The sequence below is a fragment of the Anguilla rostrata genome, chromosome 18 (genome assembly GCF_018555375.3).
Source record: "Anguilla rostrata isolate EN2019 chromosome 18, ASM1855537v3, whole genome shotgun sequence".
Lineage (NCBI taxonomy): Eukaryota > Metazoa > Chordata > Actinopteri > Anguilliformes > Anguillidae > Anguilla > Anguilla rostrata.
The window spans coordinates 19819553-19946971 of NC_057950.1; the positions used below are offsets into that span (position 1 = coordinate 19819553).

At 43.3% G+C, this 127419-nt stretch overlaps 5 protein-coding genes and 1 long non-coding RNA gene across 9 annotated transcripts; 3 read left to right on the forward strand and 3 right to left on the reverse strand.

The window, feature by feature from the left end:
- Positions 1-1511: 1511 nt before the first annotated feature.
- Positions 1512-52446, reverse strand: LOC135244433 (probable JmjC domain-containing histone demethylation protein 2C). The gene is made up of 26 exons (XM_064316692.1): positions 52076-52446; positions 37674-37838; positions 24631-24744; positions 22248-22353; positions 21193-21317; positions 20842-20985; positions 20000-20198; positions 17408-18744; positions 16486-16625; positions 13693-15959; positions 12464-12665; positions 11915-12129; positions 11121-11273; positions 10877-10966; positions 10236-10351; positions 9502-9679; positions 8945-9159; positions 8336-8593; positions 7375-7543; positions 7177-7264; positions 6947-7077; positions 4953-5075; positions 4573-4712; positions 4006-4182; positions 3106-3237; positions 1512-2281 (listed from the first exon to the last, which is right to left on the reverse strand). The coding sequence occupies exons 1-26, from the start codon at positions 52229-52231 to the stop codon at positions 2186-2188; spliced, it is 7236 nt and encodes a 2411-aa protein (XP_064172762.1). The 5' UTR covers positions 52232-52446; the 3' UTR covers positions 1512-2185.
- An 880-nt stretch (positions 52447-53326) lies between these two features.
- On the forward strand, positions 53327-62635 carry LOC135244398 (receptor expression-enhancing protein 3-like). Of its 3 annotated transcripts, none has more exons than XM_064316635.1 (8): positions 53327-53411; positions 54918-54990; positions 57022-57098; positions 57339-57459; positions 58225-58338; positions 59625-59769; positions 60435-60577; positions 61867-62635. In XM_064316635.1, the coding sequence occupies exons 3-8, from the start codon at positions 57031-57033 to the stop codon at positions 61936-61938; spliced, it is 663 nt and encodes a 220-aa protein (XP_064172705.1). In that variant the 5' UTR covers positions 53327-53411; positions 54918-54990; positions 57022-57030; the 3' UTR covers positions 61939-62635. The 3 variants fall into 3 exon arrangements, with proteins under 3 accessions (XP_064172705.1, XP_064172704.1, XP_064172703.1); XM_064316634.1 differs by lacking the exon at positions 61867-62635 and adding an exon at positions 61342-61821 and having other exon boundaries at positions 53333-53623; XM_064316633.1 differs by having other exon boundaries at positions 53335-53623.
- A 747-nt stretch (positions 62636-63382) lies between these two features.
- slc22a15 (solute carrier family 22 member 15) lies at positions 63383-71023 on the forward strand. Its single transcript, XM_064316632.1, has 12 exons — positions 63383-63620; positions 64226-64375; positions 64602-64734; positions 65503-65667; positions 66195-66324; positions 66591-66812; positions 68161-68301; positions 68840-68925; positions 69030-69138; positions 69298-69370; positions 69580-69738; positions 69877-71023. Exons 1-12 carry the CDS (start codon positions 63537-63539, stop codon positions 69922-69924), a joined length of 1500 nt encoding a protein of 499 aa, XP_064172702.1. The 5' UTR covers positions 63383-63536; the 3' UTR covers positions 69925-71023.
- Positions 71024-85329: 14306 nt separating this feature from the next.
- On the reverse strand, positions 85330-88644 carry LOC135244923 (cytochrome P450 26A1-like). The gene is made up of 7 exons (XM_064317611.1): positions 88456-88644; positions 88037-88261; positions 87598-87879; positions 87305-87454; positions 87066-87200; positions 86818-86970; positions 85330-86324 (listed from the first exon to the last, which is right to left on the reverse strand). The coding sequence occupies exons 1-7, from the start codon at positions 88642-88644 to the stop codon at positions 85986-85988; spliced, it is 1473 nt and encodes a 490-aa protein (XP_064173681.1). The 3' UTR covers positions 85330-85985.
- On the forward strand, positions 88600-96676 carry LOC135244924 (uncharacterized). The gene is made up of 3 exons (XR_010327095.1): positions 88600-88732; positions 96216-96362; positions 96503-96676. It is a non-coding gene; the product is annotated as an uncharacterized LOC135244924 (long non-coding RNA).
- On the reverse strand, positions 90776-98009 carry LOC135244922 (cytochrome P450 26B1). Of its 2 annotated transcripts, XM_064317608.1 has the most exons (7): positions 97752-98009; positions 96908-97231; positions 96195-96419; positions 95512-95787; positions 94529-94684; positions 93809-94282; positions 90776-92694 (listed from the first exon to the last, which is right to left on the reverse strand). In XM_064317608.1, exons 2-7 carry the CDS (start codon positions 97109-97111, stop codon positions 92338-92340), a joined length of 1692 nt encoding a protein of 563 aa, XP_064173678.1. In that variant the 5' UTR covers positions 97112-97231; positions 97752-98009; the 3' UTR covers positions 90776-92337. The 2 variants fall into 2 exon arrangements, with proteins under 2 accessions (XP_064173678.1, XP_064173679.1); XM_064317609.1 differs by having other exon boundaries at positions 96908-98009.
- Between the last annotated feature and the right edge of the window lie 29410 nt (positions 98010-127419).

Consider the following 127419-nt stretch of genomic DNA (forward strand, 5'->3'; position numbering starts at 1 on the left):
CACTACCATTATCTCACACATTATTCTCCTTTATTCCACCAATGTTTTTGGACCGCTACTCCACCCAGAGTTTTTGCACCACATACACGTGCAATATGTCATATGCATGTGTTCTCCTCCAAAGCATGCTATAATTAGCGCTTCAAAAATAGGTTTTTATCTAAAATGTCATTTTTACAGAGTAAAATAAGTACAAGTTATTGCTGCTGAATTATCTTTGACCTTTTTTAAAATTATAATTGAGCAAGAACATAAATTGGACATTCCAAATTGGAAGAATATGGGTAAAATCAATAAATAAGGAAATTGTGTTAAAATAAATATATAAATATTTTTTTAATTTTAATATTAGGAAAACACCAAGATAATATAAAAAATTGTCTATGATTTCAACTGGAAGGAGAAATTCTTTATAAGGGTTCATCTCAACAGCACAGCCTAAATGTTAAACTACTTAAGTGCTCCCCCTTGTGGCAAAATAGCAGAATTTTTTGGTGAGAATTCTGTGGATCTCTAGTGTAGGAATGGTTACCTGGGTTCACATGAGGTAGGATTGAGCGCGCAGTCTCGTCTCTGCAGGGTCTGCTACATGCACTGAATATTAATGAGGTGCGGGGGCATTCAGGCTTATTCTACACACGCTCAGAGGCTGTGCTAATGCTACCACATCCACTGAGTGCTGAATTTCATTCCTCTTTCCCCCCCCCCCCCCACTGCAATCACAGAATGGATCAAGAGGGTGCCTTAAAAAGGCAGCACCCCTGTGACTTTGGATGAAGCTAAAGTAGAACTCAAAAGCAGAGGTGGAAAGTCCAGGGGTCCGAAAGTAAAAGTCCTGCCATGTGATTCTTCAACCCATGAACTCAGCTGATTTCACTAAATACTTCCACCTCTCGACTGAAGAATTGTGCCATTCGATTGAAACAAAATACTGTGGAGAACTTTTAATTTCTGAGCAAAAAAGATCTCAGGAAGCCAGACTGGAGCATTAATACAAAAAATGAGGAATAACAACAAAGTTGTTTGTTCCAGCTGATAACAGCATACATTAAATGTGCAACACACATTAAATGTGCACATTATAGCTGATATGGTAATGCAGAATATATACATGCACCAGAGCACCGACAAATTTAATGCACCACTGATTCTGCAAATTAAAAGTCATGAAAATCCTCACACCATGCTTATATTGACCTGAAACTCTTATCTTCAATTAATAATTTTTCCCAGAAAAACAAGCAAAACAATACAGAGGCTAACTCTTACACTCTTCTCTGCTTGGTGTGTGTCATTTTACATGCACATATATTAGTATTTCTAATGGAATCTTTTCCATATTTGCCTTGTGAAATCCTACCCAAATCCTACCCAAAATACAAAGGTTTGTCTGGGATAAGCGTCCATGTTTAATTAGATTAATGTAATGCAATCAGACGGAATAGCCAAGCAAATACCTGCATTCCAAACACCATCCCGACATCTGTATCCTGAATAATGCACAAAACTGATTCAAACTGATAAATATATTTTAATGGAAAATGCAAAGCCCATTTTAACATCAGCGTATGAAGCTTTAACACTTACAAATTCAAACAAGCCATGTTTTTTAAAAAATACATTATTGAATGTATACATGTATTTACATATAATATCATTCAACTTCAAAATTTCACAATAAATGCCTAATAAAATGAGATTTTCTTGAATAAATAACATTTTAAATGTCTCCCAGTACAATTCTCTATTACTCATTTAGTTAATTTGTTTTTCTGTACTTAATACAATCTTATAATATTTTCAGCAGTTTGGCATTTCATCTTAATACACATGGTCGGTCTGAAGGCAGAGATACAGGAAGGACTTCCCAGGTACAGGCACTGCAGTACCTGCAGTACAGGAGTCTGCAAACAGAATCCATTTAGTAAAATGTACAGGCCTGTACAAGCCACATTTACATTTATCACATGACAAATACGCCTTTGATAATAAATATAATTTACTTGTGTCCTAGTAGCATTTACAGTGTACGGTATGAAAGCAGGAAAAGGCTGAAGGGAGGAGCTGTGCTGTTGCTGGCAGACTGTCCTCAGGTGCCCTGAGCTCCAGGCCGCCTGAGGCTGCCGTTAGTGAGCGTGCTTTACTGCACACGCTCAGTAGACGAGAGGGGGCGGGCTTCACAGCATCACAAGCTGTCCTCAGCTTCACCCGGCTCCTCCGTCCAGCTCCTCTTTAAGGTCCCGACCGCGTCTTTCACAGAGTGGTAAAAGATGCTCTTGATCTGTAACAGGAGAAAGCAGGCTTTTCATGTGATGATAAAAACCCGGTGAAAAAGAAGAGGGGAGTGTGATGGGGGGGGGCTCTGAACAGCAACACCACATAGCAACACCACACAGCAGAGCAAACCCCCAACCCTGTGACTAAGTTTGATTACACTGCTATGTGATTTGAGAGGGTAGAGGGGGACGTGTTTCAATTCTCAAAGCAACATTTTCAACTGCAAATAAAAAAATAAATGAATAACCTGAGAGTGAACCTGAGACAGAATCAGGCCCTGGCTGCTTTGGGACTACACTGAACTACAGTGCTCTGCATGTGATGAGATGCACTAAAGCAGGAGCGTGTGAAGCAGGAAACCCAGCCACGCATTCCGGAGAGTTCTTTTCTGACTGCGACTGGGGTTTTTAAAAGGGGCCTGTCACGCCAACGCCTGGCACTTCTCTCGCTGCATTAATTATTCAGCGGCTGCTGCTGGCAGCCCATCTCCTCTTTACGGCATTCAACTGGCACGAAGAAAAAGATATTCCTGCATTTCATCCATGTACGGGGAGGCAAAGAACACACAGTGGAATCAGCAGGTGGGGCTGGGAATATCTGAATTCAGTCAATTCAGGGACAGGACTGAAAAATTTAATTGATTGAAAAATAATCATGTAAAATTGTGGGGATTTTAAAATTTGTGCACTGCGCTTCAGATGATAAACTGAAACGACTCAGTGGTTTTGATGGTTCATTTCCCATTTTCTGATGAGATAGCAAGAAATCTTCATGCTCAGACGGGACTGGCTTTCGGATTCAGAGATGCACTTCCCTCCGCGCTCTTACCTGCAGTTTATCTTCATAGTTGACTTCCTGGCAGGAGGATCGGAGTTCCTGTGTTAAATGAAAGGCGTGCACCACGTGCTCGGGAGACACAAAATCATTTATCACCTGCACACAACTGTGGAGGTTTTGCACCTGTGGGAGAGAGACATCTGTTACCCCTAACATCGAGTGGATTCCCAACCTTTATACCACATATCTGTACATAATACCAAAATACCAGAGAGAGTCGAGAGACACCCTAATTAATCAACATTTACACCAAAAGTGTAAAAGTTTTTGCATGCTTTATCAAATTAAAAAAGGCTTTTGATTCTATTTGGCAAGAGGGATTATATTATAAAATGGGGGGAGGGTTAATTGTAATATATTGTAAGGTTTATGACACAATCAAATCAATGTATGTCAATAATAATTGTGGAGTAAAAACAGGAGATAAGACATATTTCTTTGCAGTGTTTTCTAGGGATGCAGCTTGTCGCCAGCTTGCTTTTAATGAGATATTAATGAGTTAGTGATGCAGCTCGAACAATCTGCAATCCATGGCCTAGCCCTAAACAACAAGGAAGTTAAATTTTTGCTTTGTGCAGAGGAGCTGGTGCTGCTGTAGCCCACATAACAAGGGCTACAGCAACATCGGGATCTTTTAGAGCAATACTGTCAGAACTGGGCCCTGACAGTAATCTTAAAAAAATCTAAAATAATGATATTCCAAAAGAAACCCAAATTTCAGGAAACCAGGCCTGTGTTCACTCTGGGAAAGACCACACTAGAGCACACCCTGTTCTATGATTACCTGGGGCGCAAAATAACTGCCTCAGGGAACTCCGGTCTGATAGTGAATACACTAAAAGAAAAGGCAGGTAGAGCCTTTTATGCAGTCAGAGAGACATATAGACAGACCTGGTGCAGCGCCCCAGCAGGAATCAGGACTGCGTCTCCCTGGAACTGCAGCACAGTCCAGCCCTGGACGCCCTGCTCCTCCAGCAGCCGGTCCCTCAGCCTCCTGCTCAGGTACCAGCCTGGCTCTCTGATTGGATCCTGCTCCACCAGCGCCTCGTCACCCTGCTCCCTGGCAACCTGGACAAACACCACGCAGCACTGACCACACGGCACTGACAGGCAGGAGCAGACACTGCTGTAAGAAGCCTAGAGGTTAAAACCAGCCAATTCCCCCTAGATTTTATACCAGACCGTGGGGTATATCCATGCCCTAGAACACTGCCTCACGCAACAACCCTCTACATTTTATTATTCCATATCGCACTTACATGAAAATGCATTCTTTCTGCACAGAACGTTTTGCTAATGAACCCAACATGTTCTGACATGTTATTTTTTTGTTATTTTTAAAATATAAAATATAAAACCTATTTTATTATCTTTTTTTACAGACCTGACACATTCCCTAATTTACAACAACTGAGACGTCAGTTCTGAAAATACAGCAAGCAGAAGTGGAAGAGCAACCTTGCTGAGGAATTCTTTAATCTTGTCTGTGTCTCTGCTGGCGTAGATGTGCCAAAGAGCTCCAGGCGTTTCACTGGAGTCCTTCAGTCTCCTCTTCATTCCATCATCCAGATCCTCCTCTTCCAGCCTCTTCAGTAGACCTGTGGTCATAGAGGAACACAACTATAAACACGTCTGGTTTCCTGAGATCTGGGTTTCTTTGGGAATACACAGACACAGTCATACAGACACACATCTGCAGTCATTCAGACTTAATTTATTTGACCTTTATTTAATCCAGTAACCTTCTGAGATAAAAAAATCTCTTATCACAGCAGTTCTGACTATGGCAGCAGCAGTAATAAACAGTAAACACATAGCAGTGCAGTAACATGTCCTACTGGTTTTGGACAGGGCTCCATTTCCTTTGGCCACGCCCACATAAATGAGGATGCTGACGGTGTCGGACACTTCCAGGTGGAGGCTGGCCGTTCCAAAGTCCTGCTCCTGGGATGCAACAACACCTGGGAGGGAGGGAACAGAGAGGAACTGTGTGATCCTGTCAACAGTGTCCTGGAATCAATAAATAACCCACACATGCATACACACTAGGGATGTATCTCAATCCGAATACTGTATTTGGGAAAGCACGAATAATGCGATGGAAACAGATATTTCTTCTACCCGGAGTTGCTCGTTATTATTCAAATTCGGGGGGAAAAAAAGTCAGCTCCATGTAGAGTTCTCATAGCCTCTATCTAACGTTACACGGGCAGAGAGAGAGAGTATCTGGAACTCCGGCACATAGCAGCTGCCTCGTGAAGGCGAACCTATCATAAAGCGAGCTGGCATTCAAAACCTGCTTCAGAGGGTCTTAGAAAGACGTTATGTCTACACTGCGCAACCACACCATTTAAAAAGTCAGTGCTAGGGAGATTAATTTGATTGACTTATGGTTTCATGCAGTTTTATTAAATAATGTAATGACAAAAAATGTATGGTACACATGGTATAAACTAATTGTACGGTATAAAACGAAAAGGAACTATTTTTTTCTTAAGAGAATCATTGTTTTCACAGAATTAACGATCAGGTGCAAATAGAACTACCAACCAGAATTTTTGCATAATGAGGGTCCAGAGTTTTGCTTGACAACGGTAAAATAATAATAAAAAGAATATTCACTTTCAGCTGATTAAATCTATAAAAATCAATATAAAAGTAACCATATAGTAACTGTTGGTAACCCGTTGTATAAGTGGAATAAACCTCTCCGGGCTGTCCCGTTATTGGAAAACCCTCTGAAACGGGTTTTGAATGCCAGCTAGCTTTACGACAGTGTGACGGCTGGGGGCTGTTCCAGCAGGCTGCGGCGGCAGCTCCCAGAATGCACGATGCGCGGACTTTTGTAAACAGTTGGTGTGGGTCTGTAAATTGTAAATACGTGTAAAAAGAGAATTTATCGTGTGTAAATATGTGTTCTTGTGCTAGCTAAATTGTGTTTGTTGCTTTTAGTTTAGTTTTAAAAAACTAGGCGTTGGAATAAATATATACATAGCTATGTGTTACCCTGAGCGAACCAGTAGATTGGTTCACCGAATTAGTGGTGTCACTATGGTTGGGGTGGGGGGGGGGGATTTGTTTACAGTTTAAGGGGAGACAACACCATCAAAAATGATGATTTTGGTTCCATATGCCAATTTTGATATTTTTTTATATTTTGCTTCTATAACTTCTATAGCTTCATAAAATGAACAAACTAAAGGTAAATAATTGTTATAAATAGTTAATTTAGATGATAATACAACACCCTGTCAAGTACACAAAGCATAAAATGAGCTTATGATAGCATCTTTTATGATTAAATGCCTCTGCGGTTTTAAAAATGACCTGGTTGACCATATATCGTTAAAAAGCTTGTTTCCTGGAGTGTACTGCTAGAATGACCACAGGTTCAGACAGTTCATAAAACTTAGTTTAGTTACAAATAAAAGAGAGCGAGAGAGAGAGAGAGAGATGAAAAGTACAGTATGAGGATGTGGAAATATATTTCATAATTATTTATATGCCAATATTAAATCAATTTAATGCTTTGAAGGCACAGCAATTAGAAATACAACGTTTGCCCGATTTAACGTGACTTTCGTATAAACCACGCCCACTTCCAGTCTTCTATCCGAATACAGACACACAGACAGATAATTTTGTCGGTTGAACAGATACAGATACAGATACAGATAATGACATCTCTGCACACCCCTAATACACACAGGCTCAAACAGAAACCCACACATGCATACACAGGCTCAACACACACACACCCACACATGCATACACAGGCTCAACACACACACACCCACACATACACACACACACACTCCCCTGACTCTCGTACCGTAGGCACAGCACAGCCGCGGCCCCAGGTCTGGTTGCACAAAGAAGGGGGGCAGCCGGGATGCCAGGTTGAGACTCCCCTCTGGGGCGGAGTACTCCGGCAGGGGGAGATTAGCCATGAGGTCATCGTACCTGCAGTGGGCGGAGTCACAGCAAGGTGCATTACAGCACAACGCCGCTGTAACCACTGAACCACAAGCTCAACAACATTAAACGCCTGCGGCGAATTACCGGGAAGGCATGAGGGCCAGGAACTCCTCCCCTGAAGGCCAGTCCTTTAGCCGGGACACCGCCGCCTCGCTGCCCCTACTGCGCCGCTCTGCCGGGGAAACAGCAGGGGTGAGCTGAGCAGTCTCTGCCATACTGAGGGCGGGTTCTGCGCTAGAACCCTTTAGAACCCGCGGGACCGAACGCACTCAGGCGACTTACTCGTCAAGTCCTCGAAGCCATCCCAGAACCCCTTAACGGCAGACACGGACACGGCCGCGTCCTTGCAGTTTACGAGCTCTCCCTGGGGGTCGGCAAACTCCTGGCTGAGAGACTCAGCCGTCCACAGCCTGGCCTTCAGCTTCCTGTGGATGCCAGACACCACCACCGGCTGAGAGAGAGGAAGAGGAGGAACAGAAGCTCGACTTTAACTATGATTCAACTATGATTACAATTCCACCCCATCTCCCAATCTCAAACATGATTAAATACAGGCAAGATTCAGATGCACTTAGCTCACCATATTTTTACCATGAAATATTGCTAAACATAACTTTGATAAGAAAATCTGACATTTCTCTTGTCAAAGCGGTGAAAAAATATACAGAGAGAAAACAGAAATGCGATGGACAATATAGCCTTCATAAGAAGACGGGGGCAAAGTCAAGAATGTCCATAAATAATCAATGTCTCTTACAACGTAAGATCACAGTCTACTTCCAACAAATACCAAATCTCTAGATGCTTTGACTGCATCTGGAGCATTAGTACGCACTACAAAGGGTTTGGATGAAAAGGGTTTGGGCGTGTGCGCAGGAATTTCAAACGTGTCCCTCAAAGGGAAAGATTTCAGGGCAGTTAGGATCTCACTGCATAATTTAGATCAAAATGATGATGTCATATTAGCAGGACATCACATGCAGGCCTGCCACACTGATAGACACAATCTGCCAGCTCACGCTCTGCCAGTCACATGACTCCACCTCCTGTTTCACAACTTTAAATGAACAAAATAAGACAGAGAGAAAGAGCGCAAACCGGGCACTGGGTGTGTGTGTGTCTCTCAGAGTGGGCGTGTCTCTCAGAGTGGGCGTGTCACTCAGAGTGGGTGTGTCTCTCAAAGTGGGTGTGTCACTCAGAGTGGGTGTTTGTTTCTCAGAGTGGGTGTTCTTGCCGCTCTGACCTGGCCCTGCTCCCAGCTCTCCCGGAAGAGCCTGCGGTTGCCGGGGTGACGGGGGTCTCTCAGCCACAGCAGGCGTTTGTGGTAGAGCCAGGCGTGCGGGGCGTCTGTAGGGGGCGCAGTCGCGGTCTCCGCCCCGGCCTCCTCGCCCGCCTCCTGCTTGGGCCTGAGCCTGGGCTTGCCTGCCGGGATCTTGTTCTCCACCACTGAGGCGATGATGTCATGCAGGATGTTGGGCATGCTCCTGCTGCTTTTACTGGTCTGAGCGGCAAAACAGTTCAGACACACGCAGGTATGAACAGCATAGCAGCTCCACCATCACTTCCAGATTTTACCTGAACTTAACCAGCTAGGCTAATGGAGAATTCAGTTATCTTTTGTGGTACTGATCTGGGGAATCAAGGTGGGTAGAGAATGCAACAGACAGCGGAGCAGACCAGGAGTAAAGGGGGTAATTAGGAGGAGAGGTACTGAGCCAGTTCAGTGGGAATCACAGCACTGGCGCCTGTGGGATAATTTGGTCCACAGTGAAGACTGCCCCCTACTGGCTGAACAACATCTGCAGCACTAGCGCTGCAGCAGGCAGGGGTGGAGAAGGGGGAGGGCTCTGACCTGGGTGGGGCTGCAGTACACCGGGGCGAAGGCCATGCTGGCGTCGGTGGAGCCCAGACGGAGCTTCCCGGCCGTGGTGGTGAGCAGGTCCCTGAGGGTGGAGCCCTGCTCCGTGCCGCTGGCCCCCAGGACGGAGGGCTTAGTGCTCAGAGCCTCCACCCCCTCACCCTGCTCCACCTCTTTCACCACCACCCCCACTGGCGACTCCTTATTTTCTGCAGAAATAAGAACAATGCAGCCGGAGTCAAACAAACTTCAGCGCTGAAAGGCCAAACGGCTGCACTCTAAACTCCAGCAACCACTGTAGGCGCTAGTCAACGGTGTCCACAAACCTGGAGATCACAGCCATCCATCAAACCTGACAATCAACCCCCGTCCATCAATCACGCGCATCAATCATGTGCATCAACCCAGTCCATCAGTTAATTTTCCTCAAATCAATCTATAAACCTGATCATCAATTCTTTTTTTATAAACCTGTCCATCAAACATATCCATCAACCCTTTCCATCAAAGCTGTCCTGCCACTGTTCTCCAAGCCCCGCCCCCTGCCCCACCTTTCTTCTCCTCGCGGGACTTCTGCTCAGCGAGATCGGCCAGGAAGTGCAGGGGGGACTGGGGCTCAGGCAGGACGGGCCTGCAGTCTGACTCCGCCTTCAGGGAGGGGTCCTCCTGGCCACCGTGGGGCTTGCACAGGGACATCTTATTGCTGTGGTTCAGCACATTCTGCAGCACCTGTAACAATCAATCAATCAATCATTTCTGTATAGTGCTATTTACCAACAGTCTGTCACACAGCACTTCACAATAGACAAATAATACATGATAATAATATCCTAAAAATACACAACTGAGATTTTTGGAAATCTGGAACATACAAAATTTGGGAAGGACTGGAGAATTATTCCCAAACTCAATCAAGCTCAACGCCATCCTCATCAGCACCACAAGACTTCAAAATCAACACAACAGACTCTTCAGCTTTGCACAGATGTGGAACTGAGGAGTCACGCACTGTACTAACAATCTAAGCCAGTGGGGCCCAATCATGTGACATGGAGGGCTGAGTGTGTGCAGGGTTTCATTCCAACTAATCACTACACCTGCTGATCTCACCGACACACGTTCAACCAGAGAGGAGGGAGGTACTTAGTGAAATCAGCCTCCATGGCCCATGATTGGGCACCACCGATCTAAGCTTATTGTAAGGTTTTGTCTAAGTGGCGAGTCTGCCCCCTGTAACAGTGCCTCATCTGAGACAGGGACCCGAATGCTGACCCTCTGAAGGTACCTGGGACACCCCGTTGGTGGACGGGATCTTGTTGGGTTTCCCAGAACAAGCACAGTGGGACCTAATGCCAAACTTCTCCCTGAGAGTGTGCATGGTGTTCAGCAGGTCAGCTAACACTGTGGGGGGAAAAGTGCATGTAGCACATGAGCAAGTCCTCACAAGTCACTCACACAGACTCCCTGTGAGAAACATTTAATATGACAAAATGTAATTTTAACACAGAAAAGTAAATAAAGTAAATGTACTTTACAGGTACTGTGGATCAATCCAATCAAGCGCATAAGACAGGCACACTATACATCAGTCAAAGCTGGAGTCCCCTGAAAGAATCGCTCACTCGCATATCAAACAGAGTCAGTTTTGCCTTATTCCAGTGGTCATGTTTCCGTAAGATCATAATGTGAAGTTGTTTATATAAAAAGTTACTATTTTTTAACCTTGGTCGTATAATTATTTGACATGCTTGAACTGGCAAAAAGCACACAATCAACAGAAAGAGGGAAATTTCTCTAGAATAAATGTGAAAACTGATTATTACAGGTGAAGTTTTTTGTCCCAGGTCTCTGAGATGTAGTAAAAGCATGTGGAGGCCAGTGAGGAGGACTCTGCAGGCAGTGCAGGGAGAGAGCGCACATCTCTACCTGTTCCAGGAATGATCTGAGTGGGCATCAGATGTTTGGGATCATGAGGCTGTCCTTTGACACACTTTAGCCAGGGGTACAGGTCTTTGTCTGAGAAACACAACAGCCACATTACACACAGACAAAAAAGAAAAATTTCTTGGACTCGCATTCAAAAACAAATATCAATAGTCCAAGTTGACCAGTTTCTACATCGATTTATTCCTTGATAGCATTCATGCTGTTCTCAGTGACACTGGCTTACCTTTAGCGCCCTTGTGCTCCTTTGCCCTGTAGCAGTCCACACACACCACAAAGCCACACTTCTGGCAGACCCAGTGGAGGTTGAAAAGTGTGGCTTCACAGTCGTCACACATCTCCCTGACTCCTCGCACTGCCCTCTTCCAGGCCAGGCATGCTGTGAAGGACAGGGCATAGAGAGCGAAAACTGTGAGCATTGTGAAGGACAGAGCAGAGAGAGCGAAAACTGTGAGCACTGCAAAGGACAAAACAGAGAGAGCGGAACACTGAGCACTGTGAAGGACAGGGCAGAGAGAGCGGAACACTGAGCACTGTGAAGGACAGGGCAGAGAGTGGAACACTGTGAGCACTGCAAAGGACAGAACAGAGAGAGCGGAACACTAAGCACTGTAGGACAGGCAGAGGCAGAACTGGCACGTGAAGGACGAGGGAACACACACTGTGAGGAAGAACAGAGAGGCGGAACCTGTGCCTGTGAAGGACAGGGCAGAGAGCGGAACACTGAACACTGTGAAGGACAGAACAGAGAGAGCGGAACACTGTGAGCACTGTGAAGGACAGGACAGAGAGCGGAACACTGAGCACTGTGAAGGACAGAAACAGAGAGAGTGGAACACTGTGAGCACTGTGAAGGACAGGGCAGAGAGCGGAATACTGAGCACTGTGAAGGACAGAGCAGAGAGAGTGGGAACTGTGAGCACTGTGAAGGACAATGCAGAGAAAGTGGATTTTGTGTAACACATATATCAGCAGTATGTAGTTAATAATGTCATATCATTCAGATTAGATATCCATTACCATTTTTCTTGATGCATGTTGCAGCTGCGATTTCAGCCATGCCTAGCTGGCAGAATTTGTCCCCGATGCAGCTGAGGATGTATTTGGAAGTTTCCAGATCCAGCTGGTTTTGCTCACAGACGCTGGGAGTCCACATACTGAGGGCCTCGTCATCATACTGGTCTGGGAAGGAGAAGCCATCTATTCTCACCACTCCATTCTTGCTGTAGGAAAGCCTTCAGCAGAAATAGATACCACAGTCAGAGAGCCAGATGACCACCAAAATTTTGGAGGGAAAGTAAAAAAAAAAAAGTTTTCTAGTTTTCTACAGTATAGCGTGCAATTCTTGATTTAAAAAGTGCTTGTCATCTTAGGATATTTAAAAGTGTTATCTTGCCAGAAGTATACTAGGAACAGAATTGTGTATGCACACATGCAACATTACAGCTTCAGCTGCATTTCACCAGTTATGCTCAAACCATTCTGCCAGGTAGCACTCAACACGCCCCTCGCCGCTAACTCCTCAACAGACTCCGGAAATTTAGCAGTATATTACGGGCGCTAACTCACCGCCGGAAGTAGTAGAACCTGCAGAAGACGGGTGAGTGGCCAGGCTCCTCCCCTTTCCTGCTGCGGGCCAATCGGCACTCGCGGCACTTCTGCAGGTTGGGCCCGACCTGGGAGCAGGAGTCGTCCTGCAGGAAGGCCTCCCCCGTCTGCTTCAGCTTCCGAACCTTGCGCCAGTCCTTCAGCACGGAGCGAGGGGTCCCGTCTGGGAACGAGGCACAGTCCCGTCAGGATGATAACGCTAAGCGCTAACCATCCACATTTAAAACAGCTTCATTAACTCAAACTCAGCGGTGTGCAGGCCAGACACATGGTCACTACTACCAGGAGAAACATCAGAATCTCAGACAGCAAGGTATGCAGAATATTAGTACGGTAATGAGAGCTAACCGCGATTTACAGACACGGGGAAGAAACATGAGCCACATTTAGCTCGTTTAGGCATTTAGCAGCACGCTCTGATCCACAAAGACTTACAGCTGTGCTTGACACAGGACACCTGCAATACCACACTTTCCATTTATAACCAGAACCAAAACATCATAAATATGCTGCTTCATAAATATTTATTTAGAAAAATAATAATTACCGAGCAAACGTAGTAAACTTTCTTACATTGTGGGGCAATCTGCAATTGATTAGGACATTCCTAAAAATGAAACTGGGGAAAGCCCTGCAGAATAATTATTAAATAATACCGGGCAGAATAATTAATCACCAAAACCCTGCAGAATAATTGGTAAACAAAACACTGCAGACTAGTTATTAAATAAAATTCTGCAAAATAATTATTAAATAAAAGACTGAAGTTGCAGAATAGTTATTAAATAAAAGGCTGAAGTTGCAGTATAGTTATTAATTAAGAGGCTGAAGTTGCAGAATAGTTATTAAATAAGAGAATAGTTATTAAATAAGAGGCTGAAGTTGCAGAATAGTTATTAAATAAGAGAATAGTTATTAAATAAGAGGCTGAAGTTGCAGAATAGTTATTAAATAAGAGAATAGTTATTAAATAAGAGGCTGAAGTTGCAGAATAGTTATTAAATAAGAGAATAGTTATAATAAGAGGCTGAAGTTGCAGAATATTTATTAATAGAGATATTATTAAAAGAGGCTGAAGTTGCAGAATAGTTATTAAATAAGAGAATAGTTATTAAATAAGAGGCTGAAGTTGCAGAATAGTTATTAAATAAGAGAATAGTTAGTAAATAAGAGGCTGAAGTCGCCCTTACTGCTGCTGGCCAGCTTGAGCCTCGTCTTCTCCTTGGCGCTCCTGCCGTTAGCTCGGGGCTCCTCCTTCTCCTCCTCCTCCTTCCTGTTGCTGCTCCTCCTCTTCCGCAGTTCGTTCAGCTTCTTCTTGTAGGTGGGCTTGGCCTGCCGTTTGGCCCTGTGCTCTGATTGGCTGCCGTCCGAGTCCTCGGCACTCTCCGAGGCCGATTTGTAGCTCCTCTTAGCCGCTCTGTGGGATTTCCGCAGCCCCAGTTCCTCTCTGGCCTCCTGCTCCTCTCCACCCCCCTGAACCTCTTCAACCCCCAGCTCCTCTCCACCCCCCTGAATCTCTTCAACCCCCAGCTCCTCTCCACCCCCCTGAACCTCTTCAACCCCCAGCTCCTCTCTGGCCCCCTGGTCCTCCACGGCCTCCTGCTCCTCTCCAACCCCCAGCTTCTCTCCGGCCCCCTGGTCCTCCCCGGCCTCCTGCTCCTCTCCAACCCCCTGCTTCTCGCGGGTCTCCTGCTCCTCTCTGGCCTCCTGCTCTGTGGCATTCTCACTGGTGACACTGTTGTGGTCAGATGGGGACACCGTTAAGCTGATGGTGGCGGGCTTGATCTCGGGGTTCCTGGCTGCTTTGGTGTTTCTATCCTCCTCAGAGTGGCGGGTCAGCCAGGCCTTCTTCAGCTTGTGGTAGTTGGGCTGGCTGGGCGGGGCTGGCTGCCCATTGGTCAGGAAGCCGGGTGGGGCCAGATGCCCATTGGTCAGGGAGCTGGGTGGGGCCAGATGCCCATTGGTCAAGGAGCCGGGTGCGGGCGTATGCCCATTGGTCAGGGAGCCGAGTGGGGAAGGATGTCCATTGGTCAGGGAGCCGAGTGGTGAAGGATGTCCATTCGTCAGGGAGCCGGGTGGGGATGGATACCCATTGGTCGGGGAGCCGAGTGGAGGCGGATGGCCATTGGTCAGGGAGTTGGCTTTGTTTACATCATCAGCATGGGAAACGGGGGGTGGGAGAGGAAAGGCTTCTGCGTCACTCTGAGCAGGGCTGGCGATTTGAAACTGGGCGGCAGCCAGTACAGCCTTGTGCTTCTTCAGGTGGACAAAGTGGTTGGGGTACGGCAGACCCTGGGGGGCACGTATGCTGGGGGAGGGGGTCAGGGCCTCTCGGTCCAGCTGCACCCTCACTGAGTGTGTCCCAGCTGTGGGGGCGGAGCCTTCAGCCTTCTCCCTGGCTGATGTCTCACCTGATTGGCCTTGGCCAGGGGCACTGGGGGGTGAGCTGTTGGGAGGAGCTTTAGGAGGGCTAGCAGCCCCTCCCTGTGCATCTCTCACACAGTTCCTGAGGAGAGGGGAGGCGTGTTCTGAGCCTCCCCCAGGCAGAATCCCCCCCGCACTCATTGGGCCTGGCCTTGCGTCTGCGCGTGTGATCACAGAGGCCACCGCTGACTGGGGTTTAGCGCCGCCATTTGCCCTGGGTGGCCAGCCCTCAGGCAGGGAACCGCGAGTCCCGCCACAGCCCCCCTCCCCCCGCACTTCCGGGAGGAGCGTGGGGGGCCTCTGCTGCTCCGAACCCAGCCCTGTCACCAGCCCTGCCTCCGCCGAGCTCACTGATGGAACGGGGGTGAGAGTGGGCGGAGACAGCCTGGCTGTTCCTCCCTCCGGGCACCCCAGAGCATGCTGGGTAGGGGGGTGAAAGACAGGAGCCCTGTGCAGGGCGGGCATGCAACAGAGGGGGTCAGGCGCGGTCGGGGGCTGTGGTCGCTCTTTGGAGAGGCGCTCTGTAATCTTCCCCACCAGCCCCTCCTCTTCAGCCTGGTGCTTAATGAGGGGAGGGGGTCCGGAGTGGGACCTGCCGCAGAACAGGGGGTCGGGCAGGGGGGAGCTGGGATAAGGCTGGCGGGCCTCACCGCTGGACAGGCTGGGGAAGACCCTGCTCTTCAGCCCGTACATCTCGCTGGGGGAGGGGTCCAGGTCTCTGTAGAGGGCGTGGCTCTTGGCCAGGGGCGGGGCCAGGTACGGCTCTCTCTCCCCCTCGCTGGGCCGAATCTTAGCCGTGTAGGGGGCAACCTGAATGCTTTCCTGGAGAATACGCCGGCTCTCCTCCTTGTACCTGCTGGCCCTGTCACCAGCACCCAGCGGCGCCCTCTGCTGGCCTGGGAGGGCATCCAGGAAGTGACGCTGCAGCTGTCCCTCTCTGGCGCCCGGAAGCCTCATCCTGTCCAGGTCCGGTGTTGGGTACGTTGGGGTAAAGGCTCGCATTGGCTCCATGAAGCCCTGCTTCTCCTTCTCTCTGGAGCAGTACAAACACAGATACAGCAGCTGACTGGACGTCCTGTCACTGCTGTACAGCTACCATCACTCATAAAGGTGCAGAACCCCACTTCAGCTCAGTCAATTTTTCAGAAACAGAAGCCGATAATGCTCCACAACAATTTTTCAATGGATTCCATTTCCATCCATTTCCTGAACTGACTGTAAATGGAACCAACCTCTAATGTTCAGTTACCAACTGTTATCTATCTCTGACCATTATGTTCCCACTCCTATACTAACATATTGCTTTGTTCCTGGAGGGATTTAACATCTATAATTTTAACATTTAACACTGTGTAATCACAATTTATACAACAGCTTGGGAGTACATTGGACAGACCAAGACCCTTTTCACACCTTCACAGTCAAAACAGAGATTAAAACCAGATAAAAGTCAATGTGAATCTGCTGTGACTAGCTACCCTCCCTCGGAGTGCCAGTTATAAGTTTGTGAAGTGTTCTGAGTGAGAATGCGATGGACATATCACCATGGAGACACTCACGGTGTGCGGTTAGACACCGAGGGGTTGGAGCAGGGGTGGGGGTCAGCGCTGGCGGGTCTCGTGGGGGCGTGGCTCAGTAACCCCAGGCCCTCGGGGGAGGTCACAGGAGTGTGCTGGGGCAGCCAAGGGCTGGGCGTGTTCTGCACACAAACACACAGCGGTCACACAGTGCTTCCAGTGGGGAGGTGGGTACAATAATCTCTTCTCACATACGCACACTCAACCTGCGATCAGCCTCTCAACCTGCGATCAGTCACACAACTTGTGATCAGCCACTCAACCTGCGATCAGTCACTCAACCTGCGATCAGTCACTCAACCTGAGCTAAACCTGCAGCAGCAAAGGTACTGTACATGTGGTAGGCCTTCAGAGACACACACGCCAGATACATTGAGCTCATACTGAGAAACAACTCCAAATGCTATGCATTCACTTCACCACTGGGAGAAGCCACTGAGCCTGAGACAGGGTACATATAAGAGCAGATATGGAAGGCCGCGTGAAGTACATTTCCTGCTGTATGAAGTAGGCCTACATATACTATCTGTATGTATCAGTAATAAGCCTTCTGTTCCTCAAACATCTTACAAACCTGCTATTTACTCGTTAAACCAAACAAACAAGAAAAGCAATTCTGCACTGTATCGTCTTCATGCAGTGAATGAGTTACACAATTATATTATAATTATACCACTTCATTTCTTGCAATACAAGGACAAAGCACTACATTAATGTACTGTTATAACTTGCCCTTCTCTGGTGTATTTCAGTCTAAAGCTGAGCAGGGGAAGCTGAAATGATGCACTACTGTTATTCCAAATGCCAGAGCTCTCAAGTGATCAGAGAGTACAAATATAATAGTCTATATAGAAGAAATGTATTTGTTAATATTTGATAGATAACAGCAGCAAAACAGACATACCCTTCTCAGACAGGTCTCTGAGCTGACAGAACTCTCTGGAAGGCCCCACTTTGAGGACGGCGGTCCCAGGGTGGGGTACTGCCAGACGATGGGGTACAGGCCCAGGTGATTGTAGGAGGGGTCGGCGGGACTGGGGGGCTGCTGATGGTGGGGGTGATGAGCCAGACCCACGGCCCCTAGCGGGGGATGACCCCCCAGCAGGGAGGGTGGGGCCAGCCCGGGGAGCATGCCGGGAAGGAGGTGAGGGTGGTGGATGAGCCCGTGGGAGGGGTGGTGGTGGGGGCTGGGCGGGGCCAGGCAGGCGGAGCGTGGCGGTTGGTGGAGGGGGTGGAGGTGGGGGTGCAGGTAGGTGACGTGGCTGGTGTCTGCGTACGGCCGGACGAGCGGGAGGTCCCTGTACAAGCTGAAGGGCTGGTTCTTATCAATGAGCGCGCTCAGATGGTGCTCGGAGGCGGAGCCTCGCGTGGCCACGGGCTTAAAGACGCGCGGCTCGCCGGGCTCGGCCCCGCCCCCCTCCGCGGCTGCGCTCGCTCTGGAACCGCTGCCTCTGCGCTTCACGCCGGGGGACGCGTCCCGTGTGGACACACAGGGTCCCGGACTGGCTCTGGGCCTGGGGACGTCTGGAGACGCGCTCCGCAGGGACGTCCTGACCTCCTGGGGAAGGGCGGGGTTTCGGACGCAGGGCGTGGCGGCGGAACACTGCCGGGCGGAGCTCGGCGGGACCGCCTCCTCAGAGCAGGAGTCCTGCAGCTCAGGACGACGCTGCATGCTCCTGCATTCCGAGCCGGGCCTGGTCTCTGGGATATGCCGCTCGGCCTCCTGGGAAGGCTGCGGAGCAGAGGCGGCCCCCGAGCCCTGGCGAGGTCTGCCGCAGTCCTCCGTCGCGCCCGTCATGTCCGGCGGCGTCTGCGTTCTGGCCGCGATGATTCCGGACTCTTCCGCAGGTGATGGTTTCAAGGTGCCCTTCGTTCCTGAGCCACACCCCTCCGCTTCTGAGCTGCCGCCGCCTGGCTCGTGGGGAGCAGGCGGAGTCTTAGTCCGTCTCAGCGCACGGTCAACGGACCGGACCGTCACGATTTCCCCATCCTCCCCGGGGGCTGCCTCCACCCCCTCCGGCCCCTCGGCACTGTGGGATGGCTCCTCCTCCTGTGGGCGGGGCTGGGAAGCGCCCTTGCTTTTGGACTCTGCGGGGGGCTCAGCGGTTCTCCTGCTCCCCTGGTCGCTGCTCTCCGTCCCGCCACACCCACCTCCCGCTTTTCTCCGCTTCACCTCGCTCCTCTCCTCCTCCGCCTTCCTCCTCTTATTCGCCATGGCTTCGCTTTTAATCACTGAGGGATCTGTGAAATTAAAAATGTAGATAAGTATAAAATCAGCAAAGCTCTCCAGGACAGGAGCTCTAACCAACAAAATATCACATAAAAATAATAAAAAATAAAAGGAAGGACTTCTTTTAAAGACAACACTAATGTGAACGCTACGCAGCTCCTGCAGTCCTGACGATGGGTAAATGTGAGCTCTCAGGTTTTCAGTGAGCCACAGGAAGATGCTGAGTATGAGGCAACCATTACACCAGCCTCTCCCTGCATGAAGCTACAGAGGTGTTTTAAGCGATGCATTATGTGGGTGATAAATGATGATCGCTTAAAATGCCTGTTTGCTCTTCGATGATCGCTTAAACTGCCTGCTGATTCCCTACTTGTGCCTTCACTTTGGCAGTCAGAGAAGCCCCGCCACACACACACACACCACAGAATCCCGTTAAGATTCTCAGCTGCGCACAAATCAGCCAGTTGTTAGGCTGCCTCTGTCACCCCCTCGGCAACAGTATCCACAGCAGAGCTGAACTGGGGCAGCAGCCGGTACTTTCCAGCGTCTCCTCCGGGACGCAGAACAGAGAGCTTCACCTTAACGGCTCTCTCACACCACCTCACCACGTGACCCCATTTCACACCCCACACTAAAGCACACTAAATATTTAATGAGCACTTTTAAAAATACCGTACACGCACTAGATTTTATTTCATTTCGCCTTTGTTTCACCAGGAAGTCCCAGTCAGATAAGGAAGGCCTGAATACATGCACAAGTACATGTAGCTTTGTGAATGAGGCTATATTATGGACTGGATAATTAAGGAATGACATTAATGAGTACCAATAAACAGTGTGCTTAATTGTTGTTGAGTACTGATGTTGTTTCTGAACGTACAGAATGTGATTTGCCTTGCTGTTCAGGGGGAATTCATCCTCTTGTACTGCAGGTGAACTACAAACCCCTCCCCCCCCAGTCTCCCTGCACAGTGCAGAGGTTAAAGGTCACAAAGTACAGGCTGCTCTTGCCATCTGGGTACTCAAGTCAAGCCATAACTGTACTGACTGATCCTTCTAATGTTTGTGTGCTTGTGAGACTGATGAGTTGTGATGCTTCTCCAATAAGCCACACTTGCCTGTGCTGTGCTTATCAACTGCATAACAATGTGAGAGGATCTAGGGAACTGAAGAAAATGTGTGAATTTGGTTCTGAAATGAAAGTGATGGGGAGTTCAAGGCAGAGTTCAGGGGCACGTCAGGTCTCAGAACAGGGATCTCACCCACCTTTCCCTTCAGGGCTCGGCCCCTCGCTACCCATCTGCCCGTGCTCAGAGGGGACACTGTTGGGATGGGGGTCCCTGGTGCATACAGGTGAGGAGTTGCGCTGCTGCCCCGGGGAATTCTGGGAGGACTGGACCTGGCACGTGGAGCTAGAGCTGGCCAGGGACCTGGGGCTGCTGGCCTGCGTACGTGCGGAATGAGCCTGCAGCATCAGAGCAGAATCAGAGAGGAATCAGAGCACAGCCAGAGGAATCAGTGTGCAGCCAAAGAGGGAACAGAGCACAGCCAGAGCGGAATCAGAACACAGCTGTAAGTGAGGACTGGGGCATGGCTAGTGTGGCTGTGGCTCTGGTAGGCTGGGGCTCAGTGGGTGGTGGGCATTGGAGTCTGTGGCCAGTGTGGAGTGTTGTGCTCAGTGGTGGCTTGTGCCAGGGGTGCTGTGGCCAGTGTGGGATGGCTGTGTGCCAGTGGTGGTAGGCTAGTGTGGGTGTGGCTGTGTGGCTCAGTGTGGGAGTGTCTGTGTGGCTCAGTGTGGGAGTGTCTGTGTGGCTCAGTGTGGGTGTGGCTGTGTGGCTCAGTGTGGGTGTGGCTGTGTGGCTCAGTGTGGGTGTGGCTGTGTGGCTCAGTGTGGGTGTGGCTGTGTGGCTCAGTGTGGGTGTGGCTGTGTGGCTCAGTGTGGGTGTGGCATGTGGCTCAGGTGGTGGGCTGTGGGCTCAGTGTGGTGGCTGTGTCAGTGTGTGTGGCGAGGACTCAGTGTGGGGTGGGAGTGATCATGTGGGTTGGCGAGTGACCAGGTGGGTGGCGAGGACAGTGGGGGCTGTGGATAGCAGGGTTGGCATACTCACAGGAACAAAGCTGCCATTTTGGCTGGTGCGAGTCCTACGTCTGGACGTAATGCCGATGTTTTCACCTTTCAGCAAAGAATGCACAATATCATCTAAAAATGTCATCTGTACCGTAGAAGGGTCAACATTCTGAGGCTCTAGTACCTGCAGAAAAGGGGGAAAGGACAGAAATATAAGAGAGTACATAGAGAGAATTCAGTCAGGGCCTTGTGTGTAATAAATCCTAACAATCTGCTTCTTACTGACCACGGCCCCTTTCTGTGAATTGTGAAGACATATTTTTTCCAAGCCAAGGCAATGACTGTGCAGGAAGTGTAAGCCAGCGGAGAGGACTGGAGTGTAAGCCCGTACCTGGTCGTTCATCACAATCATCCCGCGGCTGCGCAGGTCGTGATGGGTGATGATGCCTGAGAACCACTGAGTGGCTGAGTCCTGGCGGTACACCCTCACCCTGTGGCCATTCAGCGAGTAGGGACCTGGGAGGAGGGACACACACACACACACACACGTTTCCAGAGTCACACACAGGATACCAGAGTCACACACAGTGTACCTGAGTCACACACAGGTTACCTGTCACACACAGTGTACCTGAGTTACACACAGGCTATCAGAGTCACACACACAGTGTACCTGAGTCACACACAGGTTACCAGAGTCACACACACAGGCTACCACAGTCAAACACAGGATACCAGAGTCACACACAGTGTATCATAGACTCACACAGTGTCTCAAAAAACGATACACAGTGCCAGCAACTGTAAGTGCCACTCAGGCGTCTGCTAGACGTGATGTTCAACAGAAACCGCCTACCTTAGTCATTTTTGGCGATTTTGTCTTTACAGGGCAACTGTGGGTTCATTGATGAGGGATCTGCCAACTTTTAACGTCTATTTATAGATCATTATTCAATGCAGCTGGACATAGGCTAATTCCAAAATATCGGAAATATGCAATAAAGGTTTATGCAAATATGCAATCTCTTTAAAATGGAATGAATGGGAAATGGTTCAGGATTTGGAAATTCGATGCAAAATTCGATGCTAAATTAGCCAATACTTTTCTGATATGTTCTGATTAGTGTTAGTCAAGAGAAAGCTGGTATATTTCAATTTACTGGTTGTAAAATGTGTTGATTTGGTAGTGGGTTTATGGTCCTTGCGAGGCTTGCTGCTAGGAATTTATCAGTGGAATTTATAAATAAGTCTCTTCTAAAACTGTGTCTTTGGTAACTGGGGAAAAAGTCACAGAAAGTTAGAGACTGCAGGGGCTGTATCAGTTCTGGTGAAGGTCACAGCCAGCATTTATTTGCTCAGCTGAACAGTTATCCAATAAACTGGCAACACATTATTCAACGAATCTAGGTGTTGTCCAGTGCCATGCAGGACACCATTTAGAAATACCTCTCATAAAAACGTGCTGGATTTTCTGTTCTTTGACCCAGGCACAGACCTCCTGGTGTAGCTGCAGATTGTCCCTGAGCACTGGATTCAAGCTGGCAACCTCCTCCTGCAGGAGAAGCAGGCCCAAGGACAGAAGAATTGAACACATTAACACCAGACCCAAAGGACAGATGAGCTGAACACAATAACACCAGACCCAAAGGACAGAAGAGCTGAACACATTAACACCAGACTCAAAGGACAGAAGAGCTGAACACATTAACACCAGACTCAAAGGACAGAAGAGATGAACACATTAACACCAGACCCAAAGGACAGAAGAGCTGAACACATTAACACCAGACCCAAAGGACAGAAGAGCTGAACACATTAACACCAGACTCAAAGGACAGAAGAGCTGAATCACATTAACACCAGACCCAAAGGACAGAAGAGCTGAACACATTAACACCAGACCCACAGGACAGAAGAGCTGAACACATTAACACCAGACCCAAAGGACAGAAGAGCTGAACACATTAACACCAGACCCAAAGGACAGAAGAGCTGAACACATTAACACCAGACTCAAAGGACAGAAGAGATGAACACATTAACACCAGACCCAAAGGACAGAAGAGCTGAACACATTAACACCAGACCCAAAGGACAGAAGAGCTGAACACATTAACACCAGACTCAAAGGACAGAAGAGATGAACACATTAACACCAGACCCAAAGGACAGAAGAGCTGAACACATTAACACCAGACCCAAAGGACAGAAGAGCTGAACACATTAACACCAGACCCAAAGGACAGAAGAGCTGAACACATTAACACCAGACTCAAAGGACAGAAGAGATGAACACATTACACCAGACCCAAAGGACAGAAGAGCTGAACACATTAACACCAGACCCAAAGGACAGAAGAGCTGAACACATTAACACCAGACCCAAAGGACAGAAGAGCTGAACACATTAACACCAGACCCAAAGGACAGAAGAGCTGAACACATTAACACCAGACTCGAGGATGGAGGATACCGTTACAGCGTGGTGAGAAAATAAAAATAAAGACTAAGGGCCTGAGCGCGTGTGATGCACATCGTGATCCGCACACATCGGGCTCTGGAGAACGCACCGGGGATGAAGATGAAGAAGAACAGGGAGCTGCTGAATGACCCCACGCAGTCTGTATGTGCAGCACGCAGATTTAAGCCGTCACAGAGACACTCAAATTGACCGATTGGCCCTTCTTAATAAGCCTTAGAATTTTTTTACACGCTTCATTACTTCATTGTAGTCGGCCATCTTTACATGCTAAATGATAATCATAACCGCGGATAAGCAGGCCATTTACATGCTTAGAGAAGACAAGGCGCGTGTGTGCTGTATGGCAGATGGTACACAATGAGATTGCCCTTGTCCTTTGTGTTAGAAACAGCACTCCGAACACAGCTTAGCTCAGAGTGGGAGGGACATGGTTTATTTATTGAGCCGAGGCTTAAATTTCTCTCAGCTGCGGTACACCACCTGCAGCTCAAACCCGCCTGCTGTCACTGTGGTGCAGTATCACGCACAGGGGCTATGCTTCCCACACACCACACACGGCATGCACACAACCCACACACACGACACACACACAACACGCCACACGCACGACACACACACAACCCACACACGACATGCACACGCCACGCACACGCCACACACACGACACACAAATACCACACACACAGCACACACGACACTCAAGGTCAGTGATATTAAGGGCTTCATTAGCTGTGAACAGGGTGAGACTGATCCATCTCCCATCTCTGCCTGATTAGTACTGCAGACTGGGGGAACAGACGGGGTGCAGGCTGTCTGCACTACAATACACAAACACGCACTCGCACTTGCACTTGCACTCACACTCTCACAAACACACACACACACATAAATCATACACGTGGTGTTGCAAAGGTCTCAACACCAACACAACTGTGCTCAGCTGAAATGCTGGCTAGGGTGTTTAATGTTGCAGAGCGAGATGAAAAAGTTAAACGGTCCATAAACTAACTTCACTGTGTGGCCCAGCCAGCACACAGCCCCAACTGCGTTACAGCAGCGCAGCACAGCACAGAGCACAGCAGCACAGCCACTACTTCTGAACATCACCACGGTGCCAGTTCTCACAGCTACAGCCGAGGAACAGAACCATGTCTATCACCACAAGGGGGTGTTTAGAGTTGCATTGCATTTCATTCATTAAGCAACCTGCAATGTAAAAGAACATGAGGGCATCCATTGCACTGTCTATGTCAGCAACAGCAGCAGGTCTGGCTAACAGCATGCCCAGACCAGCAGGTGGATATGCTAACAGAGCGTGTGTGTGCATAATGATGGACGTGCACCAACCTCATAAGGCCAGTATGCGCCATCTTCTGCGAGGAAATCCAGCCGTCTGTCACAGAGAAACTCCACCGCGGTGACCGGGCCCAAAACAGACTTCCCCACTAACGGCCTGAATGTCTGCAAATGAGAACACTTACATTAGAACTGCAAATGAGAACGCTTACATCAGAGCTACAGATGAGAATGCTCACATTAGAACTGCAAATGAGAACGCTTACATAAGAAATAGAAATGAGAATGCTTAAATTCAAACTGCAAATTAAAATGTTTAAATCAGAGCTACAAATAAGAATTCTCACATTAGAACTGTGAATGAGAATGATTACATATGAACTACAAATGGGAATGCTTATATTAGAACTGTGAATGAGAATGATTACATATGAACTACAAATGAGAATGCTTACAGTGGAACTACAAATGAGAACATGTACATTAGGAGTAATAAGTAAAAGCTGAAAGAGAAAATGTCAGACAGTTCAAAGCCATCCGCTTTGCCTTTGAAGTGCCTTCCGTCCTCTCTCCCAACAGATGTGAAGTCTCTGATGACACCATCTTTGAGTTTGTGTCACAGACGTGTGGCTGGAACTCCAGGGAGAGAGGGCCTGGGCCGGGGCCGGGGCCTGGGCCTGGGCTTCCTCTGAGCCTCCCCCCACCCCCCATTTCCCCTGTGGAACCTCAGCCCCTGCAGCCCAACTCAAACTGCCAGAAGAGCAGGCTACGTGAAAGAATGAGGCGAGTGCAAGCACTGAACTGCACCAATTAGTCTAACTGCATTACACTGGAAAACACAGAGCAGCTTTTATCTGTGTGGAAAAGTGGAGTTAGCATTGTGGCAGAACAGGCCCAGTCTGCTGAATGAGCTGGCTAATATGTTCAAATGCAGAGGGGGAGGGGGATGAATATGCAGGCCTAACGCAGAATACTCATTTCAAAACTGAACATCTGCTTTAACTGTCACACTAACACAAAACCCTGCTGCCAACGGAGAAAATGCATGACTCACATTTTCAAAAGATAAAACTGGGGCTCCCTTCAGTAGTAGCTATTATCTTATCTCCTTATTTATACAGACAATGTGTTCTATACTCATTCTTCGACGTATTCCTTATTAAAGGAATCTTCAGCTTTGCTAATTTAAAGGAAAACCATTTTGTCGCTCATCTTGATTGGTAGAGATTCATAGATAAGGGCTTCGAGGAGATGCCGACGGTTAAATAGGCATGCCTCAGGTGCGCACTCAAGAGCAAAAGAGGAGAAAAACACACCTATTTCTGACAGATCAAGAAATTCTGCTTAAGCAAACAAAGCTAGAAACATAGTCATTTAAGTTTCAAGTAAGCACGAACTTGCGAACCACTGACAATAACATCTGGCTTCTGAAATCGAGCCAGTAGATGTGATCTTACTATGACATGTGCAATTGTTTCCTTCATGTTCCACAGTTTAGCCAGGCAGTGCATGCCATTGAGAAAAAGACTCAAGAGCGTCTGCTAGGCAAACAAATCGGGCTCATTCAATGCACAGTTGGGCGCATAGTTTATGCATGGTTAATTGGTCTCTCCCTTCCGTGCACTGGTTTCCATCTGATATTTTCCACTGATGGGCACAAAATGTTTGGCCTGTTCAGAGAACTGTCTGGACTGTGTTCATTTTCACTTTCAACAGAACATCTGGGGTAGCTATAACCTGCACGGCACAGAATTTTAATTAATTAGTTAATTAATTAATTTGTTTATTTGCCTATTAATCATTGTGTGTGTTAAACACATCCACGGCGAGCAGGAGGAACAGAGCAGGATTACTGGTGTTGTAAACAGCTGCTCTGTACAGTAAATGATCAACCCGTGTGGCTTTTGTTCTGGCCTAAAAACAAAGTGAAAACCGCACTCACGTCCCCCAGGATAACACGCTGGAATCAGCTTGGGGTCGATGTGCTTCAGGTCTACTGACGCGACTACCAGGCCGGCCAGAATTTTCCACGACTGGCTGGCTTATGAGACGTTATGTAATACTTCAGTTAGATCAGAAAGGGGACGGGGATCTGACTGGCCAATCACAGAGGCTCGTGGAGTTAAAGTCTGCCAGCACTGTGAATGAATGCCTCTGTCGACACGCAAGAGTGAAGAGCACACATTACATTATTTACATATAATAGCACATCCAGCCGTACTATTGCAGGGCTGAGCTATTGCCAAGCAGTGGTTTAATAATCATACAGTACAATCTGTACATAACGTCTAGGTTACATGTCAGCACAGATTATGGAAGATAGTGAGACAATAAACTGAAAAACTGACACAACCAGTGATTCCCGAATTGAGGAGATCATTTCAGGGGCACAAGATCAGCTATTCCTGATTTACCAGAATCAGTTCTTACGGGGCCTAATTATTCACAGAAGGAAACAGAGTAAAGCACACCTGTTACTACTCTTCCATGGAAACTTTCTTTTCACCAGTTCAGCTTTAGTAATTTCTTCTGTATTCTTTCCCTCCTTTCTATCCCCAGATTGCAAGGACACTCATATTTCAGAGCTCACTGCTGCAACCTCTGCTCTGGATTTGGAAGAGCACAGATAGGAGCGTGAATTCCCTGCTGCTTCTTATCAAACGGCAGTTAGGAAGACTGAGCAGATTACAGTTCCTGCCACAGATAAGACGCATTGACGATCACCTGATTATCGTCACATAACAAGAAAGCCTATATTCTGTAGCCTATATTCTGGACACACAAAAATCTGACCTTCACCTTTTCTCCACAAGTGACAAGTGCAAAAAAACTCTCACAAACAGAGACAGACACAGACACACATGCACACAAGCATGTACACACGCGCCCGCACACACACAGATCAGTCTCCACAGTGACTAATGAATAATGGTTTCCACAGCACAGTGCTGGTGTAATTATGCCTCTGCTTGCATCACTACTCACTGATTCATATGCCCTCGAACTGCTGTACAATTGCCCTGCTTACATCACTGAAAACTGATTAATACGCACTCTGAAAGGTAATCCATCATCCATCCATTATCTATACCCGCTTACCCTGAGCAGGGTTGCAGGAGGTGCTGGAGCCTATCCTAGAGTGCATTGGGCGAGAGGCAGGAATACACCCTGGACAGGCTGCCAATCAATCGCAGGGCACACACACCATTCACTCACACACTCATACCTATGGGTAATTTAGAGTCTCCAATTAGCGTACCTGCATATGGGAGGAAACCGGAGTACCCGGTGGAAACCCACACGGACACGGGGAGAACATGCAAACTCCATACAGAAAGGCCCAAGCCGAGATTCAAACCTTCAACCTTCTTGATGTGAGGCGACATTGCTACCCACTGCACCACCCTGCCGCCCTCTGAAAGGTAATATACTACTGAAACTTATTTACAAGCAAGCAATGTTCAGAAAGTAATCAATGTCATTATGATCTACATTACTTTCCATACATAAGCTCACATACAGCTGTATAGCCACAGCTTCACATTGCAAGCTATATGGGAGTAATCTGCACCTGGACATGGGTGCTGAAACAGAGATGTACATGTCTCCAAAGACGCAGGGTTCCAGTATCTGCACAAACTCCACAGATGGGCTTTCACTTTCCTGCAAGCAGGAACATCCTCTGGAACACAGCTTGTGTATTTCTGAGAGACATTTCAGGCTGTTGTGATGACCTGCTAAAACATCTCAGCTCTTCAGGATGGATCTCCACTTAACTGCAAGGCGCCTTATCATTTCCTTATCATGGTTCCATGCCTTATCATAGGGCAATCTACACAGGCAAGATGCAGTGAGTTCAGACAGGCGACAGCCCGCTTGGCTGGTGGGAGGTGTATTTCGCATGGAAGCAGATACGCACGGCGGTTCCGTAATGGCTGTGGAACATGATGGAGACGCAGCGGCGGCTCGAGCCGCAGAGCCGGGCGAACGGCTCTCGCGGGACTCTGCTGTAAATATACGAGCGGCTCAGGAGCACGGTCGGTCCGTCTCTCTCGTGACTCCAGGCCAGAGCAAGCGAACTCGCACAGGGTTACGAGCCGGCTGAGCGGATCAGTCTCGTCTGACTCTCAAATCCTCCGGGGCCGTCAGCCGTCAGCAGACCATCAAGACTGCAGTTCACACTTGAGGAAAATTTCCTTATGAAAACTTTCTAAAACCATCCTGTCGCCAGATGACTTTCGGACCTGCATACACACACACACACACACACAGACACACACACACACACACACACACACACACATGCTAAAACCATATCTGTTCCTCAAAACTGAACGGGCCCATTCTGTAAAGCTGTGCAATTCTTAATAGGCTTATAAAAGAGAAACAAATCCGAATGCCTCTGACCTTTTTATTTTAGAGAAAACACAACAAAAGGCTGCATTCACATTTTACATTTAAAGGCATTTAGCAGACACTCTTATCCAGATCGAATTACAGACTACCTTTTTAACATTAAATCCATTTATATAGCTTGACATTTTACTTGAGTAGGCTAGTGCAGGTTAAGTACTGTGTGCAAGGGCACAATGGCAGTAACTCAACAGGGAATCAAACCTGCAACCTCAAAGTTACAAGCCCAGATTCCTAACCATTATGGAACTTCTGAAACTCTTCCGTTTTCAGTGTCAACTGTTGAACATTTTTTTTATCCTTGTCGCAAACACTCCTAGCTGGCTACTTTTCTCACCTAGCTACTCAAAAATTTAGGGTGTCTGAAGTCTCCTATGTTCAGCTGCCTTTCAAAATATGTAGACAGAGACCTGACCCCTCCCCCAACAAGCCAGACAGGACAGAATGAGAACATCTGATCTTTACTAAATATAACTGGCATTACTCTCCCTCTCCTTCCCCGACAGACTAGAGTCTAATGTCTTGGTTGAAACCAATGACGCATCCAAGGCCACGAACAAGTAAACACAGAATTCATGTGGTGTCTACAGTGACCATTTCACATCCAGAACAGGAACAGGAAACCAGCACTAGTACTCAGTACTTCAGACAGGAAATACAGTGCTGTATACATTAAACTTACAAGACAACCAATCAATGCACATCCTTTAAAAACAAAATCCACAAAACTTTACCATGTAAAGAGATTTGTCTGTTTATTTGATTGGTTGTCTCGTACTGTTTGCATCCAGCCCTTTGTTGCAATGGCCTCCACTTTTCTCCTACAACTGCTTTCATGTTTTCAATGTCTTCCTGCCCTCCTCATTTCCTGAGAAAGTAAACCACAAAGGCTGCGTTAACCCCTTGAATATGAAGCCTATTGACCTCTCCAAGGACACAGTGCAGGGAGGGAATGGCCCAAACAGAAGCCTGTTCTTAGGCCCCGTCGTGCCAGTCAGACACCAGCTATACAGCTCACAGCATCGGGTAAATGATCTTTTCCTACAGAACTCCACGCTGAGTTCCAGCCTCTTCCCTCACTGCAAGCTAAAGTGGGTGCTCCTCTATCCCGGCGTCCATCAAACTCCCTACTGACAGTAGCTAGGGACTGGGTGTGACAGAGCGCACATATGAAATGAACTATGAGGCCTCTGTACGACAGGGGTGCACGAAACATTTGTTTGTACATTTGTCACTGGTTATATGTTCTGCGTTTATGCAGTGCCATTGTGTCCAATACAAATTTCCCCCTGGGAAACATTAAGTGAACGTTGGCTCAGTGCTTTACCCAGCCTCCCCAATCTAATAAAGCAGGAGACTCAGCAGGACCTGCTGCTGTTCTCTGTTACTCAGCACTAAATAGATCAAATTAAAGCGACTGATTGCACAGCTACTGTACTGTAACTCCCCGTCCCTGGCTTCTCGGCTCTAAATTGGTTGGTAATTATAAGGTGACCCTGCAGCTCTCCCTGGGTGAGAGAGAACACCACTGCAGTACAGGATTTAATACCAGAGGGACGGATAATATTTCTCTAGTCTACGGTCTGGCCAGATTGAGAACCGAATCAGACCTGGGCCAAGTAACGTGTGGTTAATTAAATAACAAATAACGGAAGTATTTGAAATACTCAGCTGCATAGCCCTGTTTGACCTCCAATCAAACGTGCTACTAACCAAAATGTATAACCATACAAGACAAGAATGTTATTTAGATCACAGGTGGAATTAGATGGTATATTTTAAACTGTCTTTAATGGGCAGAATTTTACTGATGGCAAAGGGTGTAAAATATGCACATACTTAACCCTTGAGGTCTGGACTGAGGTGCCTGAGGTTTATACATCGGGCACAGTGAGTAGCCAATTAATAAAAGCAATGCACACACATTCAAAAAACTGCTTGAGCAGGAGAACTGCTTTTATTGCTCTGAGCAAAATCTAACCTTGAGTTCATGATTTTGAACAGATTAGCAGAACAATATCTGAGACAGAAAACCAAGTGCAGCATAACCTGCAGCTGCACGCTTCCACTGTTACTGATTCACAAATACTGTACCGCATCTGCAGTTTACCATTATATAGACCTAACTGCATAGTTATACAGATTCAAAACCTGCTTAGCTTTATATGGGCATAACAGTACTGTTACATGGATAACACACAGATTACACAGTCTGTTTACCTTTACTGTAGAGTTACACAGATCAAAGACCTATTTTGCTTAATATGGGCTTAACAGTACAGTTGTACAGACCTAAGGCTGTTTTTAGGGTCTTGTTACCTGGAGGAAGATGAGGTGCAAGCAGGCAGGACATGGATAGAAACACAGGTGAGACCCAGCTACAGGTGCCATCAGGATCACAGCAGAATAGAGCTGTATTTAAGCCAAATGACTTGAAGTAGAATCCTCATAGTATGCCAGGAAAACACCATTAGAAATGCACTAGAAATACAAACAATGGTAAACAGTCTGAACTGCACAGCTGGCAACAGGAGCTGGGTGCGTTTCTCCTGGCCCATCTGCGTGCAAATGTTCAAAAGGGAGTGAGAAACGCAGCCAAGACCCAGAGAGGACTGACTAGCAGGGAGACAACACAAACATGGCCTCTCAGTACAGCTACAGGGAGACAACACAAACATGGCATCTCAGCACAGCTACAGGGAGACAGCACAAACATGGCCTCTCAGCACAGCTACAGGGAGACAACACAAACATGGCCTCTCAGCACAGCTACAGGGAGACAACACAAACATGGCCTCTCAGCACAGCTACAGGGAGACAACACAAACATGGCATCTCAGCACAGCTACAGGGAGACAACACAAACATGGCCTCTCAGCACAGCTACAGGGAGACAACACAAACATGGCCTCTCAGACAGCCGGAGCTCACACAGCTAAGTAAGCTCACAGGGAGAAATAGAAACGAGTTCACACAGCTCAGAGAACACAAACAACTGCGCTTAGGAAAATAAGGGACATAAGGAGACAAGCTGCAACATGGCCCATGAGAAGCTGGCAGGGGATTACAAAGCATGGTTAGCAGTCAGCTACAGGGAGACAACACAAACATGGCATCTCAGCACAGCTACAGGGAGACAACACAAACATGGCCTCTCAGCACAGCTACAGGGAGACAACACAAACACGGCCTCTGCGGGAGAAAGCCGGCTTCTCAGCACAGCTAAGAAGGGGCTCAAGGGAAGAAAGTGAGAAACGAGTTCACACGGCCTGGAACAGAACATACTGCTGCTTGGAAAATAGAGGGAATAAAGAGAGATAATGCTGCAGTCTGCCCAATGAGAAGCTGGCAGGGGATTACGGAGCGGTTAGCAGTCAGGACTGAATGGCTCATATCTCCCTCCTCACAGCGGGGCCTGTCTCCTCTAATCCGTCTGGCAGCTGTTCGCTAGCCCAGAGAGCAAACCTGTCCTGGAACGACACTGAAAACCCCCCCTGCTTCCAGGCCAGGCCATATCCGTCCGACGCTCGCTGGTACATTCTGTACTCTGCAGCACTGCTGCTCCGGAGCTTTCTGCTGTGAAGGACAGAGCGCCATCCCCAGCCTGCAGGATCCCGCCGTAACCCCACTGTGAAGGACTTTTCACCGGCCGCCCCTTCTGCTGCTGCTGAGGTCAGAGGCACTGTGCAGCCCCTCATCTCTACTGATAACACAGCATACACAGACACCATACCTGCGCCCCGATGCACAGAGACTGTTGATAACACAGCATACACAGGTACCACACCTGCGCCCCTATGCACAGAGACTGCTGATAACACAGCATACACAGGTATCACACAGCACCCCTATGCACAGAGACTGCTGATAACACAGCATACACAGGTACCCCACCTGCGTCCCAATGCACAGACTGCTGATAACACAGCATACATAGGTACCACACCTGCACCCCAATGCACAGACTGCTGATAACACAGCATACACAGGTACCACACCTGCACCCCAATGCACAGAGACTGCTGATAACATAGCATACACAGGTACCACACTGCACCCAGCACAGAGACTCTGATAACATGATACAGTACACAGCACCCTATGCACAGGAGCATTCATCAGGAAACCACGCCCGATTTTTACCTGCACATCTGTCAATTCAGATGCCCCTCGGACAGGTGCTTTGTTCTTCTTTCCACCTCTTCTTTCTGCTTCTCCTTTCTTCTCTTCAGAATGATATTTTTTAGCATGACCGCATTCTGAATATTGCCCTTACGTCTCATAAGTCACACGTGACAGGTTTCAGTACGTCATTATATACATCATGTAGCCTACAGTGAGTGCTCCTCACTTGCTGCGGGGCAACGTGCTATATGCTGTGTTCTAGAGTGCATTGACAACACCACGTGCGCTTTTCACCCCTCAGGGCATTATTACAGCAGGGTATCATTACCTCAGACAGACAGTTCAGGGAATTCCTCTACCTCCCCTTAAACATGTCATAAATGTCATACCAACTGGGAAAGCACTGCACGTACACTTTCTAAATGGTTTGGTCGACTTTGGCCCCGTTTCAGTCTAAGGCTGATTCTACACAGTGGGAATGTCAGAACTGCTTAAGCCATGCTGCAGCACTGAGAATGAGCGCCCGCGTGGGGTACCAGCGAATAGAACAGCGTGTGAAAAGAGGAAAGACACAAGCTCTGATTTAAAGTGTAACTCTGTCACTGAGCCACTCCCCCACCGAGCCACTTCTCCCCCCTGAGCCACAGTACTATGAGCTGTAGTCAGGCATTGGATGGCTGACTACAGCTCATCATAGTACTCACATATTGCTCATGTTACTCATATATTCCTCATGGTACTCAGATATGGGTCATGGTACTCATATTCATTTCCATTTAATCTATAATCCATCATCAAAAAAAGCCAGCTCAGACCTGTCTGTGAATAATAAATAACAACAAAGACAGACGCTAGAGGGGGAAATCTCCATCGATCCATGTAGAGGATGGGAGAAAGAGTAACTAACAGCTATAGCTGCAGTAACACAGAGCTGCTGGATAAGGCAGGGAACAGGGTGTTCCGCGCAGTAAAAGCCACGGAGGCAGTGCGGAACAGCGAGAGGCTCTGGCACAAAAACATGCCTCCCCAGCAGCATGTGCGCCGCATGTGCGCCACTCAAAAGGACTGCGGGTTCCAATCCCCCAGGCAGGACACCGGAGAACTTCCCCCCTCCATCAAGGTCATTAATCACAAATGCTGGAAAGTCCAGCTGCAGAAATGGGTTGCCAGATGTGCACTGTAAAACTAAGTGTTCTACATGCTGTAAAATCCAGCTGCAGAAATGGGTTGCCAGATGTACAGTGTAAAACCGTACGTGTCCTACAGTACAGTGGTCAAGGAACAAAGGGGTCAGCTCAATAAATTACGTCAGCGACTTCACCCTCAGCTGAAATGGTGACAGGTAGGCTATTACTAATGTATTGATAATGCACACACATGCGCACCAGTGGTTGCACTAGCCCATGGAATGCTATGCCTTTGGTATATGGGACATTTCAAAATCAGCGTTTTGAAATCTTGTGTTCTGATAAAAATAACTATTTTTGCCATAATATGTAAAATCACAATTATAAAATAATAAATGAACATCATTCAGAATTTTATTATTACATTTGTAACAGAAGTGGCATAAAATAGCAGGATAAACTAAGCAAGAAATAATGTTCTGATCAAAACAAATTTTGCTGCACAGGCAAATAATATTAGAAAACCCTAGGAGCGATTTTTCTTTTCATTTACTCGTGTTTGGGCAACCTGGCTAGAGCAGTGGTAACCAGCTCTGTTCCTGGAGATCTCCCGCCCTGCAGGTTTTCATTCTAGCAGTAACAAAGCGTACCTCATTCAACACCCAGAGATCTTGCTGAGCTGCTAATTAGTGGAGTCAGGTGTGCCAGGGTTGAAATGAAAACCTACAGGATGGCAGATCTCCAGGAACAGAGTTGGTTACCACTGAACTAGAACGCGACATCTCGTTTTCATTACACATCACTGTGTAAATATTATGGTCAAAGAACAACACAAATGAACTTTGGAATAGCTGTATCTGCATTTATAGAACACAGTGTATTTATTTATTTATTTATTTATTTTTTATACCTAAGAGTAATTTCTGTTTTAACTTACTCATTTTGAGCAAGCTAGCTAGAGCGGGACATCTTGTTTCTACTCAAACGAAGCACTTTTTCTTTGAACGCGACCAACAGATATGTAAATATTTTTCGGTCAATTAACGTCAGACACCAAAGACGATTGGTTCAAAGACACATGAGTCATTATTTTGTTGTACCATCTCGCAATGGTACCAATGGCTGAGTACATATTATGGTCAATAAACTACACAAATGTCAGGCACTGAAAGACTGACTGACATAAGCGAGAGTAATTATTTAGGTCTGCGTCATACCCCACTGTAATCACAAAAAAGGGCCACAGAATATTCAAGTTCAAGTTCAAAGTTCAAAGTCTTTATTGCCATGTGTACAGCATGTCATCCTGGACAATGAAATGCTTTTGACTAGGCACATGTCACTTTGTAGGTACAAAACATAAACATATTTTAATAAATTCAAATAAAATTAAAATTAAATAAAATTAAAATAAATATCTGTGCTTATAGAAAGCAGTGTATTTTTTTTCTCCTGCATTTTTGCTCTTTTTTCTGCATAAACAACGCAGAATCCTCAAACGCTGTTTGTTTACACTTGGGAATTTGAAATCAAAGTCCAAAGCAAAGCAAATGCACAGTTCCACACAGAAACACAGGAACAAACACAGGGAGTGGTATGAATGAAGAGTTTCCTCAGCCCCCAGAACCCATCTTTCACATACAGGGAAACTAGCCTCTAAAACCGTTGGTGTTAAGAGGCAAAAATATGTCATGCTGAACTAAAAAGCACCAGCATGCTAAGTAGCGAGTGTTGGGTAATGGGGCAGGATAGGAACAGAGAGCTGGATTGTTGATGAATGTGCAGGGAGAGGTGCTCCTTATCACACACAGATTCCCTCAGCAGTGTCTGTCTGTCTGTCCCTCCCTCCCAGAGTAAACTCAGCACCAGGAGCACCATGCAACTATCCCCTGGGTGTCAAAGGTCAAAGGATCAGGGGGGACAGGAAACTGGACCAGGACACGGCAAAACAAATGCCTCACCAGACCAAAACACACAGAGCATAAGATGTTAAACCAGCACAGCTCTCGCAGGGGAAGAGCAGAAATGTGTTCTCAGAGAAGGGCCATTTTAAACCGAAAAACAGACACAGGAAAAGTACTGCGTGTGCTTTCTCTCGGCTTTCTGTCCTATTGGTACACTGAGCTCTTGATGGACTCAGGAAAAATGAGAGAATGCATTTCCTCTAGAACAGCCGGAGAGCTAGCGAAGGAACGATAATAAATTACACCCTACAACGCCTTGCAGATCTCCCTCTTTCCGCAGCAGCGCACTGTAAAGATTCACAGCCATATATCTATGGAAAATGGGAAAACGCCGCTTTTGTTTACAGTCATGTTAATACATAAATCCAAACCTAACAATATAAATGATAAAATTAAAGCATTGGGCTAAAGACTTGTGCAAAAAATGACAGATAAATCAGGGCAGAAATCAATGCAGGCAGTCTCTCCATAGAACCCTCTGTTAAGATGACCCCCCAACCTATGGATAGAGAAACCTGTCGAAGGTGCAGAAAACCATCCCACTGCATCCAGCTGCAAGGGCTCATCCAGTACTGCATTCACAGGGCCAGGGTCTGCACCAAGCCAACCCAACAGACCCGGGGCCACTGTCCAGAGCAAACCCTTAATCAGGACTTATTTATCCCTTTAAGGTCAAAGATCGCAAATACGTAATTACAATGTTCCTAACTGAACGTTCTAATGCTGATGTAACAATCACTACTGGTAACTGAGAGCAAGGGAGTTTTAGAACACCAATTTTGAATAAAAAAATTCCAAAAAAACTACTGTTCAAAGGGTTAATGAGAGAATGACAGGACAGTGACTGCTTTCAACTGCTAAAAGCCACCACTCTCTGCCAACAGACACAGCCATCGTCTCTCCAGGTGGGGGAAGGGGGGGGGTGCAGGCTGGCCCCGTACGCAGTCTGGAGACAGACGCACCTGAGTGCTTGGGACGAGAGCCAGCGTCCGACACAGCCCGGGCACAGGGCTGTACTGCTGATGGGAAGCCGCTTGGCAGCCGCCGCGCTGGGCGCATCTCCCCGCCACGGCGGTGTAAATAAGGCAGCAGCGCAGGAGGGTGTGCACGTGTAAAACACTCAGCCGCTCCCCCTGCATGGCTGTCTGCTGTCCTTACAGATAAGGACCCAATAGTTTAATGACATTTAAACTGAGATCAATCAGGACAGACAAGCAGCACTGAATTACAATAATCCCCCCCATAAATAAAACTGTGTGTAACTCCAGGAACACAAGCAGGCCATGTTCCACACAAGAAACAAAGCGCTGCAGCAAAGTCACCAGACTCTCTCCCCAATGGGACAGACACCAGCCCTGCAGTCAAACTAAGAGACTCTCTCCCCAATGGGACAGACACCAGCCCTGCAGTCAAACTAAGAGACTCTCTCCAGGCAGAAAGTGTTAGGAAGTATCATGTCACTCACCAGGGCAGGCCACTGAATCTGCTTCACCTTTGACCCCTGGAGCTGCGTGGTGTCCTTCCGCCAGGCCCAAACGAGGCAGTTCTCCAGCAGGAAGACCCGGTAGCCTTCATGCACCTTCACCCACTCTCTCTTCTCCCACTCCAAGCCATCAAACTCCACATACACCTGCACAGAGAAACAGATTCACCCATCAAACCCCACATACATCCGTACAGAGAAACATTATTCACTCATCAAACCCCACAAACACCTGCAGAGAAACATTATTTACTCATCAAACCCCACATACACCTGCATGGATAAACATTACTCACTCATCAAACCCCACACACACCTGCACAGAGAAACATTATTCACTCATCAAACCCACATACACCTGCACAGATAAACATTATTCACTCATCAAACCCCACATACACCTGCACAGAGAAACATTATTCACTCATCAAACCCCACATAGCCTACACCTGCACAGAGAAACAGATTCACCCATCAAACCCCACATACATCTGTACAGAGAAACATTATTCACTCATCAAACCCCACATACACCTGCACAGATAAACATTACTCACTCATCAAACCCCACACACACCTGCACAGAGAAACATTATTTACTCATCAAACCCCACAAACACCTGCACAGAGAAACATTATTCACTCATCAAACCCCACATACACCTGCACAGAGAAACATTATTTACTCATCAAACCCCACACACACCAGCACAGAGAAATGCAATAAAACACATTCACTCAGATTTACTGCAGCCTTGTTTTCACAGCAATCACCCACCCTGACCCCTGTAGCAACACAAAACAAACACCGACAGGTTTTTCCTTTTTTCTCTCTCTCTCTCACAGCTGGCGTTTCCTTCAGGATAAACAGCATTTGTTTTCCCTTCACAAAACTCCTTCTGAGATCAAACAGCATTCTGCAGTCAGCCTGCATCCAGCTACAAGACAGGCATGTATAACTATCTTACACTCTTTCATAGACTTTCATTGATTGTCCCGCTGACAGACTGGACCTGGAAGGGACCCTTTAGGCACTCCCAGTTTCCTATTGCTTAGAAACAGTGCAATTCCCACACCAGCCAGAGGAAAAGAGCAATGCCCCCTCCAGCCTGAGGGAAAGGCAGTGCCCCCTCCAGCCTGAGGGTAAGGCAGTGCTAATTCTATATTCTACACAGCTTAGGCGATAACAACGTCTTCCACTGCAGTATAGCATCAAGACCAAAAGCAGGAAAAGATGCTAATTTAATAGGTTGTGCAATTTTTAAGAATAGACTAAGCATTAAGAAATTAGCTATTGGTTTCACTATGAGCCTAACAAATACATACCCCCAAGCAGTAGCCCTTAATTAGCCTCAATTCACCATGCTAGTTTTATCAGCCAGTGTGACATTACAATGTAGGAAAATGATCAACTCTGGGAAGACCAGTGACTGACTACTAGGAGTAAATGTAAATGTAGTTTTGTAGTAAATTCAGAACATGAACCACATCCCGATAACATCATTGTTATAACCACTGTAGTACTGGGCAATATTACACTAACAAACCTGGTCGGAACATTTTAGCACTTCAACCACTGTGGGACTATGTCCTCAAAATACCAGCATGCAGCAAAAGGAGAAAAAAGGTAATATCAGATATACTACACAGTAAAAAGCAGGCACTATTTACAGACTTTTGGACAAACTATTACTGAATTATTGAGTCTTTATGCACAGAGTAACCCTGAGGTACACTACATGGCCAAAAGTAAGTGGACACCTGACATCCAACATCTCATCCAATTCATCTCAAAGGTGCAGGATGGGGTTGTGATCTCAAACTAAGGGGCCTAAACCAAACCACAAAAAACAGCCCCAAACCAAGGGGTGTCCATATACTTTTGATCATATAGTGTATTTAAGAACTTTCTGTGGTACTGTCCATTATCAGTAGAATGTTAAAGTTTCTCTTAAGTTGCATGACTATGAATAGGATGCAGACACACTTTGGCATGACAAGCTTTGAGAAAAATGCTTTGGAAGGCAAATCCAAACCCAAGGGCAATGATTAGACATTGGGCCCAAGTTTGTGATTAGATGGGGAAAAATCTCCTCAGTGCCATATTTTGTGCCAAAAGGGTGATGCTCATACAGGAAAGCACATTGTGTCCTTTGTGAAGTGAGGACAAGGATCTGTTTAGTTTGAGTTGATTTACCTCATCTGGTCCTGGTGCCCTTGGAACAATCAAGGGGAACACAGGACGAAACATCAGCCAGGAGATTTTTGGCTAAAACCCTGGTTTTCCCTGAGCTAAGATGCTCCAGCTTGGCTTTTTGTTGAGAATCACATGCTTTCCATTGCTCTCTCAGTTGTGTGAGTGTTCTGGTCCCGTGGTTGCCACGGCGAGGCGGCCCACGCTGCTGCCTCTGAGAGGCCCTGAGGGGCGGGGTGGGCCGGGACACCAGCCCTGTCCCAGTTTAAACCCCTGCACCTCCTCTTACCCCCGACCCTCAGCCCATCTGTCAGCATCTGACCTCAGCTTCACCCCCGCCTGCACGAGCAGCGCTCAGCACCGCACACTTTCTGCCCCCGGCCCCCACGGAGTCGGTGCACGGGCAGAGAGAGGGGGCGGGACCCGCGCAGTTCAGCGGGGCTACTGACCAATCGGGACGCCAGCGGCGTTGCAATCGGGGCGGCAGCTGGGGGGTCCCAGTGAGGCACCACTGCTGTTCACCTCAACAAAGTACTTTACCTGAACTGCCAGAGTAAATCAAATTAATCACATGACAGAAACGGACATAATGTACGGAAAAAGCAAAAGAAGGAAACAGGAGGAGAGTAAGAGTAAGAGGAGGAGGAGAGGGAAAAGGAAGAGGCAGAGGGGGGGATATTGAGTCCACACCACTGACACATTGTGCTGCTCTGTGGATTTCTCCAGTACACCATGAAATATGGACACACTACCAGCCACAAACCTCGCTGCTGCCTGCAACATTTTCCTTCATTTGCTGGAGTTTTTTCACTGAGAAAAAACCACATGCAGCCCACTATATACAGCTGCGTAAGAGAGCTTTCTCATCCTCCCTCTTGTTCCACTTTTCTTTTCATCTTCAGCAACCACCCTTTCCACCTCTTCAGACAAAAGAAACCCACAGTGCATTTCAAGGAAATACACGGCGCAGTTCCAAGGAGATCACTCAGGACACGTGGTTCTGAGCGGGCGTGTGTCAGAAAAGCGTATCCTAAAAAGAAAGAAAGAAAAAAAAAAGCAGTAATTTTGAGGCTTGGTTGCTATGCTACAGAGAGCACTCTCCTGGGCAGGAACATCTCAATGAGTGCTGGGAGGAAAGCATATTGATTCTGGACACACGCTGGCAGCCGCGAACAGGGCCAGTAAACAGTAAGGCCCTGAGTGTGGAGTGAAAAGGGCTTCACGTCGCGAGCCCACACTGCCTCCTGCACTGCTCGCGCTCTCCGTCAGCTCCTTTCAGCACTACGCATTACGCCAGAGAGAAACACACAGGTTCTTCTAGGCCTTTGAGAGCTAAGAGCTTTCTGTCTGAAGAGCTGTTATTTACCTACTGCGTGATCCTTAACCCTTTAAGGCGCAAGATCACAAATGTAACTGTAATTAGAATGTTCTTAACTGAACATTCTAATGCTGATGTAACAGTCTCACGACTAGTAATTCAAAGCAAGAGAGTTCTGAAATGCTGACTAATAATTCTGAAAAAAAAATTCTAAAACCTACTCTTCAAAGGGTTAAAAACAGTAACTTCCCGCACTGACAGTGAAAACTAAAACGACAAAGCAGTAACAATTCTATCATCAGAATGGCATTAGGCTGGCTCACTGGGTGTAAATAGCATTCTCTTTGCTAGCTAGAAGGACATGTGGGTTTTTTTCCCCGTTTTTGAAGGACATAGGTTGAGAAAATGTAAAAATTTACTTTTAAAGGATTTTCTGACTAATCCACACAGAATATGCAAAACAGGTTTTGTCCTCTAAATGGAGTGAGGCCAGTATTGTACAGTAGTTCACTAAACACTAGTGACGTAGCAGGATACACAATTGTATTTATGCAGGCTGCACAAGCCAAAGACATGTCCGCGTCTACCAAGCTAGACAGTGAATCGTATAAAGCCACACTACTGGTGAACAGCAGCCTCCTCCATCTTTGCATAACTGTTAGCACGGAGGAAACGTTAAAGCACTATTTTGGAGTCAGATAACTGAAATAACGCTAAATGAATCCCGCTCCAGTAGCACCGGGTAAGACTACACGCGTTCCTTTGCCACTCAGATACTTCCGCTGTTTGGTTAGCGGAGGGGTCTCTTACAGCTGGTGACCTCGACCTGATAAGTTTTGGCTTCTTGCTGTTGGTGACCTCGACGCACCGTTCGGTGTATCTGAGGGGTTTCTTGCGGTACTCCCACAAACACAGACGTTAGGCCCGCGGTCCAGGTAGAGCGGACTGCCTGGTGAGAGAGGTATCCGTCTCTGCCCTCTCTCTACATGTGTACACACTGAGCCCAGCACTGACAGCAGCAAGCAGGCAGAGACCAGGGCACATAACCTCCACACGCTGCAGCACGTTATATACACCTTACACACCGGCTCAGCAAACACCCCCATTCAGGCCAACATCAAATGGACACACAAGAGATATTAATATATACTGAGAGCAATGCACACGAACAGCATATAACAATAAACAAGTTACAATGCACTAAAAGTTACAATAAAAAGAGTTATAATATGATCGCTACAGTAATTTATTGATGCTGGAAATCATACTGGAAATGTAACCCAGCTTTTTCCTGGTGTATTTTATTTCGGTTTCCTCTGCAGATGATTCAAGATTGCCTGTCTTTGAGATTTTGGAAGATTATCAAAATAATGATGCATGGGACAGGCAAAAAACACACAAGTTCTTTGCAGGACCCAAAGATGATGGACTCCTTTGTCACAGTCTATGAACTCTGTGAGTGTAAATAAGTCCCGACACTAAGCTGTCATCTGTAGGTCATATTTACCACACCACTAACATGAGGATGGTTCTGCATCATCTGCCAAATCCTGACAGTAAGAGGCCTTTCCTTATTGGCTGGCTGAAGCGTTGACAGTCCAATCATAGCCGCCCCTGACCGTGTTTCCCTGACACAGAAAATCTGCCTCATGAATCACTGGAGCAGGGAGAGACGCCGAAGTCAGCTCTCTCATCAGATTAGAAGGCAAAACCTTGTTTCAAAGCGCAGATTGCACATTCAGCTCGTAAAGGAACCCTCTTCCTCACATCAAATGTAATTCCCTTCACAGGATCAGTCGGTTTGGCTGCAGACACCCTAGCTTGTGCTCAGATTTACCCTCAGCTGACAAACAGCCAGGTCACTGTTCCGGTCACTGGCACGCAGACGGCTTTCTGCGGGAGGATAATTGCTTTAGCTGCTTCAGACTCCCTGTTATGCCGTAATGTCTTCGGTGCACAATTGCACTTTAAATCCAGCAGATCCGACACACATTAATGTGACATTGTAGGTAATGTAGCATTATAAGTGGTTCACTAAGCACAATGTAGCATCGGATAGAATGTCTAGAAGCTTCTCCCTCTTCACAGGCAGCCCAGGACATGGAGTAAACTCTACTGACCCAAAAACACCCCTCTGATGTTTCACCTGACCTCTGAAGGCCTTTTGTAAGTGTTGCCACTGAATCACAATGAAGATAAACCGTATTCCTTTAAGATGAGCTGTGAAAAAAACACTGATTTATAAGCAGGTTTGTACTGGTGTTCCAATGAGCCCCATGGTTTAAGGATGGAACGATGAGAGTATCAATGGTTTCTGTTAACCCTGCTTCCTAAGACTAACTGACCAGCAGTGGCTGGGGAGTGATCACCAGGGCCAGCCTGCCAGCCCACGTACACAGATACAGACAGACAAACAGACAGAAAGAGAGACAGGAAGAAAGTCCTTATCTTTACACAATGACAAAGACACACACAGACACACACAAACACACACACAAACACACACACACACACAGTCAACTGAAAGTGCTAACCCAACTCTGAGACCAAAGGAGTGTGTAAGGTTAGGACAGGAAATGATTTGATTACTCTGCTAACCGTGTGACAGATATAATTAATGTTCCATGTAGGATAATTGTCATAAACAGTGAGGCATAAATATGACTATGTTGAAGCACCTGAATGTGCTCTGCTGTTTTACGACTACCGATTAGCATTAGCAGCGCAGGGGGAAGGATTTTTGAGCCAAATCTAAATCTTATAAGTACACGTCTAAGTAGGGTTTACACTGAGCTAGTCACAGTGATTAAAAGGTCAACTCGTTACAGCCAAAAAGATCTATGACAAAATTAAGGCTGTATTAATGTACTTTTTGTGAAAAATCTCACACTTCATTTAAAGTCTTAAATGTTAATAACAATATACTAAACTGATTTCACAATAGTGGTTGCTATGGAGACTGTATGAAAGAGCACTGCACAGCAGGTTCGAGGCCATTTCAGTTCAGGAAATGAACTGGAATTCACTCAATTAACCAAAATGTCCTCATAGAACTTCATGGGCATTTATAAATAAAGAAATATCATTTCAAATAATAAGCAAAGCTTATTAATATCTTAGGTACAGTGCCAAGAAAAAGTATTTGCACCTTCTTCATTTCCTCTGTTATTGCATATTTGTCACACTGAAAGGTTTCAGATATTTACACGAAATGTAATATTAGACAAAGGTAACCCGAGTAAACGCAAAATAAATTTTTTGAACTATTATTTAGTTTATTTAATGAAAAAATGTATTAAACACCCATAAACCCAAGAACTGGTTGCACCACTTTCAGCAACAATAACTGCAACCAAACACATCCTTTAATTTTATGTTTTTCACATTGCTGTGGATGAACTTTAACCCACTCCTCTTTGCAGAACTGCTTTAACCCCTTAACACAGATGTCAAATCTGCCCAGTCTTCACCCATTTAGGTAGTATTCTATTCAAAACTTTATAACTTCAGATGTGAGCATCACAGAGACTTTGAAAATAGTTCAAATGAAACAAGACACTTGTACCATTTACAATACTAATTAGTTTATATCCATGATTTAAGTATAAATAAAGTGCCATAAATTGTCCTTTAGTTTGAAATGAATTACTGAGAGATCACAAAAATAAAACAGGTAGAACTACACATGTGCTGGATTACATTCCTTGATCACAAATGTACAAAATCTGAGGGTGATACACAGAACTAGCCTACTAAATATCTATGAAGCAAAAAGTAAGCAGATTACTCTGGTGGTCCTTAGTGTTTCCAAATCTATACAAAATGTCTAAATTGTGCATTACTGTAAATCATGAATCAAATGTTTTGACTCACTTCACTCCAAGAAAAATTCTAGGTTCATCTAGCACATATCACCACACAGTAAATGATAATGAGTAGCCTATTTTCCATGCCCTAAGTGACAAGAACAGCCTATAGAGATACTAAGACCCCACATTATGTACAATAAGATTACAATAAAATAATGTTCCACCGTTAGAAAAATGTTGGTGATGTTCTCGCTTTAGGGTAAACTGGTCCAAACATAACACATGACTGAGTTACCTGTGAATGCTTACACTGCGGCATGTTAAATGCCCACAGAGTGCAAACGTCCTGAAAGACACTCCATTTCATTGTGCCTTATTCACAAAAATTTCCCAAAATTATTCTTACTTTTATTCTTTAAAATTTTCCAATGAAAAACCAATATGGAATGCAAGATTATTATTTTTTGGTTAAAGGCAGACCGGGATGAAAGGAAGACAGAGAAAGATACGCTGCATTATTTTATATTAGAGAGGCAAGTGTGTAAGCTCTGATTTGTACAAGGTACTTTCTCTCAGCTCCCGCTCTAATTCAATTCACATGTCCGTACATGAGAGAGGGAGAAAGACAGAGAGAGAGAGAGAGAGAGAGAGAGAGAGAGAGCAATACCATTTAGAGGGACCTTCGTAAGTGAGCTTCACCAGAACCAGTTAAAGTTCAGTCAAGGAATTTCACAGTAAAAACAAGGCCTCATAAAGCCATTACAGGACCTGTGGCTCAGGCATAAAGCCATTACAGGACCTGTGGCTCAGGCATAAAGCCATTACAGGGCCTGTGGCTCACACATAAAGCCATTACAGGGCCTGTGGCTTACACATAAAGTCATTACAAGACCTGTGGTTCAGACATAAAGCCATTACAGGACCTGTGGCTCAGGCATAAAGCCTTTACAGGACCTGTGGCTCAGGCATAAAGCCATTACAGGACCTGTGGCTCAGGCATAAAGCCTTTACAGGACCTGTGGCTCAGGCATAAAGCCATTACAGGACCTGTGGCTCAGGCATAAAGCCATTACAGGACCTGTGGCTCACGCATAAAGCCATTACAGGACCTGTGGCACACACATAAAGCCATTACAGGACCTGTGGCTCACGCATAAAGCCATTACAGGACCTGTGGCACACACATAAAGCCATTACAGGACCTGTGGCTCAGGCACAAAGCCATTACAGGACCTGTGGCTCAGGCATAAAGCCATTACAGGACCTGTGGCTCAGGCATAAAGCCATCAGGGGGCCCAGGGCTCAGTACATAATGCTGTCAGATGACTCCTTCCACCCCAGGTTTCCCAGGCAGTGTACTGTTCTTTGCGTGAGCAATAAAAAGCATAGGCCTCCCCCTCATCTCTCAGGGCTGCTAAAACTGTGATCAGCAACCACAGCCATTACTTAAGTGTGCCTCTGCGTGTAGCACTTCCCGGGAAAAACACTAGGTTAGAAAAATAAAAATAAAAAGGGCTGCACTTTTCAACTGCCTCCAACACAAAACAGCTTCAAAAGGAACACTAGGGCCAAATTAATAAATAAACTCATAATAAGTCATCAGAATTCTTTCTATAGTGTTTAGCAGATTCCCCTGAACTAGAGGACAGAACCACATTTGGAAAAACTTTGGGTTTCTTGTTACGGACGTAGGACATGATTGGTGGAGCTCCTCTCTGGTTTCTAAGCGAAAGGTGATGACACCAATGTGCCATCCCTATTCTATTATCATCCGTTTCACTGCGGCTGGATGCCTCACCACATGGCCCTGCACATAGTCTCAATTCCAGATGCTCGCTCGCTGACAGAGCATCTGGAAAATGTAATTCACTTTTCTGGCATTGGCTTCCCGTAACCCAATTGGTGGCTGCTGAGTTCTGCCGCCAATTTTGGTTGGCTGGGCAGGTTTATTGCTTCACACACCCACCGCAGAAACACCGGGCTGACCCCTCCCCCTGACTGGAACTTCTCGTAGTCCGTCCGTATTGACCCTCCCTCTCAAACACTGGTGGATTACAATGCACAGCTTTCACACTATGGCAGCATCTCAGATGAAAGGCAGCTGCTTCGCTGCCTCACTTCTGCTCACGCTCCCTTAGAATGAGCCAGGCATCACCAGTATCACATATTCAGCAGTGAATCAACTGTGCCGTTTACAACAGACCACCTCAGCTGAGAGCTCCCAAAATGTGGCATTTACTACAGATCAGCTCACCTGTGGCATTTACTACAGACCACCTCACCTGTGGCGTTTACTACAGACCAGCTCAGCAGTGGCGTTCACTACAGACCAGCTCACCAGTGGCATTTATCACAGACCACCTCAACTGTGGCATTTACTACAGACCAGCTCACCTGAGGCGTTCACTACAAACCAGCTCACCTGAGAGCTAGAACACACATCTGTTTCCAGGTTGCAGGTGAACAGGCACTGTAAAACAGGTGACCACATTTTCCCAAGGGAAAGGAGAAGCTGCTGGAAGAGCAGTCTGCTCCCGCTTCATTCACACGCACTGTCAGAGTATTGTGATGCAAGGCCAGCGCTCCCTAAAGCAGCGCACAGCTCGGCTTTCACACTGTCAGGCCTCCAAGGCAGAGCTGGAGACAGATGGTTGGCTGACTGGCTGTGCTCAGTGTGGAGCGGGCACAGAAGGGACAACCCCCGCCTTCCCCCTCCCCCTCAAAAGACCTAGCCCTCCAACCTGAGCTGCTTTCATACCTCCACAGCCACCCCCTCCAACCCCCCCGAACCATTAGCAGCACCCTGGGAGACGCACTCATAGCTGCAAAAGGACGTGCGAATGGGCCAGGCTGCCAGCACTGCTGTTAAAGTAGATTATACTCTCTCTGACACGCAGCTCAATTCTCTCTTCAGTAAAGCCTAGTGAAACGTGGCTAGATTTGCCACACACAGTACCAATGCAAATGGATTAATGCCAGTTTCAGGGACACAATACCGCACCTTTACTGTCCATTTCCATGGAAATTCATTTAGCAAACGTAGGTCAGCAACATAAGAAAGACAACACCACAAGTACACACGCAACGGTCACTGAACACAGTGGGAGACAGAAACATGATGCATCGTACACAACATACATTATTAACACAACATACATATAACATTCACATAGACCTCGCACATTGTACGCACACAGGGATATCTACCAACATCATGTCTGGGGCAAATGCCTTCCGAAAAGCCCTGGAAATAACCATGTGCACCCCCAGCACCGTGCGGAGGAGCTGCCTGTACACTAGCTCTGTGCCCCCCTTCCTGCTTTCACTTTATTTACTTTTATTTAACTACTGCAGGATAAAAAGTATCTCTCTGTCTGTCTATCCATCCATCCATCCAGTAGTTCAGTGATTAGGGGATTGGGCTTGTAGCTCAGTGTTTGTGGGTTTAATCCTCAGCTGGGGCACTGCCATTGCGCTGTTCAGCAGGGTACTGAAGCTGCAACACTTTAGTAAATATACCACACCGTTCACCCAAAAAAACACCTAACTGCAGTGACACCGCAGTGTGCAGCTTTCAAAGCTTGACTTTCTCACAAACATATTTCAGAACACTACACATTAAAACGTTACAGCTGCAAAATATATTGTGTTCAGCTCAATGAGATTTAGGAGAACTCCAGCCCTCTGGATTCTATGATGAATCTCATTCAAACTCATCAAATCGGATCATTTTTTCCCTGTCTTTCTAAAGCAATGAAAATCTTCAATATAACAAGGAAAAAATCTGTCTGGCCTGCAGCTCACACCACAGCCTGGCAGAGCCTCAAACATCTGCTGAAGGTCAAGTTTCCACTGCGGGGAACCAATCAATGGAGCCACAGAAAACTCTCCCACAACCACAAGAAATTCAAAACAAAGAAAACTGTTTCACATCAGAAATGACTTCAGCCCTAAATCTGGAAGAATAGTCATGTTCCACACACACTGTCCCTCAGAGAGAGGAGAACTTCCAGAGAGCACACTTTAGGAAAAAACTGAAACGATGAAATGCACTTTTCAACACTACACTCAATCCAAATAAGCGTAATTTATCCACTGAATACCTCTGCGTTACTCCACTACCAGTTTTTACTCCTCCAGCACAACAGTCTATTAGCAATGAACTAGGCTACTTATTGGGCTAGCATTCGATTTTAAACTGAAAAGAACACCACACCAAAAAATGATGGAATGCACCATTTTTTTAGCTTTTCTTTTGCAGTTGTTGTTTCAGGTAAACAAGTGGAGTTCCAGCTACATTCTGATGCACCAGGGAAATGTGGGATCTTGCAACAATGACATAGAATAAGACTGAATACCATCTTCTTAAGCGAACAACATGATTTTCCATGTTTGCTGTAGAATGCTCCAATGGGTGCAGGTCCTCAAATGCTTAAAGTGAGGCGATTAAACCAGGACTGCAGCACCACCACATCACCAGCAGTGCTGAACTGCACTTTGATGTCACTACGCAAGCACAAGGAGTGAAATTCTGGGGTGGAGACCATTTATTTAGTTTTAGTAAAACTACGCACTGAGAAATAATATAAAGTACAGTACGCCATGCGCATGTGGTTGTAATTAAGGCCAAATTAATCAAAAACACACAAAAAAAAGATCAGCAAAAAGAGATGAAGTCTGGGGATACATGGTTTGTTTCTCATTTCAGTTCCACCTCCAGAAATGATGAACAATGAAAATGACGAATTTGCTGACTCAGAAATGCACACGTGCCTGTAAAGTAAACAAATGATCCTGTGTTGGGTTCCCTGGGGCCGCTGGTGATAAGGCAGTAGAACTGAATAGTCTGGGAAGCACAGTTTGGCGAGGTTCCTCACCCTCGTCAGCATTTCCAACTGGCAGTCTTTTAAAATATTTTAGGCAACAGCTCCTCCAGTTTCTTGCTCCCACTGGCTGAAATGTGATTCATCGTCCATTTAAAACAGGCCCTCCCTCTTGTATTGTTATATGCATTCAGGCTCACCTTTACGCTTTAGGTCACATAATCAAAACAAGTCAATGCAGCCCATAGGAAATGCGTGCAGTTTTTTTGAGCTGAGTACTCCTGGTCTGTGATGATATTTATGCAACTGCAAGTTTCAAACTGTAGGGCAAGGGACAATTCCAAAGCTATTTCCAACACAAAACATTAAAATAATTTGCAGAATAACAAGGATGACTATTTAAAATGTGGTGGAAATCAGAAAGGCATGACTTCAAACTGGCCAATCAGGCGGAACATCAACACTGAGCAGTAAGACCGAAGCGTAAATTAACTGATCAAACACTAACAAATTAAAATGTAATAATATGACCTCCATACAGTCCGTAATAAAGGAATTCAGTTAGCTGCCAATTAATAAAAAGCATTTAGCTTGTATCAGTTAGTAATTCTAATCTCATTAAATATCTCATTAAACAGGGGCAGAATCTCTTTCACGGGGATATGATCATTAAGATTCTTTAGTCTAAGCCATTAATGTGCAACACCTGGACGTGTTACCATTTTATATGGCAGGTTATGTAAGCTAAACGTCAGAAAGTTTGGAAACCTTCAGCTATGCTGTTAAATAGCTGGCTCTGAAATTATACAGCCTGTCAGTCCCCTTACATTGTAGTCAAGATAGCACACATTTTAAAACCAAGTAAAATCTGAATCCTGATCACAAAACCTCTACAAGACAAATGAAAAAGCATTCTTTTATACAATTGTGTATCAGTTAACAATTAACCACACATTGTATTCCATTGTGAGAATTTGTTTAACTATTTACAGCAAATAGAAAGGTAAGGCTGGCACACATACAGTGTATATGCGATAAATAGGCTAAATAATAAAACTAGGTTGTAGAATGCTTAACATCCTACTGCTTCCTATTCTCTTGGTGCAGCCAATGTGTCTGGCATAATTTTAAAAATTTAAGAGGCAAGATGTGACCAGCCTGAGCAATTAATCTACATGTCCAAATGAATGGACTGCATCATTACCATCAAAATGACTGCTTCTGACTGAGAGACAGTGGGATTCACTGAACCTATTCCATAAATAATTAGTAAAATTTCATTACTAATTCTACTGATGTTCTTAAATATTTCCCAATAATGTGTACAATATCCACCATCTTAAATTGTTATGAAAATGTTGTATAAATGCTGATTTATCATTGAAACTGTGAAATACCCTAAATTACATCACTGAACCACAACATAAGGATAAGTAGTAAAAAAAAAGAAAAGAAAAAAAAGAAAAAATAATGTCGCATATAGGCTACCTAAACTAAATGACTATGCATATGGTAAATGAATGACAATGGTTGAAAATCACGATAGGAAATAACAGGCTCGTCATGCACACGGGATTACAGAAAGTATAACGATAATCTTATCTGCATATGAATAGGGACAATTTGTGCCAACTGTGCACCTGTTGCACCAATTAATAAACTTTTTTTTCTTCTAAGAATGAAATGTGACACAGTGCCCAGGTCTATATGCTGTGAAGCCGTAGCGAACTCAACCTCATCTACCGCTGTTATATACTGTAGCTTGCGTTAGATACATTTACTTAAATGGTTAAAGTCGTAGCCTATCTGGAACAAATGTTGGCTGAGTTGCGTGAACTGGCTGAGGAGACGGTTAACTCTGCAGGAAAACAACTAGTAGCCTACTGTCGCTACAGTACATGTTTAAAAAAGACGGGTCGTTCTGTACCATTTAGATAGCTACTGTAGCCGTGCATCATTCACTGTGATAGCCTACGAATTGTCAGTTCTCTATCCGCCCATAACAATCTAACCAACTGACGTAATAAAACCACTAAAACGTGTTAAGGTAAACTATATTGACAGTCAGTTAGCAAGATAATTACACTAGTTGGTTTGCTAGTCACCGGCAACACAACTCCGTAGCAGAACCAGTAAAGATCAGCTTTACATGTCTACATCGCCCGTCCAAAAAGCTGTATATGTCAGCAGACAGATGTGTAAATCCTTGTTTTAAAGATGTGTAAGATAGTACTCCTCACCATGAGCTCCGGGTTGTCACTGTCGCGGTGAGTAACTGCTCGGATTACCCCTGCTCGCCATCTCCAGTGCGCGATCTCACCGAGCTCCAACAGCTCCCGTCCGCTCACGCACAGGAACCGCTTTCCAACCAGCTCCGGGCGCTCTTCCACCCCCATGGAAAATCCTCGCAAAACTTCGAAAGCAACACGCTACGGTGCGGACATTTTTTCTATAAAAGGCTTATTAAATACTAATAAAAAGAAAGAAAAACTGGTTGAGTAGTTTCCGAGTCTCTGACAGTCTAATGTAACGTTAAACAAGATTTAAACGTCTACCCGCCAGCAGCCAGCAAACTAACAATCCTGAGCGGTATGATTCAGTAAAGCCCGTCACAAGCTCCGTACAGTGATATCACTCCGCCCCCACGGCACGTCGGCCAGAAAAACCGCAGTGAACATTTTCCTACGCCAGACAAATTCATTTTATATTTTAGGGGTTTTCGTTTTCAAAACCACCAGAGACAGCCAACCCGATATCCCGTATTCCACACGTAACAACCTGGACACAAGTAGTATGTTACAGCCAGACTGAATTGTGAATTTGAAAAGACGAATTTATGGCACTTAGCTTTGGAATATTTTTAAAAATTATATACATAAAGGTATCCCTACACTTACGTCATCACTCGCATCTGTGTTGACAAGTGGCTATCTTAACTTTCCTATATCCTCAATGTCAAAATGAGGCAAGGCATCACAGAGGATGCAGGTCTGTAAGTAAAGGGCATCATGCAATGTTGTTCAGTTATTTGGCTCTTCCTTGGTTGAGGTGAAATAATGTATTTTTATATTTCATAATTTTACTTTAGTATCCAAGTATAATCTGATGTCTCTTCATCGAGTAACCTATGAAAAAGATGCTTGTATTTGCTAAAAATGTGGTTTTTACTGAATCCGGTGCAAAATGGAATAATCAATTGTCAATTAGTCATTCAATTATTAAATAAAGTTTGCATTGCATTCAACTAAATTTTGTGACTTTGAGGCCGCTTACTGGTGAACTCCAAATAATTTTTATATAAATGAATGTATTCCTCGTAAGTATATTAAGTATGTAACGTTACTGCACTTTACCCACCCTTGGAAACAGTCCTATAAAATTGCCTTGTCGGCTAAACAGACTTCAAAGTGAAGTACAAATTAGAAAGTCTTCGTGTAAGCAATCGTGAAAGTAAACAATGGTTATATTAACCAATCAGGGGTAGGAACGAGCTGTGACCTCACGGAAGGAGTTGCTGCAGGTCGTTGAGTTTTGCAGGGAGGGCTGATGATCACCGAGGCTGGTAGTTAGATCATTGTGAGGATGCGTGATTTACAGTGAATTGTTGTACGAATTGTTTGTTGTTAGTCGTTCTTCGCTTAGCTCGCTAGCTTGCTAAACTGTGCCAGTCAAAGCTTTACTTTACAAAAGCTCGGCTTACTTTGAAAGCTTCACTTTTAGGCCACACCAAATAACGTTAGCCCTGCTGAAAGGAAAATGGTGTCGTGGATAATTTCGAGAGCAGTCGTGTAAGTGAAAACAAATGGTTCTTTATTTTAACTAACGTTAGCTACTTTTATTTACATGCAGTCTGCACCATACTGTGCGTACTTTTTGACAAACATTTCTGGTTTAGATATGGACAGTAACGTTTAACCCTTCTTTAGACTTCTAACTATTTAGTTCAAATAAATGTGGGGCAATGTAACGGTTGTCTAGTTTTGGAGTGCTGAGTGAACTCAGTATGCCGTTATCAGTGTTAGCTAGCTAGCTACGATGGATAGCTCTAAATTATATGAAGTCGTTTTGGATTGAGGTAACCCCAATGACGTTACAGCTGGAATTTGGTGATACTGACAGATGTCACTTGTTACTTGACTTAACGTTAGCTAGCTTGGTTGATAACTAATCAATCAGAAGGTAAATTAATGCTTCGAAATAAACGAGTTTATTTCCAACAAAGTTATCGATAGCTAGTTGGCCAAGTTACATTAAAAAGTTAGTATTGCTGTGTATATTAAAATTTAACTAGCTATTGGTAGCAAACGACAGCTCCATAGTTTATAGAAATGTTTGAATACGTGTGCATAATTTTACCCACCTGACGTTATCTCTAACGTTGGCCAAGTTGCTGGCTAAGGTGCTAATCTATATGGGCTGTTATGTTTCATCGGTCATCTAGTTAATGGTTAATGAATTGATTAAATCAATTCGTTTTTTTTCTAATAATTTACTGGACTTTTGAATGCTGTCTATACGTTAATTTACGTGAAATACCTGAAATAATTCTGTTTGAAATATCGAAGTTAGTACAAGTCTAAACTCCAAGAGTTAGGCTGCTACATAAATATATCGATAATGAGTGTCTGATCTCATTACGATTAACTTGATATATTACTATGGCTTACACCCGACTCCTGTTATGACATTAACCACGTGGTTCATGAAACTGGATCAAAGTGACTTTCACTGTACAATCCATGCCAAAAGTTTTTGTTCAAATTAGTAACCTGCTCCCACTAGTCTCTGGAATCAAATGCATACATAAATAATTATTCTTGCTTTGTGTCAGCTTCTTTGTGTTTAAGTCTGAAATAAATGTAACTTTGTGGCACATTTTACCGTGCTTAAATCACTGGATGATGTCAGTGTGGATAGCTGAACTGCAGTATTCAGTGGCCTGGAGAGATACAACAGGCCCTTTGCTAGCTATGACCTCAGAAGTTTGCAATCACACTGTCCGTGTTTTCTGATCACGGGTTTGCATTGTTTGTAGGACTTGGTCTGTACTGAACATTAAGGTATCTGTCTTCAATTCTGCAGGCTTATCTTTGGAACGCTGTACCCTGCGTACTACTCCTACAAAGCAGTCAAATCCAAGAATGTTAAAGAATATGTAAGTAGAAATTCAGTGTGCATATGTACCAAATGTGTATTAATGAGCTGCATTGGTTCCCTTTTGTTTAAAATAGTTTTAGCAGGAGAAAATCGTATGTGGAGATAATTGTGTGTAGGCTGCTAATAATTAGCATGAGACTGAGGTTTCCTGGCGTCTGAATTGTATTGAGATCAATCTGTAGATGTTCAACCACTTTTAAAGCTTGCATGGTTCAGTTTCATTGCAAATGATTGTGTGTATTGCATGTAATCCCTGGCTGGGGATTCACTGTGTTATTTCCTTATATTTTTGGTTCACTAGTCTGTTGGTGCACCTGAGCATACCATCTCTGGCCCTTCCTGTGAGATGCAGTGTTGCTTGGGAACGGTGTCATGGTGATCACTGATCACACAGCTGTTTCGCGTTGTGTTTGCAAGGCTGTGAACAGTGCCATCCAGCATTTTCACATTTACCTAACCTGAATTCCGTTTTGTACATGGATTTGTTTTGCAAATGGATTGTTTGTCTCCTGAGCGGAGGATCCTGTTGGGTGCAGCAGTTAGACTTGTGGCGCCGCTGCAGTCTTTGTCCTGAGGGAGGCTCCACAGTTGGCTGCACACCACCCCCCCACCCCGACACCCCCCACCCTCACCTCAGGGCTCAACAGCAACTCCTCTGCTGTAGAATACGTGGCTGATTAGCTAGCAAACGACTGACTTCATGCTAACGTACATTTTCCATTAATGTGGCACTGCCTTAAATAAATAAATGAAAATTTCCACCTTTCAATTTGTCAAATTTGGAAGCGCCAAGTGCGCCACTCATCGGCTAATAGAGGAGCACTGCAATCTGACCGTGTGCGGAATTTGAGCCAATGGCACACGCTGTAGGTCACACGGTACTGACTGGAGGAGAGTCACATCTCACTGATGACAACTGACAGCCAGTGGGTAACTGGTGGGTAATTAGAAACTAATGCAGCAGTAACCTGAATCCTGGTGGGCATTAAACTACCCTTCCCCTGGGGGTGGACCTCATTCAACTACCCTACCACTGGGGGCGGAGCTCATTCTAACTACCCTACCCCTGGGGGCGGAACTCACACTGGTGCGGATCACAGTTGCCCAATTCTAGTGACAGCCCCACGGAATGTATGTGCGTGTGGCTGTATTTTATGTGAAGGCATTAGGGTTAATGCTACTTGGTTTAATTTGGTTTTCTGCTGGACTGCAGTCTGAGGTTACGAGCTTGGGATACACCACTAATTGCCCAATGAAAACTGTGAATGCTGTTTGGAAGTTTGTTCCCAGGAGCGCCCCGCTATGGTGTGGTAAATGGCTCGCTAATGGAGTTGCAGGCAGTGTAAGTTCACCGGCGGGTCGCTGATTGCATGTGACGCGGCCCGCCAGCTGGAATTCCAGGGATGCACACTCATAACCTCATTTAACGTTGCCCAGTGATGCTCAAAATTCCACAAATGTCTCAGAGTGGCTGGAATGAGGCAGCCATCTTGTGATCGGGCTGTGCTTGGTTCTGAAATTAAACCAGAAAGACACCTTGAAGTCCTAGAGGAATTGGGCTTATAATTCAGGAGGTTGTTATCGCAGCAAAGGGCAGACCTACTCCATATAAATGCCCATAATTTTGGATGAGATTTTGGATGTCAGGTGTCCACATACTTCTGGCCATGTAGTGTATGTATTATGTCTATTAAATGACCTTCTGGGAATCAATTCCAATAGTAGAAAAATCAAATTATGTGCCACTTAAGTCTGAGGCTGCTTCTGGTATAACTGACCTCTTCCAATACGAAGCGCTATGATGGGATTAGTACTGTGGCCAAAAGCAGTATATGAAACTGAACCTACACTGTAGAGGATAATCATTAGCATGTTGAAGAAATAGTGTATTGTCTGTTATGAGGAGGCATTGTTACTTGGGTTAACCTGTTATGAGACCCTGTTATTTGCGCTGTTCTTTCATCATTGTTGTCTCTCATACTCTTGCATGATGGGAAGTGTGGGCTCTGAAAGTGCTCTTTGTCTGCAGGTGCGCTGGATGATGTACTGGATTGTGTTTGCGCTGTACACAGTGGTGGAAACCATCACAGACCTCTCCCTGTCCTGGTAAGAGATGCACAGAGTTTATTACTATGTGGCCTCCTGCAGATCCTTGGTTTGGATGACTGATGCCAATTGTTACAAAATGGATTATGTTTGCTAGACCAAGCGAGTGCTTTATTTAGTCTTGTAATGTTTTATTAAGCAATGAGATGTGACATTCTTTAATAGTTTTAAGTGCACGGTTAAATGTGAGAATGTTATTGGTATTCTGTCCCCACTGCCTGGGCCTTTTCCTCTCTGTAGGTTTCCTCTGTATTATGAGCTGAAGATCGCCTTTGTGGTGTGGCTGTTGTCTCCGTACACCAGAGGGGCCAGCCTGATCTACAGGAAGTTCCTGCATCCTCTGCTGTCCTCTAAAGAAAGGGTGTGCCTCTGTTTTCCCCTCACCGCTGCTGTAGTCTCTCCTCTGACCTCCCGGAGCCACACTAAACACGTGTGACACAACTCTGGCAGAACGCGTCCTGCCTGCTCTGCCGGGTCCTGTTACGGCACGGTTATGGCTCTGTTGCAGTGCACGGACCGGACATCGGGGTCTGATTTAGAATCAGGACCGCGCCAGTGCTGACTGTGGTTGGCAGTCCCGCTGGGCATGGGGTGGGGCGGAGGGTTCAGCTGTCTCGTCGCTCACTAGCGCCCCCTGTCCTCTCGCGCTTGAAGCGTCCTCCTCCGGGTCTGCCGCGCGAGCCCGTCTCGCGATGAGAAGTGCTGGCTGACAGCCAATGTTTGTCTGCGCTCTCATGAATTGATTTTTGTTCTCCCCTAATAATGTTCTGACCCCAGACGCTCCTTAGTCTACGACACATTATTTGAAATCATGTCCTCAGTAGGCTATTTGATTTTCGTGTCTGGAATAGATTCCATTTTAATGGCTGTAGCATGGATAATTGATTAGTAGCTACGTGTCCACAGACAGCTTAGCCTTTATTATCATCGCAGGCAAATGTTGACCTTTGTTTATGAAGATGCATTCAGTGACAGATGATTGAAGTTGGATTGAAAGATGCTGTACCAGAAGTACTTCTGCTGCACGGACATCACAACAGTCTAACTGGATTAGGAGGCTGTACACTGTTCAACATTGAGACATACTGGTGCATAATGAAAGCTCTTTTTCCGTTTGTATAAATAGGAAATTGATGACTACATCGTTCAGGCCAAAAAGCACAGCTATGAGACCATGGTGAACTTTGGCAAGCAAGGTCTGAGCATAGCTGCCACCGCAGCAGTCACTGCAGCCGTCAAGGCAAGTACAGCTGTGTGTGTGTGTATGCCTGTGTGTGTATGTGCGCGCGTGATTTTGTGTGTGTGTGCGAGTGCGTGCATGCCTGTGTGTATATGTGCGCGTGCGTCTCTGTCTAATAGGACATTTAACGTACATTAGTACTGCTGGGAAGAATAATGCATTAAAAGATTGATACTTTTCAGTTGACAAACTAATAATCTTCCCTAAGAAAAGTGAAGAGCAGCATCTGGTTCAGTGTCCTGGAAGAGCTGAAGATTAATTTTAAACTTGACTGTATTTCTGGCTCCTGTCGTATGTGCCTGTCAGAATGGAGGCAGCGTGTGAGAGCATAGGAGGGGTTTCAGTGGCTTCAGATGGCCTCTAACCGGGAGCTTAGAGATCCATCCCCTTCGGCCTCCACTAGCCCCTGCTCTGATGGCTCTGTTCTGCTCACACGTCTCTGTTTTCCTCGTCCTAACCTTGATGTTGCTCTCTCTCTCGCCCGTTACTGTAAATCAGTCCCCTGGGCCCCGTGCTCCTTAGGCCTGCTCTCTCCACTCCGGCTGAGGTAAAGCCACAGGCTGGGCCACAGCATGGAGGTCCATACCGTATCGCTCTCTCTAATAGGCCTCATCTCACAACCATCCCCATATCTTCAGACCACCACATGCATCATCTCCAGACAGAAAGGAACTTAAGAGCCATCTGGTCAAAGCGTGTGTTGGATGTAATGTGTGAAATATACATGTCCATAGTTTGTCTGTTCTAAAGATCTAACACTCAACAAAAACACTCTGCAGCCTTGTCCATGCATTAAATACATGTTTATATAGTACTAGGAATTATAGGCCTACCTACGACACAGTTTGTGTCTGAAAGTGATTAAAATTCTTTTATTTTACAAATACTACTGTAAATCACTTCTGTTTTTGTCACTGTGGTCAGACACTTCCCAGCAGAGATGTGAGAATTGGCTTTGAAGCTTCTGTAGGACAGTGGAACCACTTTCTCAGTAGTATCAGACATGTACTGTATGACACGCACATTATGTGCACATTTTGGCCATTTTCATCCTTCCGTTCTGTAGAAGTGGCTGCTCTTCTTAAGAAAAAATAAATGAATAAATTCGCATTTCTGTGCAACTTGAGAAAAAACTTAGAGATCAGGTATTTTAGTAAGTGTGAGCACAGACAAAACAACTTGTTTTGCACGGTACATAAGTGCATATAAACTCATGTGGCTGTGTGGATGTTGGCAAACACGTTGTAGTGTTTTTCACTGAGGAAGTGTGAAATGTGCCTCCGCAGGGCCAGGGTGCCATTTCGGAGCGTCTGAAGAGCCTGAGCATGCATGACCTCACTCAGATTCCTGGCCGCGACGCCACCGACCATCCTTTCCCTGCAATCGCCCATCCAGGGAGGAACGCACAAAATCCCTCCATCGACGGCTCTGGTAAGCTTCAGTCTGTACTTAGGGTGCTGATTCAAAATGTCTCCATTCCAAGCAAGGGGAAGAGTCAAGGTTTCAGTTAAAACAAATCATATGTATGTGGAAACAAAGTCTAAAGATTAATTCTAGGAGATGTGTATATATAGCGCCCTCTATTGGGAAATGTGAGCTGGTATGAGAATTAGCATTTTTGCCACAAGCCAAATTTTGAATGTCCTAGTTCAAACCGACCCACAGAACTACAGAAGCGCTGAACTATGGGACCATCTGATAGAGCATATCAGGGCTGCACAAACTGTCTCCAGATTCAAGGCACTTAATGCAAAAAAGAGAAATACAACATTGAATATTGAAAATGATGTGTCTTGTTGTATGCATTTGACAAGTTCTTAACATGTATTTGTTTTATTATACCTTTCCTCTCTCTTAAATGTAATTAAATGTTTTTGTCATTTTTTTCTGTTATTGTAAAACACTTAACCTGTTTACCTGTTGCTCTACATATAATAGTAGTAATAATATAATAATAATAGTTGATATTGTTATATTAGACAAGTGTTTATTAATAACACAAAGCCTGAGCTCCATCCGAGTAGCTGGTTCACCTCTCACTTTGCCTAGTGAAACCCTAAGGGCTGTTTAGCATCATCTCTGGTCTCTCTGTGCAGAGTACTACGCGTACGAGCAGGAGCTGGAGTCCAGGGCGGGCGATGATGCCGACGGGATGTTCTCCGAGGACGAGGCCGTCACCCAGCGGGGCGTGAGGAGGTCCCAGAGCGTGAAGATGACGCGCTCCAGAGCGCGCAAAGAGGTGCGTAAAACGGGTGCACATCACCGCTCCAATCCGCCTCTCTTTACAGTCCGGCTCGGACGCTCGTCCTCTGCAAACATGCCCCAGTGCTGATTTAAATAACAGGTAAAAATGGTTGCACACATGCACTAAAGCCGCTTTTCCACCGCATGGTACCGGCTCAACTTGACTTCTTTGGTTTTCCATCGGGCAAAAGTTGTGGAAAGTACCTGGTACCTTTTTGGTATCACCTCCGTCGAGGTTCCAAACTAGCTGAGGCGATACCAAAAGGTGACGTGAAAACACTGCAGAGCACTGATTGGTCAGAGCAACACGTTTCATGCGGCGTTGCTAATGACGTCCAGCTACATTGACGGAGGTACTATCTGCAGTGGAAAACAAAGTACCTGGTACCAGAAGTGAGTAGTCGAGTAGAGTTGAGCCGGTACCATGCGGTGGAAAAGCGGCTTAATATCACTGCTGGCCAATCACAGGAAAAGTTTTTCATTCGCAGAGTAGTTACTTGTGTAAAACTCTTCAGCCTCGTTGGTGATGCTCGTAGCTTCTTGAATTAACGTCTTTCCAGAGTGTATTTTTAGCCGATAGGAGATTTAAGAATGGTCACTACTTTTCGCATGGTAAACTTTTCACATGCCCCTCGCAGTGGACGTGCTAATGCAGGATTCTGCGTTTACGCACAAAAAAAGAGCCAAAATGCAGGAAATAAATACACTGTTGTCTAAATGCAGATATTCAAAGGTCTTTTTCCCCCCTTATTGTGACAGGTGATGACCCAGGCTTGAGCCACAACAAAATAATCACTCCTGTTCCTTTGAGCCAATCGTCATTCGGTGTCTTACATTTGTGTTATTTATTGGTCATAATATTTATGCAGCCGTTGGCATCATTGCAAGATTCAAAGAGAAAGCGTTTTTTAATATTATGAGCCTGTGTGGGGAAAAAAATTGTTTTGATCAGAATGGCAAACCTTGTAGCTTTTTTAAACGGCTAATCTGGCTATTTCATGCCGCTTCTGTTAGAAGTGTCATAATACAATTATGAAGGACAAACAATTATTGTGCTGTTATTGTGAGTTTGTATAGTATGGCAAAACGGTTATTTTTATCAGAATGCATGTGAATTTGTGTAAATTTTGTGAGTTTTAAATGCCCTGCCTTCTAAAGCTGCAGAATTCCATGGGCTACAGTGACCACTGCATCTGTAATTATTGACAGAATTAAATAAAGCTGAAAATGCCTGAAAAACTGTCATTAAACCGTAATTAAGGCGGTTTAATCAACTTCTTGCAGCCTCGCTATGGATCTCTGAAGCTAAAACCGAAGCGACGGCCAGCTCTGAGCTCTATGACATATGACCCCTGAACTCCGGACCTGACTACTGGTTTGAGTGCTGTATTATTACAACATGTGATGGTCTGTACATTCACAGTCTTTGAGGTGTTTGTGGGTCCTGTTTGTTTCAAAGCAGAATGAAGAAGTTAAATGAAATGCCAGTAACACTGTGCTTTTTTAATCATGAAACACTATAGATCATGGGCTAACAAGTGCATTGCATATGTACATTTCATTACAGAAATGTTTATGGTTTTTAAAAAAAATCTAATTTTAGCTAACTGCCTAAAATATTTTTACGTACTTGAGAAAACACTCCAAAAACAAGTAACCCAAAGTGTGCCTTATTCCTTTTTGGAGAAGAAACACTATAATGTAAATATACATTAAGGTCATTTAATGTGTTTTAAAATGTCTTATGGTGTAATGACCACATTTACAAAACCAGCAGGGCAGGTTTTTTTTCTATTCGTTTTTTGGCTCATTGTATCATTATAATGTGACTATGTTGTATTTTCAGTTGTCATCTTAAGTGGAATGTATTCAATTTTATGAATGAAAACCTTGAGTGAAAGCTACAGAGACCAAAGTTCACATCTGTCTTACAGAGGCTTGGCTTATTTAGTGTAAAGTACAAATATGTGTGGAATCTGTGTGTTGCATTCATTGTAAAAGTTAATATTCGCAAATAAATTTGGATGTGTGCATACTGTGCACATGAAGTGAATTGTTTTTCTGTTACTCATGGGAACTTGTCTGCTTTGTTCTGCTTTCAGTAAGTCAGTTACTCTTTCAGGCTCCAAGTGGGAAAGTGCATTATATTTTGAGAATTTGTTTGAAGCAGTTTGCAGTCTTAAACACAATATTTCTAGATCTAGTTATGTAAAAAACAAAATATAATTATAGACCAGATTGAACTGTAACTAACATGGCAAGAGAACATTATTAGAAACCACAGAGGGAACATTAGAGCCTACTCTAGGAATCTTTTTTTTTTAGATGGAATACTGGCTCTAAAGGAAGACAAGCCAGTGTCCTACCCTTTCTATCTGAAACTATGTTAGCACTGTCATTAGTGATGCAGAATGCCAGGGCTTTCCTGGTTAAATTCCTCAGATTGCTAAACATGTTGCACAAAATTCACACACAGTCCTCTCCCTCTCCTCCTCCTTATGGCTGTCATTTTGCCTTCTTTCCATATAGGCATTTTGTCCGTTTTCTCAGTGGATGAATGCAAACTTTTCCTCTATGTCAATAGCAATCACATATTTAAATTACGATGCAATATTCAAATTATTTAATTGGCTACATAATTGTAGCTGGAAAGACACTCGCACACACGTTATCGCCATAACATCCGCGCAGGCGCCACACAGCTGTACCGACCGTTATGTAAGAGCATGAGTAATATTAACGCTCTCGTTGCCACAATTAATCTGCATATATTCTCCAGGGCTCTAGTGCGCGTGCGGCTCCTCTGTAGCGCTGTCCAATCAGATCTGGTCCGAAGAACATGTGACGGTAATCCACGTCCGCGAAACGCATCGCAAAGACAGAGTGGCTCCGGATAACCGAGATCTGAGTGGAAGTTGGTGTGATGTTATGTTTCAGTGCATATTTGTTTTGGGATGGATTTAGAAGAGGCTTTTCAAGTTGTAGGGGAATTTGGAATATGCCAGAAACGCATGGTTGCGGTGTTAGTTTTACTTCAGGTATGGAACCTTTTGTTTACTGTAGTTGTAGTACTAGAAATGGGGGAAAGTGGCTACATGCCAGAGGCCATAATCACGGCTACGTTTCCTCGAGCTTGAATATATAGCAGTCTACTTGTTGGACAGTGGTTGTTTGTAATACCGTATTGTTTTGGTATTTGTTTGCAGAAATTAGTAGTTCATAATTGCTTTTCCTCTGATCATCGTGTTACTTACTGTTAACAACAGTTACGAGCTAACAAGCCACTTGTGGTCTGTGTCAGGTCGGCGATTCCTAATGTTATTCACAACTGAACACGGGAGTCCGGCAAGCTTGTACGCTCTCAGCTGTTGTAAACATCACTAATGTAACTGATTATGATGATAGTCGCTCAGCTGCATGCCAGTAATCTGTTTCAGTTGAATGCATTGGACTGATCAAGAATAGCGGATATAATTAACGTCACATTGTATGCAGATAGTCGGCCCTATCTTGCATCTGTGTCTAAGTAGCTAAATAGTATAATGCATGTAGCCTACTGAAAACTGTAAACGATCTACATAGACGGATGGATAATTGTTGACGCTCTTTATTTATATTTGCTTTTTATTTATTTGTTTTCCAGATTTATATGGCTTTCCAGTCGATGCTTATAGTGCTTGTCGGGGCGGTACCTGATTACCACATTGAGAAAGGTCTGAATCCCGATAGCACCGAGGAGGAACTCTTCAAACACGTAACTTTCACAGAAGACCTTAGTTCTATTGTTACAGAGGTGGGGACCATTAAATCTGTGCCATAATCACACGCTTCTCATCCGCTCTATGACGTGCCATATTATTTCAGATTCTGTTGATTTAAACCTTATGGAAAATGGAATGGGGCGGGAAACGCAGTCTGACTGTGCCAGGAGGAACTGAGGCGTGACCCTGTAAAACGCTGTTTGGATATTAAATTGTTATGCCGGTGCAGATTTAATCAGTGACATGTTTAATCTACAGTGGTTCCTGGTAAAAGATCAGGCTTACAAGGTGAGCCTGGCTGGCTCCCTGTTTTTTGCTGGTGTCCTACTCGGGAATGTGCTTTTTGGGCCCCTGTCAGACAAAATTGGAAGAAAACCAGTATTTCTTGCAGGTAAGAATATTTCCAGATCACCTGTATGTGAGTTCATTGCGTATGGTCCTGCATGAACAAATGGCTTTGGTGGATAAACTCCGTTTACATGAGCTACATACAGCCATGTCAATCAACACAGCTGGTCATGAGTTACTGGAACAGAAGCATGTAAAACGTAGTGGATAAAGGTGGGTGAGGGGGTGTCAGTGAATTGACCTCCAAAATCGTAAAAAAAAAAAAACGTTTTTGACAATACTTTGGCATGTTCTTAATAATTCCCTTTAAATATGTGAATTCTCAAAAAAAAAAGGGATGTAGATTAGGTGTTTTTTACTAGGTTCTCATGAAATGAGTAAATTGTAATAATGAGATTATTTAAATATTTAAATATTTGACAGATCAAGATCATGACTTAGGTTTTTTGATGCTTTCAGTTAGCATATGGATACTGAACTATGAGTAAAGATATTTCCCATCCATATTCATCAGCAAGCCTAAGAAGTGTACATAAAAAGAGTTCTTTGAAATGTACTTTTGGGAAAGTGAGATTTGAGGCAGATTTCAGAGTCATTAATTCATAGAACAAAACCATTTCGTATAGTGCTCAAGGAGGAAGAACCGGCTTTGGTCTTCCAAGTGTTCAGCCTTGGGTACCAATTAGATATTCAGATATGAAATCAAGTACTTACCCTCTGCTCCCACTAGTAAATAGAAATGTTGATTGCTTCAGCCTGATGTCATCTTGTCTGTCCTAACACTGTCTGTCTGTCTGTGTGCGTCTGCCAGGCCTGTTCTTTGAGGTGCTGTTTGGCTACGCCACTGCTTTTGCGCCCAGTTATGAAACGTTCGCTCTCTCTCGCCTGCTGGTGGGAATGATGAATGGCGGCATGGCGCTGGTGTGTTTTGTGCTCAGTCAGGAGTACGTGGGGAAGTCCTACTGGGCAATGACAGGTGAGAGGATTTCATTTTCATCTCTTCTGGTTATTTGCGTCTGTCTAATGAATTGCAGCATGCTTCCCGTCTTGAAACTCAGTCTTGATGATACTTGCTTTTTTAATGATTCAAGGTGGATAAACTGTTCAATGTATTAACTTTTTTTTTGCTGACCTACATTACCAGTACATTGTAGGCCCCAGAATGGTAGATTCCTGCTGCAGAGCCCAGACTGTGTGTACGCTCACAGGACAGATCTTAATGGTTTCCTGTCAGGTTCTGTCATAAATATATCATTTAAATTCTGTCATAAACATATGAGGCTGACTTGACTGAAGCTACATTGCACACTCACAGATATGTGGGACGCTGTTTATGTTTTTGAAGCTGTATCGATTTATTTCTTGGTAATAATCTAAATGGATGTTTGGTTTTTAAAATGAGAGGGAAATGTGTTAGCAAATGATATTTTGATTTTTTGCTGAAATATATATTTACATATTTTTTAAATATTGAATATTTTTTGTTTTGTTTTTATTTTGCAGGAACTTTGTCCAATATGACGTTTGCAGTGGGAATCGCACTCTTTGCTGGCCTTGGTTACTATGTGAGACACTGGCGCACCCTAGCAACGGCAGCTAACTCGCCTGGTGTTCTGTTTTTCCTTCTGTCAGTGTAAGTTTGTGGAAGGGAAGCAGGCATTTTTTTAACACGACAGAAAATGAATGGAGACGTCGCACAGTTCATACTCAAGTGTTATACCAGGCAGACTTGTGATTGGTTATTTCATGCGCGTGTCGTGTGACAGTGGTGGACATGGCTGAAATATTAGGACACCTTTAAACTCTCAGCCTGACATCACAAATTTTATATGATAAATGTATGTGAATATGAGTGTCCTCGCTGTACGTTTGAACACCCTTCCCTCCTCTCTGCGGCAGGAACTTTCCGGAGTCCCCGCGCTGGCTGTACTCACAGGGCCGGTCGGAGCAGGCCGAGCAGGTGCTGCTGTACCTGGCCCAGCAGAACGGTCGGGACCAGACCCAGCTGAAGCTGAAACGGAACTCGGCCTCCAGTCAGAACGGCAGCCGCAGGCCCGGGATACTGAACCTGATCACTCACCCGGTGCTCCGATGGAGGACTGTGGTCCTCATGTATGTGTGGTAAGCACTGACAAGACGTCCCCGATGCTAGCGGACTTAGCAGTGATTTAAGCTTAAAGAGAGCGTGCCAATGCTGCAGCTCAGACCAGGTAAAGATTCAGGCAGTGCTGAGCGGTTTTACCACCGTTTCCTGCATTGGTTACCTCTATACGATATGCTACCTGTGAGGTAGGTCACTTGGGGTCTATGCTGGTCATCATTGTAAATGAGAATTTTTTTTCAATTGACCTGGTTAAATAAAGGTATATTATTATTATACGTTACTATTATACGGCAGGGTGAGTGGGGAAGGGGATTTACAACTAACCATGTGTGGAGTTTCTAATGAAGCCCCACAGTCAGTTCTAGGGATGTGAACGACACACTTTTCTGACCGTCGAGTGGCTGCTGTCTGAAACAGACTAATCGTTTTTTTTACCGTTTGATGTAGGATACCACTAATAAAAACACACCACTAGTTGAATCAGTGCAGATCACGAGATTAAAACATTTCAAAAGTAAAAAATAAGCTGTTATATTTTTTCCAGAATGATTGTATGCTGCTTTGGTCATTGCACAGGTTAACACATGACCCAGTCTTCTGTGAAGTGTCAAGTTATAGTCACATAAGACTCACTACAGTTAGTGCTGTCCTCACGTGGATGCTTATCGCAACATTGTCCGCCTTGGAATGATACGGAGAGAGGCTGCTGTTTCACTGCGTTCAAGTGAATCTGGGATGGTTTTTTTCACAACAGTACATCGCACAGGAGTATATTCGGGCTCAACAAATTACCAGTAAGTCCCAAAATCCTTCACCCTTTACCATGCTTACAGGGAGCATGTCTTTCGTTACCATTTTAGCTATTAAATCTGTTGTGGTTTCAGCTGAAAAGCTGTCACACAGATGAGGTCTCACTATGAAGTAGGGTGCTTGTTTGCTGTGATCCCTTAGCCTTGGATATTTGTTTCTTAGCTGGGTTAACATCATTGATGTCAATGAGTGGAATGAAAATTTGCAGCAGATAATTTGCACTGAACAGCTTTTTCATTGAGCTTTTCAAAATCATTCCACACATGGCACTCTTTTGTAAGCTGGCCAACTTTTCAACTGGCGTTAAGTAACATTAAAATGAATGACAGCATGCCCCGTCTAGCCTCCTCTATTACCCCTTAGGAGCAATTTGACAGTAAAATTTAAAAAAAGAGAAAAAACGTTTTTGATTTGACTTTCGAAATGCATGCTCGCGACTGACAATCGACGGATCGACAAACTGTTCCCATCCCCCCAGCCAGTGCAGGTTTCTTAAAGGGGCGCAGGTTTACTGTCGTTTTTACGCGGGGAAATGACGGTCGTGTCTCTCTACAGGTACGCCTGCAGTTTGGTGTATTACGGGCTGACGATGAACGCTGGTGGGGACACAGGAAATCGCTACGTCACGGTAGCCATGTACGGGCTGGTGGAGCTTCCTGCTTACCCGCTGTGCATCTACTTCATTAACAAACCCTGGTGGGTAACTCAGCCCCTCTGTGCCAAACCAGCCGTGGGATCACCCGCATCTTACTGTGTGGGACACTCACACTGGATACAGTAACATGCAGGCTGTTGTGTTTATGTTTCTGGATTTATGTATAATCTTTCTGAATGCACTTCTAGATTACTTATTTTTTTGTTCTAGTTGAATATAGAAAGATTTACTATGTACCATTATTTAAAAGTATAAAAAGGAATTGTACGAAAAATTCCAAATAATGTAAAAAAATAAATAAATAAATAAATAAAAATTAAATCAAAAGGAGTTTGAGCGGTGATCAAAATATAAAGTCACATTTGTGTGTCAGTGCGTCAGTTGCTCACAAAAAAATCCTGATTGCTTTTAAAAATGTCTGAGACATTCATAGCATGCCTGATATTTTGTGTCAAGAGCCTGGTTTCATGGTACAGTAGGATGGTAGGATTTTATACGACTGTGTAAAAATGACTTTGGTTTAAAGAGAGCTCACTTAAAGTACAGAAAGGTATGTGTCTGTCTGTTTGGTCCACCCAGGGCTGGAAGACGCAAAACTATGGCGAGCTTCCTCGCTCTTGCAGGGTTTTCCTGTTTGTTTACAATGCTGATACCAGTGCAGACAGGTAGGAATTTTCATTTCGTTAAACTGAAGAAGTCTGAAAGGTTGTTTTTGCTTGTGTTTTGGAATGCACCTTTCCAGTGTCCTGATACTGCTCTTTGCTTGCAGGTTTGGGGTTCAATGGCACATCTTTAGCTTTGCTAGGAAAGCTGTTGGTCAGTGCTGCCTTCAACATTGTGTATGTTTACACGTCTGAGCTGTATCCCACCGTGATTCGGTAAGAAGTCCTGCTTTTGCTTTGTAATGGAGAAATACACCTTTTGTGCGATCCATTTGATGGAGCTGTGTCTGTGTTCTGTAAACGTCTTCATTTACGAACCATGTGCGGCTGGACTGACTATGTTTACACATGATATCATTTTGTTTCTTGGTACAGGAACGCTGGACTTGGAGTCTGTTCAATGTCATGCCGATTTGGAGGAATTCTAGCACCATTTGTACCTTCTTTGGTATGTGAACAAACGATAGAACTGTGCATGCGTGTGCACATTTGCACAAGTGTATGATTGTGCCTGTGAGGGCACAAATATTCATGTGTATTCACGAGTGTATGAGTGTGTAGGTATGTGTGAGGGGTTAAAAGGCTAAACGCTGTCGCTGACAGTAAGCCTTGGGCCATGTGGGCTGTTGTGTGGGCTTCATTCTGCTGCTTTCTCAGAGAGCGCTGCACCAGTCCATGCCCTTTGTGGTGTTCGGCCTGAGCGGGATCTCTGCTGGCTGCCTGAGTCTGCTGCTGCCGGAAACCCTGAACAGACCCATCGCCGAGACCCTGGAGGAGCTGCATAGCCCCGCCTACCAGCGCATCCTGGAGAGACAGGTGGGTGTCCCGTGCGGCACAGCACCATGCCCGCCCTATACAGAGGCTACTCCGTATCATCTGTATGCAATTTGCAAATAACATGTAATGAGCACAGAGAGATGTCTTGCAAATACATTGTTGTGTGCTTTGCAACAGGTTTACTTGTTTGAAGAGGATCAGTCCAAAGACAAACTTCTGCAGTGAGATGGACTTGCTTACCACAAAGGAGGGACCACAATCAAACAGAAGGTTCATGGAAAGAGAAGTTCTTCTGTCGTCTGTCTGAGAATTGCCTGTCTGTGGTGTATGAATAAGATTCTTTAAAAATGATTTAATATATAAAGGACTGACACAAGATACTATGGAGAGGAGTTGGCCGTCTAGCTGGACAGCTTTTTGGATGACTTCTCTCAAACTCTTGGCCACAGTGGTCTTCCAAGTTCTCGCCGAACACTGAAGGCCTTGATTGGCTGGAAGAAATGGACAACAGAGATGGTGCCAGTGATTGCCATAGGAACATTCCTCACATTTAGAGACCTCGATCCCCATTTATTCCATGTTATGTGGATTTGTCTGACCGTCTTGCCTTTTCAGCCGAATTAAATGTTTTCGTCTTCATCGTGTGCCTTATGAGGATCAAATGTCATCAACACTGATGTTTTTAACGTTGAGAAATTCACTTAAATGCTCTATTTTGAATAGGATACAATTTTGTACCTTGTTTCATACCAAAGTACAACAGAGGTTACGTGGGACCAACCTGCCATTACTGCCAAAGTGAAGATCCTTTTCTTCTGCATCTGTAATTTTATTAACAGTGAACGTTCAATTGAGTATGTAAATGTCTATTTTTCATGGTCGGTTCATTTGTTTAAGTTGATCTGCTGGTCAGATCACATGCTGCTGATGAAAGTCTGAAACGTAACACCTGCTGCAGCATGGAGCTCACTGCCGTTTTTTTATGGAGACGGTCCCAGGACCCGCGCAGTAAGAGGCGAAGCGCCGGCCTCGTTTCGGCGCGGCAGTCCCAGAGAGCACCGTCACACGTCTCTGTCCGTTACACCAGTGTTTAAAGCAGCCTTCGTCTGGCTGCGCGCTGTTAAACGTGATGGGGAACAATAAACTCAGCTGCGAATGTTCCGGCATTGCTGTGGTTTGTTAGTTTTGGAAATGGCTTGGTGCTCCCCGGTGGGTGGGGGAGGCGGGTGTGTGGTGTTGAACAAAACAATCCATGACTGTCCAAGAGTGTGTTTTAATGGTCATTTTAAAATGTCTTGTGTACAATAAATATCACTTGTACTTATGTGTGCTTGAGCATGGTGTGTGTATTCAGTGACATCATTTATGGAACGATGTCATAAATTTACAAGCCAAATTAGTTGCTTTCTCTTTGGATTAGTTTGTGTGTCACATTTAGTTATTAAAGAGTAAGTGTATGAAAAAATATAATTCATACGTTTTTCATCAACCTACACTAGTTTATGTGTAAAAACATACACCATACAAATTTTCTAGATATTTTTAACCATATTGTATCTATATAATATGTGGACACCTGTTCTAATTAGTGGGTTTGGCTACTTCAACCACACCCATTGCTAACAGTGGCATTAAATCAGAGATACAGACGTGATCTCCATAGACAAACATTGGCAGGAGAATGGGTAGTACCAAAGAGCTTACTGATTTTCAACGTGGCACTAGGGTCATAGGATTGCATAGGACTGCCGGAATGGATAGTGCCAACTGTGAAGTTTGCTGGAATAATGGTCTGGGGTTGTTTTTCATGGCTTGGCCTAGGCCCCTTAGTTCCAGTGAAGAGAAATATTAATGCTACGGCTTACAATGACATTCTAGAGAATTGTGCGGTTCCAACTTTGAGGCAACCGTTTGGGGAAGGCCCTTTCTTGTTTCAGCAGGACAATGTCTCCCGATGTCAATGTTCACAAAGCGTGGTCCATAAAGTAATGGTTTGCTGGGTTTGGTGTGGAAGAACGTGATTGGCCTGCGGAGTGCCCTGACCTCAACCCCATCCGACACCTTTGTAATGAATTGGAATGCCGACTGAACGTGGCCTTATCTCCCAACATCAGTGCCCAACCTCACTAGTGCTCTTGTGGCTCCATGGGAGCAAATCCCTGCAGCCGTGTTCCAAAATCTTTTGGAAAGCCTTCCCAGAAGAGTGGAGGCTGTTGTAACAGCAAAGTGGGGACCAACTCCATATCAATGCCCATGGTTTTTGAATGAGATGTTCAAAAAGCACATTTGGGTGTGATGCCTGGGTGTCTGCATACTTTTGGCTATGTAGTGGATATCAGCATGTCCTGGATTTAAAAGAAGAGAGAGAGATTTTCCAAGCAGAGAGAGTTTTGAATGGGTGTCAATTTTTATAGGAAATTCAGAGGGCTGGGGTGGAAGTAATTATTAAAGGTGACAAGTAATTATAAAAGTTTAGGCACTGGATATTTAACAAAGCCTTTACCTGGATAAAATGTGAAATTTGCCAGTCTGAATTTCTTGGCTTTGTCTGTTAGTTCTACCGGCCCCATGTGGTCTCTCTCTGTCTCTCTCATTTCTCCACTAGAGGGGGCTCAAGCAACGCTTAAAAGATTTGCTTTTGTCAGGCATGGCTATCTCCCCTTTAAACTGACAAGAGTGGCATTCGGGTGGGCCTGAGCATAAACCATGTGTAGCAGTGATGTACTACTGGCTGGAGCATCAAAGAACAAAATGTAGCCATGTATGGCTTTCATATAAGGAAAATCCATAAGACCGTGCTCCTGGTTGAGCAGGTAGGCTAAGCAAACTTAAGACTAAACTGTTTTGATTATATACCTTTGCCTCTAAGCACAGAAAAATACTTATTGGCAGTAAAAGAAGCTTTTTTATACTGAACTTTTGAGGGTAAAAAAACAGCAATACCATAACAGTAATCCTTATGGTATACAAATTCATAAGTAAAAACATCATATTCGAAAGTCATACAATGTTGTGGAGAGGATGACTTGTATAAGGTGTTTTTAAAACCCACACTGCAGTCATGCTACTGAGACACAGTTAAATTCCATTGTACACAATCTTGAGCTGTTAACTATATGTAATTATTCACAGTCCATAAATTAGCAAACAATGGCTACTGGACAAAAACTCCGTCCCAAATTCTATATAAAAATATCATCTGTCTCTGTAGCGACAGCTCAGCATACATTATACTGTCTTATTGCTCACCTGTTACTGCAAAACCATATTATTTTATATTTGGTACTGTCACACATTTGCGTCAAATAATTATGCAGCATTTATGTGGACTCAGAACACCTGGGATGTGATGAGCATTAATTAATATTCTACACTGGTTTGAAGGTGATAAAAAAAACATCTGATAATCTGAAATAAGACAGCAGCAAAGACTTTAGGTAGGGCCCCTCTATATGAACCTTGTGTATAATCACTTAGATACATTCAGAGTTGTGTGTCAATTGTTGTGTTGAGCTGGAGTTGGAAGAGGTGGGGATCAAATCAAATCATTTCATATCATTCATACAGACCAACCTGAGGGAATACATGTGAAGAACAGCAGACAAAAAGATTTGTGTCAGCAGTGCAAGAGCAGCAGTATTAGATTCAAACATCGTGTAAATCATGCATTTCTATTCATGATCTTTATGAGAACATATACCAAAATTTGCATTGCCGCCCATTTAATGGGAAATTACATGTTGTAAATTCTGTTGAATGACAGCACACTTTATGGCGTTGAGCTTCTGGCAACTGACACCTCCCAGAGTTTTTCAATTAGAACGTCCTCAGAAATCCGCAGATAGAAAAAGAGGTGCTCATTCACAGGAGGAAGTGATGCAACATGCTTTTAGCTGGGCATGCTCAGAGATACAAATCTGAAAATCATTAATTCCTTAGACTCTGGTACAATTGATAAAGATGATGATTCCATGAAACTGAAATGTACAGTCATATGAAATAAATATTTTGTTATGAATATTGGTGAAAAGGGACATTTATTTTAAAATTGACAGTAATCTGTAGACAGATTGTACTGGTGTTTACAGCGTTAAAGGTTTATTGGACCCAGGTCTGGTATGCATGTGCCACAGAAACAAATTTTACATTTTGATTTACTGGTATTTATATATCTTGCAAGCTTGATAAATCAGGGCAGTTTCATTCCTCATCTCTGTCCCTTCATCTCCACTGATTAAAAAGCATTGCACACAGTGGCGCGCCAGAGGGATCGTACAAGTGTGATAAATAAAGTGTGAAATTCTGAAGAGATCTGTGATTCATCCGGCTTGATGGGGAAGCGGATTCTACGCACAGCTGTTATTGTGCTGGTCTCTCAGTAGGGCAGATGCCAGCTGAGTTAATGCTATGGCTACTGCCCTTGGTGAACTCCTGCACTCTAAATGTTATGCACTTCATTCACAGTTTTTTGTTTCCAGCATGGGGCTACGTATATCCTATTCCCATCCTGTTAACCCCATCTGCATTTGTGATCTATGTGAGACAGTGCAGACCCATGGCTTTCCTCCAAGACACGTGGCACTGCTGCCTGTTTCTTTACAAACTGACACAGAGTGGAGCCAAAGGTAGACCACCCAGATGCAACTAACATGCAGAAAATGGGTACCCAATCGTCCCGGTGAGGTCACAAGATGAATGCTGGGCATCTGAACCCTGTGTGACCCAATCACCAATTTCACGACGCTATGTAGCTACTGGCCACAATCGGCACTGGCACAATCTGTATTCGATCTGAGATCACAGGGCTCATACATGCATCACAGCGTGATGCTTCACCCAAGTGAGCCACCCAGCAGCCCTGAGCAACATTCACACTCTGCACAGGACTCAGGCTGTAATGACATCATGAGAGGCGTGTCCTGGCCAGCCTGTATGAAGAGGGTCAACAGCAGTAAAATGCTGATCAGCACAGGAGTCAGAACGCTCAGAGATTCACTTCCTGTTGACTCTTCTCTCTGATCCAGAGAGCTGGTGAGCAGTAATAACATGCAAGAGATTAGATGAATTTATGTGACTCATGAATTTATCATTTCCATATTCACTTGTAGGTTAAATCAGTCAGCAACTGAATACCCTTTCATAGGCTTTCCAGCGCTTGAATTTTACAATTATGGACGCCAGACCAAATAAAGCACACGGGCATGAAAGTGTGCAGTGCCGTCTGCTCGTCACATCACCATTTACCAGAATTACAAGTTATAGTATACAGACTCCAGGAAGCAATGGCAGTTTATACAATGTAGTGGAAACACTGTTAATTCATCATTTTAAATGTTTGTGCTCATCTCAGAAGTCTAGGGAAAGTATTTTAGAGAGCCTTTGGTGAGGGCTAGCTTACTAGTGTGTGTACATGTGCGTGAGTCTTTACGGTGCCTCTAAAAATAATAACCCCAACATGATTCCAAACTCAGAAGACTGTGTTCAGTACTGATGTAAGACTTAGTGTTGGAATGGAATCTGTAATTAAAAGCAAGGAAAGTATATTGTACTTGCTGTGACATGACTTGTTGAGCATTGTGCATTCCCATGATTTTTGGCCAGGTTTTATCTGTACTGTAGGACTGAAGCCCAGAGATACTCAGCTTGACAGATGGAGGCATGGATCACAACAGTGACTCAGAGGGAACTGCAGGTCAGCTCTGTGAATCCCTGGGATTCTCTTAAGATACGTGCAGAAAGTGCAGCCGGAGGCCATGATCACAGGAGCTCTTCGGTACGTCGACTGTCTGCTGTTGTTTGTCTTCTGCAAAGACGACGAGGCAGTTCTTTGATGATGACAACGATGCTTTCCAAACCAAACACAAGTGCCATGATCGATCATTTGCTACAAGGCTTCCACACAAAGTGAAAATCAATGATGATCCAATGTCAACACAGAGTGGTGGGGGCAGGGGTCTGCTCCCAGAATGCAACTGAATGATATGAATGGATATGAATGGATACAAAGCTGTAGTTTCTTGAAAAATTTAAATTAGCCAAATTGGAATGAAATTGGATTACACACTGTGCAACTTAGACCAGGAGCTCAAATTCATCAAGGGGCTTGTGGGGCTCATGCTGTGTCAGCACAATGCCCTGTCTACAATAATGTAAGAAGGACCAATAGGCTATAACCCAATTAGGCTGGGGACATCAGCAGGTTATTACTTTAAAGATGGGCTAAATATGACTACATCCCTTCGTGAATGTCTCCATTGAAGTTGGGCCCTACATATGAATACGTGGTATGAAAATGGGAATTGAAAAATGTTGCGCTTCATGTAATGGTAGTTTAAAAATTCATAATCTGTAATGAAAGGGTTACGTTTGTGTTTCAGAAGAGGCTGAGCTGTGAAAGTTTACTATTGGCCCAAAATTGCTAGAGGAAGAGGTTCTGGTGCATACCTCCACCTGTCCCCCTCTAGATCTCCTCCTTGCACCATCATCTTCTCCAAAACACAGGAAGCAGCCTCTCTACCTAGACGCCCTGTCTCCTGTGTAATCACACCTCTCAACAGGTAGCACATCAGTGGGACTGCACTAGGATTTGTGCCTTCTCTCAAATTAGCTGAATGAGTTCAGGAGTTTTCAGGTGGCTGGGATGCTCTGGCTAGGCTCACATTTCAGATTTTCACAGTGTCGCACACCATTGGGACGTTTGTGGTCTGTGTGTGGAATAAATTCCTGTCTACATCTGAATTCCAAACACTGAAACCATATCAAAGGTCACACACATTTACAGTACTAGTGTACCTTAAACTAAGATGCCATATTGCCCCCTCCCCGAAATACTATAAGTCATGTTTAGCATTTATGTTTCTGCAAGGGGCCATGTGTCCATTTAAATATTTCAGAATTAATGTTGGATGGATTTTAAGTATTTTGATAATTTGCCTTAAATTAAAAATATTTTAATATATTGTTTATATTATATAAAATTATAAAATATATAACCGATCATGTCTTTCACATGGCCATGGCTCTTTATGTTAAATGTTCTGTGACATTATCCAAGAGTGAATTTGAACTAAGCATTTGAGTGATTAGTATGTGGTCAGTGTGATGAATTTTATTTATACAATACCTTTCTTAAATGGTGTTAAAAATGCTTTTAAATGTAAAATTATAGTGATGCAAAATAAAAACAGAAAAAAAAAATGAAATGTAAAAGTAAGATATATTCTGAGTTCTGAGAATATCCACTTATAGAATATAAGCACAGGTCAAGTCTTTGCACAGCACTGACAATATTCTAAACTGGGGCATCAAAACACAGAAGATACATCGAAGGTAAATGGGCTGGTGTACCATTTAGGCTGCAGAAAGTGCATACAATGACAGTATTCACTTCTTTCTGTGTGTATGTACTTTTTCAGTCCATACTAAATACCCATTAGAAACACAGATAATCCCTTCAGAAATCTTCTGTGGTACAAAGCATTAAAGGACCCAAATTAGCCTTTTAGTCCAAAGTAAATTATATGGATGTTTATCTTTTAACTCCGTATTAACAAAATAGATTGTATCAATTTTGACAGGTGAAACCTGAATTGACACAAAAGTGGGTAAAGCAATGTTATTGAAAGGCCAGTCTTTTGTGAGGGTAATGGGAGACTGATAAATTATTGACTGGGTACAACAGGTAACAGGATATTTGGGACCATTATGAAACCTGCCCTACTTAGTACTGGAAAGAGGCACATTTCTAAAGACATAATGCTGCATAAACAAATCTCATTCACCACCAGTTGCACAAAACCATGTTCACATTTCTGTTCACCTGTAGAGTCACAGGCTAGCATTCTCTCAAATACAGGAGGTTCTCTCTTATGGGATAGAATTCTGTGCCTTTCCTGTGCAGCTTTCAGTAACAGCTTAAAAACTTAGTTGCACATTTCCCTTGTTTCATAGATAAACCTTGAGCTGGCCAATGTTTCAGACAACTGATCAGATTAAAGCTCAAATACAAACCATAAGTTCAAAAAGCTAAATGCACAGATAGCCTAGGCAAAGGCTTTGCAGACCAGTCTAGCATTGGTATCATTTAAAGCAGCAAACACCTTTAGAAGCCTTCTTTCTCCAAGCCCTGTCCCTACACAGATGAAATTCCTCCACCCGTTAACACACAGTTTAAATAGGCCTGAATGATCTTTCTCACCTGAGTACATTCCAGTCAATTAATCAATTAGTTGGCCTACAAGACAAGCATTCAATTTAATTTAACATTGTTTATTGTATGCAATTTGTGAATAAAGCTTGTTATACAGTAGTTCTTTGTAAAGAAAATTGTAAATGTCTTGGGAACATTAAAGTGCACATGCATACTTACACACATTTCACTATTAATCATGCAAATCCCAGCTCCTCTCCACTGTGAAGGCTACTCCTTCACAATGAGGCAATTACAGTCATTAGAACCCTGATTGAGTTCTTCACATCCCGTACTTACATGTTGACATACGCTTCTTATTTCAACACTTCTGTTCTTTTTTTTTTCTTTTTGAAAATGCTATGAAAATGTTACACACACAAATCATCATTTTAGTTAGCATTAAAGGGATAGTTAACTTTCTGGGTTTTTAAAATATATTATTTTAGTTTTAGTGTATGTGTGCAGCTGGTCCAGTTTCTGTGATGAAGGATATTTTAGATATTTTTTAGATACGTTTCTCAAGACCTCCAGTCTTTACAATGGCAGGCATTGTGAGGTGGTGGCACCTCTCTCTCTGATTTCTGCGAGTTAATTGACCCTGACGAGGGGCAGGTGTATGAGTACTATGGTGAGGCGATAGCACCTCACAGGTATTTGTCTGAGCTAATTGTCCCTGATGAGGGTCAGGTGTAGGAGGCCTATATGTAGCCCCTGATTTCTGGGGTTCAGCGCAGACTCATTGTTTGTCAGACTCTTAGTGTGTAGGGGTGTGAGAATCGGCAGAAGTTACCGTGTTGATCCTATCTGCCTGATTTGATCATCGTTTAGTTTCTTCTCGAGTTGGTTATCTCTCTGCGCTGTGGAGGACATTTTGCCCTCGTCTCTTTAGTTTTCTTTTTGTTTTCTACCCGCCGGGCTGCGAATATCCTTTTTCTTTTGTAAGTGACCCCACTCTGTTTTTCTAGTGGGGGTTTTCTTTTTGGGCAGCTACGCTGCGGCGGTGTTTAATTTCTTTTAGTTTTCTGAGCCCGCTGACAGAAGTTTCAGTGGGTGGAGAGAGCGATTACTTCGCTCTTTATTATTTGGTTTTTCCCCTTCCCTTTCTATCGCTCAGCGATTTGGTGGTTATCCCTCAGGGTTAACTTTTAGATCCCCTCGGTCCGCAATTGCGTCCCACCCTCCACAACCGTGACAGGCATTGTAGAGAGAAATTAAATTACATTCAGGCAAGATAAAAACATTACACTCATAGACAAACATTACATTTCAGTCACTGCATTCAGGCCATTACAATTAAGGGGAAGATTTCAAAACCATCCATTCTTGAGTATGAGAAGCAGTGACTGAAAGATATTGCATGTGTTTTGCAGAACTGGTTAATGGCAGTGTGCTCTTATCACATGACAGGACCTGTCCTACTCCTCTCTGTGTCAGTTCTGCTCATGTCATTGGCTGTGTTTTTTAAAAGGATTTCTCCCTTTCTCACCTTGCTTCCACAACAGGGAAGGAGGGGAAGAATGGAGGAAACAAGGACAGAGTAGAGAATTAGGACAAAGCAAATATTTCGCATTAGAGCAACAACTTGGTCATTTTCATAGCACTATAATGTTAAAAGGCCAACAGGCTGGCTACCTAGACCCAGATAAATCAGAGTTATGACTGGTATCTGCATCCCATCAGATGGCCAGTCTTCATCACTGTGAGAGTCAACTGTAGAAAGCGTAAGAGAGACCACTCAGTTCACATACAGGCCAGGTGACTCGGGAACCAGGTGCAAAAAAGGCTGCTCGTCAGTGTACTGCATACCTACCCTTTTCATTTTGCAAGATGAGGTGTACCTTATGAATGAGAGAATAAATGATCCATTGCTTTTTCTGACCTTTTGGCACCCTGTGTCTTTTACGCTGGATAGTGTTGAACACAGTCTAGACCGATGTGTCCTTTATAACTGTGGAAATGTGTTATTTTAAACAAGGTGTGGCACATTGTGCGGAATAGAATTACGCAAAGAGCTATGATGGAGCTTCACATTCAAATACAAAGAGTACCCGGATTATGATAGAGAATACGCACTGAGCGTGTTTTGCTGCTGAAATGGGTGGGCGGTTGAAATGAGGTTGGGACCTTCCTGTGACCCGTCCTTCCCCTCTCTAGGGTGAAGGATGGGTCACTTCCTTTAGCTTGTAGATGCTGTAGCATATAGGACCAAGAAAAGTTCTATGAAATAGGAAATAAGTACTAAAAAATACCTCCCCCCCCCCCAACCCTGATCTCCAAGATCCTCTATGTAGAGTCCAAAAGACCAGTCAGGAAACCTTCAGGTGAGAGGGAGATGAGAAGTACATTCAAGTTCCATCTCAAGTCTTCAGATTGGCTCTGTATTTGAGTGAAAAAAGATGAACATGCGGGTACATGGCAAGCAATAGGTGTTACGAGAGACAGAAACATAGCTGGAAAATAAAAACACATCTATCATACATGACACAATAAAATTGCATAATGAATCTTCATCTGATTTAACAGCAAAATCCAATGCTTGGCAGGAAATACGGAAATGGTTATTCAATCACTCAATGACTTTACATGAACTCCTAATTGGGTTGGGTAACAAGTGATTGTCAGGGGCAGGGGTGAAGCAGAGTTAAGATGTAGGCTAGGGGCTACACCTTTCTCTTTCCTAAGTGCCTGCTCACCACTATTGTATGCAATTGTCCCCTTTTCTGCAGCGGAACAATCTGCCGGGCCCAGCCAAAGTTCACGGTTTAGGCTAAACTTTCGAACTTTTTGAGTTATATGACAAAGCAGTACAGTTTAAATAAAAAATCAATCAAGTTTTTCTTCATTGTTATTGGATATTGTATAGAATCCATGTTGTACACATTGAGGTTTATTCACCCCCACAAAAGCGCCATTTGATAAGCTGTTTTTTCGCTTTTTTCGCTTTTTTTTCCCGACAAGTGCATTGTTACGATCAGCCTGGTAGAAACCGAAAGTGCGTTTAAATGCAGATTTAGATGCGATTGTCAAACGTCCGCGCGAACTCGACCTGACCTCACGTCACGGGCTCCCTGAAACAAGTCCCAGCAGCGCTCGCGAAGCTTCCCATCCTGTTTCACAGGCTCCAGGGCTGGGAGGTTCACAAAGACCGTCTACATCAGATTCAACAGTTTACTGGGTGAGCCTTCGTTGGTAAACCGCTTTTCATTATATAATAGATTCCTGCAGTTTGCCAGAGTCAACTAGAGGTTGAGTGGGTGTGTGTATAAGGTTATCAGCTTCTCTACAGAAGACCCAAAAGTACAACCCAAAATAAGTACAACACAAAATAAGACTATAAAGCCATATGGAGAAAATGACATCCAATTTAATTTTGTTTGTATTTTACAAAACACTGCCACAAGTACTGCTGGGTTAAAGTGAATCATTCGGTCATCATGACGTACATATTGACAAGCCATTTTCATTCTAAAAGCAGTGCAATCCAGTGCCAGTTTACCTGTAGATTTGAGTGCATTGAGTAGCGAAAATTCACAAAGTATATCCAACAGTAGCAATATACAGTATGTTTATGTATTAAAGGTCCCTGAAAACAAATGCAGTGGTATTATGCATGAGCAACCTTTGCTGTGATTCTCTTTAAATCTCCAACTCCAACTTCTGATTCATGACAGATGTATGTAGTGAAAAAAACAAAGTTGTGCGAGCTCCAGGAGATCCCGCCAGGGGCTTTTGCGTTAGTAATGAACTCTGGGTGAGGTATCGGCTTGCTTTCAGAGGAACTGACGGGAGGAATAGTGCTGTAACAGATGTGTCTGACAGAGCCGGTAATTACCCCTCACCTCCGCAAATCCCGCCCTAGTCATGTGCCTGTATCGCAGGGGAATGGAGCTTCGGACCCGTGGACAGAACTGAAGTCCTTTGCGAAGTTACTCAGGAGACATAATGTTTAGGAAGTCTCCTGTTACTTTTTAAAAATTCTTGTTCCCAGATTTACAGCCATATTGACCAGCAGTAGATGTTTCTCAATCGAAAACTGTTGGAGCTTCTATATTTAGTGCCTAACTGAGAAGACAGTGGTCCCTCAGCTTGACTGGAGTATTGAACACCACCACAAATGTGAATGAGCATTTTAGGCCGTCTCAGTCATTAAAATGTCCTCTGGGCAGGGGTGAATGATTCCAAGGGGCCTGACTGACAGAAGCCCTTAAAAAATATTAGAACATATTAGAACATCACATTGGGCCCCAACTTTCTGGGGTGGAGGCCCAATGTGTGGCCTTTTCATGATCTTTAATGTACTTTCTTGCTGGGAAAGCAACATCCTGTTGGCATATATTTATACCCAAAACACACACTAGCCGGAAGGTCCGGTTTTTGACAGGAATGTTTTCAAGGTATTTGTACAGGTCCAGTTTGTGGTTTCCGGCCAGACAATGTAATGTAATTGATGGAAGAAATTTACCGATCTCATTCCTCACAATTATGCTTCCAGCATGTTGTCTGGTTTTGATAAATTCTAAATCTGGCTACCCTAACAGACAGACACACAGACGCACACGCGCACACACACACACACACACACGCTCACACAAACACACAAATGTTAAATATTTCACGTTTAACTTTTCAAACGTGTTTTAACAACATTGTGTAAATATTTGTGAAATGATTGACGTGAGGCCAAAAATGCAAGAGCTTGGAGACTGAGGCTGTGTGTGCGACAGGGTTTGGATTCACCTCAGTCCAGACGCTGCCTTTAGGGACATGAAAATATGCAGACAGAGATCCATCTTCATATCCTGAAGGGGTGTTATCCTGACTAAGGTGTTAACTACTGTGTGAGATTAGTATGGCCATAACTGTATCAGGTTGACACTATTGGGCAGTGAAGAAAGAAGCTTTCAGACATTGTTAAAATACCACCTGAAGGTGGGTTGATTTAACAGAAGCTGTTTCTTTTTAAACACACAATGGTGCATTTCTGTTTTTGCTGCAGGGCAACATTAGTGATTTTTTTAAACAAAAAAATACAGAAAAGAGGAGGTTAATCACCCATGCTACTATTTCATAGTTATTGCTGTCACGTTTTTTGCCAGGGCATTGATATGAGTGTTTAATCAGTGTAAAAGTATCCCCCTGATAATCTGTGAATGTCAAGGGAAACCTGGCTGTGTAGGTTCCCTAACCCATAATTAATGAGTTCCTTTTGTCAAGGGATGGTATTAAAACCAAATTCAATTTTGGGCCATAAAATATCATGTTCATCTTAGAATCAGGAAGATGCCTTGCTTTGATCTTGGATGAGGACAGAACATTGTGTTGCTTTTGTATATTATTACTATTTAAAAATGGGATTGTTACTATTTCCCACCAAGGTTTGTGCATACACTGAGTTTAGACTTGTTTCCATATCTGCCAATGCCTGTGATCTGAAATGAATTGTTGGTCATTTTTACTGTATATCACAAAAATGTTTTGTTTTGGGAATGGCCTGGTAAATATGATATCTGTCAGGAAAATAGGTACAGAGTGTCAGATTTCTCTATCCATCTCCAAGCTTTAACAAGGACACGTGTACTTTTAAGCATTTTCAATTTTTCAGGGTTGTTATTGCCTCATTAATTTGAACTTTATAAGAGACTCACTTCATCTTATAACCCCTGCCTACACTTGGCTATACAAATACACTAACTTACTCCAAGGTTAAACTTGCTTGGTTCAAAAGATCACAACTTTGTGCTTCTGTACATTTTAAAGGATGCTAGGGTGTGAATTAATGAAATGTGTCTGGTGGGCTAGTTAATTTTTCTCTAAAGACCGCTCTTTTACCTCATTATTGTAATTAACAGTTCTTTCAATGACCTGGAACAGCTATTTAAAGAAATAGTTATTGATGTGCATCTTTTGTTCTGTATTAAAATACAAGTGACATGATTTGAGAGTGAGGTTAAAAAGGGTCACTTATAATTTACATTTCCTTGGGAACTAAAAAGGTGCCTAGCCTTACCTAATGGTTTTGTTTACGTGCATGGATTTTGGCCTCAGTTGGTAAACTTTTTTTTTCTAGAAATATGTTCTGATAATAGTCATCACATTCAATGCACTGAATGCTCGTGTTTGTTGGCTAATGTCCCCTCGCACTCTGCAGAAAGCTCCAAACTTATTTGGCTCCCTGAGATTCCTTCTCCTTATCTGATTTCTTTAAGTGTTTGTGAAAGTGCAAATATCAAAGTAAAGTCTTTTCTCACTTTTTTATTGTTACAATTGCAATCAAAAAAGGCAATCAGAAAAGACTATAGTAGAAGAATATATAATATGAGCATTTCAGCAGCAGACTGGAAGCTGGGCTAATGCATGTCACTGTAAGGTCCCGGCCCTTTCTAACTGAACTCTGCCTGACCCAATGCCTCCATGAAAAGCCTCTCTTGATTATAAATAATAGTAGTGGGCAGCTAATAGGTAATCTGATTGAGGGTTTGGAGGGTCTGCTATGGTTCAGTGAGAGGGCAAGAGTGCACCAGACATGCAAATGAAGTCAAAGCACATGCTATGCTAGTCCCATCCTCTTTCCTGGAAGTGAAATGTCCCATTTTCACTAACATGAGGTAGAAAAGTGTTTCTATCAATGGCACCATTACCAGGTCGGCTGCCCTCAGCACAGCCTGAGCCAATCAGATCAGCTCTTCTGAGACCTTTCAGTGCTGGACGCTGCACGTTTTCACTAGCACGTTATTGTTGGGACTGATATTTGGGAGGGCAGGGAAAACTGGTCCAGGAAATGCACTGTTCAGGTGGAGCCCAAAAAGCCTTTCCATATTCCCAAGAGAAATGTTATGAATTTTATTTGGAAACGAGAGGCTTTACTCAATCATTTTTAATTGCCACTTCTCATGGGGAGTTGTGTTTTATATGATGTTGTAGGCTAAAGGCTATTTCCATTCACAGATTATGACTAACAATGGGAATTAGAACAGTTCCTGTTGCATGCCCAGAAATGAGAATATTGTTCTCTGTTGTGGACTGTTTGAGGTCAATGCTACTTTTCGTTTTCCGAGCACCTCACCTTGCATGTCATTGATCCCAGTGGTAATAATTTAAGTGTACACTTTTGGTAACAATTTAAGGCCCAGCTGTTGATTTTACTTCCATACGAACTCCAACATTCGTGGACCCTAATGGTCTTTCATTTGCAACACCAAAGAGCCTGACCTTCCCCTGACTCTGCAGCTGGTTCCCTCAGAATGGAGGCCATTTCACTTTTAAGGTCATGGGACGTATGTCTCAATTTGTCCCTGTAACTTTAATTTGACCCCATATAAGGTTGTTTGGTCAGGTGTCCCCATTAAACTATGGTGCTTTTAAAAGATGACCCTTAATGAAACTGTCAAAAAATATATAAAATCCAAAAAGTATAAATACACAACAGAATGCAAAGAGGCTGTGAAAGGCAAAACACGTTTATTTTTGAAAACTATTAAAAGCACTAACCCAACATTGTACACAATTTGCTCTGTATTGCATCATAAGATTGTGTTGCGTATGTATCCATTTCCATCTAGCTGATTCCATCAAATCTAATCAAATTGGTATGTTGCACTTGAATATTACAGATGTCCAGAGGTTTCTCTTCGCTCCCAGTTTTAATTTCCACTATGACTTTACAGTCGTCAGGGCACTTACTGAGCAGTTGACCAGTTTGGTGTTAAGTCCATACTTTTGAGTCTGGGCCACAACAATTGTGTTATTCAGAGATATTTTTACACATAAATATTTTTTTCTAAAATTTTCTAATTTACGTAATAAATGCTGTGAAAATAAATTCAAAAAAATTACAACAAAAAAAAAACCCCACAACATTTCTTTTTTTTTTTTTTTACATCAAATGCATAATCAAGATATTAAGAGTCCCTTAAATGGGTCCACATGTAATGCTTTTACTTTGTACAAAAATATTAAAAGCATTTATATATTAAAATCATTCATATAAATAGCTTTTGTTTTGAAATATGGTATATAAAATAAAAACAACAGTCATTCACATAATTACAACATAAATGCTACCAGCATGCTATGCGGGATTTACAGGTCTTTGAAGCTAATTGCCAAAATAACAGTTGAATTTTGTTGGGAGATTGTCCACAGGATAAACAGTCGGAGCCGTTTTCATTGTTGGTGGTCCATTCAGCAGAGTCCAGTTGCACCTTGTGATCAGTTCGACCAAAAATATTTTGAGGAGGACATTTGCAAATTCTTTGCCAACGCACCTCCTGGCACCTCCTCCAAAGGGGATGTAGCTGAACCTGGAGGAGGCGCTGGAAGTGGAGGCCATGAACCTCTCTGGACGGAACTCCTGTTTGTCAGGGAATGCATCTGCACCGTCATGTGTGTCACAGATGCTGTAAATAACATTCCATCCCTTGGGAATCTGGTAGCCCTATGGAAAATACACCCAAAAGCATTACCATTACGCAGGATGGACACAGCATCTGCTTTCAGTTAGTCAGGAATGATTTCTTGAACCTGCAATTTGCAAATATGAAACAGAACTGACATTTCAATACATTTGCACAAAATGACAATCCAACAATCCAAATAGTGGAGGATGACTTTCCAAGCTGGATCCTTTATTGCAATCCATAACCTGTTGACATTTGCAAAATAATAATCAAAGAATATCTGAGAATCAGGTATGGACTCTGTAGCCAATCCCTTAAACAATCTGTGTAAAATATTCAGTGTTTAATCAACTCTGAGTACATTTTATGCTGACAAGAGTAGCCTACATTTGACCCCTCTTTGATTTATAAATTCAGGAGTTAATTTAATTCTAGACGTTTTACAGGGTACAACTCAAAACAAACAATACTGAAACATGCTCTGCTTCAAACAGAATGTCGTGTTTACAAGTGGACTGAACACACACTTACATTCAGTTCAAAAGTCTTTAGAGCCACGCGGAAGCCACCCGGGACCGGAGGGTTAATCCTTAATGTCTCTTTGATGACGCACCCTGTATACTTCAGCTGTTCCAACAACTCGATATTCAGTCTTTTATCGTGGGAAAAAATGTCCAGCAGGTCCTGTGAGAATACAGTTAGCAAAAGAACTATATGTCGTTTCAGCGGTCTCTCATATTGAGTATTATTACATTATGTTGGGAAAAGTGTGAGACTACCTTCTCCTGAAGCTCCCGTCTGACGCGCAACACCACATCCAAGTGCAGCCCGAGAAACATCACGAGGGAGGTGGCAGTGCTGGCAGTGGTCTCGTGGCCGCCGAATAACAGTTCGGTCGCAGACTCTTTAATCTCCTTCATTGGAAATAATTTGTATTACATAGAAATATCATATCCATTATACAATCAAGCATAACAAAGTTGATCAAAAAATAGTTTCCTACATACTGTGTCGTTACCTGCATACTGAGTCGCTCTTTGTTCTGCCTGCAGTTCTCTATCAGCAGCTGAAGCGCATCTCTAGGTTTGCTCTCGTCCACACAATGTTCCATCTTCTTCTTTAGGTTTTCTTCTATTTTTGAATGAATGAAATTGCGCGCTCTCAAGCCCTACGGGAACAATACACGTGAAATACAGTTTTAATGAAATGCAAATGTTACAGGGTCAGTGGACAGATGGGTGACTTCATAGGTTGCATGGGGAGCGCGCCAGTAGTATGTAGAGAGCCGCACAAGCATCATTCGCCTTGTACCCTGTATAAGCCGCTGAAGGGGACATCGATCGGAAGGGAGAACAGGTTCTTCATCATTTCTTCGAACGCCTCCACCAAGTCCGGCTCATCAGTCTTGGTTTGTTCCGGCTCGAAGCCAAGCAGGATCCTCATTGCGATGCGAAACATGAGTCTCTTCATCTCCGGGTACACCAGCACGCCTGACTCGCTCTGCAGCCAGTCCGTCACGGTGCTCCTCACCTCCTCCTGGATCACGGGGACGTAGTTCTCCAGTGCTTCACGGGAGAAGGCTTTCATGATCGCCTGCATCAAGGGGGCACTTAAAATAAAGGGCAGTCCTTCGCGGAACAACAGAGTGACTGGACTTTTTACCATCTGACGTCACATTTTGTTTAAGCCTGTTGGCGCTATGTAAACATAAGATATCAGCGTCAGATTTACAAATTTAAACATTGCCTACCTTTTTCTTGTTTTTGTGCTGAGCGCCGTGCAAATTGGAAAGGGTGTCGGAGCCGAGGATCGTTCTCACTGACGCTGGCCACTGAACTGCGACAAGTTTGTGTTCAGCAAGCAGAACTTGCTTCACATTTTCGGCTCCCATTACTCGCACGGTAGGATTGCCGAATAGATGAGTTTTATAAATACATCCGTATTTCTGACGTTTTATCCGAAGGAATTTTCTTCTCTGTTTTGGAAAAAAAGGAATAAAGACAGTTGAAGAACACTACAATGAAACTGATGACAGCCGGGAAGATTTTATTATCTTAACAAAAACATGGGTGTTGCAGTGCGTCTACTTAATAGCATTAATCCAAAAGAGAATTTTGTATTCCTAGAACACAATTTTGGGGTGGCGCCAGTTCATGTCTATCTGATTACCTGGAGAACCATTTGAAGCGTCTCGCCAAGGAATGGTAGACCCATGGTACCTGGAGGGAGAGGTTTTGGACAGCTCAGATCACGTCCCCTGATGATGTAAATCTCCCACAGCTTAACCGCGGCTAAAAACAGCAAAAGTGGGAGCATCAGTGTGCAAAGGAGCGTTACAAACAACGTGTACAAAACCATTTTAAAATAGTTCCCTTCGGGTTACAGTTTCAGGAAAACCGGCGACTATTCAAGTCAAAGATGCGTAAGATGCGTGAGCTTTGCAATGGTAAGTATCAATGTTTATACCCCCTTTTATAGCATTTTCACGGACTCAGCCTCCCGTTACCTTGGTCAGATAAATTAGTTCACACAAAGTTCATCTTTAATTGTACTGCCATTCTCCGCCCACCCGGTCTGCCCAGAATCCCTACCCGTTTGCTATAAGCACATTTTAATGTCACCTGCAGAAGCCCCCACACAATCATTAGATTTAACTTTGAAAAAAAAAAAAAAAAACGTAATTCTCCAACAGCATTACTGGTTTGGTGGGCGGCTCTTGCTCGTAAGTATTTAACAGCTTCCGCTCATTGGTTTGATCTGCTCTTCATGCTATTTGAATGACCCGGGGCTGACTGAATATATGTGAGAGCTGCATGTCTGTACATGTTATTCTGTGATATTCCTAAATGCATATGATAACTCGCATTGTCGAATTGTGTTAGCATTACGGGTTATTGATATGTTGCTGCACCTAAGAGTAACAATATATTTGAACTTATTGATATGCCCTATTACGTAATAGAAACCTGCACTTGTCTAAGTATGTGTTAATAGCTCTTAACGCGTCAGATACTAATAATAACCACTCTTGCACCAACTTATTTTTTTCATATTTCATTTCATATGATATAACCGAAATGTGGTGTCTGTCCTGTTCAGAGCTTTTGTTTATTTTGTCATACATTAAGGTATGCATAACATTGGTGATTTTACCTTGAAATCGAAGTAGCTGGAACGGATGACTATCAATGTTCGCAACTTTAAAGCTTTTGAAGTTTACATAATCTACATCCTACCATGCTTACTATATATTGGCTAAAACGTATTCTTTAAGGGTGGTCTTAAATTTAGCAATGAAAGTTGGCAAGCCTCCTTTATTACTAAGAGGCTGGACGTGTAAACAATGGTCAGCCCTTAAAAATAGCGGTGTGTGGCCTATGTTATTCCGAGCGCGTTCAGTTCTGCGGGCGCAAGCAGCGTCCGATGAGCGCCGTACCCCCAGGGTTCTCTCCTTTCCCCGTGCGTTGACCTGCTTGTGACCTGCACCACGGACCGTGACATCCCTGTGAACTCCGGTGCAAACCTCGCCAAGTTCACTGTCCATCAAATAAGCAGATACCGGAGCCAGAGCACCAATAAATACAGAAGGAATTTTTATTATCTACACAGTGATCTATTCTCCGACTGCCAGCCACACATATCACATACAGGAGCTAATTAAAACCACTTACACACAGTAAAATTCCCTGTGTTAATTCAACTAACGGAGTACACATGTACTATATAAGAGTTGATTTAACACAGAACACTTTAGTGTGGCGTTATCTTGTAATTGGTTCAAAAGATATATCTCTAGTCGGACATTTTCAGCTTTCCTCTAAATTGGCAGGGCTAAAACCACTTTCCAAATGTGTTTTAGAGTAAGCCTATTCAGCATTAAAATATCATTGCTGTATTTAGGTGGATACAAATTATATTAATATAACTTTTAATATAATCATTTTATTAATTGTTTTTAAATAACCTGTATGAGTATGTTTCGACTGCATACTGTCATTTGGCAGATTGTACGCACCGTCACTTCTTTGTTAGATAATGATCGCCTGGTATTTCTTTCGTCGTCATCGCCAATGACATATACGCATCGTTAACAATGCCGTCACCTCTACAGAAGGTCAGAGGGTGATCGTTTGCTAGTTCACTAAAGGGTCACCCTGTCACAGGACTTCTCCAATCTCTGAAGGTGTGACCTTTTACAGGTTTCGTTTTCTGGGGTTCAGTGAAGGCAATGCCAAAACAGGCAGTGTACAGCCAGTTAAGATACTAAATGCATTTTAGGCTTATTACATGATGGAAATAAGCACTTCACATGTTATTGCGTATCATTATTTATAAGACCCATTGTGAAAGAACTGCTATATACAAATTTTCTTGCTTAATAAACATTAAAAGACAGTCACTAGGCATTTAAATTCCTTGAATTCTAGTATTTACAATTTACATTCAGTCTGAATAAAAATAGCAGTCATTAATAAAACAATGCATTAACAACAGGGTGGGATGTTTGTATTATTCTGTTAATTCTGTTCATCAGAGAACAGAAACATGTCAAGGACAAGGAAAGCTCAGGTTTACAAACATCCTGTGTTGGGTCTTTAGATTTACATATATGTACATTATGTGTACATTTATGTAGAGCACAACACCATTTTAAGCTACTCTCTGTAAATACTTCAACAATATCCATTCTAATCAACAGCCACAACAATAGCTAAGATCAACACATCATAATACAGATAACTGCACATTTAAACATATAAATGTGGTAACAGGGCTACATCAAAGAGCTACACAGACAGATATTAAAACACAATTATCCCTAACCTGCCAATGATGCTGAAATCAGAACACAAAAACTATATACAACACACACACACACACACACACACACACATATATATATATATATATATATATATATATGGCAAAATCATTCAGTGTTAAATGGACTTTTACAGAGTACATATGGCCCCTGATATATGTTAGGGCTGAATTAACACTGGACATTTTACTGCGTATAAGCTCCACATAGGAGAAAAAAGTGCTATATGGCTCACGTCTTTCCTTCTGTATTCCACAGTCATCACCCACCTGGTGATTCACAAGAGCTCAGACCACGTGGCTTCACATTTTCTTTATGGTCATAGTTAAACCGTAATCAGTACAGGGTTCAAACTGAGGTGATGTCAGGTGGATCTGCCAAATAGATTACTCTTATTGGCTACATGGCATGCTGTCACCACAAAAACCCTGGAACTGCCTGTATGTTTTTTTTTTTTTTCCTACACATGAATAATACGGTTAGTTTTATTTGATCAGGATAATTTCACAAGCAAGCTAGCTAATTATATTTGGATTTAATATTCCAAGGAACACAACAAATAAAATTCAGTCCAAATAACTTCTGTACTTGGCCATTTCCTATAAATAGAGCTTATGTGGCATGCTACTTCATTCTCTACACAGATTACATTTTATACACAAACATATACAACAAAATTATTTTAGGAAAGTAAATAGATATAGCGTTGTCATACAAGACTATCTGTGGCACAAACTATAACAATATAAATTACCAAAATATTACATCACGGTATGGAATGGCTAAGCCGTACTCAGTAGATAAACCAAAAGGAAGGTATTTTTGTAACCGACCAGCCAAAGTGTAGCCTACTGGTCATATTTAAGAATTAAACGTTGTGTTTAAAAGTGGCTTAGCAAGCAGCTGGGTGCCAATTTTAGCCAGGTTCAATAGGTTCTGTTTAAAAATAAAAAAATAAAAAATCTTCAAATAGGCTAATGTCTTAGGCTAATAGTAGTCACATTTAGGTAATTTGAAGTTTTTTTTGTGTTTTTTTATTCATGCGGCGCATTTCTGGAGACTATGAAGATGCGATATTGTAGGCCTACAAATTGAACGTGCGATAGCATGTTCTCTCGTTGAGTTCAGATTCAAACGACCAGGTACACGCCGTCATGTTCACCACGTCAGACATAGACTATTCACTGACTGTGTTTAATAAATTACACAATGACACATTGAAATACGTTTTAGATTTTCTTGGAACCGCAGCGCTGATAATTAAAATGAACGTGTAGTCCACTGACGGGGTGGACAACTGGAACAGTTAGCATCTTCGGAAATGTTTCTGTGGCTAGCTTATATTTGGCGGTTGCAAGCAATTCAACGGCCAAAGTTTTTAGAATGATTTGAGCCAGATCCCTCCCGACACAGCTCCTGATTCCGCCGCCAAACGGGACATAGTTGAACCGTCCGGTTTTACTTTCATCCCTCTCAAATCCGAAGCGATCGGGATCAAAGAGTTCTGGGCTTTGATAAGCAGCGGCTGTCTCGTGGGTATCCCGGATGCTGTACATGACGCTCCATCCTTTCGGAATCTGATAACCCTGTAAAGAACGCAAAATACACATTTAGTCATTTTACGTAGACTGCCTAGCAATATATTTTGCCTTTTTTCGTCGAAAATACAATTCGGGTGTCTACATTAATGACATTAATTTTCATAAGAAACCCATTATAAAAACAAATATAAAGTCCAATGTAGCCTATTAACTGTAGAGTGAAACTATGACCGTGCGCAGCAAAGTGCTAAATAAACTCAGTTTACATGAGTGCAACATGCATGAACTATTATGTCAGACTTGGGGCATCAAAGGACTTGGCTAAATGCAAACATAAATCACAGATTAAAAATATCAAGTATTAATTCCATCGTTTTGGTTTCTTAGCAACAGTGGAGAAATATAGCCTAGCCTATATTTTTTTATTCAACAGGGGGCGACATTAAAGTAAAATCCCACATGACCAGTTTAAGGGCCCGCTGTAGAACTGTGCTTGTCACGCAATCCTTTAGATGGTCGGATTCACGAGCTGCTGCATGAGTGAATATGTAGCCTACGTTGAAAATGTGACCGAATCTGCTTTATGTCACAGCTCATACACTACGCATTATCAACAAACTACAACAGACGCTATGAGCAGAGGGAATGGTTTCACGCATTTCAAAACAGTTAACTGTGACTTACTTTCCATGGAATGTTTTATGAAGAGTGTAATGGAATACCTTTTATGCAAATATATAATGTCTACGACTGGGATTCTCTAAAAATAACAACGCGCTCTCCTTTTTAAGCCTATTCTTGGCAACTACGTATTTAAACGTGTCCCGTGTTTGATCTTCATTTATACAATCTAGCAAACACAGAAAGACACGCGTGTGGCTCCATTTCCACATGAGCTTGGGGGATTTCACGTCCACGCACATGTATAATGAGTTTTTGAAAACATTACTCGCCTCGTTTCTTTCGGGAAGATTGAGATCACATTTTTTACGTGCGTTCGAATAACATCGCGGGCTGTGTGCTGACCTTTCAGAAAGTAAGTAACCAACAACGGTACGAATAAAAATTTAACTCATAAAATGCGCGGATACTTCCAGGATCCAGCCTTCCATTGTGCTGACTGTGCGTAAAAACGCAGCTCGCGGGCTGCCATACTCACGTCTAATTCAAAGGTCTGCAGTGCAGTCCTGTATCCTCCAGATACTGGCGGTAGAAACCGGAGGACCTCTTTAACAACACAATCCAAGTACCGGAGTCGGTTTAGTTTCTCCATACTCAAATGGGGCAGACAGGTACAGGGATGTGTTATTTTTTCTTCGCTGTCCGACGTGAAGTCAGAGTTACCGGCCCCTGTGTTGTTCAGTAAGCAAGTCGTCTCTGTTCCAGTACAGCAGTTTTTGTTCGCATCTCTTTCTGTCTTCTCATGCTTTAATGGAATGTCCTCTCCATTCTGACCCCCTTTCTTGGTTGCGGGACCGTTTACACAGTACGAGCTGCAGGAAAGTCCGTTTGCTTCCAGCTCTGCCCTGGCTTTCTCAACCACGGATGGGTGTTTGAGCAGCTGCAGGATAAGCGACGTGGAGGCGCTGGCTGTGGTTGAGTGGGCAGCAAAAATCAACTCAACTGCAGACTCCTGGATTTCAAAGACCAAACATACCAAGCAATCCTCGTTACCGCGATCGATTTCACAAGCAATAATTATAAGTTTTAAAAAAAGATACTATATTACACATTTCCACCGCAATAACAAGAAAATCAACAGACATCTTTTGTAGCCTAAATATCTGGCGGATTCTTATGTGACTTCTACAACAGATTAGTTATTATGACAGAAAATAACTGAATTAAATATTAATTTGAAAATGCTTCTTTTTTTTACCTTCAGTTCCTGAGTACTTAACTCGTATCCATTTTCCTTAGCGCTGTTCAGCATGTGATCAAATGCGTCACTGTACTCCTCAGATTGCTCTTTTTGCATTTTCTCTTCGATAATTTTCTCCATGCTCGCATGGAGCGCTTCCCGGGCTTTGATACCCTATAATTGAAACAGAAACCATCGGAGATGGAGAACATCGGAGTTTCAGGTTCTTTCTTTATTTATGTACACTGGATCTTACTTTTAACAACTTCCTTCTTGCTCGCTGTCAATAATCCAGCAGGGCAGATGCAATAATATCCCCCCAAAAAGTCGTTTTTAGTGCTTTTTTTTATTTCAGAAGAAAACAAAATCAGTGGAAACTTTGGAAATAAGTAAAACCAATAACAACACATAAAACAACTCTAAAATATAAAATAGCCTACTCATGCACCGCTATAACTAGCAAAACAAAAAGTTAAATATTCACACAAAAGTGGCGCTGCCTAATATCCTCATTGAATTTACACAATTAAACACATTTTAAGAATGTAATAATCTACCTAACCTTCCGTGTAGGTTGAAAGCAGGACAAACCTTCCTTGTTTATATTGATCTTATTTACTCTAATTTTAAAAGTCTACATCAAACTTTTGAATATACATTTTCTTGCATACTTAAAGATTTTTGGATAATTTCATGTGACAGTATTTCATATTTGCGGGTCGAATCTGTGATATTAAGGATACTTTTATTATTTTAGGCATGCATTCGTATGCATTCATACGGTGACGCGTAATTAACTATATATTTGGTCACATAAATATTTTTCAAAATGACACATTCTATTAATGTACAATATGCGGTTTAAATAAGTTATAACGAATATTGATCATGGCATCAAACAGTCAAAAAGTTTCACTTCAAATTTGCACATGCAATTTTGTCACAACTACCCCTACTATTACCAAAACCATCAAATAAATGAGTAAAATAATTTTACTCACTTTACGAAGACCACTCCAAGGCGCATCGATTGGAAGTGAAAACAGGTTATTCATTAGCTGTTCGAATATTTTGGAGAGGTAGTTGATCCGAGCCTCCTCCATGGTTATTCCTAACAGGACCCGGACAGCAATACGAAATGTGAGAGATTTGGCCGCAGCGTACACGTTCACTGAACCGGGCTCCGAACACCATTTGGCGATTTCAGACTTGACAACATCTTGCAAGCGTGGAATATACGTCTCCAAAGCTCCGCGGCTGAACACTTTACTCAAGATCTTAAAGGAAAGAGAGAAAACAACACAAAAGACAAGACGGCATAAATCATTCAGCCCATGAGTGAATTATTAATGAGAAAACCAAGGCATGTTCTAATATTTACTTATTTGTCCTGATAACTCAGACAAACGCATAGTTTTAATCACCATACTTCGTGTGACAGATTGTCTTACTAAGAAACCTCGCCTGCTGTTAGGCACTGATCCATCCTTGGCTTTCACTATTGACACTATATGGCCGTTGGCTAATTTGCAATCTTATACATACCTCTCAACATTATCAAAACGTTCAATCTCTAAATGTCCTAAGTACAGTGGATTGTTGTATGTTGGTTGCTAGCGTATATTTCGCTAAGTTTTAACACGTTTTCATTTCTCGGGTTTCATACCGAATTTCACCCCCTTACTTTTCTCTTCTGCTTATGGAGGTCTCCAACAGAGTTCACCAGCGTGTTGGGTCCCAGGATTATCCGGGTACTTTGAGGCCACTGCGTGCACACCAAGTTGTGCTCTCCGAGAAGTATTTTGCGTATGTTTTCGGCGCCTGTCACGCGGATAACAGGTTTCCCTAAGAGGTGAGTTTTAAACACATTTCCGTACTTCTCCCTTCTAGAGATGTGAAAGCTGGACCCCTGTCACAAACATACAATGCAGTAAAGAGATGTTAAATTCACGCGCACATAACTAATGAGGTAACTCCTCACTGTATCCCAAGAAACGCCCAGTCTGGCGCAAGGGCGATTTTCCCGGAGGAAAACAGAAGGCGTGGAGTTGAGGTAAAAACGCACTTCTGTATTTTCAACGAGGATGAATTAGACTTTACATATCCAACACGTTCACACTTGCAAGAATACAATTCCATTGACAGGTAACAGCTGAAAAGCGAGTAGTGAGTACGCTGCATTGAAAGAAAGAATGCATATATATATATATATATATATATATATATATATATATATATATATATATATATATATATGCTTTGTGCAACAGTGCAATATTTGTTTTATTTATTTAAAATAGTAAAACTAAACGTATGTAGTAACAGATATTGCAAGGACTCGCAGAAATGCACACATTCAGCGCGAGTTTTTTTTTTTTTTTTTTTTGACTATCTCACCTGAAACAGCCAGTGGAAAGTTTCTCCTACGAGTGGCCATCCCATTGAACCTTTTGGAAGGGGGAGTTTGCACTCCTTATCCCGTGTGATTGTCCACCGGAACGTCCATAGTTGCCGGGATACAGCGAGCAACAGCAAGGCGGATAGTATAGATGTGATTGCTGTGGCCAGCACCGAAAAATGACTGAACATGGACAGGAACATCTCCAAAATCCGAAAGTGAAATCAGTCTGGCGTGCAATTCACTCCGCGAATGACCCAAGGAAAAATCACGTCACAAATTTTAAGTTTATTTTGGTGATTTAATGTGTTGTCCTCAGAGGTCTACAAGTAAAAAAGATCAATGCAAGACAGAGATACAACACAATTAGCTTCCATTCTTTCAGGAAATAATATTTTTTGCAGATTTACAGCAAAATGATTTTAGAAAAGTTTAGGAAAGAACACGTTTGCTTTTGAGGGTCACGCACTTAGCTACTCCCTTCATTAATTTACGCCTGTCAAGTAGTCCAAATAGTTTAACAGGTTGCATGTACTAGCCTGTCTATATTATATACGAGTTTATTCTGTTCAAGGGGCTTCACACCCCAAGGCATCGTGTGTTTTATTAGAGCACAGCAATAAATTAGGATCCACGGCAGGATAATCCCAGATTGATTGAAACTGACTACTGTCAGTGATTGGTTATGGACTGGTAAAAAAGACGGATGCTATCTGTCGCTTTACTTTAATTTAACTGCAGTGGTGGTTAATTCCTTAATCTTTGGTTTGACAGTCTCATATTTAAATAATTACACGGTATGATTGACTTGTTATTCAGAAGAGTTAAAAAAATTGAACTTACTACGTTTTAAATGCAGAACCATTTCGGCGATAGTAAGAATTCTTCCTTCAAAGTCTCTTTCCAAAATGTGATCTTCTTAAAGGCTTCTCTTCGCACGGTGCTTTATAGATATTGGCACACTATGTGATCCACCTTCGGAGATGACGTACTGTTTTTTTGAATATTTAAAGAGGTTGATAAATCGACAGAACAGGAGCCAAGTTTGTGAACATATACTGCACTCGGATTGAGCGGGAGAGACGCATTGAAACAGTTTGTTCCATGAGGATCGAATGGCTGAGCCTTGAGAAAACAGGTAGCCAATCGCAGAAAACCCCACAGTTTGACCGGATTTGCCACTCACGAAACTCAATCCACGACCTCCAGTACTCTTTCTGAACGACGTTTGATTTTTATATCGCGAATAGCTTATTTAATTTCAGTGCTTAACATGCACTCCAGCTCATGTCTATAGAAATGAGAGGAAAAGTCACTTTCCTCAAAACAGCAAATCTGCATTGGAACGAAAAACAATATTTTACAATTATTTTGTTTTTTAAAGACTATTTAGTTGGTTTACGAATTTTATTTAGATAAATTCGGTTTTTTAGGATACACAAATTAGCAATAAATAGCCTACTATGCTAATAAGCTACTCACACTATCCGTAGCCTACAGAATAAGTAAAATAGATAGGCTAAACATCGCGCGCGCGTGTGTGTGCATGCACTGGAAACGTACAATGTTTACTCCCTAGGTTCAGTTAACATTTGTCGCTTTCCCCGCCTTTCTAAAAAAGGAAACTGGTTGTTTTTTCCCCAAATAAAAACAATGTTTTGATTATTTTTTGGTAATAGCTAATCTTGCTAAACTATGGTTATACTGAAAAAATAACAAGGACAAATAATAATTTAATTGTGAGTTAATTTTAGTCGAATCCACAGGTTATTGTAGCCTAATTTAAGGTAGCCTAAAGTGTCTTAACGCAGCGCAATCTAATTTCATGAAGCTTACTGGCGAGTATTTAAATGTGCCCCCAGACCTCTAGTTCATGAAGGCCGAAACGTGCCCAGGTGTGATATATCCATTCCCTTATCGGGCACACATAGAACACCTGTTGCAATGTGTTTGATGCCATATGAACAATCATTCCATAATGTCACCGAGTCTACCATGTACTGCTGTAGGATAAGCTCCACCTCGTTACTTGTGTAATTCTGCACACAACAGGGAACAACACACGATTTAAATCAGCTACTGGATTTCATTACATTTGATAGATATATTCTGTTCAGCGATGTCACGGCAGCGTGTTACAATTCCTGATGTAAAATGGGGATGTGATGTGAATGTAATATTGATCCGTTGAACTGGAAGGTCAGGAATGTATGTGTTAGATTTTTTTTTTCATCTGTGTTAAATGTTGATCCCACGCCAGGATTTATGTGTGTGTGTATGTTTATGTTATCTATCCAAGTTATAAAACAATACTATGCTATAATAGGCCTACAATATTATGAATAAAGTACAATGTGCGTTTTATTGTCAGCCCAGCCTTAAATGTTTGTATCGTTTTGGACGAAGATATATAGGCTATTGCCTGTTAGTAATTTACACTGCCCTTACAGTTGTGGTATTGCATCACTTGTGGACGAATTAGTTATTTTATTAGCTCATAACCTTTGTTTATGAATCTGCCTGTACGATAGGCTATTAATCGTTGGAGTTTTTATGGAATATTTAATTCGAGTTTGTTTTTGTTCATACTCTACATCACACAAGAACCCATCGTTTATTACTTAGATAATGTGGAATTGTCCTGTTGGTGAGACATCACTAAACACATTAGTCGGTGGGATACTTTTCATTTGTATATATTAGTCTGAACACGTGTATGATGAAATTGGCATTTACAGGTCTGATATATTACCAAAAACAATAGCTAATAGTCTATACATCAATAGAGAAATAATAAATAATACACATATAAAACCGCTAGATTATTAAGGGACACATAAGTGTATTAGGCCTATTATTATTTTCCTGGCGTGTTTCGTCGCCTAAAGCCTATTTCACTGAGAATGTTTCGATAAATAAGATGTGCGTTAATGTGCCTTCCGTTTAACGACCAGGATGCTGATTGACCATATGGAATTCCGCAGCGCATGCATTCCACGTAGAGGTAATCATTGGTGGTGTTCAGTTGAGGAAAAAAAAAAATTCTGCAGCCATCACTTTGAAAAGCAACTGTCGATTTTCGATGTACCCGTTCGATATTCAAATACATTTAACAGGAATACACAACGAGTGTGAAATTGTACGTTAAAAAAAAAAAAAAAAAATGACAGCTGTTTATTAAAGCTGTAGTAAGACATTTTCAAATATTTTAAAAAGTAAATGTTATACGAAGTAGATCGTACAAACGAAATATATACGCAGGACCATTTGTTGTAATTATTGCACATTTTCAAAGCAAATAGCCTACATTCAATCAACATTTCCCCTTAAATTTAAGTTAAAATTCATTGCATATCACAAACCTTTTCACAGTTTGGCAATCACTAAAATCAACTTGCCAGCGTGTTAAGTAAAACACTTACTCTCTATTTTCAATTTAAAAAGTGATTAGCATTGCATCAGGAGAGGACAGATTCATGAATAAGTACAAATAAATTATTTAAAAAAAATGATTTCAATGACTTATTTGGCCAGCAACTGCAGATGTCTGATTGTCTTTTCACGAGAAAGATTAAGTTAAATTCAAAGACTCAGTCGCTCCAACATTCAGTTCATCAAAGATCTCATTGTCTTCACCTGTACCTTGGTACAAATCCAAAGTGCTGAAACTAATTATTGCTCTTATTTAGGATAAACAGGACAGTTCTCCATCAGTAGGCACATCGAAAAGTATGTGATGGAGTAGGTCTAGTGCATATATTTCACTGTTGTGATCCATAGTCAGAGAACAACCATTGAGAGAACAGGAAGCAGGCTATCCAGTGTGGTATCACTTAAGGACAGTCATGCCATATGGGACAGTTTTCATATATTTCATGCACATCTGCATATATTATTCCAATAGTAGTCCATGCAAAATTATTATACTTATGGAAGACCCACAGATCTGCACAGAAGTGGTTTGTGTCTTTGTGGCTTTCAGAAAATTTGAAGTTAAAAGTAGATAGAAACACAAGACTTACCGTTTTAGCATATGAGCATATAATTAATCAATCCCATCTACAGTCTCTTTCTCTCACTTCTCCTGACAGTGAAAGGACCTCAGCGTCCAGACGGCACCATGTCAAAGCACTTTCTGCCAGCAGTGGTGTCTGAGGCATATTATCCAGTCAAAAATACATACACCAGAAAATGATTTGTATTATTTAAACTCTGATAGAGTTATTATGAGTCCAACAGGGATCAGATGTATAGAAAAGGACTCCTTACCTGGTCAACTTGTCGGGGACTAGCCCGAATTAAGAAATGCTGGGACCACTCAGATTTCTGAACAAGACACTATTTAATGAACCAGGGGAGACTGACGTTTCGTCATTTGACATCTACGACGTCAGAAAAGCAAGTGGGTCCAGAAGTACTCCGGAGTAAAAGGTACTGTCAGAGCTAATTTTCCTGAACATTGTACTTTGTAAATAAATACAGAACAGGCTATGTTGCGTTGGGTCTTGCTGACACGAATGGCTCTGAACACCTCTTTATCTCTTCTATTTGATAAGCAATCAGTTAGCAGGAGCAGACACAGTGGATGACGGCGTAACGGAATTCAGTAGCGCGAGTGTATGACACCTGTTGCTCTTTGTTGCTCAAATACTCAAATACAATGATGCTGTATGTTGTGGTCTCTTGTTGTAAAACGTTTCACCGCCAAAAGTGGAACATCATGTCAAATCCGCTTTTTTTAGGCGCATAAATATTAGTTTTCATGCTTCATGATTCACCATACATTGAAGCAGACAAGTTTTTTTCAGGCATAAACAATGGGAAAAAAAAGATTTCTAATTGTTGTTATCTAGGTTGAAGTAATGCCTTTAATGAAGTTCCTCAATTGACTTCTATTCATTTTTTTTTTGCAAGTAACAAGCTGAGCTCTCCTTCATAACAAAATTACCCATAATCCATAGCATAACCATTCACAATGAATGGAAGATTTGCTATGAGTGTTACGGCTAATGCTAGCGCCTGATCAGTCTCTGCTAAACCTGTCTCTGACAGAACACACACTTCTCTGAAGACAATGGCAGGAGCCTGATGAGATAAATAAGCATATTCTGCAGTCAACTTGTATTCTACACATGATGCATTCGATTACATATTGAAAATCCCTGTGGTAGATCTCAAAGATAGCGAAGACATTCACTAACTCCCAGTCCCTCAAACTCACCACGCACTCCATACCAGAATCATGGCCTTCAGATATACACGAGGAGTAATTAATTTGCCCCTTCTCTCTCATTCAGTATTCAGGCTAATTGTATGTGTAATTACCTCTCTCCCAAAGTTCAGCATGTAGGGCAAACATGTCAGGACACTTGTGTCATTAGTCTGTTTCAACAGGTAAAGGCTGTTTTCACACAGCCTCGGGGTGTAATTAGCAGAGGTGAGCAGACCAGTATTAAAATGCGCAGGAGCTGATCTGCTGAAGAGCAAAGAGAGGGGACCTCCATCTCACCCCTGGATAACATTTGGAAGAGCCTGGGCCAGTTCCTGGATGGAGGAGACTAATGCTGTTCAGCTGGGAGGCCTGCTGGCCCAGTGACACTCCACACTTTAGCTGAGCTCTCTCCCTTTCCCTCAGCTCTGAACTAGGCTTGTGACTTGGAGGTTGCAGGTTCGATTTTTCAGGCGGGGCACTGCCATTGTTCCCTTGCCCAAGGTGCTTAACTTTAGCATTTTCAGGAAAATAATGGATCGCAAGTAACTGAATTTTGTTCACTTGCATTTTTTACTCATAGTCAGTTAAACCCTTTTTAAACTAAATGTTAAGGTACAATACGCTGGATTATTGTTTTACACAATGTGTTTGCTTCAATACGTACGTTTCTCTGTGAAACGCTGAATAAAATAAAATAAAGTGGTTCTCTGGATATGAGTGACTGCTTGATGCTTGACTCTGACTCTAATATTACCCACATCAGTGTATAACTCCTGGTAATGTCATGCACTAATTGGCCTGTACACTGTACTTGGAAATTAATGTCTCGTTACTGACATTATCAGCATACCAGCTCTTTTCAGTTTGTCCTACTGAACCAGCAAACGGTATTGCAATGGAGGGAGCAAAAGTAAATGGAAAATACATTTTAATATTCCATAAAACTACACACATGCATGTTTATAATAATAAATAACACTGTCACTACTAATACTTATTGGACTCCCTGTGTGTGTGTTGCAGTCAGGGTTTTAGGGGCTCCTCTAATGGGAACGGGGGTTTGGGGACCCGTGAAGCAGGGATTTATCTCACTTTCAGGGTTTCCCTGCTTTCTCCTGCGGTCTGTATTTCAGTACTTGTCAGTAGCTCGGGCAAAGCCAGGTGTTCTGTGATGGATTGTGCCGTTTCAGGAAATGCTTCCTGATTTCTCAAATGCATCGGTCTGTCCTCAGCCTAATGATGGCATTCAGTGCTGTGTGATGCAATGCGGATGAGTGGCTGCAAAAATGGAGTCTTTAAAAAAAAATCTGGTTTGTTTTGGAAACAGTGGTGGGGTGGGGGGTGGGGTGGGGGGGGTAAGGATCAGATAAGGATCAGATATCATGTTAAATGATAGTGAAGTGAGCGGCTGAACCCCCCAATCCTGCTCCATGCTCTTTAGGGTTGAGCAGCTGCTCCTGTGGGGTTCTGGGCATGGTGCGGTGCATGGTGGAGAAAGTGTGAACGGATTCCTCCACAGTACGCAGTGGGGAGAGCAGCGGTGGGCTGTCGCCAGGAGTTATTTGGGCTCAGACTAATCTCCCCTAAACTGTATTCCCCCACAGGGCAGCAGAGCTGTTTGGGATGCAGGCTTTGGCTTAGAGGACCTGCAGCGGTGGCCTGTCACTGCCTATGGTCTGCCCGAATAATAACCCCCAGGACTCCTGCCCCCCTCCCCCCCAACTTTGAAGTGCGAGAGCTGGGCTCAGGCACCACTTTCTGGCTGTCTTTACTGGGGCAGGAGAAACATTCCCTCGTCTAGATGTTCAACAAATCCCATTATTAATTTTAACAGCCAGGACGTAGAATGCCAGAGGAAGTACTATCGGCAGCAAACCCAGGAGGCCTGTACAAACATGCCAGACGTTTAACACAGCCTCATACAGGGGGAACTCACAAAGCTCCATCTCTTCAAATTACAAGAAATTTAACTAAGTATAAATAATTAACCCAGTTACATAATAAGCAATAATTTCCCCCTCATAATATTGGGAAAAGGATACTTAATTTAAAGAAAAATAATGATGTAAAAAAAAACTGTTAACATGAAAAGTTTTTTTTCTCAGTTATTTCATGAAGAGTGAGACGCTACCCTTTGTTTTAAACATAAGTGGCTGCATTGACTTTCCTTTGAGTATAAGCACAGGATTTGTATAGTGGAATTAATCCTAAAGGCCAGCTACAGAGGAGATGGCCCACCCTTTTATCTGACGCCCTTGTTTTGAGGATGCTGTTGCATGGATACTCCGGAAATTGAACATGATTTCTGCAGCCACATTCCTGTATCCAAAGACACATCAAAAATGTGTGGTGAAGAACAAGAACTGAAGCTGTCTGTTAAAACACGCACACGCACACACACGCACACACACACACACAAGCATTCTCTTTTTCCACTCTTTTTAAAAATCATCTTTAATCTCTGTCTACCTTTGAAGATATTTACCTGTGATCATGATGCCTATAACTGACAAATCTTTGATGTTCCATAATTGTGTGTGTTGAATAATTTTATTCAGACCACCAAACATGAGTCGGAAAATCTCATCATTCTGTCATTTTCTTAAATGCTGTGAAGTTAGTTCAAACTAGTTTTTTTATTTTTATTTTAATTTTTTTAAATCCTGTGACTTTCAAATAAACTGAAAAAAGGTAGGATAAAGCTGTTAACCTTTGGCCATTGATCTGTCAATTGAAGCAGCATTTTATTCACTTCAGACTAATTGCATGGACTGATTGGCAGGTGATTCGTTAAGTCCTGTAAAGTATGGGCAGAAATGTTGAAGACACAGTGCTAAACACTGGCTGTTTGCTGCCTCATTTCATGTGGATAACGAGTCAGAGTGTTGTGTCCAAGCACAGATTTCCTTTAGCATGTTTTTAAATGCATGAAAGTTTCCTGAAGTTGAAAAGGAAATGTATAATGTGTATTGAGGGCTATCTCTGCAACTTGTGTTAATGAAAAATGAAAAAAGACAATGTACGATCCTTTGTGGTTATAAGTCAAGCTGAAGTTGACGGGCTGAATGTGTGGAGGTATTCATTCTTTCTGAGCCAAGTTCTCCATCAGCAGGTTGTGTCAAAGGGAAACCGGATGAACTGAAAGAGAAGGTTGGTCATATTCCAAGCAACCATCTAAAACGACTGTTGAGAGAAGTGAATGCACATCCTGAACATATTAAAAAGAGGTTGCCAAGAAATGTCAGATAACAACCGCAGAGTGTTCAGGTTATAGTATCAATAAACAAAATTAAAAAAGGCATGCTACTGTTGCACATATTAACTTGCTTGTGGCAAAAAGGGCAGCTATTGAAAGCTACTTTTACAAAGTATCATTGTAAACACCCAGATCCAGAGTGTCAGAAAAAAAAAAAGAAGGTCATTAATGGTGGCTCTGAACGCTGGGAGGAAAGGGGTCGCCTCTCAGGTGTAAAGCAATGAGGAAAAGGCCCCAGCCCGACCTGTAAAAGCAGCCATTGTGGGGAGCTCTGGCTTCCATTAAGGGGACCAGGTGATTGGCAGAGTGATGGTGATCTCTCCATCTCAGGGTCAGCTCCCTTTCAAGAGGAGGGCGTTCCCCCAGGTCTGTCTGTTAGCCCTGGTCTCAGTCGGAGTCCCCCGGTCTCCTGGCTCTGAGAGGTGAGGGGAGTTGACCCCGGGGGTGGGGAGGCACGGCCCAGTGACTGGGCCTGCTTCCGGATGTTTCCTAGTCACTTGGGTCCGGGGCAGGATGGGATTTGAAATTGGAGGCCCATCTCTATATAAGCCCTGCTCTTTCTCTTTATCCTCATATCTCACCACAGGGGGTCCTGCAAATCCTGTTCTTTCTTCTCCCTTGTACATTTTAAACTTACAAACTGAAAATTCTGTTTGCAACTGGTGGTGTGTAGCCCTCTTGATGAATAGATTTTAATCTTAGTATTTATCTGGTTAAATAAAAGCCAGTAATATAGGGAGTGAGAATGTAAAATGATCTATGCCCACAATATGTTCTACCATGTGAGTGTAACACATTATATTGAAGAAGCAAGACCTAAAATTCCAAGTAGGAAATATGAAATATCATATGCTACCAATGAGTAAGCAATCAAACAGGCCTGCTCTGAGAGTAAGCAGGAAATAAAACCACACGGGATGCCCTATGCAAACAACGAAAATGTGTTTTTTTGTCTCTTAATAAGACTGCTACAAGTCCAAAAACCTGGATCCCACCACAATATGAAGCTCATCATGCCTGAGTAGAAATATAAGTATAAATGCTGATATTTAAGGATATTTCACCTGAAAATTACCCTAGTATATATACAAATGATCAGTTTGTCACACACATCACATTTTCAAATAGTAGTTTCAAAGGCAGGCACTGTAATCTTATAGGCACTGCAATCTTACCCATTCATCTGCAGCACACATCACTGTGAATGTTTTAATCAAGTTTCTCAGATTACCTTCAAACGAACATCAAATGTGACTCATTTTACCAAGGCAGATCAAGGTCAATCAAGGTTATAATGCATGGAAATGATGGTCTTGCTCCATATAAACTGGGCCGGAGAAATGTTAGTCATCTGATGTGACAAAAAGCCTCATATATTTTTCATTTAGAAATATTTCACCAGTCTTGGTGGCACCTCTCTTCTACAGACATAAGGTAACAACTTGTTAACATTGAGAGTAACCATCTCCTTCTACTCTTTAAGATGCAAAAAGTGGGAGTGGTTGCTATTGTCCAGACACAGTAAGCCAGGTAAGAACCACTGTGTTTAGTTGCTCATGTGTCTGCAATTAAGAGCAAGGTTCCAGAGTTAGTGTGCTTGGGAAGGGATTACAAAACATCCTTTGCATACTCCTCTACCTGTGAAAGAGTCACCTGGTGTCATGATTATAAGGTCAAACTTGCTTTAGTACACGAGAGAGAGCAAGAGAGAGAGAGGGAGAGAGAGAGAGAGAGAGAGAGAGAGGTTGGGGGGGAGGGGGAGTGGGCAGTAGGGTGTTTACTACCATTTGAGGATTTACTTTAAAAAAAAAGGTTAACCTATAGCTGTAATCCTTTGGATGTAAGCCATTAGACACCCCACTTGCCCCACCCCCCCCGCCCCCACCCAAAGCCCTGAGACAAATCCCAAAGAATTGCTGTGGTGTTTAGCTCAGCTGACAGCCCTAAAATCACGCACAGAGAGACAACAGTCACAGCCCCCTCTGCAAGTCACTGCATATATAACTCATTATGACTTCACTCAGCTGATGCAGAGAGGAAGAGCTTTAACCCCATTAGAGCACAGTTGTGTAGGGTTGTGTAGGATTTTAACCTTTGCAGCGTTTACAGGTTGCGATGTGTAACATCCATTCTAGGTGAGAGAGAGAGAGAGAGAGAGAGAGAGAGAGCACCAATTTCACTGCTGTCAACATGTTTTCAACATCTGCTTTTGCCCCGCTTTCTGCCCAATAAAAGCCCTACCTCTCGCCGAACAGCAGTTACAGGCGAATGTGGGGAGGGCGTTCGAGGGCCAGGCATGGCTGAGGGAATTCCTAGCGCTTCCCGGTCACCGCTGCGCAGGAATATCATCACTGTGCAGGAATGTCTGCTCTCGCCTTTTTAACAGTGGTTTGATCATAGAATTCCTCTCTCCTTTCATAATATTTACAGGTTAAAAACAGGGTCAGCCAATCTTCATACCTGAGCTGCGCAGACTGTCACACCCAGCAGAGACCACGTTCCTCCGTGTGCTTAATCCTTATTCCATCCTGGAAGCTCCTCCGTGGTCTCAGTGGGAGGAATTTCACTGACAAGGAGTTTTTTGTTTCTGTTTATTTATGTGTTTTCCTTGAAAATGTACCTACTTTAAACGGACTCCTGAAAGATAAACACTGAAAATACCTCTAAAGCTGTTAGACATGCAGAAGCTTAAAATGAGAATCTAATAGCCTAAATGGGAGCTAATAACAGTCCCTGTTTACTGCGCAGCCTGAAATTACACCTGCAGATTCAGGGGAGGAAGGAGTGCCCATTCATCCAATGCTAATGAGGGTTAGACTGCATGTTTCTCCTGTTCTGTGCTCCTGGCAGCACAGACTGCATGTCCCTCCTGTTTTACAGTACTGTGGCCATGTGATCCAGGGACTACAGTAACAGACCCATAAAAGTAACAGACCCGCAAAGCCTCTTAGATCAGCCACAGCTGGACACCTAAAGCTTGTTTTAAGAGCAGAAGACAAGCTACCTTCAGTTCTTATGCCCCCAACGCTGGAACACACTCCCTCAGTTTTCTAGAGATTCACCCTTAGTTTCATGTTTTACATCACAGCTCAACAGCACAGCTTTACATCACTTGTAATTTTTTGAGGCTGTAATTTCACTGAGCTGCTTAACCCATTATTTTATTTTTTTCATTGTTTGTTTTTACTACTTGCTGTTTCGATTGTACTTTTACAAAAGTTTTATGGGGTTTCATCTGGTGTATATCACTGGTGTTTTAACCCGAAAATGATCCTGTGTCTTGCTGATTTCTTATTTTACCTGTTTCCTCATCTCTGTAAAGCTATTTCACAACATGAAACGTGCTGTATTAAACTGTTTATTATATTACAGTTCCAAAGTTTTTAAATAAAACATATTCTGCTTTCATCATCATTTTGTTACAAAAGACAGTGGCTTTGTGACCATGGAGACCATGGAATGCCAGGGAATTTGCCAGGCTCCTGAGTAATGAAGTGTTGTGAGTTCAGCGGCCAGGTATGCAATGTGGTCAGCAAACTGTGGTGAAATACATGCCACAGTGAAATACAGGCACAGGCAAGAAGTGGTCGGTGTTATTAATTATCATTCCTACAATCACATTGTGGTAGCATCTTATTTAGCTGTTGAGACATCAGTCATTATTGTGTGCAAGAGATCAAGCATCTCTAATTGGATTGGCTGATGAAACAGCCATATTTTTAAATTCAACTTCCCAGGTGCTTCATAAATATTTAAGTATATTTTTCCTCAAAAGTGCTAACAGGGCTTAACAGCACAAAAGGAATAAAAAAGTACTCCAGTAAGTTCATTAAACATTATATTTAACACTCTCTGTTTTTTGACAAGCTATAGTTGAACAGACAGAGATCTCTTTCTGCTAGGTTAGTGTTAGAATTTACAACCACATTTCCAGAAATCTTTGTGCCCATAACCTTTAATATTTATTTTTAATGTGCACTCCTGATGGTAAATACTTAACAGTAACACAATAAACTTTCAATGTATAGTAAAATCCATTCCATTCAGTAAAGACCAAAGGTAAGTAGGTCCAAACCAGTCACACGGGGGTCTGGTGTGCATATTTTTTGACCCAGACGTATGATATATCTCCCCTTTCTGAAATATGACACGTGACACACAAGGGCTGAGAAATGATTAAGTGTAGCTGTGACAGAGTAATGATTGTAATCAATCAGGCAGTGCAGCTCTTCCCCTTTTCCCTGTGTTTAGCACTGACAGTAATGGCTCTGCCCCAGCAGGGGGGTGTCATCGGCCAGAGCTGTGTGTCCTGCGTTTTAAGGAGGAGCAGTGGTCAGAGCCGCGTGTCCCGTGTCCTGTGTTTTACAGAGGAGCAGCGGTCAGAGCAGCGTGTCCCTCATCCCGCACTTCAAAGAGGAGCAGCAGCCAGAGCAGTGTGTCCTGTGTCCCACGCTTTAAAGAGGAGCAGTGGTCAGAGGTGCGAGTCCCACGCTTTAAAGAGGAGCAGTGGTCAGAGCAGCATGTCCCTCATCCTGCACTTTAAAGAGCAGCAGCAGTCATGCAAAATGAGCTCTCCTTCTGCAGTTCCTTGCTGCAGGCAGCTCCTCCCACGTCAGCTGCAGTTTCACACCCTGCATGCTGTGATTGATTCACTTACAGTAGGAAGCTACCTGCCACCCCCGAGTTAATGGATTCATCCTACGCCGTCACACGGCCTGTCACATAAATCACCTAGCTCAGGGGGCGGAGCCTGGAATTCCAGTCTGAAAAATCTTGTGAATGAAATTTCCCACAGCGAAGACAACACAGTTCAGCACAGCTATAGCACAGATCAGCTGCAGCACAGCACAGCTTTCAATCACCTCTGGTGATATGGAAAGGTGCAAAAGAGCACCAGGAATGTGTACGTGTTTGCGTGTGTGTGTGTGTGTGTGTGTTTTTGACACACCTACAGCATAGACGCCCTGAGAATGCTAGCATTGTTCCCACTTGGCTACTGCCTGGGTTAAGTCAAAATACTGTATGTTCAAATATAATCTTCAATCAAAAATGCTAAATGAAAAATATTTAAAATTACATTTCTCATAGCAGTCAATACGTATTGAAAAAAACATTACATGTATGATGCCTCCTGCATTTAGCAGTTTAATTCCGACAAATGGCATGTATGTTGCCTGAACAGAAATCAATATTTTTTTGTCATTTTAATACTGCAGTTGATACAATTTCAAAACAGAGTAAATAACTGCAGTGAAACCCAGCATACTTTCTCCTTCCTTGACAGGCATTATTTTCAAGGCTAACATCTAGAATGTATTTTAATGAATTCTGAAGGGATTAGGATTAATTTAACAAGCATTATCACTATGCCTGTCAACCAATTAAGGACCGGGTTTAAAAAAAAAAAAATACTTGGACTTATTCCACATTTACTCAAGTGTGAACAATTGTAGTGTGATATTTCAGTTGAGGATATTTAAACCTTACAGTAACAGGAAGGTGTTGTCATCAAGCACATGATGAGACGCAAAGGATATGAACACACTCTTTATAAATGATCATTTACCTTAAGGACTGTACATCAGTAACACTTGGGATGCTTATTTAGCCCCTTGAGTAAGTCTGGTGAGCGGGGCGAAGGAGGCACTGTGAGGTGTGTTTGAATAGGCTGAGTGGGTCTGCTCGCTGCTCAAATTAAATGGGAATGTCCACATGGAAAACTGTCTGATTAATGAGAACCTGCTGAGGAATGCCAGAATGCTGGCGATGCGAGAGAGAGAGAGAGAGAGAGAGAGAGAGCGAAAGAGAAAGGGAAAGAGAGAGACAGAGAGAGAGAGAGAGAGAGAGAGAGAGAGACAGAGACAGAGAAAGGGAGATAGAGAGAGAGAGAAAGAGAGAGAGGAGAAACAAATGACACTTCATTTAATTACACCATAATAGGTCTGAGATACTCGATGGAAAAGCCATTTTAATTGAATGGATTAAGTGGGAGACGGTCTGTGGTTTTAATGCATGACTCCGTCAGAACAGCTGCCAGCCCAATTCATTCTGCTTCCGTAATGCAATCAAGCCACGGACAGATAAATAGCCGTGTCAGGCAAATTTCAAACCTCAATTACATCTGAGCGCAGATGAGCCCAGTATTTTCTGAAACATGTTAGCACCGGGGCGAGAGTAATCACAGCACACATGTTTTCAGGATGGACAAAAAAACCGCAATGATGAGAATAAGCTTCTGTGGTAAAAACAAAAAAAAATGATAACACCGACAACATAGACAGAAGCCCATGCCTATACAAATAAAATGTTTTTGGCATTATATCAATTTTGATGACCAAACTTACCGCAAACTATTAACAATTCCCATGCTAAAGTGTACAAAACTACGCAAGTTTAAATAAAAAGATTATGTTTTTCCACAATTAATCCACAATTTAACAGATGGTTTAAGGAATTGATTTATTACAGCAACATTGGTATAAAGTGTAACGTCAGGGAATCATCCCCATAGTCAGTGTTGCATATAGCTCAGTACTGACCTCCCGCTTCTGTTCACAGTATACTCCACAGGAAGATGACAGGTTTATAAATAATTACATTCACACATTTCATTTGCAATCCATAGTTTACAGAGCTTGCCTGTTCCAAAATCTGAACAAAGTCTCAGTTACAGTTACCCTTTTAATTACATGAATTCTGTCAAAGTTCAAGAGTGGATCCATTTCTAAATACACAGTTTGTGTAATGGATGTATAGTTACTTAAAACTCTGAAGAAAAGAAATTACCATGAAGAAAAAGGTTTGTTTAAAAAGTGCATCACACATTGTCCTCAGTTTAAGGTGTAGGGTTAGGGAGGGGGTAGGGGAGACCTTAAGGAATCCCTAAATCTTTGAACCTGTGGGGTCTATCCATTAGTGCCTTTAACTCAATCTGGGAGTGAGGTGTAAGAATTAGAGCACTGATCAGCACTTTAAGACTTCTTAAAGACCTCTCCAGGCTCAGAAATATGCCAGTAGGCATGTGCACTTTAACCTTCTTATATCTGAGAATGCCAAAAGAAGAAATCCCTTAGCAAACAACTTATATTTCAAAAGAAGGACTGCTGACATGGTAGATCCTTTCTTGGGGTAGTCAAAAGCTTTTAAAGCGTTAGAACAATCGCCACAAAGATACATAGCTCTCTTAGGAAATTCCGCTCGGGCCCTTCACATACGCTCCCTTCCTTTCACACCATTCTCTTTTGTTGGAGGAGCGAAAGAAAGAAAAGAAGGAAAAAAGAAAGAAAGAAAGAAAGAAAGAAAGAAAAAACCTGCGTAGCTTTCCTTTATGGACAGCGGCGGCCTGATGTGGTGCTTTAATCCCTGGCAGGGTGTCAGTCAGTATGATTTATGGGCCGCAGTCAAGAAGAGCAGAAGCTCCTGGAAGGAGAAATATGACTACTATGGACTGATCTCTTTAGCATCGATCCCCGGATGAGTCAGAGAGTCAGCGCTAGGCCCAGAGCAGAGTCATAATTATGCAGCCCTATGACAGCTCCATCCATCGTCCCCGGCCCGGGCGTGCCAATCACAACCAGCGCGATGCAACATTAGCGGGGGTGGGCTGCGGCCGGCCCTCTGAGTGACACCTCCTCAATGGTGTTTGTGGAGGGGACGGGGGCTCCCGCTGCCAGCTGGGGTCTCAGACTCGCCCTGTCAATCATTTTAACAATGAACAACGGGGCAGCCCCTCCCCCACTGCAACGCCACCCCCCCCCACCCCCAAACCCCCCCGCCCACCCACCCACCCACCCAACCAAATATTCTCACGTCCAATGATGACAATGATGCTACCTGTACACTTCAGCTTTCCCACCCTGTGATGGCGTGTGCTACATCAAGACCTGAGCAGGGGCTGGTTCATTAAAAGACTACACCTCTTCGAACCTACAGTGCACTTTCTTAAGTTTCACAGGAGGTTACTCAACCTATTTCGCTCATCCTAAATCAGTTTCCTTTTCTAGACTTCGGTCACTCCGTATGCGAATTGGCAATTAGGAAAATTTTAGACGAGTGCATCCAGAGCACAGGAATATCAGGAGGAACACTGCAGCATGTATTCAGCACACATTAAAGCTTAATGAAGCTACTGGCCTGAGGCAAATTCACAACGCAGGTATGATAAAGTACGCAAGCGCTGTCTGAGCCTGGCGGGGTCAAAGAGTCACAACTGGTTCACATTCCAACTGAATAAACGGCCCGATGCCACAGCACACACCTGTAAACAATCCCCAACAATCCACAGCTACTGCAAGGCCCTGCCGCCTATATGCCACAGTGTTAGGGCACATTCATTCATAGCTTTTCAAAGTAACAAACTCTGTTTGGAGACTGCAGAACTCACACGCTTATGAAGAATGATAAAAAACAATTTTGATTCAAAGTTCGTGGCAAATATTCACTCACTCCAGTTACATGAGCAAATAATTTCTAGGTAAACATAACACATAATATAAAACATTTGAATACACATCCAAAATTTCAGATATTTTAAATCACACAAATCACACATAATTTTTTAATAAAGTAACCAGGTTCACATTTAGAGGTGCAGTCAGGTACACATCAGGTGCACGCTTCAGGTAAACATGTGGCATAGCATACTATAGCAGCTCACGCTTGTTTTCTACCTGTGATGTCATAACTACACCCATTTTTCATTCAGGTTTTTCCAGAGCAACTGTGACTTTTTGTCAGCTTGACGTCTATCAAGTCATTTCGCTGCCAAACTCTTTCGAAATTAAACACGTGATCCATACGATCAAAACAAAATGCAATTTTTGAACTGAAAGTGCCATGGTCAGATTTTAAAAACCTGCACTTCATTACTGAGGGCCAAACACAGAGACAGTCGGTACCATTTGTGGTAATTTCACAGTGAATGAAATTACTCACTGACACAAATAAACACAGTGGAATTCTAACAGGAACCAGGAGGGAAATTCCAGGAAATTGCTCACTTTCTTGGGGGGAAATTTCTACTGTGTTTTTCCTTTTATCCCCCTGTTTAGGAATTTAGGAAGCACCTTCCCCTCTGTCTTCCATATTATCTGCAGGATGCTAAATGCGCATCAGGATTAGAAGTGCGGGCTAAGACCTTCTAAACAGTTCAATTAGCTCCTTCCCCTCCTGGGCATTTCTCTAATTGGATTAACTGCCACCTGTGTAGCTAACTGAAACTGAAGACAGAGCTTGACCACTGAAGTGCTGAGCTAATGTACATTAACCAACACACATGATGGTAATGTACATTTACCAACCAACACACAGGATGGTAATGTACATTAACCAACACACAGGATAGCAATGTACATTAACCAATACACAGGATGGTAATGTACATTTACCAACCAACACACAGGATGGTATTAACCAACACACAGGATGGTAATATACATTAACCAACACACAGGATGGTACTGTACATTAACCAACACACAAGCTTCAGCTCCAGACTAAATCGAAATCTACACAGACTGACAAGAGAAACAGTGTCAATGGTGCCTTACAGGGAGGACTATATGGGGAACCCACTGTCAAAGCTTTACTTTACTGAGCAGAAGCTCTCAATGCAGAGCAATACAGTACAAACACAAGTTCAAAGGTCAGGGGTCAAACTGCAGTAATACCCCAGATGGGGAAAGTAGAGTCCCAAGAAAGACAACAAGTGCAAAAAGTGCAGAATCAATTGACAACTTGTCAACTACCCAACTAAACATTAAGTATACAAACAATCACATAATTGTTTTTCTTTGAATCACATGATATGCACAACAGCAAAGAACTTCAGGCACTGACAACAGATGAAGAAGTTGCACCTGACCAGGTGTTAGGGTGGGTAGAAGTGGTAGAGAGGGTCAGGGCAGTGCCAGGAGGTCTGGAGCATGAGCCAAGAGCAGAATCAAAACCTCCACAAATGACACCCTTCCCAAACCCCAGTCAGACCTGGACCTCTCCCAGGCACAGAGTGCCTGCAGAATGATCTCGTCAAGCTTTCTTCTTCTTCTTCTTTTTCTTCTTCTTCTTCTTCTTCTGGCATCCAAACGCACCAGATACTATATGTTCCTTTTAATAATAATCTAGGATGTATGCATGTGTGAATGTGTCTGTGTGCGTGTGTGTGTGTGTTGTTTTCAGTAATTGTGAAGTCGTGCTATGAAAATGGCAATGCCAATACAGAATTTAGTAGGCTGAATAAAAGCCTCACCTCTCTGACTAGCGCTAGCATGCTGGAAAAATTGTGTTCCCAAACAATAAATCACCTTTATCAATGCAAAGTTCATGACTCCACTCTGGCAACTCATTTCCATGGTGTATACACCTGACATGCAGCCCTACCTGCTATCAAGCCAAGAAAATGTGTGTGGGGAATTTATGCCTTTGTATTTGCATACCTTTTGCAAGGAGAGTCTGGCAGTGCAAATTGTTGAATGGAAAACGTAAAGGATGTTTATAATAAAAAGACTTCTGGGTATGCACATGCATGTTCCAGGTGGTTGGTTGTTTGTGAAGGGGTGACCTAGCTTTGACGCATAAAGATAAACAAAATCTGGTTAGTATGCCATTCCTAGTATACCTTTTCTTTAAGCATTCCTGAAATCCACAAATCAACAAATGTGTTGTTCCCCAGGATTAAGAACCACTGATAAATTTATTTAGCAATTTGTCTTGGTTTACATGTGTGTCATTTCTTAATGAGAATTGTGGAGTCTGTTAGACTTTTAAAAAGATGTTCTGGATGTTTGTAGTAACTGCCAGTGGCCAAAGGTAAGCACTAACAAAGCTTAACTGTCCATTGATTTAACACTCTATTTATTACTCTAAATTTAACACTATAAAGTAATTTGACACTACATATGTATCATGGTTCACAAATATCTCAAAAGGTGTAAAACATTACATGCTACTTTGAGTGACAAACTAAAAACAGAGGGACTTTCCTCACATCTATGAAATTCCTCAGCATTAGTTCAAAGATTCAATCAAAATGACTCATACTGACAGATATTCAGGGCTGTAACAGGAACAAAGTTTCTTAGATGTTTCAGATAGGTTTGGTTTCCAGTCAAAGGCCAGTGTTACCACACACAGCTGCAGAAACTAGTCATTGCTTCACACACGCGATGATGGAGATCTACCTTCCCTTCACCTTTGTGGTACGCACTTTAATTACACTAATTACTAGCAGCAATGCAACATCACTGCCCTCCAGCCATTTCTTGTACTTGATTCAAAAATTCCTTCAAAATATGAACCCCCATTTTACGTAACTGAAGCCTCTGGAAAAAATAAATATTTTTTGGCAAGCCTTTTATTTACACGGCTGTTCGCTAAAGTTCATGAAAGGTTCCCCTTGGGAAAAAGAACACACACCGTGCCAGCAGCTTTACACTGTACAATCCACCACAACGTAAACAAAAGGAAATATAATTGCTTCACTGCACAGACAGCTTTTGCAAAGCCAAATAATCAGAATTACACACAATTATCCTACCCTGTCTAAACCTGTCTAAACCTTGTCTAAAATATGATCTAAACATGCATTTAAAAAAAAAAGAAATCATTTCACTGACAGGAATCTGAAAATAACATGCATTTTATGGCATTTCTCAGTCTTTACTCCTTTTATCTAAATGGAGTTTTACATTTTATTTTCCAAATTGCATTTATGCATTTTAATATCAGTTTTACAGACGTTTATGTGTATGAACTGTGTAGGGAGCGAGAGAAGGCAGTTCAGTACCTGTCGCTCACTTCAGGCTTCCCGGCCATTATGAAACATAATTTCATTCTCCTTAGTCACGGCGGATTCCTGCGTGCGGGAGATGTGTGCACCCCGCCCCGATGCAGGTTCGGGAGGGACAGGCCTGGGACAGGACGGCTCTGGCTGAGTGGCAGCAGGGCTCTGCATGACCATGCAAGCCTCCGTTTCCTGGGCAAGGAACCTGGCAGTGACCCGTCAGCATACGGTCCTTATTGCAACACCGAAAACGCCAAGGGCGACTGATATGATCAGGTACTGGCACAAGTTAAAATTTTGGCTGATACCAAAAATATATTAACATATTCCTTAAATGTATTAAATAAATGCTATTAACGCAAGTCAGAGCTGTTCTATTCAATAGTGCCCTGCCGGGAATACCAATTCTGAAACACGTTTGGAACCTGAAGCCACAATGCAGCTCTCTCCTGTTTCTGAAGCAAAAGACACTTTTGTACACAAGTTGCATGCTGAAAAACAGGGGTGTTCTAAACAGTTTGAAAATACTGGAATGCAATTTCACGTGTCTGCAAAAAAAAGCTTTATTGTTTCAGACACCTTTGACAGTAACATACTGATAGAAAGTCTCACAGTCCTGAAACAGAAACCTGATTTTCCTGATTGTCGTGTGCATTTAATGTAAGGGCATTTGGGTCCATGTGAAGGGAGGTGGTTGTGGGGGCAGGCAGATAAACAGACTAATGAGCTTAGTGTGGAGAAAATAAATAATTTTAACCAAAAGAAGAAAGGAATGTACCCCCTTTATAATATACGGTACATAAATGGCTTGGATCCACATGGCTAGGATTTTCGAGAACCAGGAGACAGGACAGCACCAAATCCAAATGGCGAAATGTTCATTTTCTGGCTTATAATTGATACTATCTATGTTATTCACAAACCCTTTTGGTGGCAGCTGATAAAAAACACAACACAGAAGAGATTCCTTTCCACCACTAATGTGAGCCTATGAGCAATTACACAGGAGCAGAAAAACAGTGGAGGCTGTTATAACCACTCACCAGTATGACCAAACTAGCTTCATTTAACCCACTGAATATATGGATAAACATTCTTCATTTTATGGATCTCTCCCTGGATTATGATGTTAGGTGAACAAATACATCAAAACAACAAATCCCATGAGCTGCTGTTCTGCCTGTGTGCTATATTTCTAAAGATTCCAAATGCAAATCAGCTTGTTCATGAAGGATGCAAACATGATGCACATGTCATGTATACTAATTTCTCAAATATATGAGGTGGTACATTTAGTTTTTTTGGTGGGCAGAGGAGTTAGTTCTTTAAGATTTAATAATCTTCTTTTTGGGGGACAGATCATTTTTAAAGTGGGACATATCAGCCCAAAATTTGTAAATGCTGTAATTTACAAAAGTGAAAGTAAAGTCTATGCATAGTTAATTAATTATTTTGTTACTATTGGGAGGTATGCTGAGATGGTATCAGCACAAACCTGGTACACTTTTTGGTGCATCTGAATACTGATTTTTGTTTTTCTCAACATAGATAGGGACTCCAGCCCATCTGTGGAGGACCTGTGCTTCTGAGCTGGAGGTAGAGTAGCCCTGTTTTGTGGTACTGGAAACACTTTTCCTTCCTATACAGTCTTCAGTGTGGAGTGACATCATGTTACCATCACAGTAAAGGTAAGATGAACCCAAACCACTGTCCAGCCGCTCCTTGAGCACAGCTTGGGAGCTCCGGGCATTTTTGGAATGGTGGATTTGAGACGGAAGGAGGCTGCTGTCAACACAAGAACAGCAATATGCAATTAGTGAGTGGGTCAAAGGTCAAATTCAATCAAAGCGCCCTGGCTCTTAATGGTCACTTGACAAACCTTGTCAGTCTCTGTGTCATGAAACGGAAACGTTCTGATGAGCGGTTCGCGTTTCTCCCCCTTTTCCACAGGAGTGTTGTGTGTATGTGTATGTGTATGTGTGTGTGTGTGTGTGTATGTGTGTGTGGGGGGGTATAGTTGTCCTGTAAAACACAAACAAACCATCATCACTAAGTGTTACCCAACTGGCTCACTTAACGCTAGCGAGGATTACCTTGCATTGAAAGACATCCAACAACTGCCCTCAACGAGCAACCGCCAGACAGCAGATTTGAGCATGAAAGTGCCGCAAAGCCACGTCGCACAAACACGCAGCACAGCTGCAGTTCTGCAGCCAGACAAAGGGCTTTCTTAATGCCGGGTGCTGTTGTGTGGTGTTAAGTATGTGAGGGATGGAACAGGCTCTCTGTCTCCAGTGCCCCCGCACCCAGCTGTGGCTCCACAAAGCCATACAGCAGGCCAGTGCACCCCCCTGGCCTCCAGTGCCCCCCCGACCTCCTGTGCCCCCATGCCCAGCTATGGCGTCTCTAAGCCGTACAGCAGGTCATGCAACACGCAGAGACTCCTAATCAGAAAACCTCCAGAGGCCTCTGACGGACTCAGAGAATGAAAGTTCGCCTGCTAACTGTTCTGCACCAGTAATCTCTGCATTAATATATAAATTGGCTAGGTTTTGAGGCCATGTAACCTTAGTAACGTAGTCTGCTGGACACTAAGACTCTGCTGGTGTCCTTTTTGCATTGGGGGCCAGTGTAAACCCCTAATGGGGCTGCTTGTGGGGTGCTCTGAGCCCCGGCGTTCAGCAGGAGTCACACCGCATGGGGGTGTGGGGCGTGGTAGCCTCCATTCCGAAAAGGGGTGTGAAATTAAAGGGGAAGGTGGGGGGGGGGGGGGGGGGTGGGGGGTTAAGGAAGGAGGGTCAAAGAGGGAACAGGAGAAGTTTTTTTGTCTTCAAACCCAAACTTTAAAAAAATCTGAAAGCAAATCTTACATCAAACAAAGCTTTCCCCTGTGAAACGGAAAGTCACGACTGGACCAGGGGAAGTGGGGAATTCACTGGGCTTTTCTCTCTCAGTTTGTAGACTGAAGAAAAAAGCATGTTTGGAATGTTGGGATATAATGTGAGCCATTTGTCTCATATAGGACCAGCCATTTTAAAATAATGCAAAATTACTTACCTTGTAAAAAAAAATATAGGAACAAATATTCATAAATGGCTTGTGGAGAGACAAAACGGACTACTAGAATACTTTCTTTTCTATTTACCATTTCATTTTACTACTCATTTATTGTAAAAAAAAAATAAATAAATAAATAAAAAAAAGTAATGTCCTGATTCCACTTCCTCAAAGAAAATGTATGGTAGTAAAGAGTAAAATTAATAATCTAATGAATTCTAATGAAATTACCCAACAGTCTGTTTGTATTTTTTTTTTTTAATGTTCTAACGCATTTTAGGTGCACTTGACTGACACATAGCAACACAAACTTATCCAAAGCATATATTGAATGAAATGTTCTGTGAAGCGTGCAGAGAAGCAGTCTGTTGAGTCTGTGGTCATATGGGGCACAGGTCACAGAGCTAAGCCCCTAAAGCTCTCCAGGCCTCCCAGCGATCCTCTTTCACAAAGCGCCCTGAGGAGAAGATCCTCCTGTGAACAAGAGCCAGCCTCCATTGAGAGGAATAAGGAGAAGCTAATCTCTTACTGGTCAAGTGCCCCACTGTGCCTTTGCTATAGGAGTCTGCTCCTTATGACATCACAAAGTGACTGCCCCACTGCAGTTGCTGTAGGGGTCTGTCCCTGATGACATCACAAAGTCACTGCTGCACTGCAGCTACCATAAGGGTCTGGGTGATTGGGTGTCCAAGGCCTGCATGCCAGCTGCATATGAGGGATCTTTCTATGATTCTGTTCGGTGAATGGAACTTGAATTCAACCCCGGAGCCTCGTCTCTAATCTGTATTTTGTCCTGCATGTTAACTGGTGTGCTGCCAAACCTCCTCGCAGTGTTTACAAGTCTGCACACTGGTATGGTCCCAGTCCACTTCTGGAATTTAACCATGCAGCAGATTTCCAGCGTTTTTGTGTTTTTGGCTCCCCTACCGCAGTGAATGTTGACTCATCCTGCTTCAAGTAAATACACGCGCAGAACTCACAGAAGGTTGTGCATGTAGTCATTTCAGTGCACACCAATATGTCAAACATACCAATGACATCCACAATAGCCACTTTTACTTTTAACCTTGTGAATTTTAAAGTCAATTTAGCCTATATGACCACGAGAAGACACATGTTAAAAAAATAACCTCACCTCACTTTGTGGGTGTGTGTGTGTGTGTGTTTACGTTCAAGGAATGCGTGACGTGTTAAGAAGAAAAAAGGTATGAATGAATTTTTTGAAAGAAACAGCAGCTCTATCCTCTTTGGGTTGGTGCCGTTCTCTGTGCCTGCCCCCATCCTGTCTAGGAAAGCTGATCAGGCTGCAGTGGTGTTTTCTTTTGGGGGGGGGGGGCTTGGGGTTAAAAACCAGTGTAACAGGGATCCTGGTCTGGGACCCAGACCTGATGACAGACAGGCCTAAAGGCATGGCTGACCTCACTGCCAGACCCCCACCCCTCCCTGACGTGCATGTACACCCACAAGCCTTTAATTTACAACCTTTTCACTCCCCTGGACATCCAGGTCTATGAAGCCCTGAATAAACCCACACTACACTTCACACCTGCTCAAGGAGCCAGGCTCTGTAAAGCTGTGGCTCCTCCTCCCCGTTCTTCCTCACAGTTGCAGAGTTGATTTACAGCCCCACGTTCTTCTGGAAGGTTCTCCGGTTAAACATTACACAAGTAAACTGTGCTGAATTTCAGCTCCCCGCCTGTCAGACAGGAGACCGGGGCGGTAAATCAGAGAGGGGAACGAGCCGGGTGTCGGCCGGTGACAGGGAGCAGCACGCCAGGCTGCCGGCGGCCCTGTTGACCGTCTCTAACTCCCACCGTTTAAGGCTTTACCGTAAATGACCAGAACCGCGGTCCTGCCAGAGGATCGGCCCGGTCCTTAAATCTCAATTAAACAGACTTTTCTTCTCTTGCTAAAAAACCGCAAACTCACAATTGGATGCACCCTGAGAACTGAATATACACTGTCTCAGTGGAAAAAAATAAATAAATAAAATAACTATTCACAGGCAATTGAAAGGAGGACGTTCAGCAAGAAGTTGAACTACAGGTTTAGAAACCTAGACCACAAAAATGTTTTAATCTGCAAATGGAACTGCTGTTTTGTGCATGGGAAGATCTATGGGAGAATATTATAGACATATCACTACATTGTATAATTTAATCAGGTGCACTTAACCCCAGTTGTTTTGTATGAACCACACTTGGAGCAGAAGTGAGCAGTCGAAGCTTGGCTGTGTGTGAGTGTAACCCAAGAACCTCAGCTACCACAAGCACCTTTTACATGACAATCAAGGATGATAATTTTGCATGATAATTAGGAACTGTTTCCTGGTGGTGCTTTTCAAAGCCCAGCTATTCAGTGTGGCCTAATGAAGAGGTCAGATGAGCTCAATGAGGACAGATTGCAAGAATAACAGCAGATTAAGTGTGAATATTCTAAAACCGATGGACTGAGTGTTTGTGGAGACCCCAGTTGGTTTTAAATCACTTTGGGGATTATGCAAACCCGCCGCGGCTGTGACTCGCGTCCCCAGGCCCCCAGGACAAACAAAGAGGCCGGCCGACTCCCACGGCTAAATAACTTTTAATTACAAAAAGCCTCTCGGTGCTGCTGTGCTGCAGCCTGTGCATGAAAAGATCACTCTAAACAGCACCACTGGTCTCTGTCATCCTGACGTCCCCTTTCAGACATCCCATCTTCACGGCGACCCTGTCCTCTCCCTCCTGGGCCCTCACCAGCCCCCGTCCCACGAACCCGTCCCGAGCCGCCTTTTGCTGTGGCCCTCAGCAGACCTGGCTCTCATACAGCTCCAAAATACTTTCACTGCAGATACCTGCACATTTAGACAAACTACAAGATTCCTACTAACCAGAATGTACAATCATTCATACGAATGCATAATTTGTTCTGCATACCTGTGAAAATTGATAATGTACAATCATTCATACGAATGCATAATTTGTTCTGCATACCTGTGAAAATTGATAATGTACAATCATTCATACGAATGCATAATTTGTTCTGCATACCTGTGAAAATTGATATTTAAAAAAAAGAATAGTCAGTAATCTGTAGGAATTTCACCGTTTTCTAAAAGGTTAGAATTTTAAAAGCAGTATTTGACCCAGGTCTGGTGGTCACCTTATGATTCATGAAGGCTGTGGTCTGCAGACTCGTGTAGTAAACTATAAATTGAAGCCAAATTAACAAAGTCATGAGGTCAGAATTCCATTTCTCTGCTTATCTTTATTATTTTAATGAATGAATAAGACTGAACACATTGGCAGTGATCTCTCCCCTCGGATTGACACAGGTATGATAACACACCCTTTCTCTCAATGAATGAATAAGAGCTGTCACACTGTCAGTGATCGCTCCCCTCAGACCAATGCAGGGATTATGACACGCTCTCTCTCTCTTTCCTTCATACGCTAGTATACAGGGCTGGGAGCTGAACAGCACTCACCAGACCCTGTTTATTTTGGAAGGGTGCCCAGCACTCATCTGCAGGAAGTTTCGCTTGCGGTGGCTAATCCACCAGCGAACGCCTGGGGATTCTGGGAAAGGGTCAGAAGTTCACGTCTGTCAGACGTGTCTGAAACGTAAAACGGGCTCAGGGCCCCCAGGAGAATGCTGGGAGATTTTCAGGCGCATTCTGAGGCTCTGCAATACGCCGCTGCCTGGCGGCGGGGCTAACATTGCGGAGCATGAAATAGGGGAACTGATGTTGGACAGTTTGTTTTCTTTCTCTCCAAATGGCTTGACGACAGAGAGGGAACGATGCTCAGATCGAGGGGCGGCAGCTATTTCACACGGCAGAACTGAGCCGCGTGGACAATAATTTTTAAAATTAGCTTACAGTTCAGCAACACTGGCAGTTGGTTAAACAATATGTACACAGGACTGTGGTTTGGCCTGAGATTACAGGGTCTCGCACTAGTGACCACTGCTGGTCAACTGGGTGCACTTAGAGTCCACCTGTAAAGCTGCCCATACACTGCCTTCATCTGAATCATATCTGTGTCAGCCTGACCTGTGAAAAGAACAGTAACATGCAGAAACACATTCTTTCTAATGATTGGTAGTGTTTGGCACCCTCCACAGCCTGGTAGTCACCATAATAGTAATATGATTTGAAATTCTTCATGGAAAAAATGGTCATGAGCAATACTGATAGCTGCTTGCCAGTCCTAGCAATCATGTTATGCTATCATAACATCAGCTGGCCATATTTCTCCTTTATCAGCAATTAGGTTTGAATCTTGCCTTCTACTATATCAAAGCATACTTTGCCCCAACAATATAATAAGACGATTTAAGTGCACATATGAGAACACTGAAGAGGAAAGGTGTTTAAGGTTTAACTCTTAAACAAGGTTAGTTGATTTCTTTTCTGATGCCTTTATAGGAAATGCTGTTTGTAATCATGACTCCATGAAACCATGAAAAAGTGTTTCTCGATAACATTCTCAAATCAATCAAATAAATCAATTCTGTTAAGGACAGCTTGACACTTGATGCTAAGCTACCTAGTGTGTCAGCTCAGGTGTATGTCAGAAGCCCATTAACAAGTGCTCCTTAGATTTGATAAGTGTGCATCTGGTCCTGCTGGCTTGAGTGGCAGCACTGTAAGTATGCCCCAGTCTGCTCAACAGCCTAAACATCTACATCAAACTCAATAAACTACATCATTATAATTCACCATTAAACAAGATACAGGACTATAGAAATGGATAACTATAGGATTGACTAAAGAATTCTCCGCTCTTTAAAAAATGTATGATTAAGGATATATGCCAATATATTGACCCTTTATTTGATTTTCTCTTTAGATCAAGAAACACTTTGGCCTGATTCATACTCAATGCAATTATGTGTGCATGTTTCTACACAAGGTTGCCTCCACTGAAAAGCATTTACTTACATGCAGCATAAATCAGGCCTTTGACACAAGCACTAGTGTCTAATGATCCTGTGTCCATTTACGGCAGGAAAACTATTGTAACCGCATATCTTTGTTTGCTCCAGCAATCACACACACGCACACACACACACACACACACACACACACAATTAATTACGAGCTGTGCCTCTCACACACGGCAGTCACTGCGTCACTGGTCCTGTGCCATACCACTTTTCAGCAGGTGATGGCATCCCCGTCCCAGAGTTCCAATTAAGAGCCGCCAGGCAGTCTGGCATCGGTGGCATGCGAGAAGGACTCAACTGGGCACCGAGTCCGCGAGATGATTACCAGCTGTATTTACCGCGGAAGCGATTAGCGCCGGGACAGACCTGTTAGACAGAAAGTATTTGTGGTCTTTAAGAACACAGGATCAATTCACAGCAGATACCGGGGCTTCAGAGCACGGAGAATAGCTCCCAGCCATCCAATCGTTTTAATTCAGCCCTACGCAGAAGTAATAACGTCATTACTCTTGTGAAAACTGGGCAGAAGCTGACGCTTACGTAAACTAATGACCTCACACAAACGCAAAAATGTACGCATTTGAGTTTAACAACGTCAACAAATGTGCCAAGCCTCTAATCAATAAAATTAATCGAGCTGAAAAGTAGGATGAAGTGCCATCATTTAAAAGGGGTGGGGTACTATAGAAATATGAAACTGGGAGAAACCCATCTCCTCCAGGGCCTTCAGTCCCACTACAGTGACATGAGCAACAACAGAACTGAAGTAAATGACACGTCAGAATGCTACAGATTAAGCAAATTTTGAGATAAAGTGAAATGCTTATTTTCTTAAAACGAACAACATAACCAGGTTCATATTTCTGGAACATTACTTCTATAATTTCTAGCCTGTTAATGAACCTTTTTCCCCCACATTTGTTTGGTTTTATTTCTATGTGCTATTGTTGGCTTTGCATTGTTATGTCTTTTGATTTTACACTTTTTACACTTGTCTGTTTCATTTAGGTGTAACACATCTTTGAGCACTTGCAAAGGCTCTATATAAATAGAATGTATTATTTAATGGAAGGGACTACAAATGATTTAAACATCACTTTACTTCAAAGCAAGACAGATAAATGCACCGGAGGTACATTTTAAACCAATGATTCAATTATTCATGATTTTCTAATGAAATTCTAAATGGATTTAAGGTCTTTTCATTTTCTGATCACTGCAGCAAATTAAGGAAAAAGAGAAGCAAAGTATTACCGGCTTTCCAATAGTATACAAGCAGTGCTGGGGAAACTACTCAGTGTATGTGCCAACTACCAATTACTTCACACTGAAAGTATTTGAACTACAGCAAAGCTATCCTGAAGAAATGTAGCTTGCAAAACTACAATCATTGAAAAAATGTAGTTCAAACTAATTTGTAAAAAAAATAAAATAAAAATAAAGAATCAAGTTCAATTTTGAAACTGACTATAGCTTGCAAACATACTAATGCCTTATTTTCAGCCATTTAGATTAAAAAGGTGTGTAGAACCAAGAAATTCAGCAAATAGATTCAGAAAGATGCACAAACTCTTTAGCTGAGGCTAAAAGATTGACATTTCATCAAAGTTTAACCAGTGAAAGGGTATTCTGTGCTGCTAGTAGTCTTATATACCAAACTTCAGGAATAATTCTCAACCCTTAGAGCCTCAATTTAAGGCTATTGACATGAAGACTTTAGTTATGCCAGCAGAATAAGTAATAGTTTAGTATAAATCAATTCTACTAATTTTAGTCTTACAGGTTAAGAGTTACAGAGATCTAAGCTCCCCTCTAAGTTTTACATTGGGACAAGCCTAAAAGATTAAATTTCTTCAACATAGCAACTGAACCATTCAGCATGCTGATGGCAGCCTTATATACCCAACTCTAGCTTCACCACAGGTGTACAAGCTAATTAGTTGGCTGCCAATCAGCAAAATGGTATCAGGCATTATTCATTAAACAAGAGAGCGGGGATTCTCAAACTCGGGTTTCAATCAACATTTGTCCTTAACTAACAATTAAAACCAGGATTGCTTTATTTCTTCACAAACTCAGTTTGGTTAGTTTTAGAGTTAGTTTTAGTGATTGCTGAACTCCCCATACTGGTCTTGTGAGATAAAATGAATACCTGAATTTAATTGTTACACAGCATTAAGAACAAATGTTGATTGAATCTCAACCTTTTTCCTGGGGACATTTTGTTTTTGCCAGTTTTCACTGAAGCTATAATTGTAACTTTTGAATTGAAACAAGC

What these genes read in the sequence shown, in the direction of transcription:
- LOC135244433 (XM_064316692.1), bottom strand. Translation starts at nt 52,231, where the DNA reads ATGGGGGTGGAAGAGCGCCCGGAGCTGGTTGGAAAGCGGTTCCTGTGC. An exon ending in GTCCCGCGAGGAGAAGAAAG is followed by an intron (nt 9,160 to 9,501) that starts GTGGGGCAGGGG and finishes TTATTTCTGCAG; the next exon opens with AAAATAAGGAGTCGCCAGTG. An exon ending in TTAAAGAATTCCTCAGCAAG is followed by an intron (nt 4,183 to 4,572) that starts GTTGCTCTTCCA and finishes GTGTTTGTCCAG; the next exon opens with GTTGCCAGGGAGCAGGGTGA.
- LOC135244398 (XM_064316633.1), top strand. Translation starts at nt 53,592, where the DNA reads ATGGTGTCGTGGATAATTTCGAGAGCAGTCGT. An exon ending in TGCTGTCCTCTAAAGAAAGG is followed by an intron (nt 57,460 to 58,224) that starts GTGTGCCTCTGT and finishes TTGTATAAATAG; the next exon opens with GAAATTGATGACTACATCGT. An exon ending in TCCCTCCATCGACGGCTCTG is followed by an intron (nt 59,770 to 60,434) that starts GTAAGCTTCAGT and finishes CTCTCTGTGCAG; the next exon opens with AGTACTACGCGTACGAGCAG.
- slc22a15 (XM_064316632.1), top strand. Translation starts at nt 63,537, where the DNA reads ATGGATTTAGAAGAGGCTTTTCAAGTTGTAGGGGAATTTGGAATATGC. An exon ending in CGGTGTTAGTTTTACTTCAG is followed by an intron (nt 63,621 to 64,225) that starts GTATGGAACCTT and finishes TTTGTTTTCCAG; the next exon opens with ATTTATATGGCTTTCCAGTC. An exon ending in TACTTCATTAACAAACCCTG is followed by an intron (nt 68,302 to 68,839) that starts GTGGGTAACTCA and finishes TGGTCCACCCAG; the next exon opens with GGCTGGAAGACGCAAAACTA.
- LOC135244923 (XM_064317611.1), bottom strand. Translation starts at nt 88,644, where the DNA reads ATGGTTTTGTACACGTTGTTTGTAACGCTCCTTTGCACACTGATGCTC. An exon ending in CGCTTCAAATGGTTCTCCAG is followed by an intron (nt 88,262 to 88,455) that starts GTAATCAGATAG and finishes TTTCCAAAACAG; the next exon opens with AGAAGAAAATTCCTTCGGAT. An exon ending in CCTTCAGCGGCTTATACAGG is followed by an intron (nt 87,455 to 87,597) that starts GTACAAGGCGAA and finishes TTGTTCCCGTAG; the next exon opens with GGCTTGAGAGCGCGCAATTT.
- LOC135244922 (XM_064317608.1), bottom strand. Translation starts at nt 97,111, where the DNA reads ATGTTCCTGTCCATGTTCAGTCATTTTTCGGTGCTGGCCACAGCAATC. An exon ending in CTTTCCACTGGCTGTTTCAG is followed by an intron (nt 96,420 to 96,907) that starts GTGAGATAGTCA and finishes TGTTTGTGACAG; the next exon opens with GGGTCCAGCTTTCACATCTC. An exon ending in TAAGTACTCAGGAACTGAAG is followed by an intron (nt 94,283 to 94,528) that starts GTAAAAAAAAGA and finishes TTTGAAATCCAG; the next exon opens with GAGTCTGCAGTTGAGTTGAT.